Below are 144,179 nucleotides of genomic sequence, written 5' to 3' on the forward strand. Positions count from 1 at the left end.
GAGATAAAGGTGTGTTGTACATAATCCATGGTAGTTATATTATAAAATGATAAGGTGGCATGGAAATTATAAAATAATATTCAATCAAAAATAATGAAGAGCTATTTAAAAATTATACATTATATCTATGTTATTTATCAACGAATATCAAATAACAATAATTCAATCTACTATCACTGATGTTAACGGCCTAGAAGTTAACATTCTATAATTTGATTAAGTCCAAGTTTATCAAAGAGATCAAGGTCTAGTTAGTTTTACATATGAGACTAAGGTCCAAAGTGAGAAGCTGTGTTAAAAAGTGGCTTGTAGAGATGAAGCGTGGAGGAAGAAGAAGGGGCTCTACATCATCAGTGGTGGCGGTAAGTTTACATATCCCTCTCCTCTCCTCTGTGGTGGTAAGTGTTCATATCTTTGTCTAAGCGGTCTCTTTGTATGCGTGGGTATTAGCCATGGGGGGTCGTTCGTGGGGCGAACTACACCCTAGAAGGAGGCAAAGGCATTCAGCCATGAGCTTCTCTCATGGATAATTGTCAAGCCCTCAAGAAGGGACCGAGGGGTAGTTCACCAACAAACTACCCCCCCTAGCATTGATTTTTGAAGCCCGTCTCATGGGCATTTTCTATTATTTTACACCTATTTTGTTAAGAGATTTGAGGTATCACAACATTTGTAATATGGTCAAGATCCAAAATTTGTATTTGTATATAAAAGAATAAGGCACACTGGAAAGAGATAGTAAGACAAAGCACAATAGACAATGCAATAGATACACAATGGAGAGAATTTAGAATTCTGATTATACCAAAGAGGTATAATCAAAATTTAGAATTCTAATTATACCAAAGAGGTATAAGTGATGGTGCTATCCACCCATGCACTCTCAAGTAGAGCTTAGATGGCGATCTAGACAGACTCTGGATGGAGTATATATGAGGTGTAGAAGGGGGTGGATACTCACAAGCATTGGATGCCTTAGCTCATGGCAACCATTTCCATATATAGTACTATAGGCGATGGTAGACGCGTATACAACAAGGGCGGTTACACTGCATAGACATGGTCATCGCCCACATATCAAGAACACGGCCCACCCCGACCAGCGCCCACTAATGATGGACCTAGTATCCAAGGAAATATTCTAGGGAATATTACTCATACCATCGCCCTCGGGGGCTCCCACCCCCAAACCCCCGCTAGGGGGGCTACTAACCCCCCTGGACCCCCTCAGTCGTCGTCGGGATGATGCCACGGACCCCAGCTAACGCTCATACCCCTGACCATCTCCTAACCATCATCAATGGTCACAATAAATGACCCCATCGACGTCTAAGCCAGGGTTCTCACTAAAGACATATGCACCATGGCTACTCCTCATAATGGGGGCCTAACAAATGTGCATTATACATCAAAGTGAGATACATGCTGAGAGGCAGGCATTGAGTGTATACTAACAGTATATGCATTATTATTTTATGTGTTTAATATTTGGTTGTTAATATTTGGTTGACAGGCCCAAAACATTGGTTGACATGACTTAAACACCTTTTCTCAAAGCTTAAGAGAGAGCAGAATGTAAACCCATTCCTTCCATTTATAGAGCAAGGGATGTTTTAGTATAGCAAGGGTTATCGAAGGAAAAAAAAAACCTATTCAGGCAAGAAAAATCAAACAATATAAGGATTTGTGTAGTCATGCGATCGGCAAACAAGGGAGGAGTAAAAAATGCTTCTCCTCTAATTTGTTGGTTTTGATGCAATTGAAGAAGCATATATCCGTATATTCATAGTTGCTTTGTGTAGGGCTTGGGAGTAGTTTGCCAGCAAATTACCCCCAGAAGGAGCAAATCATAGGAGTTTTGGTTTCTATTTGTACAAACGATGGACGTGTTGTTTGCTGAAATAGTTGTGAGAATAAGATGAGCTTCATGACAATGATGTCCCTTGGTTCATGCAAATATGACTTGCAGGTTCATAGCATTAGCATGCACATATCGTGAAAGCTCCACACCCCTCTCTTTACCATGCATGGTAGCCACCTCATACCAGTTGAAAGTTGGGACATTATTTGATATTTGAGAGACAATTATGGCTTTAACTTTGAATGTGACAGATGTACTAATCTAGTTGGGTTGTTTGAATGGGTAGGCATTGTTACTATCTCTAAACTTTGGGTGTATTTAATGAGCAGCTGTTTGTTTGAAACTAACTTTGGTGATCGACTTGAAAGTTCCTCTAAAGGCTGAACAATGTGGGTAGCTATGTGTTTCTACATTATTCATCATGTCCTTACTGTGGGGCAAGCTCTTAACAAGCCCTCTATCTTATATGGTGCGTAGATTCCCACAAGCTCAGAGTTGTTGAAGCTGTTGTGTAGATGCTTTTGGGGGTAGTTCACCGGCAAACTACCCCCTAGAGACTATGCCCGGCGATGGCCCCAATTGACACACTGAGCATGGAAGTGATCAGCCATTATGCTCATTATCCAAGATGCTAATATCAACACCGCTATGGCGATCTCATGCCTTTGCAGTAAAGGGTGAGCAGCACATTGCCTATGTTGCTATGTTGAGAAAGGCAAGTATTAGAGTCTTGAATTCGAAAGCTGGCGAGGGATTAGCCCTCCTAGTAAACATGATTGTATGTTTTATTTCCTCTCACAAACATGGCCATGATTCACAAAGTAATGGCTCACTTTGTAGTCTTCAAAAACTTTAGACGTAAGCTAGGCTAAAGTTTAAATTATGCTAGGCATAAGGGATTTATTTTGATTGAACTCAATGTGTGGTGTTGTTGATGGGGGGAGATTTGGCATGCATAGAGCCTAGTGATCTTGAGATAGTGGCTCTACAAGCAAAGCTTCTTGCTCTATTTTCACGTTTTCTAGAGTCTATACATGTACTCAAAAGTGCCTCACACAAGAGAAATTTAGCACGTACAATTAGGTTCCCATGTCTTGTGAGCCCCTCCAGAACAAACCCAAGTGTACCCCTAGATTACAAGGCTCTGACACTACTAATGCTTTCAACATCTTTTTTTCTCTTAAATCCAGTGCACGCACACACAACTTAAATGACAATTATGATACTCAACTAGAAGTTCAATGTGTATATATATGCAAAGTGTGCTTGCACATGTACTTTCCAACAAACAAAGCCATGAGTGAGACACTGGGATTATGCATGTACTGTAGCTATGGAAGATGCAAGGAGCATACATGCACTTATCTTCTTTTAGTAGAGAATTTGACCATGTGCCTTTTTGCTTGTGTATTCTTTGCAGGTTGAGATGCTTTGTAAGAGAGAGTTGTGGGTTGTGTGCGATGCCCGAGCGGATTATCAAAGGAGCTTGTTAGCACTATTGGTGTTAAGCAAGGATGTCCATTATCTCCCACCCTATTTGGATTATACATTGATGAGCTAGCAGATTTTGTGGACAAAGTGTGGGGGGGCAGGGGGGAATGGATCATCTTTGGCAAATCTATATATAGCTTTGATGCTTTACGCAAACGATGTAGTAGTTTTCTCGGATACACAGCAGGGGTTATAGTGGCACATGGATGCCTTGGGAGAGTTTTGTAATCAAAGGGGCCTGACGATCTTGGTAAAACCAAGGTTATGATTTTCAATACCACGAAGCAAGGGGCGAGAGACCACCCATATCATATACCAGGACAAACGTGTGGATGTGGTGACTTCATATGTATATTTGGGTGTCACCTTTCCTAGCCTAGCGGGGAGGTTCTCCATGAGATAGGCAATTCAGGACAGGGTACCAGAGGGTATGCGGCTTTAGCTTTACTTGAGAGGCAATATCACCAGGCGCATTTTTAGGAACCTTGTACGAAGAAGGGATGGATTTTTGATACCATGGTCACATGAGCCTTGATGTATGCATCCCCCATCTGGGTTCCAGGACTATCAACGACCAGGTGACGAGGTTTAGAGCGCCCATAGATACTTATGTTCTCACAGATGATTCATAGTAAAACCTTGATGCCACATGAGATAGTTTTGGCAGAGTTTGCATCTTCGCCCATGCTAGTGAAGGCGCTCTTTCAGATAGTGACATTTATTTAGCACGGGTTAGGTGGGCACATGCCCCCAGATAGATTACCGAGATAGGCCCTAAAGTCATCAGAGCGAGTAGCAGCATCAGGGCGATAGTCATGGTATGCAGAGGTTTTGTAGTGGTTTTCACTATATGGGATGAGTATGGACAGGCTCCCTCCATTTTAGTATGATGAGGACCATCCGACCATGAGACTCTCCCGTGTGGAGAGGAACCGATTGATACGTTAGGATTTGACACAGCTATACACACGTCATGCATGGATTGATCCTCCACAACCTCTTCCTATGAAGAAGTAGCACTACCATGATCATTTCTTACAGCTCAGAGAGGATGGGTTTGTGCAGAGACCGGGTTACATAGATGTATATATGTCTCATGCCATGCGCACTACTATTGGGCAGCTTTAGGTATCTTCATACAATCTAGAGATAGAGGTAGAGAGAGCTATATGAGCCCTGAGGGTTACATAGATGTATATATGTCTCATGCCATGCGCACTACTATTGGGCAGCTTTAGGTATCTTCATACAATCTAGAGATAGAGGTAGAGAGAGCTATATGAGCCCTGAGGGAGACACATATCTACAGATTATGCCACATAGAGGTGGAGACAAAGGATCATTATGTTTGCCATTTCCCAGTACACTATGAGATTCGGGGGAGATACCACTGTCTCTTCAGGGAGGGATTTGGTCCACTCAACAGAGTTATGCAGTTTCATGATCAAAGATGCTTGGGAGGATTTTTTATGAAGTTACGACGTCATAAAGAGCCGCTATTATAGCAGCTCCCACAGCCGACGGATACTACATCTCAGAAACGGATCACTACCTTCTTCCAACCACTTAATGGTGGGACATCCTCCACAGCTCCTTTGGTCTAAACCCGGGTCACTCGTCGCAGATGCACTATATCTACATCTACTACCAGAGGAGTGACATCAGCACGAGCAAGAGAGCTACGATCCAGGAGTGACATCAGCACGAGCAAGAGAGCTACGATCCAGGAGATGCCCTGCCCACCTGGCCCTCGCCCCCTCGGTCTCCACCAGACACAAATTGATGAGATCTTGAGGAGACATAGCAGAGAGGAAAGACCCTAGATTGATCTAGCATAGATGGGAAGATATCTTGCCCCTAACCCGATGTATGACATCCTACACCCAGTCATTGGCACCGGTTGGAGCTAGATGCTTTATTGGATGCTCCCTCCCACCCACCCCACAATAGTTAACCAGATCCCTATATGAGATTTATCTCCACATTATAGAGTACTTTGTACTTTTTTTCCTTTTGTATCCATTTGATATCCATTGAGACATGATGATGATGTACACAGGTTTTGTCTCATAGGCCATTTTTTGGCCTTTAGAAGACGTTAATAAAATCTTTCTTTCTTTATTTCTTTCTAAATCTTCCAAGAATCAATGTTGGATTTAAACCATTTAGAAAGGTCAACACACTACAAAACAATCTAAACTTTATCCATGGCACAAACATAATCTTATGACCCTTGAACATAATGTTATGTTAGATTTAGAAAGGTCAACACACTTCAAGCTAAACTTTATCCATGGCATGAACATAATCTTATGACCCTTGAACTATGGAGTTATTATGTCAACTTGCTCTACAAGCTAATCCTTTCATAATGTAGGACATGAATATGCCATGTTTGGGGTACTTTAAACATACAATCTACATGCAAAATTAACTCCCTTAATTGTAATTTTTTATGATTGAGTTGGGAATGGATTATGGCAACCAATGTTAAGCCATGCTTCACTAGCAATACAATCACGTTGAAGGTCCAAAATATAATTACTAGCAATACAATCACATTAAAGGTCCACAATACAATTACTAACAATAAAATTGCCTTGAAGATCCACAACACGGATATGATGGTAACCTCATTTTGTGATAGATAGGATCTAACACACTGAAAGATTTATATGATGCTAAGTGTAAAAGGGTACAAGCTTCCTCCCATAAAGCTTCTCAGCTTGAAAACTTGCCTTGTCCATCAAAAGTCCTTTTTGACAAAACCTCTATCCCTTCAACTCCATCCTTACCATTTTTCAGTTTAGCATGCATTCGCATGCACTGTGGGTAAGTTTTGATTTTTTTGTAGCATTCTATTTTTGGAACTACAGGAAGGGCATCTGGTTATGCAGACACTATGTGTACTCCAAAGAGGTCTAACAAGGGTTATTGGGTGTATGTATGCAAATTGAGATCACTAGTTGTGATAGTTTGGGTACAATATAGGACCGCCAGAGAATACAACATTTTGTGCAAGTCAAACAAGAGTGCTATTTTTGGTGAGTTTGTATTATAGACAAGATGTCAAAAGATGGAATTAACCAGATTATTGCAAAGAAGCTTCACAAGAATAACTTCCATGCTTGGAATTTTAGGCTAACAAATTTTCTAATGCGAAAAGGTTATCGGGACTACATTAAAGGTAAACATGAGGAGGTACTAGAGATACCTAAGATTAATCCAAGTGCTGCTCTGCAGATGTAAAAGAATACAAGGATTGGAGTCAAGGAGCAAGGAAATTCATGTATTGGGTTTCTATTAGCATACATGACACCATGATTGGGCATATACAAGATGCTAAGTCACCCAAGGAGACATGGAACAGCTTGGTGAACTTGTATACAAAGGGGAGGTAAAGACACTTACCCTCCTATGATCAAATGAAAAAGCCACTAGTTAATATACTTTTGTTTTTTCTAAGATGGTGGAAGGTAGGATTCCCCATCATTCATGTATATTTCTTCGTCAAGAATTCTTGGGATTTGAATATCACAGAAGATTTATTTTTGTTTTTCAATCATAGATTTTTGGACTTTCACAAGATGCATAACTCTATAATTTTTGGGCTTTCATGAGATGCATGATAAAATTCGCAAAGTTGTTTCAATTTCAAAACTGCTAAATTTTTTTATTATTCCTCTTTTATTTATTTATGAAGTAGATAATCATTTTTAATGAGTATTAGTCATGTCAACCCTCTTTTAATTCAATTTATTTACTAGCTTCTCTTGCCTTGTGGGTTGTTTTAAATTGCCAAAACACACAAAACAAATCTCTTAGCATCTTCTCTTCCAAATATAGTTTTATGGTTAAGATAATACTCATATCACCAGTTGACAAGTTGTGTCAAGCTCTTTGATAGCTCTTTAGTGCTATTATAAGGTAAATGAGAATCATGAGATGGACACTTCTAAAATGATGTTTACCCTTGATGTAGTAAGGGGGTCATGAAGAAACTTACCATGAAATCAAACCTTAACATCCAATCCTCATCTTAGAAACAGCTCATACCTCAAGAAGTCCTCTTGTGATCATTATCATAACAAGGCAGTTCCTTATTTGCAAGAGCTCATTCCTCAAGAGGTCCTCGTGTGCTCATTATTACATCCAAGAAGTTCCTCATCTTAGCAAGAGCTCATTCCTCAAGAGGTCCTCGTGTGCTCATTATCACATCCAGGCAGTTACTTGGGTTGTAGGTGTTGTGATTTGGTGAAGCCAAGGCTTGTGTGGTTGCTCCAAGCTTTGATCCAGTCACATTGTAATGCCTACACCTATGAGAATATATAAGAATAAGAGAGAAGAGAAGAGAAAATAGAGAAGGATAATATAGACAAGAAGAGAGTGGATGTGGGATCTAGTGGATGGCATTACCTTCCCAAATCCTAAGCATACACACACTTACATAGAGTTTCAAGGGAGAGAGAGTAGAGAGACACGACCCATGGAATAAATGGGATAATTATATGATTACAATATGAGGATGCTAACTTATATAATTCATAAGTCATTTCTCACTAGTCCTCCCAAGAGTATTTGAGGGTGCTCATTTCTTAGTTCTATCTCTTTTACATATGATTGGCCTTATTTTGTTTCTTCGTGATACTAGTATGATGCCCAAGTCTTATAAACCTACTTAAGACTCTAATCACATGGCAAAGAAGACATATTTGGGCATTAAGCTGGACAATGTGACTTTTATCCTTGGTAGCTATAGATTTGAGTCAGTGAAGTCTTAGACATTAACCGAATTGGTTAACATATCCCCCTTCGTGTTCTCGATCAAATCTTCATGATCAAATGGAATGAATGGTTGGCGGGGAGTCACAATAGTGAAAAGTAGTTGTGCACAGTAAGCCCATTGTCCCTTTGGAAGAGATGAGATTGGGATGTTAGTGTGATAAGGATGAAGGAAATAAGTTAATGTGAAGGAAATACGTTAGTGTGAAGAAAATAAGTTAGGGATAAAGGAAATAAGTTAGTGTGAAGGAAATAAGCTAGTGTAATAGGGGTAGTGTATTCCTAGTGTGATACTTCCCATAATGTATCTTCTTGAGGGTAGGCACTGATGTAAAATGAAAATTGCGTTGTGTCTTCATGATAAATTTAAAATTACTTTATGCCTTTGTGATACTTATTTTATTTGATAAGATTTTTTCCCTCTTCTCTCTCTCTCTCTCTCTCTCTCTCTCTCTCTCTCTCTCTCTCTCTCTCTCTCTCTCTCTCTCTCTCTCTCTCTCTCTTTTCTTATATTTTCCATTTATGTTGCCTCTAAGTTTGTTTTCTTTTGAATTCTACATGAGTATCACATAGACTTTGATTTACAAAGTAATCAATATTCACAGATTAGTGGAGGAAGAGTAAGTGATGTGATAGGGTTAAAAATGGTAAAACATTTAAAGCCAAATGGTAAGAGGGGATTCTAAAGAAACAAGGAAGCAACCATCAAAGCAAGAGTGGTGCTCTCTCCTCACATCCCATAGCTTTAAATTATTGCATCACATTGTAAACCTAATCAAACATAGGTTAATAGGCATTGGTCACGAAAGGTCAAGGGGCTTTGTCACACTGGATCAAGGTGTATATTGCCTAAAAATACTAAGTTTTGGTGGGCAATGATCAAGCCAAATAGTGGATAAAGGGTTACCAAGGATGTATTTATGCATTTACTCAACCACCAAATTTGGTTAAGATGGAATCCTTTACTAAATTTAATAGTTATCATAAATAGTAAGTTGGTTCTAGGTGGATCACACAAGTATTTAGGATGCTAAAGGTAGCACATGGTCAAAGTTTAGGTAAGGCCCAAGGCTCCAACAAGGTAATTTAATCTTATGATTGCCATCACACCAAGGGTCAAGCAACCATACATGCACACATTGTAGATTTAACATAATTAAGGTGAATTGGGCTTAATACAGGTTCACACTATCTATTTAATAAATTAAGGTGAATTGGGCATCTACATCATCCAAAGATCAGTTCCCTAACAACAAATGAGCAAAATAATCGGGCTGCACGATGGGAAGTTGATTTAGCCTCGGCATTAGGGTATGCCAGATAATGTGCTTAACTAGATTAATTTATAGAGAATAAAGAAATAAAGAGCTAGACTAAGGTATAAGTCAGTTTTAGGCAAAGGACAAGTGTGAAACACCCATCACTTATCTAATCTATTTGTCTATAAGTCATTCTCTCTATTTTCTACTAAGGTATAAATGAGTTTTGGGCAAAGGACAAGTGTGAAACACCCATCACTTATATAATCTATTCATCTTTAAGTCATTCTCTCTATTTTCTACTAAGGTATAAATGAGTTTTGGGCAAACGACAAGTGTGAAACACCCATCACTTATATAATCTATTCGTCTTTAAGTCATTCTCTCTATTTTCTACAGACCACACATTGTAAAATCTAATCGATTTGTCTGTTTCTCTATTTTCTAATGGACCACACATTGTAATATCTAATCTATTTGTCTATAATGGACCACACATTGCATATAAGTCATTTTCTTTAGTTTCTAATAGACCACACATTGCAATATCTAAAACTATGAATTGTTTTCTTGCTTTTCCTCTTGCAATTACTTAATCCTATGATTAGGTTTACATCTTTCTCTATGATTTATGAATACTATTGCATTAATAAGTGTTTTAGCTTCAATTTGAGCTTTTAGCTATTGAATTTGAGCAAGGTTGTGAAGAAATAGCATAAAATTTAGCTCTAGGCTATGGCTATGAGAGCTTACAAAGAGTATCATGTGTGAAAAATCATGTCCTCTTGATTGAATCTATGTGCTTGAGTGGAGTGGAGTGAAAATATGAGGAAGAATGGAGCATGTGAGAGCTTGCAAAGAGTATCATGTGTGAAAAAGCATGTCCTCTCAATTGAATCTATATGCTTGAGTGGAGTGGAGTGAAAACATGAACCTTGAGTAGGTTGTGAAGCAATGCGAGGGAGGAGTAAGAGAGTGATGGGAGTTGGGTGAAGCTTTATGAGAATCAATGGGAGTGAAACCCCTCCCATTATGTATAACTTAAGTGGTCTAAGAATTAGGAAAGTGTTAACCCAAGGTTAACTATACTGGGTGCCCGACATCACTTCCACACTCATGGGCCACACCAACACTAAGTGAATGGAGCAAAAAAAGCCATCATCAAGCAATAAGGAATGAATAAAGCTAAACAAACCTAAGAAATCAAGGTTATGTAGGATATGAAGTAGCTATGGACTCATGCCCGACATCACTTCCACACTCATGGGCCACACCAACACTAAGTGAATGGAGCAAAAAAAGCCATCATCAAGCAATAAGGAATGAATAAAGCTAAACAAACCTAAGAAATCAAGGTTATGTAGGATATGAAGTAGCTATGGACTCAAGGTGGCATACCCCATGTGTACATGCTTGCTTAACCAAGATGGGATTAACTCTAATGTGTTGTAATCTTGCATAAAGTTCACTTCAAGTTGTAACCCAAGGGATGGCTAGGCCTTATGTGAAGCCAGCATCCCACACACCCATACTTTTGTATCTACATTAGATAAAAATTAGACGAAGGTCTACTTGGGTGCCCAAAAGTCAGTGAAGTCTAGATACCCAAGACTAATATGTGACTTCTATATAAGTGAGCTTGTCTAATGAGAAAGGGGAATTGTGTTGGATTCAAAACTAAGTCAATGAAGTCTAGATGTCCAAGACTAATAATTGACTTATATATAATTGAGCTTGTCTAATGACAAAGGGAAATTCCCTTGTGTTGGATTGAGAACTAAGCTCTTGCCTCTTGTTCTCTTTCTCTCTTTAGCTCTATGATTTCTTGTGTTGGATTGAGAAGTAAGCTCTTGTGTCTTGTTCTCTTTCTCTCTTTAGCTCCATGCTCTCTTGCCTCTTGGTAGTCATATGCTTATGTGTGTGGGTGCAAAAGTGTATGTGTCATTTCTTCTTTCCCATATACCTCGCCATTGATGCTAGTGAGATTGTGAGGGTGCAAGTAAGGAGAGGGATATTTTCTTGAAGCTACCTTGGAGCCCTTCAAGCCATGGCAGTCCTAAGCTTAACATAGATAACTCACCTAGTGAAAACTGTAGGCGGTCTTCTTAAGTGCTAGCTTGCTACAATGCAGTTACCTCTTCTCTTAGATGGCAGGTAAGCATCCAAGTTTCCCATGACATGAGAAACATAAGTGCACTTCACTGGGTTAGTCTAGTGCTAGTGAGTGTGGTGTATTTGGGCTTTCCATTGGGAGGAGCACGGTTACTTTTCCTTAGCATTTGATTAGACTCTTGTGTAAAGCTTGTTTTTCTTATTGCCATTTGGTGAAAGATCCGATGTTGGTTGCATGTGTTGTTGCATTTGCTAAAAGATCTAGTGCAGGGTTTGATTTGGTTAAAAGGAGGATTAGAAAGGATTTCTTATTAAATTTGTTGTGGTTGTTATGATTTTTTCTTAGTACTAGTTAGTGTGTGTACGATTTTGCTTGAGATTTTGTACACTAATCATATGGGTGAGTCTTACTAGGATTTATCAATAGTTTTTTAGTTTTATCAAGGTAGTATAGTTTTTAGTTTTATCAAGGTAGTATTGCATTAGGTTTTCCATTAGACTTAGGAAATTGTTGATTGGGTAGTGCGTTAAACCATTTAAAAAACTCAAAAAAGGATAAGGGAAGGAGGAAGGAGGAAGAGAGATGTAAGGTTCTAATTGAGGAAGAGAGAGAGTGTTATTGTTTTTTATTAAGAGAGAGAGAGAGATGCTAGGCTCCAGTTGAGGAAGAGAGACAGTGATTGAGGTAAGAAAGTAAGAGAGGAGGAGAGAGAGAGAGAGAGAGAGAGAGAGAGAGAGAGATTCTTATTTTCAATTAAGAAAGGGTGAGTAACCTTTTGCACTAAATTGAGGAGGAAAGGGAGGAAGACGAATTGGGCGTGTAAGGAAATAAAATGAAGGTAGCTTCCAATTAAACACTTGAAACTAAAATTAATTAGTAGAATGTTGTGAATTCTTATTAATTTCCAATGTTGAAGTGCTGCCGTCTAAATTTTTCCTCCACAAGCTTCTTTGTTCGCTTCCATGCCACCCGTCTCCTTCACAACCGACTAGCTACATCACCTCCCTCCAAGTGGCCCACTTCATGAGTGACCAAGCTCTGTTGCTGTTGTTGACACGTCTCCACCTGGCAACTTGACCTCACAGATTGCCTCTTACCTCACGGATCACATCTCCCAGATTGTACCTCACACCCTTGACCTCAAGAATTGCACCCCATGGATCGCCTCCTCATGATCCCGCCTCAAGGAGCGCCTCCCAACCTTACAATCCCACCCTATGGATTATCGATTATCATAGATTTCACCTGACAAATTTCTAATCACAAATATATTGGAGAAAAGACTTGAAAAATAGTGGTTTAAAACTCAAGGGATGAATAGAGAAGTGAATTTTATTGGCTAAATCCAGATCTCTCACACCTTTAAAGAGAGATCAAAGAAATCTAATTTTATAGGGCCTCAAAATATGATAATTTTGAATTCCACCAAACCTATCTTATGGCATTCCAAACCTATATTTTTTCAAAAAAATTTTAGCAATTAAATTTGCCAAAATACCATTGATATTTTGAAACTACCAATTTCCAGGATTTCTAAATATAATTTCTAGAAAATTCCTAATTTTTCTTGAGAATCCCATCGTTCATGAAATTTTCAATTCCGCCCGAGAATTCTCAAATCCAAATTCTGAATTTTTGGGTCAAAAAATATATTTTTAAAGGAATTTGAATGGTCATGGGTGCTTGAATGGACACACCACATGCCAAACACCAACCCCACATTTTTCAAAAATTTAAAATAACCTTTGTCTAATTTTTCACTAATTTTCAAGAATTTTTTGAAATTTTTAATTAACCCCGAACGCATAAGAATACGAACAGTCAAAAAATTTCAGAATCCCAACAGTTTTCTCGGAATACAGAAAGCCAACAGTTTCGGGAAAATGAAAAGACAAAAAAAAACGGAATGTGAAAGGTTAAAAGTTTCCAGAATCCGAAAGGTCAAAAGATTTTCCGGAATTCAGAAAGCCAAAAGGTTTCTCGGGAATGCGAAAAGCCAAAAGGTTTCAAGAAAAAAATTTCAGAAAATTCTAGAGTTTTTTTTCTCGATTCTCATATTTTCTCATCTTTTTCAGGCTTTTTTCCAAGCTTTTTGAATAGATTTCAAAAGCTTTTTTTTATTAGAATTTAAAAACTCATTTTTAAAAAAAATAAAAAACAAAACTTAATAAGCTTTATTAAAAAAGCTTATGAAAAAAAAAATTGGGGGGGATTTTTGCCTACGCTGTAGCCCCCACACCCCCCCTACCGTGCGCCAAATTGAGAGGGAGAGAGCACTCCCTCTCTTCTCTCGTTCTTCTCCAAACCATTCACTCTCCACACTCTCCTTCTCTGTTTACCAGAGAGGAGGATTAAGCTTTAATTAAAAATTTACTTAATCATAATTAAATACTAATTATGATTAATGTTTAATTTACTTAATCATAATTAAATACTAATTATGATTAATGTTTAATTTAAAAAATCCCTTTTAAAAGGAGTTCACACGAGCGGGAGGAAAATAGATGAGAAAAATCAGATTTGAGAGTGGCAGAAATTTGATAGCATACCCGTTGGAAAAACTCGCAAAAATGTATAAAAATTACATTTTTAACCATAAAAATGCTCAAAAAAATTTTAAAAAATTAGGAAAAAAATTCTTAAAAATTCTAGAAATTTAGGGAATCCATTCTACAAAAAATATCCACAATAAAATATGTGGTATTTTTGTAAAAATTTCCATTACTGTTTATTTTAAACCACCAAAAATAGAAAAAAATAGCATTAAACTCACAGAATTCCCCCGCAACATCGATTCATTCATTGAATAGTAGTAACACGCATTCCAATTGCCATATCGACAATCCACGTACAAATCGTCAACACAAATCAATAAAATAACATTTTTTTAAAGTAAATATTAAAATTTACTTCAAAAAATGCCAAAATTTACAATAAGAAAGAAAAAATAACAACAATTAACTAGAGATTGCTCTGATACCACTGTTAAAACCCTAAGATCTCTCTAGATAATTGTTATGCACAAAAATGCATAAATCAGGCATAAACTCATCCACCCGACCACCCTCGAGCCCAAGGGATGCACACATGAAATATAATGAAATACATCATACCTTTACCTTGATGTCCCATACCATCAAGAGATATAACTCCAATCCAACAGCATGTAGCTATAGTGTGAAATGGTAGGTGAGTAGATATGATCCTCTACACAAGAGACCATATTCTAAGCCTCTCCAAAGCCCCCTTGAGTGTGTCCCATGCCCCTATTATATAGGAGGGCCCTCAAGTGACTCTTGACTCTCCATTTCCCATTTGTGACCCTTGGATGCTTGACCCTAACCTTAACCCTTAAGGTTAGTCCTGGTGCATTTGTCATACACAACCTTTTGGCTCTCTCTTTTCCTTTCCCTATGGCTCTAGGCACATCCGTGCAGAGGGATTCCCGTCAGATCTAGAATGGCCCTCCTTCTGTGATGCACAAAATGTTACCCTTGGTGTAAGAGGCACTAGTAATACTACTGCTCTCTGTGTGAGCCCTTGCCTCCTCACATGGGGCAACCACAATTAGGGCACCGCATTGCTCCCTTGGGTAGATTTGCAAGTGGTTGTCTCGGCATCTATGGGAGAAGTTACTACTAGCTCCAACTTTATCGTGCTCGATGCTTGGGGTGCGAGACGACGTTCGCACCTTCTCTTGGATCTCTAGTCAGTTTTTAGAGGGTTGCACCTATCGTGCATAGCATGGTTAGCCAAATCACTCAGGTACACTTTCTTCATTGTTGGGTGAATGTGGTTTTGTAAAGATAACTCAAGAGTTGGATTTTGTCTTATGCTAGATCCTTCTTGGGATTCCACTCCCTTTTAGCCCACTTTTAGAAATCTAAGAGCATGTCATCCTTGGCTTCTAGATCCTTGGCATGGTTATTTATTATTGCCTAGATCTACACTTGCTTCTTTGCCATTGGTAGAGGTGAGAGCTCCATTAAGCTTACCCAATGAGTCCTCTTTAGCTCCCTTCCAAGTCCTCCTTAGCATGTTTGCACTTGCCTCCTTCTTGAGGGCTTGTATGGTCTTCTCGTCCTACGCTTCTATTACTCAAAGTCTTGTGCACTAGGACTTATAGCTCTTTAATGTGGGTTTTGAGTGTAGATTCCTCACTTGTCTTGTCTTCTAGATGCTTGGTGGTGGCTAAAACATGCTCCGTCTCCATAGCTGTGCTGGTCCACAACACTAGCTCCTTTCATTTTCCTTCCTTTTCTGGCTGTTCTTGCCTTCAGCCTTAAAGTTTTGGAATTATATCCATAGCCATGCTGGTCCACAACATTAGCTCCTTTCATTTTCCTTCCTTTTATGGCTCTAGGGTTGCTTTCTTGCCTTTGGCCTTTAAGTTTTGGAACTTTTTTCCCTTTGTTAGTTTATTGTTTTTCTCTTGCTTCTATATTAGCATTGTTGATGGCTCCTAGAAGGTTAGTGTTTTTCTCCTCATGTCTTGATGAGTTCGTATTGATAGCGCACCTTGTTGTTCTTTGGAGGCTTGGTGTTTTTCTCCTAATTGTCCCCTTATTTCTTGTGGTAATACATCGTGGTGTCCTTTTCCTTCGTTCATTTCCTTGTCATCCTTGTTATATTTAACAAACCCTTTGCATGTGGGGGTGGGTGTTTCCATTACAATTTTGAGCTTCTAGGTATCCCTCCCACACTACTTGTAGCACATGTTTCTCCTATTCCTCCATTTTAGATGCATCTAGATCATACACTTATGTAATGGGTCTTGGCTTCATAAACTATAATCCTATCCTTTGTCCAACTAAGCACAACTTTGTCTTTATCTACCCTTGCCTATAAGTTCTTAACCACCCCTAGGTGCTTCTTTAGCACGATGTCTATGACTTTATTGCTGCATCTAGCCCTTCCTTGGTTTATCTTGTTACTACCCACTCCTGCCTAGCCAGCCTAGCCATTACCATCCTCAAGGTTCCAATTTCTTTTGCCATGTATTTGTTGGTTTCTTGAAAACCTAATGTTTGCATGTGGATCTTTTCATACTGCTACATCTCATCATCCTTCTCAAGAGTAGCAGCTCTTTGCACTCCTCTTTTGTTATGATTTCTTTCTCTTTCAAGCTATTATCATAATCCTTTAGATGTCCTTAGGGAAATTTTCTAAACAATTCTATAAATAATCAAGGGCTCCCTATGATCCCAGGCTGCATCCACTCATTTTGAAAACTCACAACCAGTTGGGAATCAGCATCGCTTCAATTATCATTGATTCTGAAGAGGGAGAGACACTCCCAAGTGCATGATAATAATTATGGGATCCTTCCAAGTATCATTCTCCCACACATTGTTTTTTCTTCTAGTCTTGTTGAACCTATTGTAAGGAGATCTTGCAATATCTCAGAAGTATCTCATAAGTGGTGAGCACTTCTAGCCTCTGTCTGCTCCACCTCCAGCTTCTTGGTTGGGTGTAGCTGGTTGATTTCTTGTCTCCAAAATTGAACTTCCTTTTTAGGGACACTCCAAAATTGAACTTCCTTTTTAGGGACACTCCAAAATTAGAAGAAGATGTTTGTTGTTCTAGAGTCAATTTGGGTGGCAGGGGAGGTATAATGCTTTGGTGGGTGTAGGCTCCAATATGCTATGTTTGTTGTTCTAGAGTCAATTTGGGTGGCAGGGGAGGTATAATGCTTTGGTGGGTGTAGGCTCCAATATGCTATGTTCTCTCTTGTCCTACTTCTTGCCACTCTTCTCTCCCTTATCCTATCATTGTTTTTCATGTTATTTCTTAGGACTTTCAAGATTTTACTTGTTTTATTTTATAGCATGCTGTGTCAACTCTTGTTCCTCTACTTTTTCCTACTTGTCCATGAGATTGCTCCTCCTTGGAAGAGGGTCTTAAGATAGCCTCCAATATCTTCTTTATTATTGTGTTATGTTAGCTCCTCCATCTCATCTTTGAGATTATTATACAAGATTTTAGCCTAGGCCGCCTTGGATTTTAACCTAGGCCATCTTTGAGATTATTGTATAGGATTTTAGTCCGTGCCACCTTGGATTTCTGCCTAGGCCACCTTAGGTCATGTCTCCTACTGACTTCACTATTCCATTGTTCTTCCTAGACATATAGTAGGGTTTGTGGACAAGATTTTTCATTTCCACCACAAACCTCATGTGTTTTTATATGTCCTCATCTGGGTTACTTGTAATCTTATATTCTTTGGCTCTTCCCTCGAGTGGCCTGAACTATTAGATGAGGTCCTTCTCATCCATCGGCTTGATCTCAACCTCTCTTTCTAATGAAGCTTTAATACCTCTACCACATGTGCTCGGGAGAACTTTTCTTGCTAGATGGTAGCTTACTCATGCATGATTTTGGTAACATGGCCACATTGGCCTCTTTGCAGATTGAGTTGCAATTCTTCCCTCAGTATATAGCTCAACAATCTCTTTGAGGCCTAATTTTTATAGCCATTCTTTACATGCTTTTCTACTTCTTTGGGGATAGCAAAGCACGTGTTTGAGTTCCACCATCGTTCTAGGAAGGTTGATGGAATTGGTTGATGATAAAGAGCAATGGCAGATGTAAAGAGCACGATCACAAAGAGTAGCAATGTTCAATAGGTTTAAGGTCACAAAATGAAGGGCACATGTTGCAATCTACCCAACTCAAGAAGGGGATATAGTTATAGATTATTGTTGGCTTTGGGTGTGGTTTTTGATGAACTAGCTGTGTATCAAGTGGCAAGATCCTCATGATTGAGCATAATATTTGGTTATTTTGTAGGATTTTTATTGTAGGATTTTTATGAAAAATGCACACAAAACAATAGAAATCGTGAGGGGGTAGGGGTGTAACTTGATGTGACCTCCATACCTTTTTCCTAGCTATTTATGGCCATTTTCTTCGATGTCATTGGCATCACAACCTGACATCCTCTTTCATAGACACATCTATCATATGCACACCACTCAAGATTTAGACGACTTCTTCGTCATCTGGTTTGAACAGTACACGTGTTTCTTCTTCCTTCATCTTCCATATCCAATTTCATGAGATGCTTTTCTGAGATAAGTCCATGGTATAGTTTTAGCCTATACCCATTGACTCACTTAATCAATGCCTCTCCATCCTCCATCGTTGTAGGCTCAAATGTTCCAATTATGATTTTTCGTTGGATCCTATAAGGACCTATCCACCTTTCCTTGATGTGGTCCCATTGTTGAATTGAATAGCAAGACTACATCTCCTTCTTCAATTATTTTAAAGTTAGAGTTCATGTCCCCTTGTAGCTTTCTTCTTGTCTACACAACTTTAACTCTATCTATAAGATCCCTCACCCTATGCCATAATTTTAAGTGAGGTATTATTTCATGAGGTGGACTCTCTAGTGAAGAATGTGATTTTAATTTTTTAAAGAAGGTGTGCATTTATTAGTGGGAGAGACATATGAGTTTGAGATAAGAAAATTAGGGGAAATTTTTTTTTTAAAGTAAAGTGGCCAAGTTGGCATGTGCACAAATTTATTTAGGGCTTTCCTATGTGCACATGTACACATCTCCCCCTGCACATATTAGAGTTAGAAAGAGAGAGAAAATGATATTTTTAAAAATAATAATTGAAGAGTGTACATTTTAATTAGGCTAAGGCTGAATGGATAATGTAAAGTCTAACTTTAGATGGTAAATTGTAAGACCTTAGGTCTAATTTTTGGGGTGTGAACTAAATATAAAATAAGGAGATAAGCTTGGAGACTAATAGAAAACTCTAGGCATACTTAGATGAGGGTGTTAACTTGATAAAAGAGTTAGATACATATGGGAATTGTTAGATGCATGAAAAATGATAGGTGGCATATGAAGAATAAGGTTTAGTTATATGGACGAAACTTGAGTAGACTAGGGGAGCTTATGGAGTGGTCGGCCGTCATTTTTCAAGTATATAAATTCCCCCTAGACCTTGAGAAATCCACAAACCTTTACTTAGGGAAGGAGGGTGTACTTACATAGTTTTCAGCACCTGCACAACACTTTTACCTAGTCTAATCATTGTATTACACTTTGGGTACTTCATTTGAACTTGTGTAAGAACCTTGAGACAATTGTAGCACATTAGGAGCATCAAGAAAAACTTGTGGACTTCTAAAGACTTGTTCAACTTCTCTATTTCACAAAAATCGACCCTATTCCAACCCGCAAGCTAGGCCAAAAAATACAATCAACTCTTATATTCGAAATTTGACTTTTATCTTATTAGTTCTTGCAAATAAATTGAGTTATATACCTTAATTTGAATTGAATAAACAGACTAATTATTCTTTATCTAATTTAGTACACTCTACCCCCTCAGAAGGTCTATTTTCACCTTAGGGTAAGTTTGTATTTAAGGTTGTAGGTGCAATAAGTTTGTATTTAAGGCTATAGGTACAGTAAGGCTTTATAGCCTATATTAACCTGTAGGTATAGTAAGGCTTGGGTTTATCAGAAGGTCTATTTTCACCTTAGGGTAAGTTTGTATTTAAGATTATAGGTGTAGTAAGTTTGTATTTAAGGTTGTAGGTACAGTAAGGCTTTATAGCCTATATTGACTTGTAGGTACATTAAGGCTTGGGTTTATAGAAAAGTCTATTTTCACCTTAGGGTAAGTTTGTATTTAAGGTTGCAGGTACATTAAGGCTTTATAGCCTATTTGAACTTTGTTCTCAAGGAAGCATACACTAGATTGAGGTAGACTAAGTTTGGGTATTTTATTGATTTTTTAGAATAAGCTAAGGTTATGCACCATATTCTTAAAACCCAAAAAAAAATAATTGACTACCCTTTAGCATGTGAACCTTAGGATTACTAAAGAATTATTGATTGTTAACCATATAAATTTATGTCTATCTAGATTAATCTAAGGGATTAGGTTAAGAGAATTGGCATGACCTTAGAATTTGGAGAGATCTTTTAGGTGTAAAATAAACATTTGAGAGAAAACCATGTATATCCACGTACATAATTAGTAATGAATTAGGATTTGATTTGGATAAAATATTACAAGAGAGATTATATTTTTAGAGAGATTTGGATAATTGATTTTCTTTGTGTAGATTGGATCAATAATTATCATAGAGTTTAGAGAGAGAAAGTCATGATTATCCCATTAGTTAAGGGTACTAGATATACTATATCTACCTCGAACCATATTCTAATTTAAGTGAAATGAGTTTGCCATTAGCAAACTTAGTGAAAATCTAGAAATTTATCTCTTTAGGAAATTATGAAGGAAAAGACTTAATGTGCACAATTTCAACACACTTTAGTGATGATAGACTAAGGTCATACAATAGAGATTAGAATTTGAGGATCTAATTTAGTGAATGAATAAGGATTAGAAATATTGTGATTGAATAGAGATAATGTTCAACAAATAATATAGAGAGAGAGAAGTTGCTTACATATTCTAGCTGTGCATGTGTAAAGTATGATCGTGATTAAGTTAGAAATTCAAAGTCATTATTGATCAACTTATAAGAAAGAATTAGTATTCTAGGAAAATAAATACCTACATCTAGAGGGAAAGACTCCTAGCCTTATGTGCATAGAAGTGTCTTGAGAAGGCTGTGCTAAGATATATACAGTTATAAGGATTCAACTTACTCAGAGTTTCGATTAGAGAGTTTTGATGTCTTCTTGAGCTTGCAATGCTTTATATTGCTTTGGATATGAATATGATGCATGTTGTTTGAATTTGTATCTTAAAATTACTATTTAGACACACCGTATTTATACGATGCATATGTGTTGTTTATTTGTGGAAGCCTGTGAAGGTACTACATAGGTCCTACATTCTCATGTGGATGTCATTCATGGGGTGCATCACATGAAGGCGGTCATCCAAGTCCTTGTCCCCTCTTAGTCGAATGGCATGGGTGTGCTCTTAGAATGATTAGTGCGATGTTAAGGAAGAAACTCAAGATGGAGCCTAGTGACTATGTATATATATCAGTACTAAACATACGTGGCCCTTGATATCAGGCACTAGAGTGTATGTACTTCTAGAACTAGTAAACGGGTGGGCAAAGTGACTCCTTGGAATAGTGGGATTTCATGATGTGGTAGATGTGAGACATATGTGGGCTCCTCCATGCATTGGTCTCATCGAGATTCGAGAGTAATCAATATTGGTTGTACATGTGGTCTTGTTAAGGATAAAAGTTGTGGGTGTAAGGAGATATATGTTGATGATGTGACACTAATGTGTTATCTTGTGTTATGTGATTGGACATATAAAGTTATGCATGATATGTGAAAAGAAATTGTGTGGTGATATATTTTTATGAAAGCACTATTTTCAAAGGAGTGCATCACACGGCTCCACCTATAGGTCCAATGGTCAGGAAAAAGGCTAGATCCATGGGATTGGACAAGGTTAGGCTAGGCTTATGAGAATCTGATCTATGTAGAAAAAGGAAAGTCGGTGCCAAGGTGGACTTAGTTTTATGGGTACTTTCCAAAATGAAACCAAACTGTATTTCAAAGCAAGAAAATTGGGATGAGAGTCTTAGATCAGTAGTCACATGAAAGAGGACAGAGCAATTTCCTTCATAATCAAGGAGTAAAGACATCTTATTGAGCCTTAGGGAGCCACTGATTGTGAGAATTATGAAGAGAAAACACGTGGAGGAATCATTCAATTTTCCTTATGTAAGGTTTATTCTAATCAAACTAAGGGGAGCTAACAGAACATCAAGCATCAAGATATTGTGATACAAGGCCTTAAGTGAGTCAGCTACCCTTAGTGTTGTTTTCACTACTAGAATATTTTATAGATAGAGGGACAAGTATCATAGTTGAGCTAGGTTTAGATCCAAGCATATAATATTATTATGTGATTTAATAGTGTGATATGTGACCTGAAACCGAAACTTATAATATTTAAATGGGCTACTCTTTTAGTTGGATTAGCAAATGATGAGGCCACACCTATCAAGAGTCCCTAAACTAGAGGATGATATGATAGCCTTCACCTTTGAGCATCTCCTTTCCTCAACTTGTTAAGCAAATAGAGTCACTTTGAGCATCTCCTTCACCTTTGAGCATCTCCTTTCCTCAACTTGTTAAGCAAATAGAGTCACTTTGGCAAGACACTTTGAGCATCTTCTTTCCTTAGCTTGTTGGGCAAACATAAACACTTTGCAAGACACTTTGAGAATATCCTTTCCTTAGCTTGTTGGGTAGATAGAGTCACTTTGGCAAGACACTTTGAGCATCTTCTTTCCTTAGCTTGTTGGGCAAACATAAACACTTTGCAAGACACTTTGAGCATATCCTTTCCTTAGCTTGTTGGGTAGATAGAGTCACTTTGCCCAAACAGATCAGAGACAGATTTTGCTTGGGACAATGGATCATGGAGCTTATCTATAGTAGCAAGGATGAGGTTGGTAGAGAACATTGCTTTTTGCGATTATTCTCATTTAGATAGACATCGTGAGAGGGTTAGTTCTCTATGGACCTTTTATAGCATAAACTTAGAGTCTATCATCCTTTGAGCATATCCTTTCCTTGGCTTGTTGGGTAGTTAGAGTCACTTTGCCCAAACAGTTCAGAGACATAGATTTTGCTTGGGACAATGGATCATGGAGCTTGTCTATAGTAGCAAGGATGAGAGGTTGGTAGAGAACATTGCTTTTTGTGATTATTCTCATTTAGCTAGACATCGTGAGAGGGTTAGTTCTCTATGGACCTTTTATAGCATGAACTTAGAGTCTATCATCTAATGTATATAGCTCTTAGATACTTTATTCCCCATCATAGGATTTCAACTACCAACCAAGCCTTTGATTGTGTTTATTATTGCATGTCTATTTATATGTATCATTGCCCCATGAGAGCTGAGACTTGATCATTGATAGACTGATGGCCTACCTCATTGTACTTAAATTAAATTTTTGGAATAAAAAAACATTTCTTTATCTTTTATTTTATAAATATTTTTTCTTTAATTAATGATGTGTAAATTAAAAATGTAGTATAACCCACCAAAACTTATCTTCTATCCTAGAATAATAAGCCATCTAGGTTGCATTTGAGCATATGGCTAATAATAGAGCAACCTACTATCTCAATTGTGGAGAGTATTACTTTGGTCAACCTTATCAGTATTATCCAAAATAGTTTTGAGAAATCATACTAAGTCCAACCATGTGAATCAAGATCAACTTAGATGGGAAGATATAAAAGCTTACCTCCAACATAGATTTTATCCCCCAGGATTTCGAGAGGAAAACATTAATGAATTCCTAGAATTATCTCAGCTAGGGAAATCCATTAAAGCATACCATTAGTTTTATGCAAGCCGCTAGCTCTCTCCATATACGATGATACTCTTCTTCATCGATTTGTACAAAGGTTAGATCTTCCACTAGATAGAATGGTGAACGAGAAGCCCTCGTAATGTAAATCCACTAAGAAGGAACAATACAAGAAAGCTAGAAAGGAAAATCTATGCTTTAACTATTTCGAGGTTGGACATAGCAAGGCAGCATGTCCAAAGCTTAGGAGTTGAAGTTCCAACAATGCTAAGAAGGATGGTAAATCCTCTTGGCAGTTGCATACTACTAGCGGTTACCTCTTAATTCTGTAGAGTTCAGAGAGGTAACTGCTGTGTTAGGGCATACAGATAGTACCCACGCTACGTTACCCTGGCGATATAGCAACCCATCAGCGGGACCACATGATTTGGTCTACTTGTATGGCAGGTTAGGTGGCTGTAGAGTCACTGTCATGATTGATGATGAACTACACATTAGTTAAGAAGTTGCGATTGCCAGAGACTAAGAGTGACTGTTTGGGACACACTGGTCTTGGGGATACCTTTAACTATGTGGGGCTATGAGGCTAATTTGGATTTTCAGGTTATGCACATGGCTAGAGCCGATATATACCTAGGCAGGGAGTGGTTGTATTACCTTGGCCCTACCCTAAGTCGTAGCTACTAGGATAACACCCTAGAGTTTATGAGGGGAGAGTAGTGAGGCTATAGGGTTAGCAGGAGGTTCCACCTGCACCCATGATTTCATCCCTAGAGTTGTATCGTGCCAAAGACATCGACGACATATAGCAAGTATACATTTGTACTCTCTTGCATCAATTTGTTTTCGTAGATGAAATAAATGTGGTTGATAAAGTTTACATAGTTGAAACTAATTTAAGTTGTGATAACTTAAATGGCTTTGGTCGAGACTACTATTTTCCAAAACTTGTTTTTTCTTCATGTGAACAAAATGTAAATACCAAGGCTAAAACTGAGATAATAAAACAAAAGTACGCAGTTGCTTTGAGTGATTTATTGGCAAGAGTTTAGGGATGTATTTCTAGATGATCTCCTATATGGTGTTCCACTATCTAGGGAGCTTGACCATGGCATTGATGTGCTACCATGTTCAAAACCTATAAACAAACCTACTTACACTTTAAGCCACTCTAAGGTAAAGGAAATGGAATGGCAGCTGGCTGAGTATGTGAAGAAAGGCTTTATACGCCCCATTTATTTACCATGGGCTTTGCCCAATCTTTTGGTAAAAAAGAAAGACAGGCCTATGTGGATGCGTGTAGACTATCATGCTCTTAATCAGATAACGATTAAGAGCAAGTATCCAATGCCCCACATTGACGAGTTGTTTGATCAACTCAATAGTGCGAAGTATTTTTCTAAGATTGATCTTAGATCAGGGTATCATTAGGTCAGTATTAGAAAATAGGATGTTTCGAAGACCACATTTTGGACTTTTTTGGACATTACGAGTTCCTAATCATGCCGTTCGGCTTGATGAATGCTCTATAGACAAGGTTTTGCGTCCATATTTGGAAAAAATCGTATAATAGGTTTCCTTGACGATATACTTATATATAGCAAGTTGAAAGAAGAACACTTATAGCATTTGCACTCAATGTTAAAACTGCTTAGAAAAAATAAACTATTTGGGAAGGAATCCAAGTGCGAATTGTTTGCTAAGGAGATCCACTATTTAGGCCATATCGTCTCCATGGATGGATCCTGACAAGATGGATGCCATTGTCAAATGGCATGAACCTAGAAATCTCAAGGAACTATAGATTTTTTTAGGCATTTCAGGGTTCTACCAGTAGTATGTTAAGGACTATGTGAAGATCGCAGTTCCCTTAACTGATGAATAGAGGGCAAAGGATAGATCTATTTGTTGGGGGGATCCTTAAAACGAAGAAGTTTTGAGAAGCTCAAGGTGGCCGTCGCACGGCACTAGTATTGAGCATTATGGATCCCAATGAACCGTTTGTTTTGGAGACAAATGCTAGTGGGGGCAGTTTTACTGCCTTGTTGCATTTGAACGTAAGAAGCTTGATCGTGCCCAATGTAACTACTCGGCTTATGAGCGAGAGTTACTTGCTATTATTCATGCTCTAAAAAAGTGGCGACATTATTTGTATGATTCTACGTTTGAGGTCCGGACATATCATGAAAGTCTCAAATGGCTTTCAAGTCAGAGTGAGTTAAAGGGTAGAAAAGCTCGATGGGTGGAGATCCTAGAGGAGTTTGACCTTACACTTCATTACTAGAGAGATAATGGAAGTCCCTAAGATGGGATGGGCTTACGGTGGAGTTCTTTCACAAATTTTGTGATGATCTAAAACAGCCCATCCTCTTAATGGTGGTCAATTACTATTGGTCTATTGGATATTTGCCATATTCCTGGAAAGAAGGCCTACTAAAATTGCTGCCCAAAAAACAGCTTTGTGAAGATTTAGCGGATTGGTACCCATCTCTCTGATACACGTGGCGTACAAGCTTGTGACTAAGATGCTTGTGAATAGAATTAAAGGTATACTGCATGCTGACCTTCATCCCAATTAGTATGGCTTCGCCCTAATTAGGAAAATTATGGATAGGTAATGGATAGAATGGGATTTGTGTGCAAAATGAAAAATGTTGTTCTCTCGCTATATCAAGAAGGTACAATGAAATGCAATTTGGGAGGAAGAGAACTTTTAGCTCCCTCTAGAAGTTAGGTAAATCTGTTAGACACGGTTGTACTCTCAATGCCCCACTATATGCCATTGCTACGCATCCGATGCTCTGGTACATAGATAAGCTATCATAAGATGGCATGTTACATGGAATTTCCATGGGGGAAACAACTTTGTGGCCCAAGCTTATGCCAATGATTCTTTCTTCTTTCCTCGAAACATAGAGTCTAATGTGAGCGTTCTCATGCAAGCTTTGTCACTTTATGGGTTGGCTACTGGGCTGAATGTCAACTTCGCAAAATCAAAGCTGTTACTGCTAAAAAATTATGATTGGCATAGATAACTCTTGCTCTCTAGGATAAATTGTGCTACCTGATCAGATAGTCGGACATCTTGGATATGCCATTGGATGGGAGATCTCCCTCAAAGAAGAGACTGAGTGGGTGATGTAGGAGCTACATCACAAAATTGAATATTGGAAGTTATCTACTTGGCCATTGCATGTACGTCTGTGAATAGTGCAATCTATAATCATGGCATATGTGCAATTCCATCTCCCTTTGTTGCCTTGGTCTCATAGACAGATTGATCTTTTCATGTTTAAAGCCATGAATGCATGTGGAAAACAAAAGCGGACAGAAAAGCCCTTCGTCTAATGAAGCAAGAATTTCTCACCTAAGATGCATGGTGGGCTTGATATTCTCACTATCCATTATTATGTCCTTGCGAGAGGAAGGTGATGCTTCTACTTGATTTTGTGGCACAAACAAAGCCACGGGCTTGCATGTTGGGTAGTACAAAAGCATATGGACTTTGGGTCAGCCGTTTATGATGATATAATTTTTGGACATTTTAATGGCAAAATCCGGGTTCTCCCTATGTTATTGCGCTCATTCAAGATTGGAAAGCTTTATTGCACCACCTGCATTGGTCGAGCCGGCCCTCAAATGAGAAAACTCTTTGACTATGGAGAGCATTCATTGGAGTAGGGTGTTTGAAGTGCCTCTTGCATTATTTTCCATCTAAGGAAGGCCTATAACCTTTCCGTGCTTGGAATTCACCACATACGAGATGTTACAAGCAGTCGTACATTGTCATTTAGGATTGCATAATAAGAAGATTTGGAGGGTCATTATGGAGATAATGCAACCATTGTGGCCAGTGCCTGCGCTTCAAGAAGAAGGCCGACTTAGAGACTGGCTTTTTGATAGGCAGCTCCTTGGATATACCTCTTCCTTTTCATCGGCTCACAATTCTAGGGTGTACAAGCTTCTTTTATCCCCCCCCCCTCCCCCCTTGGATTCATGATCATGCAAATAATCTATGGAGGATGTCTAAATCCTTGCCTTGGTGGAAAGTGGCATTGCAACATATATGGAAGAGCAAATTGCCCTTGAAACAATGATTGTTTCTATGGAGATGTATTATGGGTGTTTTTTGGTGGGGTTTCTTTTGGCACGTAGACACATTGCTTCAGCTTCATGTATGTCATGCTCTCACCCACGAAGATATTGCCCCATCTTATGTGATACTGCTCCCATTCTCGAGCCCTACTAGATAGATTATCAGGGCACCTAATGGGCATGATTTCCAAGCAGACTTTTGGCGAGGTAGTTTTTGACTTTTTGGTCGACTCTGTCCGCCATTGTCGATGTATATAGTCTTTCTGGATTGGACGAGATTTGGGGCACTTTAGATTATCTACCATGTCCGGAATCATTTGCTTTTTTTTGTTGTTGTTCATGTCGGCCCTTTTTCCTTCTTCCATAGATCACTTTGACAGTCTCTCAGAGATTCTTTGCTCTTGGAGAGCTCTCTTTTGCGCAGCTCGAGGTGTTTTCCCACTGTTTACGATCTAAGTCGAGCTGTTCCACTTTGAGATAGCTATAAATGTACATCTCTATTCTATTAAGCACAAGTTTCTCCCCCTACCATGTGTCACTTTCTCTGTGGCCAAAGGAGAAGAGAGATAGAGCAAAGGGAGAAAGGAGAGACATTCACGCTTTACCTTTCCCAAATTTGAATATCCTCATCTCATGTCGTTTCAATTTTTGAAAGGATAGTTATCCCTTCTTACCTAATGATTTTCTTGAGAGAAAAAATAGGGGCCTCCTTCTTAAAAGATGAGCTTCATGATGATAACTTCAACGTGCAGGTATCCATCTCTTTCTCTCTCTCATTGTAAAGAAAAGACAAAAGACATTGCATCATGTAACATACACTTATTTAAGAGTAAGCACACCTCATCATGCATCCCACCTATTAAAATTTAATATTAAGTAAAACACCTCACTATGCATCCCACCTATTAAATTTTAATATTAATTAAAATTATGTGTATGTGTGTTTATTTATTTTATAAATACACATGTATATGTAGGTATATGTGTCTAAATATAATAAAACTTCATATTATGGATAATATATATTTACATGTGTGTGTGTGTGTGTGTGTGTGAGAGAGAGAGAGAGAGAGAGAGAGAGAGAGAGAGAGAGAGAGAGTCTACGTGTGAGAGTGTGTGTGGAGGGATAAGAGAGTGCGTTTGCATTGGTGCATATGGGGGGGGTGTGTGTGTGTGTGTGTAAGAGAGAGAGAGAGAGAGAGAATATATTAAGCGTCTACTAAAGACCCAATGGGCCTATGACACCAAAGTGATACAACAATGTCCATGGCATATCTCATCATAGAATGGAAAAAAAAACCAAAAAAAAAACATAAACATAGCTATCTCACTGTGGTGATACAAAACTGTCCATGGAAACTCATCATGGAATACTAGCAACATAGAAACACGAGAGCAACATCAACCCCTCGTAGATGTTGTACCACTCTCCAAAATATCAAGCATGGGGCTAATGAGTATGGTCGAGAGGTCTCCCTCAGCTATGTCATGTGGAAAGGTAGCTTGATGGCAGTGGAGCATGTCCTAGATCTGGAGCTGATGGGGATCATGGCTACCGGGGGGCCGGGGGTGTCAGGCACGCTAGAGTGCGGAGGCTTGGTCCAAGGTAACTCCTCTTGGGCGAGGGGTGTGTGTGTGTGTGAGAGAGAGAGAGAGAGATGTGTGTGCGTTTTTATTTGCATTTACACGTGTGTGTGTGTGTGTATACATGTGTGTACGTTTTTATTTGCATTTACACACACACACATGTATATGTATATATATACATTTGTATATATATATATATATGTACGTACGTACGTACATATGTATGTATGTATGAACACACACACATATATGTATACACACACACACACGTATATATGTCTATGCATATATATACATGTGTGTGTATATATATATATGTGTGTGTGTGTGTGTGTGTGTGTATACCACACACTTATATACATGTGTGTGTGTATATACATACACACATGTATATATACATATACATATACATACATATATATGTGTGAGTGTGTGTGTGTGTGTATAATATATCTATCTATATCTATACTATCTATTATGCACAAGTTTTTGGGAGTAGAGGTGACATGTGGAATTTGGAAGAGGGCTGAAGGGGGTGTGATGGGGGAGGGGAAGAGCCACGTGTTGGAGAGAGAGAGAGAGAGAGAGAGAGAGAGAGAGAGAGAGAGAGAGAGAGAGAGTGGAGGCCACATATTGGGAAAGGGACAGAGAGAGGAGTGTAGGGGTATGTTAAGAGAGAAAAATTTAAATAAATAATATAATACAAAACTATAAAGATACATAATATATAAGTATAAAATCTATAGAATACAAATATATATAATAACGATATGTAAATATATAATAAGTAATGATATTAAATAAATAAATATATTTAATCTATAAATAAATAAATAAATAAATATATATATATATATATATATAATATTATAATAATGATATATAAATCAATATACATATAATAAATATATAATAGTATTATATTAATATTATTATATATAAACACATTCACACACACATATGTACGCGTACACACAGCCACACACATACATATGGAGGGTGAGAGAGAGAGAGAGAGAGAGAGATTATGTGTGTGAGAGAGTGTGTATGTGAGACAGATGTGAGAAGAGAGAGAGAGTGCATGTGGTGTAAGTGTATGTGTGTGAGAGAGGGTTGTGTCTATGTACGTGATAGAGAGACATAAAGATAATATGTCTATATGAGAGAGTCTCACATAGACATATACATGCACATGTATACATGCATACACACATGCACACATGTGAGAGAAAGACGCATATATACGTCTATATGAGAGTCATACACACACATGTACACATACACACATGCAAATACGTACCACACATACAAACACACACGCATACACAATCACTCACATATATACATATGCATAGATGCACACTTATGTATGCATACACATGCAAACTATATGCCGGAGGAACTCGAGGGTTACCTACTTGTTACTTTTTTTGGTGAAGCAATGGTTTGAGTTAAATAAAAGAAGAAAAAGAAAAAAAAAGACTCTTGAAGTTTTCATAGGCACATGACCAGTAGTAGATCGTGAGGTTGGGTAGCGAGGAATGGTCTAGCTCAATGTTATAGTGACTACTATTAAGGTAGCGGGCATGGCCGATCTAGCTGCGCTCTCCGTCGAGAGAGGTCCTCCAGCTCTTCCGGCGAAGAGGACATGGAGTGCTGTGGAGTACGCTCTTGGGCTGCTGGGTTTCATGACTCTAAGCGCTGCGATGGTGATGGTGCTGGACTACAAGCGATTGGAAGGATCCCTCAAGCTGTGGGTATCTTTGGAGCAGCCCGACTTCTTCCGACCTGCCTCCAATGAACCCTTATGGGTCCGTCGCACCCTTGTTGAAGGCGCTGCAGAGAAAGGAGCAGGCAACGTGCACTTCTTTCCTTAACCTCTCCTTTGATAGATTTTGCAGTCATCTGTATACATGCCAATGTGCCCATTTTGTATGCAAGCTCTCATCTTCTGGATATCCCCACATCACCATGAAAGAGTAGAACTGCCATTTCTAACCTTATCTTGATCTCATGCATCATCCTACATCAATCCCACTTTAGTAGATCGGGTAAGCAATGTGCGCAAAAAACTTGGGTGCAGAGTTGAAGGTTTTGAGTGGTTTTAGTTATAAGTACCTTCAAATTATTATGAATTTGTCGAAAGTACCTCTAATATTTAGAGATGGTTTTTTTTTCACCATTTGGTGCAGAAACACAACTTCATTGGGCTGTGTGCTGGCCGAGCAGCAGGACAGCCAACTGACCAGCCCTACAGTACACTAATGGATGACCCTACGGATACATCTGTGTAGGCGGTTGTTGGATAGATTGAGACATCCCACACCAGATCTGCAGAGCTTGAGTGAGGAACAGCAAGGCGAGTTGGAAATCAGCAGAAAGGTGTTCTTTAGGAGCAACGTTTAGCCTGGGCAGTGGGAATAGCCAAAGTAGTCTCCTTTTCTAGATGCTGCATTAGTGTAGACGAGATAGGAATCATAATCATATACGAGCATCTTTTGACAATGTACAGTAGATTAGGTCAAATTGCCTTGTCTTTTGTGTATTTGCAGCTTAAGATTAATTAGCAAGTTAATCAGCATGTAATTAGTGTTGATCTAAGCATGCATCGGCATGCATGTTGCAATGGTATCAGAGCATTAGCCTACAACAACTTGCAAGTCCTTGCGTTAGGTGCATTGTGAGGTACCATTGCATAGAGGGTACATTAGGATCCAAGTGCGTTAATTTACATAGGCCTTTGCAGAGGTTTTCTAGTAGATCCATGCATTAGTTTTGCATGCTGTTTGTTGGAGTCTAGGTCAACGTTTGCTCTTTATGGACTGGATTTGTATTGGCTAGAATATGCTATCCAAAGGAGCTGTTTCGCCATAGGTTGCGGGTTGCAAGGCACGGGAGTAGAAAGAACATCAAGGCCTTGGAAGATGTGCAAGAAGCTTTTGCAATAGCTTTGGTAAATGGAGAAGCAACATGTAGACCCACAACAATGGTAAGTGCACCCATGGTTGAAACTTAGTAGGAAGGAGTTTCTGAAGTAGTTAGTCTTAAAGTTGTCCAAGAAGGGGATTCTTCACAAGTTGGAGAGCTTCAAGAACCTGAAGTTGTCCAGGAGTTTGGGCTGGTGCAAGACCAAGAATAGATGCTGACATTAGTGTGCAAGAGTTGAAGTTAGAGAACTAGAGATGCCCGGGTTGGTGGAAGCACTAATATCCCATAGTCACGTGAGGCCATTGGTGATGACCCATGTGACAGGGTGTGACCCTTCACTGGTGTCTCTTCAATGATTAAGAGTAATTAAGGATAATTAAGGGTAATTAAGAGAGATTTAAGTCACAATCGTAACAATCCCTCCCACTTAAAATAAGATCTAGGGTTATATAAGTGATTGCTATTGACTAAAGAACACTTGAAGTAATTCTGGGTACCATTGTAGATGTTCACTTTGCCAAGTTGAATTTGAATCATCCAAGTTGCCCTCTCTTTGGGCTCCGATGGGTCTCTGTGAAGAAGATGATGTCCCTCTTTGTAAAACTTCCCTAAGTTCCCCAATGTTCGACCATAGTATCCCATTGTAGTTCCAAATTGCCAGTACTAGGTGTGTGGTCCCACAGACCCTGTGCTCCTATTTGGGACACTGCACTGTGATGATGACTTGCCTGTCTCTATATATTGTCCACTTCTCCACCTTGCGGGCCACCTTGGGCATGTTCGCTTGTCTGTGCTCTACTTGGATTTGGGTAAGACATAGTAGCAGGGGAACCCCGTTTCCCCCCATTGGGAACGGTGGAACGCGTTCCCCCATCGCGTGGACCAGTGGAACGCTGGAAACGAATGGTGGAACGTTGAGGTGGTCGAAATGAGGTGGAACGGCAGGGAACGGCGGTCGAACGGGAGATGGAACGGGCGAGGGAATGCGAGCCTGCTGTTCCCCCACGTGGGAACGTGCTGATGACGTGGATTTTTTTTTAAAAAAATAGAAGCCCGTAAGCCTTGCGCCAGGCGCTTTTCGGAAATTCGCACCGGTCCCGTACGCCTTTCGCCCGTCGCTTTTCGGAGTTCACGCCTGTTCCAGTGTAGTCGCCGTTGCTGTCCACGACTCCACGAGTCCACTGCCCGTACTGTCCTGCCCGTACGGCAGCTGTTCTGACATTCTGTACTACATAGTACAGTCGCCCCAACCACTGGCAGCCAGGCCCCCAACCCTTGCACTGTGCAGACTTGCAGTGTACATTGTACACTGTACACACAGTGACTACATTCATCTAAAAGGCAAGGCAGCAAGAAGCTTTTCTCTTTCTTCTCTCTCTCTTTTTTTGTTTGAACTTTGAACTTTTGGTGTTTTAAAAATTACCTATGGTGAATCACAATCTGGACTGCACAGTGCACAGTGCACAGTCTCTCCCCATTAAACAGAAGAAAAAAAAAGGACTCATTTCTCTGTAATGGTTAACTTTGAAAGCCTATTCAACTTTTTGCCCGAATTTGCAGACATCATGGCTTACTCGGGTTCAAAGCGATCGGCTTCGAATGCTACTTGGTGGGACGAGGTTGAAAGGCTAGAAAGGTATTCATCTAAGGGAGGTGCAACACGATGGAAATGCAAGCAATGTAACAAAGAGAAGTCAGAAGGAGCAAACCGTGTGAGAGCACATCTATGCCATGTGAACAATGAAAAAGCACAAGTGAACAAATGCCCAGGGACAACACCTGAAATGCGTAGAGAGCTTTTGGCAAAGTACCCAAGTGAAGAGGAGAAAGCATGTGCACGAAAGAAACCGGCAATTGATGCATCTTACTTCAGTAGACAAGGGGAAGATGTACACTTGGGAGATGGACAACAGTATGGAGGACTTGGGAGCTTTGCATTTTCCCAAGATTCGCAGTCTATGGGTGCAAGTTCCGGCAAGCAGCAAACCTTGGGAGCAGCTTGGGATCCCCGCAAGAAAGAGAGGGTAGATGCAGCTGTTGCAAGATTCTTTTATCATGATCATGTAGCATTCACTGTTGCCAGGTCTCCATATTTCATTGAAATGGTCCAGGAGATTGCACGGTATGGCCCAACATACAAGCCTCCTTCATATGAGACACTACGCACCACCTTGTTGCAAAAGGAGAAAGCTGCAATTGAATGTGCTTTAGAGTCTGTGCATGAAAGTTGGGCAAAGAATGGTGTGTCACTTATTGCAGATGGTTGGAGTGACACTCGAAAAAGGTCCATTCATGGCATGGTTGCTTATTCTCGAGGAAGAATGCAATTCATTTCCTCACATGATGCTTCTGGGACTGGAAAAACTGCAGATCAGCTTGTGGAAGAGTGGGCCGAAGGTATTGAGAAAGTTGGACCAGAGAATGTTATTCAGTTCTTAGCTGATGGTGAGGCAACAAATAGAGCAGCTGGTCTTAAGCTTGAAGACAGGTATCCGCATATCACATTCAGTCCATGCTTTGCTCATTGTTTGAGCAACTTATTGAAGGATGTTGGCAGCTTGCCATGGGTTGATCCACACATTCAAAAAGGCAAGGAGATAATAAGCTTCATTCAAAACCATCAATTTATTTTGAATGAATTCCGCAAGAGATCGGCCAAAAAGGATCTCTTGAAGTACTCAGAGACACGCTTTGGTTATAACTTTCTCATGATGAAGAGGTTATCCAAAGTGCAATTGCCTTTGAAGCAGTTGGTTGTATGCAATGAGTGGATGGGATGGGCACTTTCTCGCTCAAGAGCCGGCATAGAGGTTGCAAGAACCATACAAGACTTCACATTTTGGGATGAAGTCAATACTATCAATGCTATGATGAAGCCGATCATGCGCTTGATGCGGATTGCAGATGGACGGGAGCCATGCATTGGCAAGGTTTATGAGGGGGCTGACCGAATGATCGAGAAAATAGGGGAAATGGGCTTGTCTGATGAGAAATATGCAGAGGTTCGAGAATTATGTGAAGCACGATGGAATGGTTATCATTCTCCTATGCATGTTGCAGCGTATGTCTTGGATCCCGAGTTCCAAGGATGTGGACAAGAGGCCGATGATGAGGTGATGGATGGTTGGGAGACAGTGCTTTCTAGGCAGGTTCGTGATGCAGATAAACGAAGGTTGGTGAAAGACCAACTTGGATTTTATCGCAGCAAGTTGGGAAGGTTTGGATCGGCTGATGCACAGAGAGATAGGTTTAAGATAGGGGCTGCTTTATGGTGGGAGGATTATGGGGCTCGTACACCACAGCTTCAATCATTGGCAGTAAGGATCTTGTCTCAAGGTGCAAGCTCCTCTCCGATTGAGCAGCTATGGAGTGTGTTCGGCCATGTTGCATCCAAGAAGAGGAACAAATTTGGGACAAAATAAGTCAATGACTTGATTTTTGTAAGTGCTAATTTGCGCTTGCTTGGTGATATGGCATCTCCCAAACCAGAGATTTATCGTCATTTCTAGGAATTATCTAGGTCGTTCCCTGTTTTCGTCCCCCCTCGTTCCCGTTCCCCCTTTTTCTCGTTCCCGTTCCCCTGGTGGTGCTTTCGTTCTGTTCCCGTTCCCGTTCCGTTGCTACTATGGGGTAAGATCATCTGCTAGGTATATCTTCTCCTCTCGGGGAATTGTTCGTGTATCCATGAAGGCCTCTTTGTCAGAATGCACAGCGGAAATGAAGACAACTGTTGTAGAGAGCAAAACGCAGATGAGAGAGGGAGAGAGAAGCTTTGTAACTCTGCTATATATACACAAGAAAATCCCAAAAAATACAATAGGAAGTGTGGGGGGCAAGGAGCCATTTTATATGGCCCTAGGCTGTTGGTCAGCCAGCCCAAAACAGGCCGACAACACTAGATGCTCATGGCCAGCACAAAAGTGCTCACGACCTGCAATATGCTAGTCGGCCAGGTACTCCAGTAGTCGGCCGTCGCTGCACAGCAGGTCGAGTAGCAAGGGATGAGTCGGCCAGCATCTGAAATAGCTGACAACCCTCCCACACCCAAAAAAAAATGGAAAAAGATATATGGTGTCATGTGCACAGTGTGTATCTACCGTGTGCTATACGCACACAAGACTAGCTTCGAGGTTTGGGGAAGCTTGGAGCTAGGCAGGCTGATTGGCGAGCTGAGTTAGGGATAGACTAACGGGCGGGCACCCAAGTATGGACGGGCAGGCGCCCAAGTGTGGACATCCGATGATTGGCCAAGAGCCTATAAAAGGGTGGCCAAGGTTAGTCATTAATTATATAGTCTCTCTCGCATGATTTGTGAGAGCTCTATGGTCTGGAGCCTGGATCTAGTGCAGACGTGTACCTGCTTTACGCAGCCGAGGCCGGCAGCAATCTCGAGGCCCGCGAGGGTAGCTTCGTGGTGGTATGGGACGTTGCGAGGTGGAGATTGGTCGGTACGTCAACCTAGTTAGCTCAGCTCCTCGTGGCTCGGTGGGGACAGCCAAGACTGTGGGCTTGCCCACGGCTGTCATGGTTGGGAGGTGAGTCAGGCCTGCACCCCCATGTTGTTTTGTTTGTTTGCAGGTTTCGAGTCTCGTACCAGGAGCGTTCCACAAGGAGATCTAGTGGGGATTTGACAGTGGTATCAGAGCATGCCTCGTGAACGAGCAAGTCCGTAGGTAGAGAAGATGAGGTCGAAGAAAGATGTGTTCAAAGAGCTTGCTGTTTTTTCTGTGCATACTGCTGTTTTTCAGATTCAGTATGTTGTTTTTTCATCATAGGAAACCCGTGATGAGGGTGTAGGTAGATGGTAGGGTTGTTTGCTTTGCTAGAAGAAGGCTGAAGATGTTTGTGCAGTCGCACGAACTGCAAAGAGAAAACAGAAAAAAAAGCATGTTTGCTTTTGGGTTGAACGAGAAAGAGAGAGAGAGCGAGAGAAGTGATCGATTGACTATGCGGGGTCGCATGTTCGTGCTGGTCGTGGGCTATCGGAACTTGTAGGCAAAGGTGTGTAGGTAGCCATGCCCACGCAGGCGGCTAGCGGCAGCCGGCCAGGCCTACGTAGGCAGCGCCCAGGCCAGGCCTACGCAAGCGCCCAGGCCTACGCCGGCTTGTGGCCAGGCCTACGCAGGCAGGCTGGCGCAGACAGCCACGCACACCTGCATGAAGGCGGCACCGGCAGCACGTTAGGCGACAACAGCAGCAAGGTGGGCGACTTCACGCTCACACTGGCAGCCGGCGGCGCTAATCCAGGAGGAAAGAGAAAAAAAAAACAGTGAGCATTCGCCGATTTGGACTTGCTTTCGTTTTTTTTAAGATTAAACTTAAAAAAAAAAAGAAGTTAAAGGTCTCCTCCAAGGTTTAAAGGTGTTTGTTTTTTTTAAAGAAAGCAGAATATATATATATATATATATATATATATATATATATATATATATATATATATATATATATATATATATATATATATATATATATATATATAAAACACAAAAGCAAAAGCTCAAGTATTTTGGGGACAGTTATATAAACCTCTTAAGTGGGCTTCTTGCCACACATCTCTCAAGTTTTCAAGCTCTCAAGCTCTCAAGTTCCCTCGCACTTTTATTGTGCAAAGATCGAATTTTCTCTCCACTTGCCCTCTTCACGATGTCGACCCAAGAATCGGAGTTGGAGCCCCTTGTCGAACGCGAAGGCTTGCCGGCTACTACGAAAGATACCGATGCCGATCTTTTTGACGATTGTGTGTCAAAATCAGATTTCAAGAGTTCAAAGTTGCTCTCGAAGCTTCTTTTTTGGAACGTCAGGCACAAATTGCCGCCCAGATGCAAGCCTTGCAAAACTCCAGACCACTACCCTCTCTACTCTTTCGGGTATGGATACCTTGGCCTCTGCTTTAGGCCCCAACATTACTCCGGAACCGTTTGGGGGCGAGCAAAGCAGCGTACCAAGGAGATCGTGGACACTTGGCTACATAAGTGGCAGGTCCATTTTCAGTTTCATCCATATGATGATGGAAAAAAGATCTAGTTAGCAGCAGGTTTCCTCTCAGGCAAAGCTTTGCTTTGGTGGAAGGAACTCAATCCTAAGCCAACAACTTGGGCACAATTCGAAGACGTCTTCAAGAAGGAATTCCTCAAGAAAGAGGATGATTATGATGTTGTTGCCTGGTTTAGATGATTATGATGTTGTTGCCCGGTTTACAGCTTTGACCATGACCTCGCAGCACCTCACTTATGAGGTCTTCCTCCAGAAGTTTAGCGACTTGCAAATCAAAGCTACAAAGATGGATCCCACTACTCTTTTGGGGTTCTTCGTAGCCGGTTTACTTGACTCATACCGTTTACAAGTTAAAAATAACAAATGCAAAACATTGGACGAAGCATTCAGCTCGTATCTATGATGATACAATGGTCTCTTCCAAGTCGAAACCCGTTAACCGAGCAGGGGAACAAGCATAAAAGAAAGTTCTCTGCACCTATGGCTAACACGACTGAAGGAAAGTCTTCGGACCAATCTTCGAAGAATTCAAGTTCGACACCAGCGAAGAAGAAACGACTCCTTAAGGCTTTAAAGCTCACGAAGGAAGGACGTTGTTTTATCTGCGAAGAAAAAGGACACATGCGTAACGAGTGCCCAAAGCAAAAGGGTGCAAAGAACAACGCAGGACCCAAGTCAAAGGCAGCTAACCAGTTGTCTTTGATAGGTACGTCAGTTACTGTACCCTCGCCCTAGTACATGCTTTGATTGTATGTTCAACTCTAAAGTATTTGGCTTGCATGATCTTCTCCGAGTTTATGGAGAAGTGAATGGCCATAGAATTCACATTCTTCTAGACCCTGGGAGCTCACACAACTTTGTTAACTACAAACTTGTGCAGAAATTGAGTCTTGATACGACACCCAGCGATCATACCTATGAGGTGCGCCTATTTGCGGGAAGGCAAGTATGGGATCGAAAGGTGGAGATGCTTCCAATCCAGATTCAGGACTACAAAGATACTCTGGAATGCTATGTTATGCACCTAGAAAATGTAGACTTGTTATTAGGGATTGAGTGGTTTAAGACTCTTTAAGTCCAGATAGATTGGTCTAGTCGTATTTTTTCTTTTCAGCATAGGAACATCCAGTATAGTATGTTAGGTGATTGTATACATCCCTCTCAGGGACCTCTTGTAAATATAGTTGATTTATATAATGGATTCATACCGCTTTCCATTGTGTATTGATTCCACTTTCTTCATTTCTCATCCCTTCCATGGAAGTCAATGAATTAAGTGTGTTTGAAAGCAAAGAATTACAAAAGATACTTGATTCATTTCAAGATATATTTCATAAGGAACTGCCATCGGGTTTACCACCTGAATGGGCCGTAGATCATCGTATTGACTTGATCCCTGGTGCCCATCCTGTCAGTATTCCACCTTACAGGATGAGCCAAGCTGAGGAAGATGAGTTGGCTAAACAACTCGAAGATTATTTGAGGATGGGCAAGATCCGTCCAAGTAAATCACCTTGGGGTGCATTTGTGTTGCTTAGGAGGAAGAAGGACAACACCTGGAGAATGTGTATAGATTACAAGAGATTGAACAAGCTGACAATTAAGAACCTTTATCCTCTCCCTAGATCAGATGACCTGATTGACCGGTTAGTAGGAGGGAAATATTTCACGAAGATAGATTTACGTACTGGCTATCACCAGAAACGTATTCATGAAAGGCATGTTGAAAGAACCGCCTTTCGGACTAGGTATGGCCATTACGAGTTTCTCGTATTACCTTTTGGGTTAACCAATGCTCCAGCCAGTTTCCAGCAAATGATGAACGATCTTTTTCGTGACCATTTGGGAAAGTGGTGGTGTTCCTGGATGATATTTTGATATATAGTCGTACTCTTGAGGATCATGTTAGACACCTCACGATTGTCTTATCTATTTTAAGACAGAATCGACTATATGCTAAGTTAAGTAAATGTGAGTTTTTTATGACAGACATCATTTACTTGGGACACAAGATCACTAGAGATGGATTGAGCATTGACTATGACCGAGTTCAGAAGGTTCTGCACTGGCCTATACCGCGAACAGTGAAACAACTTCGTTCTTTTCTCGGTTTTGTTGTTTTTCTTCGGAAATCTGTGCGGGAACACTCTCAGCTCACACTACCGATGACCGACTTATTGAAAGGTTGTGGATATAAGTCAAATCAGCCTATCACTTGGAATAACGATTTGGATATGGCCTTCAGACTTTTGAAAGATAAAGTCAAGGAAGCACCTATCTTAGCATTACCTGATCCTAGTCAGCCTTATGTTCTTGAAACTGATGCCAGTGACTGCCATCGGGGCTGCTCTATTTCAAGATGGTAGACCGGTTGCTTTTGAAAGTAAAAAGCTAGACGACACTCAATCTCATTGGCCAACCCTTGAGAAAGAGCTTTATGCTGTGATTCATGCTCTCAAGGTTTGGAGACTTTATTTATATGGCTCCAAGTTTGTGGTATTGATTGATCATCAGTCAATCAAGTATGTGTGTGATGCGGATGATTTGAGAGGAAGGAAAGCTCGTTGGGCTGAGTTAATGCAAGATTTTGATTTTGAGATCTGTTATCGGAAAGGGTCCATGAATAGTGTTGCAGATGCGCTTAGTTGAATTAAAGAGGTGAATACTTTGTCATTCACCGAGATTTCTATTGACTTATTTCAGTCATTGAGAGGGCTTTGCAGGACTGATAGTTATTTTGGTCCATTTTGGCAGAAGATCGAGGACGGGAGCTCATTGATTGACCAAGACTCAATGACTGAGCAGTCTACCATTAAGGTTGCAGGAGGCCAGTGGATGATTCGAAATGGTTTACTATTCCGTAATGACAAAATTTGTGTACCACAGATCCCGGACATTATTGTAGAAAGAAGGAATCAATCTTCTGATTCCAAGCCCTGGGAGCCTGCTTAAGATCATGCAAGGCCTTCCACAACGTGTAAACCATCCCCTTTGATCCCGGAACCTCAAAGTCCGGAGGCTGCTCAACATACACCTCCTCCTGCAAGTCACCATAAAGAAACGTGGATTTCACAACCATCTGATATACGGGCCACCGCTAAGAAGAGGCAAGGGCAAGAACAGTCCAAATCGTTGTCATCCTCGTTTTGTCGGTGCAAAGGTATCCTCATAGTCGATGCCAGGCCGTTGAGCATAACCCTTAGCCACAAGTCTGGCTTTGTGTTTGTCCACCGACCCATCTGACGTATACTTGGTCTTAAAGATCCACTTGACACCAACGACTGACCGTTTTGACGGCCTCGGAACCAACTCCTAAGTTTTATTCTTCTCTATGGCATCCAGTTCCACTTGCATAGCTTTCCTCCAATTATCCTGAGAAAGGGTTTCCTTTACGGAAGTGGGCTCTTTGTCCCACATGATACGAGACATCAAAGCATAGTTTATCTGTAAGAGCTCTACTGAATGACTTTTGTATGAACTCTATGCGATATTCGGGGTCCGTCCTCTGTGGTCCACTTGGAGGGAAGCTCCGTAACACCCGACTCCCGAAGGGTGTCTAACAACCACCTGGGTGCTCGAATAGAACGCGGAGCCTCCTATTGTTGCTGGGGCTCATCTCCACCTGCGGGCTCAACCTCTTTAACTGATTGAGGCTGTCCAGCTGGAACAATCGACTGGGAATCATCATCAGCCTCATCTGGGTCTCCAAGAAGTGGCGGCTCATCAACAGTGGAAGCTGGAACATGCTTATCAAAAACATCATCTCTGATGACAACAACCTCGTTCCGCTCCGAGTCATACAACCTGTATCCTTTGGAAAGAGAGTTATATCCCACAAATACAAGCTTCTGGGACTTCGAGTGAAGCTTCCCCCTTTTCTTCTTTGGAATGTGAACATAGGCATCACTCCCAAACGGGGAGGTCCTTGCTGATTTGCCGACATCTAATTGCTGATTTTCACAGTTGCATTGCTGATTTCCATCCTTTTACTGCTGTTTTCCAGCCATCTTTGTGTCAGAAACTTCTCCTACACCTGAATTTTCAGCAAACAATCGCTTCATAGGGGGGACAATGTCTTCTCTGGAGTTCAAGCTGCCATCTTTATCCATTTTCCCTGAAGGACAGCATCTGGACCGGACAAACTTCGACGTTTGGAAGGTGAAGATTGAATCTATTCTTGAGACTTATGATTGGGCAGAGATTTTCACAACTCCTCGACCGAATCTAGCTGAAGCAGATCTCAACGATGAGGAGGGGGAAGAACGAAAGAAGGAAGCCCTCATATGGGACAATCTCAATGCTCTACTCTGCTTTGATCACTTCTACACACAGAACTCCAGTGGCAAGAGGTCATCTCTATGGTACTTGACCAGGAGAGTTGGAATGCCTCTACCCAGTCCGGCAAAGGGGATCAAGCTTTCACAGGCCAAAATAACAAAAACAAGAAGGCTAAAGGTAAAGGTAATCACTCTCAGCTTGAGCTCAAGGACAAAGGCAAGTCCACCTCATCATCACCCAAGAAGTGTGACTATTGTCAAAAGGATGGACATCTCTATCAGGAGTGTAGAAAGAGGGCGGCAGAAACAAGAAAGGCTAGGGTTCCGGCTCCTCAGCCTCCCCGGTCGACGGAGCTGCTTGGGTACATCTTGAGGAGCTTCCTTCTACTATTGCTCCAAAGATTTCTCTCAGCTTCTGTACCTATGGAGTGGATTGTGGATAGTGGTGCTACAAAGCACATGACTTCTCTACAGGACTTGATTAGTGATCTAAAGAAACGTCTCGGGAAGGTGACAAATCCACCATCCCTATTTGTGGTGAAGGCACCATGTTCTTAGTTCTTGACCGGCATGGGGGAAAGTTTACTTCTTGTATTCTTTATGTTCCAAATCTTGGATTTCACCTTCTTTCTGTGCAAAAATTGTGTAGTCTTGGCACAAAAGTGGAGTTCACCACAGATTCAGATACTATCCTTCATCAGAAGATGGATATTGTTCTTTGGGAAGGGTATGCAGACCATGGTCTCTACAAGCTTCATGCTCTCTCTTCTCGTCCCTCCCCTCCCACAGGTGATCTCTGGCGTGCTAGATTTGGACATCTTCTCTTGCCGCAGGGGGAAGCAACATCTGTTAGCAGTCATCTCCTGTCTGTATATTTACACCAGGGCCTCTGTTGTGGGTGTGCCCGCCCGATTTAGGTGTTTTCTCATTTTTCCCCACTCTCCATATTTTTCCCTATTTTTTTTTGGTGTGGGAGGTTGTCCTGTGGCTCTTGGCTGATCCAGGTGATGGCCAACTGCCCCTGTTGCTCCACGATTCTCCCTGTGTGCTGGCCGACTATGAGTAGCTGGCCGACTGGTGTTGCAACAGGTTGGGTGACCTTCAGAGGGTTGTCGGCTGGTTTTCTACTGGCCGACTAGTTGATAAGGGCCATATAAAATGGCCCCTTGCCCCCACACAGTTTGTATTCAATATTTTGGGATTTCCTAGTGTACATAGCAGAGTTACACGCCTCTCTCTCTCCCTCTCTATTGCTGTGTTTTTCTGCAGTGCACTTGCTCTTGTGTTTTCAGATCTTGTCTTCATCTCCGCTGCATATTCTGACATGGTATCAGAGCTCTAGGCTCTTGGAAGATCTTGGGAACTGTGTGAGCAAGAGGGGGGCTGTTTTGTTGGTGATTGGTGACTGTTTTGGACCGTACGGGAAGAGGAGAAGCAAGAGGAAGGTGGGCTGATTTGCTGGACAGGCACTTGCAGGTTTAGTTCTTCATTTTTCCCACCCACCCACCCACCCTTTTAAGTTACAACCCCGCAATGGCAGATTTACTTGAGATGGCTGAGAAGCACGTGAAGATCCCAACACTCCCCATGTTCCCTGTGGACCGTCGGTTGGACGGGAACAACTACAGCATATGGAAGGTAATGATGGAATCTGTTTTGGAGTCTTACGACCGCGCTGATTTCATTGTTGTTGGGGTTCCCTAAGCTTGGAGAGATCTTCTTCCTCTCCTTTCAGTTTCCCACCCTCCCTCCCTTTCTTCTTGCTGTGCACAGCCTAAGAGGAGGACTTCCTGATTTTTTTTTTCAGCCCCTTTCTTCAGAGAAGGTTTCTTGTCAGAGGACATGGCCTCACGAGATTTCTCTACTGGTGCTCCTTCTCCTGTTGATTGTCCAGCACCATCATAGCTTGGATCCCTGCTCCCGTTGCTCCATAGGTGGTTCCTGTTCTGAATCTTTCCTCTCTGAGTTTCTCTCATCCAGGTCTTGTTCCCACCCCTACCCACATACCATCCTACAATCCTCCCCAAGTCGGTGACTCCATGAATCTTACCGCAACCAACTATCATTTGGTCTTTCTATACTCAGTTGTATCTGGAAGGAGCCGGTGTGTGGATGGCTATCTCCACACCTCACTTGGTGGACCTTGCTTTGAGAAGCATATTGGATGCTCGGGCTCGTCTTATCATCAACCATTGCATGACTCCATCCATACAGGCACAGTTTGTCTCCTCCCGGAGTAATGCTCATCAGATGTGGACAGAGATCCAGAGGAGGTATGGGAGAGTTTCGATAGTGAAGATCACCTGTTGGCCCCAAAGCTTGGCGCCCTCTTCGGTATTTCTTTATTTGCATTCAAGGAAGAGTTCAACCAAGTACAACATGGCCAAACATGGCTGAAAGTAATAGCGTGCCCAATATGTTCATACCTCTGATCCTCTCAGCATAGAAGTCCCACACAATCTTGTGCTAATTGCAATACACAATTCTGCATCCCTTTATGCCAAGAAAATACATTCAAGAGGCCCCGAACAACGTAGCCAATTCGCCCTTACTTGCAGCCAAAAACACAGCCATACATCAGTCCACAAACTCGTCCAAATACATCCTTCGGATTGCCTTGTTTCCACCCTCAAAGTTGCCAAACCCTTCCTCTCACAAAGGGCCAGAGGAGTACCTCCGAGACAGTCACAAGCCAGTGAAAAGAGAGAGAGAGAGAGAGAGAGAGAGAGAGAGAGAGATGTGCGCTTCCTCTCCTGTAGCCGTCGTCAGCTCGCCAAGAGAGAGAGAGAGAGGGCTGTGCGCTTCCTCTCCTGCAGCCGCCTTCCACCACTGAGAAAGGGAGCCAGCCAAAAATGTACTGTTCAGCCCGTCTTCCCTACAGCCCGACAGTCGTGAGAGAGAGAGAGAGCCAGCATACTGTTCAGCCCGACAGTCACAAGAGAGAGAGAGCCAGTGTACTGTTCAGCCCGTCCCTCCTAAAGAAGCGCCCGTCCCAATAATAGTGTAAACCCCCCCCAAGAGGCCCACGATCCACCAAAAAGGGGGTGCTTTTATTTTAAATGGTTTAAAACGTTTGTCCCCCCCCCCCCCCAAGGGGTTATAAAAAGGACCCTTAATAATTTGACCCAAGTGTGAATGTTTAACAAAATGTCCTGCACACTTGTGTCTTGCACACTGACCACCATGCCCAATGTCCGGTATGCTGTACAAATACATAGGGTCGTGACATAAAGATTATGGGAGAGCCCATCTCTTAGATTGGGACATGTGGCAAGAAAGTGGATCAAAGTGAGACAAGTGGCCTCACACTTGTCAAGAAAGTGGATCAAAGTGGCCTCGCACTTGTAATTATAGCCTTCTCTTGCCATTTTAGCTCATGGGAGGCCCAAATCTATAAATTGGAGTGCTCTCTCTTCATTTGGAGGAGGCTGTCTTGCTACACACTAGCCTCTACAACTGCCCTAACAATGGCTACTCTCTCTCTCTCTGTCTCTAAGGCTGCCCATGAAGAATACCGATTGTTGGCGACTGTTTTGGAGGCTTCCATTGTGAAGAAATACTGAAGGTAAGGGTAGGGTATTTAATCATTTTATTATGATTTCTAGTCGTTGTACTTGTTGTACCCGCCCTTGTACTTACTGTACCAACCATTGTACCGGTTGTACCAACCACTGTTCTTGCTGTACCAACCCTTGTACTTGTACTTGCTGTATGGGCCATTGTACCTAATGTACCAGCCCTTGTACTTGATGTACCAGCCATTGTACCTACTGTACAAGCCATTGTACATGTACCGGCTGAGTGGAGAGCTGCCTGACTTGTTCATGGTGATGTATATGGTATATTATTTTCTTCACCTGAGTTTTTCACATATGGCATCTTGAAGACCCGTGGTGATGGGGGAGATCAGTACCCTCATGGGAAGAGGTGGTTTACACACATTCATGGTATTTAGGGGCTTCTTTTGATGACAGCTCGTGTGTCTGGTCCAATGATGGTTGTATGTGGATAATCCGGCATCTCCTGTGGGGAGATTCTCCTTGGGTAATAAAATACTCCAAAGGGGGGGGGGGGGTTCGGCCCATTCCGGCCTCTATGCGGTGTCACATGTGCAAGCTCCATTTTCAGCATTTGTGGATGTTTTGTCGAGCTTTTATGTTTTATGCAAAGTGATGATGGCTATGTTTTGCATTAATGGTCAAGTGTTTTGTGAAACCCCGGAAGTTACATTCACTTGGGCTTATTTTCTGTAATACAAGAGTGAGTCCTTATCCAAATTTCAGCAATGGCATACTATGGTGGAGAAGGAAAGCCGTCTTTCTGTTCTCACTTTGAGAGCTTACAAAGGTGGCGAGTTTACTTCTCATGAGTTTGATCACTATTGTGCAGGGCTGTAATATGTAGAAGCTATGGGTGTCTTTTTTCAGCCCTAAACACCATCTTGGAACATGCTTGAAGAGAGAGAGAGAGAGATATACCTGAGTATTCAGTATATTCTATAGTACAAAAAGGTACACTGTACATCTTGGCTAGCCCATGGTTGCCCCATCAAAAGGTAGAAATACCTAATCTAGTCCTATTCTGTGACCCCGTTGACGGTGAAGATAAGTAGAGAGGGCTGCCATCGCGATGATGTGAGATGGTGAGCAGAGAGTGGGCTGCTGTCCCAAGGTAAACTGAAGAAGAAAAACGATGATAAACTGTAGCAAAGAGTGGGCTGCTGTCCCAAGATAGGTAGTGATGATAAAACGCTGAAGTGCTATACTGTGTAGCAGAGAGTGGGCTGGTGTCCCATGAGCTGAGGAAAAATGCTGAAGTCCTCTACTATAGTAGAGAGGGGGCTGCTGTCCCAAAGTGTGGCCTGATATAAAACGCTGATGTACTGACCTGTAGCAGAGAGTGGGCTGGTGTCCCAAGGTGTGGCCTGATGTAAAACGCTGATGTGCTGACCTGAAGAGCCAATGATGATGAAGCAGATGATGTGCAATCTCTGGCAGCAACAACAGCAGTAGAAGTGGTACCGAATGTGTCTATGAAAAGTGGTGAAGTGATGAGGCAAAGCTATATATAGTGTGGGGCTGCTGGTCGGCCAGGCTAAAGGCTGTGGGCCAGCAGCAAAGACCCACAAAGCATGAAATAAAACCTAAAAATCCAGAAAAATACCCTTTTTAGGGCTGGATAAAATACTATTTTCACACATGTTGCCCATGTCTAATAATGCTCTACCTGTTGTTGTGAGTCCCATATCCTTTGAGGTCCTGCTGGTGCCCATCTCTGTAGGGTCAAGCTCATACATGATGGATGAATCATGTTCAAAGTAATATGGCTGAGACTGGAGGCTCTGTGTCCTTGCATTGAAGTCACCGACAAGGAGAATGTCGTCTTGTGTGGAGAACTTCTTGATGTCGTTGTAAAGTGGCATGAATGGGGAGAAGTTTGGTGAAAAGAATCTAGATGTATCTGACGGAAAGTAGCACATGGCAATGTACAAGCTTTGCCTCTTGGGAAAGCTGAACCTGACCCACATGAACCTGGCTTCCTCGTCCTTCTTCATCATTGTGATCATAGGGCTGAGAGAGTCTTTGAACAGTATCGCTACTCCACCCGATCCTCTAACCCCTCCATTAATCCTGGTTTCTCCTCGATAAGCTAGCTGACTTCCACATGTATCCAATGACCATTGGAAGACCTCTTTCCGGACTCTGATGAGTCTCGGTATAGAAAACCAGCTGCCTCCCACTGTATGTCTCCATGAAGCCTCACGGGTCAGACCACAGTGTCCTGTTGCAGTTTTACATGGCTACTACAAGTGTATCCTTTGTCCCATAGATCTCGCACCATCGTATGGGTGGTTTATCTGTGATGGTGATTTTGCCATTGTGATAAACCGCCCATTCGCCTGCCTTTTGTTCTTCCATGGCTTGGGCCCCCTTTTTTTTTTTTTTTTTTTTGGAGGTGTTCTATTTGCACTCCTGGTCATCTTCTTAACAAGTCCCTTTAACCTAGATATGACTTCTTTAAGTTGTGTGCACCCTCACGTGTTCATTTTACAAAAAAATCACCAAGAAAGCCATGTTCGACTCTTTCTAGCTTTTTATATTAATTGGATACCCATACCTTATCCAGCCATTGAAGAGTGAAATCTGTCAAACATGGGGTGCCCATTATATAAATTGTCGACCCTTTTTTCAAATGAGTGTGGACCCTTTTTAAACTGGCATGGTCACATTAATAAACAGTCCACCATTTTATACAAGTGTGAATATCCTGAAATCCCCTTTCGGAAAGCCTGTGTTCACACGCCTGATTTTCCCAAAACATCAGGGCTGGCCAGGAATGGTTTTCTGTGCAGGCAACCTGGCAAAGCCTTGCATGTGGATTTGGGTCAAGTGTCCATGATGGGGACATGGACCAGTTGAAGAGCCTCCAGATTCCGGCCCTAGTGTGGTGTCATTGTATTTCAACTTTTTGCTCGTAGATTTGGTGTTTGGTTATGCCTTTGCGTTAATAGTTAGTGAGTGTGTCGGAAAACCCTAGGATTGGTTACCAAAGGGGGGTAGGGCACCCTGATCATTGGGACTGAGTGCTGCTGTTTATGTGGATGAATGATCAGTATGCATGCTGTCTAAGGGCTTTAAGGTTTAATTGTTGATGTTAATTCAATCGACTCTGCCAGAATCTCTCAACAAGTACAGTTGACAGAAATGCTGAGCAATGATCTGAGTCCAGCCAAGGAAGGAGCTTGTGCCAATTGGAAAGCTATCTTCTCTCATCTTTGCAAAAGAAGTGGGTTTCCTGGTCCTGCTTTTTAGTTATGTTTTGTGACAGTGAAGCTGCACATTTTCAACAATGAAGCTTCATCATATCTTTTTTTTTTTTTTTGGTTGATCCAATGGGCTGTGAAAAGTGTCAGCTTTAACTGATTTTCGACCCTGCTCAGGTGATCTGCCTAATCAGATTAAGTGGCAACATCTGATATTAATGCAACTTTGCCAGTCTCTACATGCTTAGCTCACTTATGGCGTCTCAGTCATCATTCAACCATGTGCTTTAGGAACAGGCTTGGAGATTGTAATGTAGGCTTGATAAGGTTGGGCTGAAGTCTTTGGACTTAAACAGCTAGGTGTCAACCATGTGCTTTAGGAACAGGCTTGGAGATTGTAATGTAGGCTTGATAAGGTTGGGCTGAAGTCTTTGGACTTAAACAGCTAGGTGTCAAACTCGAATAAGTAAGGGGGATTCTTTCCCACTAGAGTTAGGATAGATGATGCTGTTAGGGTGAGTCATGAGATGCCCCATGCCCCAAACCAGGCATTCACCCATAGGCTCCAAACTGGACAATACTGCTACTTGGTGTGTCCTTGATTTAGAGGAGCAGAGTCTCACGACCAGATGATGCAGGGTTATGTCTAGGAGATACCGCTCACACATGCATGTTTGTAATCATGTTCTTATACCATACCATCAGCATATGGAAGCCTTTTTTTTTTCAGCCAGTTTCTTACTCTATCTAGTTGATAATTGTTTTTCATTGTGCACGCTGGATGCCCTTCTAGATTGATTACCATTGTCTCATGGACCCTCAAGTCTTTTATGAGATGTCATTACAGCTTTTTTCATTTCTTCTCTTTCTCTCGCAGGAACACTAGCATCTTATGCTTCAAAGAATCAGCTCAAAAAATAGGGGTGGTATCAGGCAAAGAGGGTAAGTCAATTGGAACCCCCAGGTCAAGGCTGGCATGGGCACCATTTAGGTCCACTTCTATTGGAAAAAGCTGGCCAACCAACATTTCAGTCTTGCCCATATGGGCATTCCTTTGCTTATTCAACCTTTGACTTTATTTTTCTAGCTTTTCCACCTGCCATTCCATCCCTTTTGAAAAGTTTTTGGAGGCCATCCTTGTAGCCAAGCATAGATCTGTGCTTCCCCCCTTGCTGTATCGCAGGGAAATTTGTACGAGAGGGACACACAAACCCTGCTTCCCCCCTTGCTGTATCCTCCTCATGGCAGGGCAATTTGTACGAGAGGGACACACAAACTGTCAATCAATACCAAGAGAAAATGATGAGAACAGCTAACCAATGTCATTAGGGATTTGGTGTATCGCCCGAATAAAGCTCCCACCCTTGAGCTCCTTGAACTTTGCAACTAGCCTGCTTGTTGTAACTCCCACTTTTTTCATTGACGTTTGTTGATGCTCTCTAAGGGCTTAACCGCTTAGAGCATGTAGATATGGTGGTAGAAAAGATAATCTGCAAGCCACACACTCTCACTTTCTCACACTCTAGAGCTAAGGATAAGGACTAGATATGGATAAGAGCTCTCTATCTCACACAAGGGAAGTCATTTCTCTTTAGTCGAGTTATCCTTTATACAAAAAATATATGTGTGGGCGCCGACTTTCACCTAAACACGGGTGATCGTTATTTATCTTTGTTGCAACTGTATTGACATATATATATACTGTACAGCTGAAGTGTTGTAGGTTGCTTCTTTCACTTCAAATGGATCGGTATCATGCATGCAAGGTAGACATTCTTTAAAATGTTGGTGTTGGACTCACACACTCACACACACAAACCTGCACATTAGGGTTAGGTGCAGGATGGAGAAGCTCACACACAGAAATGTGTGAGAGAGAGAGAGAGAGAGAGAGAGAGAGAGAGAGAGCCAAAAGTGTGGTATCCACAAAATGCAAGTCAACCCTTGCATGTGTGCCACATCCATATAATATAGAAGTACAAAATATTATATGTTAAGAGTGTCCTTTCACACTTGATATCCAAGGGGAAAAACCACATGGAAAAAAGTGCCCTTGGTTAAGCCCTGTTCACACATAGCACTACCATAAGTGAGCATATGCCTACAAATTCCCCCTGTAGTGGAAGTGTAACCTGTACAAGGTAGCAGATCACTCTCTGTATGAGAGAGCCCAAAGCTTTGCGGAAAGCTTCAAACTTTTCTCGAGGTAAAGCCTTTGTGAATAGATCTGCAACATTATCCTGTGTAGGGCAGTAAGATAAACTGATCTCCCCTACATGTAGCCTCTCTCCGACATAGTGATAGTGAATCTCAATGTGCTTGGTACGTGCATGAAATACTGCATTTCGTGCCACGGCCATAGCACTCTGGCTGTCTGTTGACACTCACGAAGATCAGCTAATAGTCTTCTCAACCATACACAATCTACTGTAGCTGTGAAGCCTGCCCTGTACTCAGCCTCACAAGTAGATGTGGCAACAGTGGGTTGCTTTTTACTCAACCAAGATATGCATGAACTGCCAAGAAAAAAACAATTCCCACTGGTGGATTGCCTGGTATCATAATCACCAGTCCAATTTGAATCACGTATGCATAAAGCTGCAAGCTGCCCCCCCGGGATAGAACAAACCAAGATCCAGGGTACCCTTAAGATAATGAAAAATGCGTTTGATTGCTTGCCAATGCTTTGTGTCTGGGATGTGCATGAATTTGCTCAACAAAGACACCCCAAAAGATATGTCTGGCCTCGTGTTACACAAGTAAATGAGGCATCCCACTGCCTGGTTGTAAATGCCGGCCTCAAAAGGCTCTCCAATATCATGCATAGTAAGCCGTACACTTGGTTCTACCGGAGTAGAAATGGACTTACATTCATCCATGTGAAACCTTTTTAGCAAACTTTTTATGTACTTAGTTTGCTGCATAACAATGCCATCATTTGTATGCATAAACTGTATGCCGAGATAGTAGTGTAAAGGCCCCAAATCCATATCAAATTCAGCTTTCAAATCAGCTTTGAAATCTGAAATTTGTGCTTTGCTAGTACCTGTAATGAGCATGTCATCTACATACAAGATGACTGAGAATATCGGCATCGGTTTTCTTCACATACAATGTGCTTTCAGCTGGACTATTCACATAACCTTGGCTGGTTAGATGAGCATGTATCTTATCATACCAAGCTCTTGGAGCTGCTTTAACCCATACAATGCTTTGTGTAACTTGCATACTTTATGTTCCTCACCAGGAACTACAAAACCAATGGGCTGATTTACATATATTTACTCCTGTAAATCCCCATTTAAGAATGCAGTTTTGATGTCCAATTGATGCACTATCCATCCTTTATGTGCAGCCAATGCAATCACTGATCTTATTGTGGTCATTCTCGAAGTAGGAGCAAAAGTTTCTTCATAATCTATTCCCTTTTTTTGCAGATTTTTCTTTATTCCTAGAACATACAATACATTTTTCATACATATATTGGCACCATTGGGTGCAATAAGTATGACATTTCCAATTCCCTTTACTGGATATGTAGTATGATCTGCACATGATACAGTGCGGCCATTTGAAGCATAAACCAAGTGCTGAAATACATCTTTGCATGAAGTGATGTGGCTCGAAGCACCACTATCAAAATACCATGATGCATTCTGTCTGTCAAATACAATGCAAGACATATCAGTGTCTGAAGCACTTGGTGTGCCACTAGTGCATGTGACCAAAAAAGTGTACTCTTCTTGGATTACATTAGCTGATTGCTGTGCTTTGTCATCAAAAGAGTCTGCTACTGCATTGCCTGCTTTCCTTTTCTCTTTTGCAATCCGCTTTCTACATTCACTGATGTAGTGTCCAGGCTTATGGCAGTAGTGACATTTGCCCTTCTTTTTGGGCTTGTTTGCACCCCCTTTGTCAGACTTTTCACCACCAGAAGAGGGCTGTCCATGACCAGCCTTGCTAGATTGTTGTCCCCCATGCTTAAAGCTCTTTGCTTTACCCTTATCCTTGGCTGTAAATGCCTTGTCTCCACCACGGTTGCTTGATAAGTTTGCTCTTGTTTGCTCTTCCTGCAAGAGTAAACCCACCAGCTCTTCAAAAGTGATGGGATCACCACCTCCTCTCATTGAGAGATTGAGAGAGGTGTGAAAGCCCAAGTAGGAAGGTGGTAAAGAATGAAGAGTGTTGGTGACCATCTGTCTGTCTGGGATAACCTCATCAATGTTGAGCAATTGTTCCTGCAAATCTTTCACTTTGGTGAGATGATCTGCCATGGAGTCACCCTCATCCATTGAAAGAAGATCCAATTGCCTCTTCAAGTAGGCAACTCTTGCCTCGTTGCGTACCTGATACATTGCTTCCAATGTGTCCCATGCAAGCTTCGATGTCTTGCAAGAACGAACGTGCGGAATAATAGTCCTTTTCATTGAAAGGGCTATCAATGACATGGCCTCTAGAGTCCCATCTCTTCTGCTCTTGTGTGGGAGCAGGTTCTACATCAGGAGCTCTTTGAGCACCTCCCCTTTGAGGTGTGGCTGGCTGTATGGTAAGTGGGCGTGTGTCATCACCACACACGATGCCCCAAAGCCCTTTGGCTACCAGCAAATTACGGATCATGAAACTCCAGAGGGAGTAGTTAGATCCATCCAACTTGTCCTCCTGGGTGAGCACACCAAATACACCTGTAGCATTCTGTGCCATGTCAACAAAATATACCTGCAAGCAAACCAAGCACCAATGTGCACTGCCAGGCAACCAAATGTCTTGTGCAAATCTATGGCTGCAAACCAAAGCAAGTGTAAACCTGCACCAAATTGTCAAATTACACACAATGTGTATACATACGCAACAAATCACAGCTGTAATGCCCAATTACATGCTCCAATCAGAAAATCCTCAATTTTTATGCACTCCAATCGCTTCAATGTGCATTTAATTGGCCAATTTTCACAAAAGCCCCAAATTTCTGCAACTGAAAGAGGTTCAATTTGCTGATTTTGACCTCAATTTTGAAAACCCCCAAATTGCAAGCAAAGCAACATGCCCAATTTTTTCAATTTGTCCTGAAATTGAGAAATCCCCCAAATCGCCTGAACCCTTTACCATATGCACTGTAGTGTCTGCAAAATCTGCATATTTTCACCACATGCATTGTAGTGTCTGCAAAATTGTATCTGACCTGCACTGAAATGGCTGCAAAATTTGTATTTGTGTTTGAACAAAAATGTGTACAGAGAATACCTTTAGGCAAGGGCAGCACGTGTAAAGCAGGTGTTAGGCGTGGAGCAGACAGGCGCAAATGTTGACCGGACAGCAGCGAGGTGCAGGCGTGTAGAGGGAGCCGCCGGAGATGCAGGTCGACTGGGAACTGGAGCGCATGGTCAACGGGGAGCCGGAGCGCGAGCGCACAGAGCTGCCGGGACAGGCGGAGGTGGCGCAACGCGTATCTGAGAGCTAGAGAGTCGACGAGGAGGAGCACACGGGTCCCCGTACGCGGCAGAGGAGACGGTCCAGGCGGAGGCGGTAGGCGCAGCGCGAGCACGGAGGTCGCCGACGGCTGGGCACGTGCGAGCAAACGGCGCGGCTACCGCTGGCCGGAATGGGGCACTGACCGACGACGGTGGCTCCGGACGGCCGGAATGGAGCAGCGACGGAGGCAGGCGCTCTTGGGCGACGGCGGTTTTGGGCGCACTAGCGCCGCCGGTCTCTGGTGGCCGGCGGTCTCTGGTGGCCGGGCAGCGGAGCAGCGATGGAACTGTTGGACAGAAATTTGAGGGCGACGGAAATCTGCAGGTTTTTAGCAGCTCTTCAAGGGGCAGTTTCTAGGGCCAGCAACCTGGCTCTGATACCAATTGTTGGTGTTGGACTCACACACTCACACACACAAACTTGCACATTAGGGTTAGGTGCAGGATGGAGAAGCTCACACAGAAATGAGAGAGAGAGAGAGAGCCAAAAGTGTGGTATCCACAAAATGCAAGTCAACCCTTGCATGTGTGCCACATCCATATAATATAGAAGTACAAAATATATTATGTTAGTGTCCTTTCACACTTGATATCCAAGGGGAAAAACCACATGGGAAAAAGTGCCCTTGGTTAAGCCCTGTTCACATATAGCACTACCATAAGTGAGCATATGCCTACATAAAAACCAACTCATACCTCTTTTATTTGGTACATAGGGAGGTGGGCAAGCACCGCAGGTGTCCGGGGCTAAACTCACAACCTTTGGATAGGGTAGGTTGTACCACTCAGGGAAGAGGTGCTGACTGGAAGGTAGATATATTTAAAACATGTGTGGTTATGAAAGCTTCATTATCCAGTCTGCTATTTTGCTCCAAAAGTGGCAGAAGCTTATGAGGCTGGTTTATGTTCTAAGATGTGAAGGCATTTGCACCTACTAGTGGTTGTGACCTACTCTAATGACCTTGATTTTACATTGTGACCTACTCTAATGACCTTGATTTTACATCGTATTCTTCATCGAGAAGGTCAAGATGCTTTAAACTCAAATATTTTAGACCTTTGTTGATGCAGTGTGCTTGGACGGGAGCCCCCCTGCTTATCACTTTGATAGGGGACGCGGTTTTGGAGTCAATAACTGGCTGGTCCATCTTGAGGTCAGTTTCTTTGGTACAAAATTTTGTGGCACAGGTCACTTGTGTGAACTTCTAGGCACTATAACTTGTCATATGCTGCAGTTCTACATCAGTGTTTTGAGTTTTGTGAGGTGTCAGGTAGTTATGTGCATAGATATCTATTTTTACTTATATATCTATTTTTACTTACTTTGCCAGGGAGGGGGATGGTGCTCAACCAATCAAACATGCTTCCGACGGTCTGGAACAAGGCTGGGATCATCACATTTCATGGAAGAACAGATGATTTTTGGTGGCAGCCTGAGCGACTCACCTTCGAAGAACCCTGGTAATTTTTCTCTTGGGGTTCTTGTGTTAAGAAGTTGTGAGGAAGTGTATATTTCTTATAATGCACACATGCAGTGTTATAGTTTGTGCACTTGATGTGGAAAGATGATCAGCAGGCTATGAGGCCATTATGGGTCTAACATTTGAAACAATGTCGGGTCACCAAAGCTCCAAGCTTTTGACCTCCGCGTGCACCGTCCACCCTCGCTATCTCACGCACCCTTGCTGAGCATATGATGCTTGGCGACAGCTAGGTCATGTTTAGTACAGGCTCTGGAAGCCTTGGTTTTCCCTAAGACTTTAGAACTTGAAGGTATGACTCTAGGAGCAGTCAACCTTGTGGGCTGATAGTGTGGTTACTTATTGTACTTTATTGTGTTACTGCATCGCGCATGGATGAAACCATCACTCATGTCTTGATCTTTTGGTCGTGTGGTGACCATGCACCATTGTATCAAAGCATCCTTTGGCTTAGCTATGCTAAGTGTTGTTGGTGTCCCAAAAGAAGTGCACAGGTCCAAGGAGAGTAACTAAGCATCTGTCAAGACCCCCAAAAGCTGGTTGGTGTCAAGAAAACCCAAGGGGAGGGTTTCATGAGAGTTGGTAGCCAGTTGGGGCTGCCGAGGAAGGCTTTTATGGAGCACTCGAAGTAGGCCAAGGGTGCCATGATCTGTTTCAAGAAGAAGGATTCATGTTTGTGTTCAGGGACACATGGCAAGAAGGCAAGGGGACAAAGTGGAATAGATGCACAGATCTCTACATCAGATTTGGAGTGGAATCAGAGACAGGGCAAGGTTTTCAGTGAAAATGTTGCCAGGAAGGAAAGGATGACAAGTTTGGGAGTCCATGTGGAGACAAAGGGATGAGGACAGTCATCCAGGGTCAAAGGTTAGAATCCCATCATCAAGTTTAATAGAAGGGGATGTCATGTGCATGCACATGGTTATGGTTGATCCAAGCTAATCCTTGATTTGCAACGGATAAAACATCAAGGTTTGAGCAGTGGCGGCTTGTCTCACAGGCGTGGGAAGGTCTATGTGTGGAATGTTGGAGATGCAATCCACACTTCTAGAGAGAACTAGCTCACGTGGTGAGACTGGGTTTGAATCTTGGCAAGTTGAGGTTTCTACAAATTGGATTACCGGAGGTCACCTAACACCTTCAGGTTTTGGGGTCTGGATGGCAAGACCAATTTGTGGAACACCTCAGTTAAGCGCGCTTGCGCAGGAACACAACTGGGATGGGTGACCTCCGGGGAAGTGGGAGGATCCATGTTTCCAACATGGTATCAGAGCCCAGGTTGTGATGTTGGAAGTTAAGACCTCAACCAAAGTGTGGCTTGAGGGGGGGTGTTGGAGATGCAATCCACACTTCTAGAGAGAACTAGCTCACGTGGTGAGACTGGGTTTGAATCTTGGCAAGTTGAGGTTTCTACAAATTGGATTACCGGAGGTCACCTAACACCTTCAGGTTTTGGGGTCTGGATGGCAAGACCAATTTGTGGAACACCTCAGTTAAGCGCGCTTGCGCAGGAACACAATTGGGATGGGTGACCTCCCGGGAAGTGGGAGGATCCATGTTTCCAACATGGAACAGGACCTTGTCGGCCAACAGTTTATCATGCATCTGATGAGGTTGACAGCATATATATATAGTGGTGTCCATGGAACTGGCCAACAGCAGGGCGGCGAGTTGATTTATTCCTCCAAAGGCCTATAAAAGGCACCAGAGTACTCATTGTTATTCATCTCTCTCCCTTATGGAGGATAGGACCCTTGAGGTCTAGATTAGGCTTTATGTCTCGTTTTGGAAGGCCAAAGGCCACAGAATATGTACTATCTTTGTGTACTATACAATATACTAATAACACAACTATCTCTCTCTCTTCTCTCTGTTTATGTTGATTATTCTTGCATTGAGAGTTCCTATGCAGTATACTTAGGGCTGAAAGAAGACTCCCAGAGCTTCCGCATGTGACAAGAGTTGTAAATAACAGTCATAGTTATTAGTAATAGGCTGTAAGATTAGACATTTGCCATGTTAGAGGCTAGTATATTCGCCCCATGAACTAGGCATCTAGCAATCCCGAGTTTAGGATAACTATTCCATCAGAGGCTAAAACATCTGCCTCGATAGAATCTTGTAAACCCGCACATGTGATAGGTCCTAGCATCCCATACCACCAGAATATACTCCATATATGTCTTACAAATTTATCACTCCTCAGCTTCCAATCTTAGAGTAGATCGTCAGCAGGCCACAAATTGCTGTAGCAATGCGCAAGTGATCAGCAATGTGTAGCAGCAAGTTAGCTACGTGTCAGTGACAACTTAGGCTGAAACCCTTTAAAAAAAGGAAAAAAACCTTAAAAAGCTAACGTAGCTTTGATACCAAAATGATGGAATTATATCAGAGCCCTAGGTCGCTTGAAGCTTGGAGACAGTGGGAGCTTGAGGGTTTGCTGATTTTTGGTGCTGATTGGAGAATTCTTGGGCTGTTCGGGACTTGGAGATCGGGTAGAAGGCGGCCATCACTGTTGGACAGCCACCTTGCATAGTGTTTGCAGCCTCTTCTTCATTTTTTTTTTGACCCACCCTCCCTTCACAAGACCTTGTGAACCCTTGAGATGGGCAGATTTGCTTGAGATGGCTGAGAAGCACGTGAAGATCCCCACGCTCCCTACATTCCCAGTGGATCGAGAGTTGGACGGGACCAACTATGGCATCTGGAAGGTAATGATGGAGTCTGTCTTGGAGTCTTATGACTCGGATGATTTCATTATAGTTGGTGTTCCAGGGCCAGAGTTGGAGGACGGGGAGCTTTTACCCTCTACTCAGAAAGAACGGGAGGCTCAAGCACAGTTATGGGATTGTGTCAATGCCTGTGTGCGTTCTTTCATCTTTCTTAATTGCACACCCTAGGTGATTAATCATATCAAAGACATGACGCTGGCCAGAGGGATTTGGCAGCACTTGGCTTCTCTGTATAACAGGGTATCACCCATGAAGCGGATTTCCTTGGAAGTGCAGATGCGAGTGATGAATCCTGCAAAGTCTTCGACGATGCGGGAGCACATCAACAAACTCTAGGCTCTTCAACAGGAGATTCTTCAGGCTGGGAAGGAGATATCTTCAAAGGACATGGCCATCACTTTGCTGTCTCAGCTGATCTCTCAGTATTCAGCTTTCTACTCCTCTTTGATCACCGGTGGGAGTTTTAGCACCATCACATGGGAGGAGCTTGTGCCTATGGTTTTGAACTAGGAAGAGCGTTTTATGAACCCTCCTCAGCAAGCAGGAGGTTCTTCAGGCTGGGAAGGAGACCTCTTCAGTGGACAGATGCGAGTGATGAATTCTGCAAAGTCTTCGACGATGCGGGAGCACATCAACAAACTCTAGGCTCTTCAACAGGAGATTCTTCAGGCTGGGAAGGAGATATCTTCAGAGGACATGGCCATCACTTTGCTGTCTCATCTGATCTCTCAGTATTCAGCTTTCTACTCCTCTTTGATCACCGGTGGGAGTTTTAGCACCATCACATGGGAGGAGCTTGTGCCTATGGTTTTGAACTAGGAAGAGCGTTTTATGAACCCTCCTCAGCAAGCAGGAGGTTCTTCAGGCTGGGAAGGAGACATCTTCAGTGGACATAGCCAGCACTTTTTTGTCTCATCTGACCTCTCAGTATTCAGCTTTCTACTCTTCTTTGATCACCAGTGGGAGGCTTAACACCATCACATGGGAGGAGCTTGTGACTATGGTTTTGGACCAAGAAGAGCGTTTTACGAATCCTCCACAGGGCGGAGGTTTTGAGGCCTTGACTGGCCAGTGGGCGAAAGGCCGCAACAACAACAACAAAAGGGCAAAGGGAAGTCTTCATCGGAGAAGGCTTCTGAGAAGAAGTCCGACTCAGAGCGTGATGCTCTGAAGGCCGAGCGGACCTGTAACCATTGTGGCCAAAAGGGTCACTATTGGAGGAAGTGTCGCTCACGGAGTACTGAGAAGAGTGTTGATTCTTCAGTTGGCAGCTGCAAAGACTCCGGCTTTTGTGCACTTGTAGATTATGGACACAGATGCTTCATCTTCTTTGAGTAGGGAGGCAGTTGGTCTCAGAGCCAGGGATACTCGGGAGTGGATTCTCGATAGTGGTGCTTCCAGGCACATGACTCCTTTGCGGCGAGAGTTATTACAGGATCTTCGATGGTAGACAGGTCACATTTTCATTGGTGACAATTTCACTATCCCGATTCACAGTGAGGGCAGGATGGAGATTATTCCCGATAGCAAAGAGGGAAAGCATTCCTCCCATGTTCTTTATGTCCCAGCACTTGGTTTTCATCTTTTGTCAGTGCATGAGGTTTGCAAGGCTGGCATCTGGGTGGAGTTTGATGAGCATTTTGTTGCTCTTTGGAACAAAGCAACAGTCGAGGTTGTTTGGAAAGGCGGAGTGGAGAATGGGATTTACAAACTCTCAGCACTCTCTTCTCCAACTGGCACTCAGCTCGGTGATTTGTGGCATTTCCGTTTTGTCCACTTGAACGTGAATGCGCTTGGGCGGGCTTTCAGGGACCAGATGGTGGATGGCTTGCCAGATGTTGGCAGTGGCAAGGACTGTAGTTCTTGCATTTGTGGTAAGCAACATAGGGAATCTTTTCCAAAGCAGGCTACTAGGCGGGCTTCGAAACCTTTGGAGTTGGTACACATTGACTTGTGTGGGTCTATGTAGACCCCATCCTTGGGAGGTTCTTTGTACTTTATGCTGCTTGTGGATGATTGTAGTAGATTTACATGGGTTTATTTTCTTTCCCAGAAGGACCAAGCTCGGGTTGACAAAGGAGGGGAGTTCTCGTTTGATGCTTTTGTGCGGAACACGACATCAAGCGAGAGCTGGCCAATACAGGTTTGCCTTTAGAGAATGGAGTAGTTGAGTGTAAGAACCGGACTGTGGTGGAGATGGCGAGGACGATGCTGGAGCATCGTGATCTTCCTCGTCCACTTTGGCGAGAGGTTGTGACTACGGCTGTCCATACGCTCAACCGATCTTCGACGACTCCAGTACCAAAGATGACTCCGTATGTTGGCAGGAAACCAGATGTCTCTCATTTTCGTGTGTTTGGGAGTGATGCCTATGTTCACATTCCAAAGAAGAAGAGGGGGAAGCTTGACTCAAAGTCCCAGAAGCTTGTATTTGGGGGAAGCTTGACTCAAAGTCCCAAAAGCTTGTATTTGTGGGATATAACTCTCTTTCCAAAGGCTACATGCTATATGACCCAGAGCGGAACGAGGTTGTTGTGAGCAGGGATGTTGTCTTTGATGAGCATGTTCCAGCTTCCACTGTTGATGAGCCACCACTTCATGGAGAACCGGATGAGTATGGGGTGATTCCCAGTCTATTGTTCTAGCTAGACAGCCTCAGTCAGTTGTAGAGGTTGAGCCCGAGGCTGGAGATGAGCCCCAGCACTAGCAAGAGGCTCCGCATTATGTTCGAGTACCAAAGTGGTTGTTAGACACCATTGGGGAGTCAGGTGTTACGGAGTATCCCTCCGAGTGGACCACAGAGGATGGACCTCAAAGATCGCACAAAGTTCGTGATAAAAGTCAATCAGAGGAGCTGTTACAGGTGAACTATGCTTTGATGTCTCGTATCATTCAAAGAGCCCACTTTCGTTATGGATGCTCTTTCCCAGGAAACTTGGAGGAAAGCCATGCAACTGGAACTGGATACCATAGACAAGAATAACACTTGGGAGTTGGTTCCGAGGCCGTCAAAGCGGTTAGTCATTGGTGTCAAGTGGGTCTTTAAGACCAAGTATATGTCTAATGGGTCGGTGGACAAGCACAAGGTCAAACTTGTGGCTAAGGGCTATACTGAGCGGCCTGGCATCGACTATGAGGATACCTTTGCACCGATAGCGAGGATGACCATGATTCGGACAGTTCTTGCCCTTGCCTCTTCTCAGCGGTGGCCCGTATATCAGATGGATGTAAAATTTGCGTTCCTTTTAATGTTGACTTGAATGAGGAGGTGTATGTTGAGCAACCTCCAGGCTTTGAGGTTCCGAGATCAAAGGGGATGGTTTACAGGTTACAGAAGGCCTTGTGTGGTCTTAAGCAGCCTCCCAAGGCTTGGAATCAAAAGATTGATTCCTTCTTTCTACGGACAAGTTTTCAAAGATCAGTTGCAGATCCTAACTTGTATCACTTTCGAGCACGCGGCATGGTCACGTTGATTATCCTTTATGTGGGTGATCTCATTCTCACTGGCGGTCATGTGGAGCACATAGCTGTGACAAGGGTTGCCTTGTCAATGGAGTTTGAGATGATCGACTTAGGCTTACTCCATTTCTTTTTGGGATTGGAGATTTGGCAGATCCAGGGGGGGTTATTTGTTTCTCAACAGCGGTATGTTCATGAGTTGCTTGAGACCTTTGGGATGGAGAACTGCAAGCCTATTTCTTCACCCATGCACCTGAACACCAAACTTACAATTAATGCTCCTTGTGAGCAGGTTGATGCCTCTTTGTATTGGAAGCTTGTTGGTTCATTGATTTGGTTGCTGAACACGAGATTGGACTTGAGCTTTCCAGTGGGGGTGTTGAGTTCATTCATGTAGACACCTTTGAAGACTCATTGGGACGCAGGATTGCGGATCTTGTGGTATCTGCAGGGTAAGAAGGATCTTGGACTCTTTTATGACACTCGAGAGGGAACGATGGAACGAATCAGACTCCAAGGGTGGAGTGATTCGGATTGGGGAGGGGATGGAGACACGAGGAGATCTACATCAGGCTACAAATTTACCCTTGGCTCAGACGCTATTTCATGGAGTAGCAAGAGGCAGCCAACTATTGCCTTGTCTTCTACAGAGGTTGAGTACCGGGCTACTTGTGCTGCTGCATGCGAGGTTGTGTGGTTGCGGAGGTTACTTGGCGAGATTGGGTTTCCCACAGAAGGAACCCACAGTCATCCAGTGCGATAACTAGAGTTGTACAGCTATTGGTCGGAACCCGGTCTTCCATGCCCGGACCAAGCACATAGAGATACAATCTCACTTTGTTCGTGAGAAGATTTTGGCTGGTGACATCTTGCTTCTTTATTGTTCGACAGAGGACAATGTGGCGGACCTCTTCACGAAGTCTCTACCTCAGGCGATGCACTGGCATCACTCCAGCTCACTGGGGTTGCTTCCACATCCAGGAGCTGAGAGGGGGTGTTAGCAGTCATCTCTTGTCTGTACCATATTACTTAGTCAGGGCCTCTGTTGTGGGTGTGCCCGCCAAGGAGTTTTCTCCATTTTTCCCCATTTTTCCATGTCTTTTTCCTTGTTTTTGGTTAAGGAGGCTGTCTTGTGCTGGCCGACTCTTTCTGTGCTGTTGGACTGATGTATTTGTCCCGGCCAACTGTGTATCTGCTGGCCGACTGGCTATTTCCCAGTCGTGGACATGAGTGGCTGCTGTCGGCTGTTTTTGGGCTGGCTGACCAGCACTGTAGGGTGGTATAAATACCACCCTTGCCCCCACACTCTTTTTTGCATCGGATCTTCGTGTATATAGCAGAGTTTCTACAGCTTCTCTCTCTCTACACTTATGCGTTTTATTTCTCACAGTAGTCTCCTCATTCTCCGCTGTGCATTCCGACAAAATCAAGGAAAATGTGTGGTAGAAATAAAAACGTGGAGGTGAAGGCTCGATCGTGCGTAATTCAGCCTTCTTGAACCATTCAGTCCACAAATGCTATAGGATTCAACACATTGCACTTCCACAAATTACAAGAGATTTGACATATCAATTGAGCATTGACAAATCCCGTTTGATTTCTATCGAATCTCGCGTTGTTTCTGAAACCGGCCTTTGGTAGAAACCAAGGTGCGGTAGAGTAATCCAACAAATAAGACAGATAAAGGGAGCTAGAGTGCTACTACACAAAAAGAACAGCGACACCTGTTGGCCCCAAAGCTTGGCGCCCTTTTCGGTATTTCTTTATTCACATTCAATGGAAGAGTTTAATTGAATACATCATGGCCATTCATGGCTTACACATATGCTTGCCCAAACTGCCAGTCCTCTGGATCTCTTAGCGTAGAGGTTTCACACAGCCCTGTGCCCCAAAACACCACACTGTTATTCACCTCTAAAATCAGCCAAGATAGTACATCCATGAGGCCCTGTAAACACGGTCAATTTGCCCATGCACGTAGCCAAAAACACAGCCATGAAACAATCCATGAACCCTTCCTCCATGGCATGGGACATGTGAACACTCAAGTAGCCCAGCTGCTGGATGAATCCATCCTTAGTGAGTGTGAGGAAGTGGTCTCTGTAAAAGTGCATCTTCGTGGGGAGCTCCGGGGGTGTGATCCATGTGCAATGTGTGTAGAGGCTAAGAAGATCTGACCGGATAACCCGGTTGGTATCCTCATGAGACAGCTGGAAAAAAGGGGAGTCCAAACCGTACTGAGAGGCGGTACATGCAGAGCCCATATACTCAGAACCAAGTGGAAACTAGTGCATACCATACTCCAGAGTGCCCCTCAAGTGCTAGCTATTTGGGGGACTCTAGGGCAAGCCTCGGGTACCTCTGGGGATCCATGTGACTGATGCGATGGAGGTATGTGGCTGTTTGGAAGAGTGCCTCCACTACCATCGGGGCTGCAACAAACTCTGCCTGGATAATCTGGTGTGGGACTGATGGTTTGCTGCGGATCATACAGGAGAACATCATGACCTGGGGCCTCTCAACTCGCTGCCAATCCTCATCGGATAAATCTGGCCCCCAGAAAGCTGCTCCATACATCAAGGCTGGTGTGACAAGGGTGTCAAAAAGCCAGCCCTTCATCTTGGGCTCCTGGAAATGTGCCTGGAAGCACTGCCGCTCAAGTAAGCTCAAGGCTGCATATCCCCGCGTCACTCTAGCATGTGCTGCGGGAAGCATGGTAAAGTGTGGGCCATTGAAAGTGACACCAAGGTAGACATAGGATGAGACAATCTCCACAGGATCCCCTCTATGTGTGAAGCTCAATCTGGATATGACGGGGCGAGAGGTATTGAAGACCATTACCTTGGTTTTACCAAGGTTAACAGAGAGGTCCCGCTGAGTGCAAAAGTCATGTAAGGCATCCAACTGTCTCTAAAGTCCTTCGGCTGAGTCTGAGAGGAGGACGATGTCATCTGCATAAAGTAGTATGGGGATTGATATGCCTGCCAGTGTGGGACCAGCCCCGCCTAATCCATCAATGAAGCTTGAGATCTCATCAATGTAGAGGCCGAAAAGAGTGGGTGATAGAGGGCAGCCCTGTTTCACCCCAATGGTGCTGAAAATCTCTTGTGATGTACCTCTTGGGGCTCTCACTCATCCGGTGACGGACTCATAGAGGGCGATGATGCTCCAAACCATGTCAGATGGGACTCCGATCTCCTGTAGACGGTGTAAGAGGCGGGCTCGGGGTACAGTATCAAAAGCTTTGCGGAAATCCACAAAGTAGCAGTAAATCCTCTGATGTCGTGCTCTACCCTCCTCGATGATGGCACGGAGGGTGAAGATGTGGTCAAGGGTAGCGTAGCTCCTCCGAAAGCCAGCCTGTCTTGAGGCTCTGCAAATGAACTGAGCTCCGCCTCTAGCACTGATCCATAGAGTTTGGCCAATGTGTGGCCAATCATGATCATCTTGTAGTTATTAGGATCAAGTGGATCTCCGGCTTTGAGGATGGGGGTGATGGTGTTGGGGTGGAAATCCTTCACAACGGGCTCTATTGAACATGTAGGCTAGTAGGGGCGCTAGGGTATCATGGGCATGCGAGATGTACTCGGCAGTGAGTCCCTCATGATCTTGGGCTCGCCCATTGCGTAGTCTACGAATGGCCTTGAGGACCATGCCCTTTGTGAAGAAGGTGGAGATGGTGGGGCGGGGGTTTGGTGGTGGGGGTAGGGGTGGCTAATGGGGGATATGATAGAGGGAGCGTGCATAGGAGTGCCATGTGTTTGGGCAGGTGATAGGTGTGGGAGGGCGATGTTCTCGGAGTTTCCTCCATGCCTCTTTGCAGTTCGGCCCTAAGAAAAGTCGGTATAACTCATCCTCTTTCCGAGCATAGAACTCCCGTTTCTTGCGTTGGGTGAGCCGCTGAGAAATCCGTTGCGCTTGGCGCTTCGTGATTTGCGCAATCCGTACCTCATGCTTAAGACGGGAGCGTGTGGCCCGACATTCGTCATCATACCAACAGTTTTGGGGCATGGAACTGCAAGGTGGCTTGGCGGTAGACCGCCGCGTGCAGATGAAAGAAGCTGTGGCGGATGTGGAGTATGGTGGTCAGCTATGTTGTGAGGGTGGATAGGGGGACAGCAGGTTCCACATCCTGGAGTTGGCGGTAGATGTGGTTGGAGTAAACAAGGTCAAGCTCGTGATCAAAGAGGACCTGAGCGTAATGTGAGATGGGGGGAGGTGGTGGAGGGACGGGTGGTGTGTAGGTAAGAGAGAAAGAAAGAAAGCTGTATTAACGTCTACTAGAGGCCGAACTCGACCTATGAGACAAATCAACGTACAACTGTTAATGTCCTCTGGATGTCCAGAAAAAAAAAGGCCAAATTAACATGAAATAAACTATGAAAGTATTGAGCTAGTGGGGGGGTGTGATGGATGGAGCGCTACTGCTAAAGGCTCAGTATGCAACCTATATGCGTAGGGTATACAAGAATGCAATGCAGATCTATCTAGCTCCAACCAGTACCATAATGGGAGTGTAATATGTTATACATAGGCGATGGCGAGGCAAAAATCTCTCGAAGCATGATCTCCGGGTGTGAGTGTAAGTGAGCTAGCCGCTCCTGGATATGGTGCTGATGTCGAGCCCGTATCTCTGTAATCTCCCTTTGATGTAGTCTGGGAGTCTGGTAGCATGGTGCTCTCGGTTGCGGTCTGGCTCGGAGGTCCACAGCGCGCTGAAGTGTAACCCCCTCCCGTGTGAGGGCAGGCACTGGGATAGATCTCTGGAAGAAATCAGTGAGCTGGAGCTGTCGCCCACCTCTCCCTGTGGTATGAGTCCATAGCAGTGCCTCTCTGTGGCGTTGTGTCTCTAGCAAGAAGTGGCCAAATTTGCGCTGGTCTGCGGATTCCATGATCTGGCGGAGTGAGGGATGTCCATTGAAGATGGTGGTGTATCTCTCTCTAATGTCACTATATGCTTTGCATCTGCATACATAATGCTCCTCACTTTCAACCTCCTCCCGACATAGTCTGCATATCCTCTCTGTCTCTGGGGATCCGTGCTGCTCTACTTGCCTCAATCTCAAGCTAGTGTGATGACACTCTGAGCTGGCCAATTGCCACTCGGGCTGTCACATGCACTCTGCACTCAGTGCATGGTGACAAGATGGCTCATCATCAGTAGTGCAACATCTCTACATTATCAAAACCCAGTAGGATGATATTTGTCGTATGTCGTGACCCCATTGTATACCCTGAGTCCAGGAGGATAAGTCAGGCATGAGCTACGTAGGTCATTCCTTAGCCTTAGCGGGTCAGTCAGTCAGTCAAGTCCCTTAACCCACTTGGAGAGAATCATTCATGCCTGTATATATATATGTATGTATGTATGTATAACAGACGCCTCTAACACGCCTCTAACGTCTCTAAAAAATACGAGTCTTTTGAGGCACGTACCATACCCGCCTCGTACCAAACGCCTTCGACGCCTCTAACAACCTTGGCTGTGCTAAAGTAATTACCTTTCCGAAAAACTGAAGCACTGGGGATCCGTTCTGTCTGAGTCCATATAACTCATCTGCCACACCGGTCATGTATTGGGGCAGGAGAAATTTGGTCTTCAGGTCCTGGACAAAGATGTCCCAGTCAAAGGCTGTGATACCTGTGGTCTGGTCTGTATGAATACTAGACCAATGTTGCCACCAAGTGACTACCTCACTAGTGAGATGGGGAGCTGCTACTACGTGGACTTTATCATGTGGGTCTGTGCTCCTAGCTAGTGGAAAATGAGCATTACACTGATGAATAAATTGATTAATTGCTGAATGATCACACATACCATCATACTTACTGAAGTTTGGTTGACTGCGAATGACGGTAGTCGATGCTACGGACTGCGGACTGGTGGCACCTATGGCTGGGGAAACTGAGGAGAGATGTTGATACCTCAAGTGTATGGCCTCCTTGTCCCGTTGGTGCTCGAGTAACATACGTTCTCAATCAAGCTCACATTGGTGCTCGAGTAACATACGTTCTCAATCAAGCTCACGTTGGTGCTCAGCAGCGGCGAGTTCAGCCTGATGCCGGTCTTCGTCGATCTTGCGTTGGGCTTCCTCATAGTCCTGTCTTTCTACTTTTTCTTGTTGTTTTCTTACTTCTGCTTCTGCTTTTTCTTCTCTCCTTCGGGCCTCATCCTCTCTCCTTTGTTGTTCCATTTGAAAGAAGAGGGAGATGTAGTCGGGTGCTGTTGGAGGCGGAGGAGGACGTGCTGTTGCTGCCTCCAAGAGTTGGAGACGCTCCATGAGCAGCTGGTTCTAAGCTCTAAGAAGAGCTATGGTGTTTGCTGTAGATGAAACAGCATGGTCTCCTTCGGGGGAGACGTCTTCCGGCTGATGAGTACTCTCTTCTGTAGACATGATGCTGAAGTCGGTGTTCATGCGGGAACGCAATCTGACCATCCAAGGATGCCCTCACGCTAGGATACGGTGTGTGTGGACAAGCTGAATCTGATACCAATGTAATATGCAACGGAAGTCTTCGTATTGGAGGATCCTGTCACACAAATGCTCACACCGTCTTCTGTATCCTGAGTTTCGTGAGTTTAGCAATCCACTTTAATACTTCAAACTTTAGAGAGATATGAGAGAGAAAGATGAGAACTGTACACCAGATTGGGTCCAAAATTACTGTGGACTGTAGATAAGCCAAACGCAAGATCTCGGAGGATCGGAAGCCTAGTTGAACTGTACACAGCTGTAGAAACACCACAATAACCTGATCTGGAGCCTATGCACTCTTCCCAAGGGTATGAGGAAGGGCTGCACACTTGAGGCTGAGAAGGGACTGTAGTGGACTGTTCTAAGCTATGAAAATATGCTGAAAATGCTTATGAATGCTGTGTTACCTTCACCGGACGGCTGGGCCAGGTGTGGATGATGATTAGAAGGCTGAGAACTGCTGTAGACTGAAACGCAGATCTGTAGGGGTACTGTGCACAGGCCGGCTGCTGGATATGCAGAAAACTCAGGTGTACTTGCTGGATATGCAGAAAACGCAGGTGTACTTGCTGGTTATGGCCTGTGTATGACTGTATGTCTGCGTTGAAGAATTGTGGGCTGCTGTACTGCTGCGCTGAAGACTGTGGATGGCTGAAGGCAAAACGCAGATGCTCAGGGGCTGAAGAGACAAACGCAGATGCTCAGGGGGCTGAGAGGTTACTGGCTGCAGGCGGGTATGCTCCTAGGGCTGAGGAATGAGATGCCTGGATTCTGATGGCTGAATGGAGAACTAAGCACAATGCTTGCCTATTTATACTAGTTGGGAGTATATATATATATATATATATATATATATAGTGATAGATAGATATATAGTGAAAGTTGAGAGAGAGGGTGTGTGTATGAGAGAGAGGGAGAGAGTGTGTGTGTGTATGAAAGAAAGAAAGTTGTATTAAACGTCTGCAAAAGGCCAAAATGACCTATGAGACCAAAATAGTCCATCCTCATCGTCTGGATACATCATCAAGATTCAAGGGTACAAAGTGAACTGAAATGAAGCGGTAGAGTATAGAGAGAGCTCCAAAAGTGGGCATAAAAAACATCATCATCCTAGTGTGTTTGAAGTTTGAACTTTTAACTTTGGGTCTTGAGAAAGGCTTAAGGGAGGGAGGGAGAGAGAGTGTGTGAGAGGGGCTGCCTTGGGCCCTTAATGCCTCGTCTAAAGACTCAAACCAGCAAAAATAAATAAATAAATAAATAAAAATTAAAAAATTAAAAAAATTTGTGGACGCCTTGATCAGGCAGTCGTACGCCTCGAACGCCTCGAACTGTTAGAGACGCGCCTTGTAACAACTATGAGCACAACAGTTAGGGTTATCTGCGCAGGCCAAGATGGAGCAATTCATTCATGGATTGGATCCTAACATTCGGTTCACAATTCGTAACTTCGAACCTAGTACATATGACCGGGCTCTGACTCTCGCTCAGAATGAAGAAATGAAGATGAACGGAGGCAAGCCCAAGGAGTCATTTCAGTCCAGTACCAAATCCCAGCAGCAGCAATCCGCTCCACAACCAGGGAAAGGTAACGCATCTTCTAAAGATGCTAAGGACGGCAGTAATAGCTCCAGTTCAGGGGGTAAGAAAGATAAAGAAGCTAAACCTAAGAAAACCCCCGATGAAAAGGCTAAAGTAGGCATTACTAGAGGTTATCTTCCTCCAGAGGAGCAAAAGAAGTATCAGTCGGAAAATAGATGTTTTTTCTGCTATATCATAGGGCATGGTAAGAAGGATTGCCACAAATGGCAAGCGGAACAAGCCGCCAAAGCTCCTTCGGCCAGAGTTGCCACAGCCTCTCCAGCTCCGCCAACCCCACCTACTACCTCAAATGCGGTTCAACTTTAACCTTCTATGCATCCTATGCCATCAGTGGTGTTTGATGCTAAGCAGGAGGGTGAGAGCGATGCTGCACAGAAGAGCCTCATCCGAGCTTATGGCTCTACCCAGGGTCGACAGTTTGTAGTCCTTTTCGATATGGGTAGACCGTAGTTTTGAAGACGCCATCTCTCCCTAGTTGGCTAATAAATTGAACTGCACATTAGTCCCATATCATCTAGATGTGGACGGGTTTACACCTGGTCTTTGCACCCACATTTTCCAGAAGGCACAGCAATTTGCTTTTGAAGTTCAAAAGGCCTCATTTCAAGGAGATTTCATCGTCTTGTCTATTGGGGTGTGACATGATCTTAGGAATTCAGTGGTTCCGTCAGAATGAGCCTATTCTCGATTGGGGCAGGACACTTTTACTGTGTGTAAAGGTTTTCTTGAGCATGTCATGATTCGTGGGGATAGAAGCATTCTTGGCATTCCATTGATTTCGCATCTCCAGGCCAAATGAGCTATCCGTAAGGAAGCAGAAGGAGCACTACTTTATGTTCGTGCTCAAACAGTCCTTACCTCATTGGTAGCATCCATTTCATATTCAGTCCCTCAGTTAGCAGACCTCCTATCCAGACATCAGGACATTATGCTTAGGGACGATCTCCCGCCCAGTCTCCCACCCTCTCGCCATGAGGACCATCACATTGATTTGGTCCCTGGATCAGATCCTCCTAGCAGGTTTCCCTATCGTTTTTCCAAGACTTTAGAGGGCGAGTCAGAAAAGCAGCTATCAGAGCTTCTCCGAGCCGGATTCATTTGGCCTTCTTCCTCACCATTTGCTGCACCTATCCTATTTGTTCAAAAGAAGGACAAGTCTGCACGCCTTTGTGTAGATTACATGGAACTCACCATCAAGAATAAGTTTCCTATGCCAAGGATAGAGTACATTTTGGAGCGTTTAGACGGTGCTAAGTTTTTCACTAAGATCGACCTCAAGAGTGGTTACCATCAGGTCCGCATTTTTGAAGCTGACATTCCAAAAACAGCTTTTCGGATAGAGCGTGGTCACTACGAGTTCGTAGTCATGCCTTTTGGGCTTACAAATGCACCTGCAACCTTCAATAAGATGATGTCTAGGATTTTTGCAGTCCACATTGGGAAGTGTGTTTTCATATTCCTTGATGACATACTAGTCTTCTCAGCCGCTGCGGAGCAGCATGAGAAAGATGTGGAGAAAGTCTTGCAACTTTTGCGAGATAATCAGCTCTACATAAATGCCAAAAAGTCTGTCTTTGGTGTTAAAGAAGTTCAGTATTTGGGCTATATCATCGGCTCCGATGGGATTAGAATGGATCCATCAAAGGTTTAGGAAATCTTAGATTGGGACATTTCTAAGACCGCCCAAGAAATCCGCTCATTTGTAGGTCTTTGTCAGGCCTATGTACCCATGTCTATCAGTTTTCCAACCTTGTAGCACCTCTTACCGACTCGCTCAAGGGGGTGAAGACTCGCAAGCAGAAAGTCTCAGTTACAAGCAAGGCGCTTGATGCATTCCATGCACTCTAGAAAGCTGCCTCAAAAGTGCCTGTATTAAAGTTAGCATCTTGGGACGAACCTTTTGAGGTCATCACCGATGCTAGCAATGTAGCCATAGGTGCAGTTCTTCAGCACGACAATAGACCCGTGGCATATCACAATAGAAAGTTGGATGTCGCCGAAAAGAATTATTCGGTATATGACAAAGAGCTTTTGGGTTTGGTCACGCTCAAACATTGGAAGCCTTTTCTTTATGGACATGTTTTCACAGAAAACAGACCACCAAGCACTTAAGTGGCTTCAAACTATGTCAAGTGCCCAGTGGAGTGATCGACAGGCCAGGTAGAGTCAACTCTTCCAACAGTTTGGAGGAATGGTTGAATATATCCCTGGTAAGCATAACCCAATAGCAGATGCTCTTAGTCGAAAGGCTAGCATCCAGGCAGTCTAAGATTCTATCATTCTCGAAATCACGGGGAAGGACTTAGATAGTATGAAAGACCAATTTGTCGACTTCCCTGAGTTTGGTGCTCAGTACGGTTTGGCCCTCAATTCTGAGCCTGGCCACTATTCAGTACATAACGGTTGGTTATTCTACAAGAACCGTCTCTATCTCACTTGGGAAAAGCTTTCCGCTCTTCTCCATGATGCCCATGACTCCTTAGTTGGAGGACATAGGGGTATCAACAATACTCTTGAGAAATTAGAATGGTCCTTTTATTGACCAAAGATGAGGCGTGATGTCTATGCACATGTACAAGCCTGTAAGATTGTCAAAAAGTAAAGGTTCCACATACAAAGAAGGCTGGTTTACTTCAACCTTTGAATATTCCCAACGAACCTTTCATTGACATATCTATGGACTAAGGCCTCTACCAGCATCCACCGGATCTCGTAACACTCAGTGTTTTACCATTGTGGATCGCTTTAGTAAATTCTGCATGCTCATCCCATGCAAGCATACGGCCACAATCGAGGACGTAGCCCGTCTGTTTCTCAAACATTGGTACCCAGTTTATGGTTTGCCTAGCACCATAACATCAGATAAAGATTCCAAGTTTACCTCGCATTTCTGGAGGACATTATTTGAAAACTTTGGAACTAAGTTGCAGTTGTCTAGTGCATTCCATCCGCAGACAGATGGCCAAATAGAAATTTATAACTAGTTGGCCTTTGATGTTCTCAAGTCATACTGTCATGACCAACAGTCCAAATGGGAACATTATCTTCCATTGGTCCAAGCTATCTTGAACGACACTCATTCATCCAGTGTTGGACGGACTCCATATGAAGCAGCCTTTGGTCGCCGTTTCTCTTCTCTTTTGACGAGATTGGTGTCTCCATCTCTAGAGGCTAATAAAACCACGGAAGCATTTTCCGAAATCATTGAGTCAGTCAAGGACCGCTTGACCGAAGCACAGGAAGCATATAGCAGACATGCAAATAAGTCTAGACGAGATGTCCACTTCAAGGAAGGGGATTGGGTCTATCTGTGTATCATGAAACAAAGATTGAAACAAGTGGGCAAACGTTGTCCAAAGCTTTCATTCTGTAGTTTTGGACCTTTTCCGATAGTCAAAAAGTTAAGTGATGTCTCCATGAAGTTAAAGTTGCCTACCAGTTGGACAATGCATGATGTTCTCCATGTTTCTTGGCTAAAACCATATGTTGGTCCATAAGTGTTTGATGTTTCAGATGAACAGCAGCCAGACGTGGTAGACGAAGCAGAAGTCATCGAGCCTGACCAGATCCTTCTTCATCATTGGAAGCATGGTTCCGCTCGATGGATACGTCTGTTCTATACGAAATTCCGAGATCGAGGTACCCACGAAGCCGTATGGCTAGACGAGGAGTTCTTTCAGGAGTATCCCCAGTTGTTGGCGGACTACTTGGAAGCCATGAACCTGCTGCCAAGCTAAGCAGGAGGGAATGTCACATGCACTATGCACTCAATGCATGGTGACAAGATGGCTCATCATCAGCAGTGCAACATCTGTACATTATTAGAACCCAGTATGATGATATTTGTCGTATGCCGTGACCCCATTGTATATCCTCATTCCAGGATAAGTCAGGCACGAGCTACGTAGGTCATTCCTCAGCCTTAGCAGGTCAGTCTGTTAGTCAAGTCCCTTAACCCACTTGGAGAGAATCATTCATGCATGAAGAGTCAGTAGAAGCCTTAGTGTTTGCATCGGAAAGCACTCTGCATTTTGCATAACATGCATTCATATGCCTGTGCATCACTTAGAACATCACAGAAGCCTTAGGAAATGAACTAGGATTTATTTGGTATTTTTTCAATATTTTATAGTATTTTATTAGCATTTAATGCCATTTTTATAACATAAAGTTTAATAACTTTATGACCAGTCAGCCAACTTTGACCAACTCCCAACTAGTACAAATAGGCAAGCATTGTGCTTAGTTCTCCATTTAGCCATCAGAATCCAGGCGCCTCATTCCTCAGCCCTAGGAGCATACGCGCCTGCAGCCAGTAACCTCTCAGCCCCCTGAGCATTTGCGTTTGTCTCTTCAGCCCCTGAGCATCTGCGTTTTGCCTTCAGCCATCCACAGTCTTCAGCACAGCAGTATAGCAGCCCACAGTTCTTCAACGCAGCCATACAGTCATACACAGGCCATAACCAGCAAGTACACCTGCGTTTCTACATATCCAGCCGGCCTGTGCACAATACCTCTACAGATCTGCGTTTCAGTCTACAGCAGTTCTCAGCCTTCTAATCATCATCCACACTTGCCCCAACCATCCGGTGAAGGTAACACATCATTCATAAGCATTTTCAACATATTTTCATAGCTTAAAACAGTCCACTACAGTCCCTTCTCAGCCTCAAGTGTGGAGCCCTTCCTCATACCCTTGGGAAGAGTGCATAGGCTCGAGATCAGTTCATTGTGGTGTTTCTACAGCTGTGTACAATTCAGCCAGGCTTCCGATCCTCCAAGATCTTGCGTTTGGCTTATCTACAGTCCATAGTCATTCTCTCTAAAGTAGTAAAGCAAATACTATCTCGGTAACGGGATAGGGGGCCCTTCAGTGGGTAATTTGGGACCCAATCTGGTGTACAGTTCTCATCTTTCTCTCTCATATCTCTCTAAAGTTTGAAGTATTAAAATGGATTGCTAAACTCACGAAACTCAGGATATAGAAGACGGTGTGAGCATTTGTGTGATAGGATCCTCCAATACGAAGACTTCCGTTGCATATTGCACGGGCACTGTGAGGCATGTACACATCCATATATCTGGGTCGCTGAATGAATCCATTTGCTGAGATACGCATAAACTGATCTTTTCGGCGGTAGAGGCTAACTGGGTGTAATCCAAGTCTCTTCAGTGTATCGCTGCCATAAATTTTGTGAAGGATTCTGTTTCTCTCACTGTGAGAGAGCTGGATGTGTGGTGCATGTATATCATATTGGAAAGGTGGCAGGTGATCTATGTTGACACCATGCTAAGTGAGCCACTGTATCATCTGTGAATACCATGATCTTCTATCTCCACTCTTTGCGAGCTGCCTGGATGCCTCAAAAGCTCTATGTGAGAGTCGATCTGATGGCATATCTCTGATCCTCTGTATGAAGCAGATCGTCTGGAAGAGGGCCTCTACTAGCATAGGAGGTGCAACAAACTCCGCTCGGACAATGTCATGTGGGACGGAGGGTTTGTTGCGGATCATCCGTGAGAGCATGAGAATCTGAGGCCTCTCTATCTAAGACCATGTGGAGGTGGCGAGCCCAGGTGCCCATACTGCTGTGGCATACATCAAAGCAGGGGTGACTAGTGTGTCAAACAACCACCCCTTCGTGCAGGTCTCCTGGAAGTGTGCCTGGTGGCATTGTCTCTCTAGCATGGCCAGAGCTGCATACCCTCGTGTGAGTCTATCCTTGGCTGCCTGTGCCATAGTAAATCTTCCTGACGGAGTCGCAAATGTAATCCCCAAGTACACATACGAGTCTACCACCTCTACCTGTCCTCCTGCTAGTGTGAAGATGGCCTGTCATCAAACTGGCCCTGAGGTGTGGAAAATCATGGCCTTGGTTTTCCCAAGGTTCACTGTAAGTCCCCTTTGTGTGCAGAAGTCATCGAGTGCATGGAGATGATGTTGTCGTCCCATCCGCGACTCAGAGACCAAAATAATATCATCTGCATATAGCATAATGTGGACTGTGGTACCTGAGATGTCTACCCCGTCCCCATCACCGTGAACAATGAAGTCAGCCACCTCATCGATGTATAGCCCAAATAGTGTAGGAGAGAGTGGGCATCCTTGCTTCACACCTATGGTGCTAGCAATAACATTAGATAGCCCCCCGGGGCATCGTATGTGCCCGAGGACCTGCTTTTATAAAGCATAGATGCCCCAAACCATCTCTGATGGGATCCCCAATGACTGGAGGCGTTGGAAGAGTCTCTTCCGTGGCACCGTGTCAAATGCTTTGCAGAAATCCACAAAGCAGCAGTATAATCTCCGCTCCCGCACCCTAGCCTGATCAATCAGACATCTCAGAGTGAATATATGGTCAATAGTGGAGAAAGCTCGTCGGAATCCAGCCTGCCTTGGTGCTCGCAATCCCTCCTTCTCTGCAGCTCAACTATGCCTCGAGCACTGCGTCGTAAAGTTTGGCCAATGTATGACCAATCATGATAGTCTTGTAGTTGCTGGGGTCTAGCATGTCTCCCGCTTTGTGGAGAGGCACGATGGTGTGCATAGTCCACTCAGCTGGTAGGCCCTCAACTAGTGCCCTATTAAAGAGGTGAGCAACAAAGGGTGCCAGTGTGTCAGCTGCATAAATAAGATGCTCACTCTGTATACCAGTGTGGTTAGCCGATCTCCCATGCTGTAACCGACGGATAGCTCTCTCTACCATCAAGGCAGTAAAGAAAGTAGAGGTGGTAGGGCGGGGCTCCTGTGGCTGTGGTATGGGCGGTTGCTGAGGGATATGGTAGAGGCTCTTTGCATATGTGTGCCATGTGTGTGGATCCTCAATCAGGGTACAAGGGCGAGGCTCTCTCATCTTGCGCCATGAGTAGGTGGTATATATCCCAGTATTGTGCCTCCTCATATGCACGCCTCTTACGGCGTGTGAGGGTCCTTATCTGTCAGCTCGCTTGTCTCTGTGTAATGGTCCCCAGTGCTCTCTGGGCACGGAGGTGTCTGTATAGCTCTTTGCACTCATCATCATATAGCTCTCTGCACTCATCATCAAACGATTCTGGGACATGCTCCCAGATCTATCTGTGTGTGCAATGTGTGTGTGATGGGGGCAGCTGCGGGTGGCGGTCGTATGTAGTAGAGATGACATCTGAGTGGTGAGTGTGTCTAGAGGTGACAGGGGATCCATCTGAAGTAGCCCGTCATATACATGATGCTCATATATGTCTGCCAGGTCATGGGTGAAGTAGAAAGTGGTATGCGATGCCTGTGTGGGCTGTGTGGGTGCTGGTGTGGAGCTCGTCAGTGACAGCAAGAGGTACATGTGATCCGCACCAATAGGACAGGGGGGGATGGTGAAAGATGTCACTGCCTGTGTGGTCTCCATGGACCCCATGATGTAGTCCACTATGCTACCCCCCCTGACCGTGGAAAGCATGTCAGTGCTCCTGAATCCTGCTACTGCCTCATCCCGTTATAAATATCGAGATGGTGTCGGGCTCCCAACTCAAGTAAGTGATGACCATATCTGGTGTTATCCGGCCCCCTGTCCCATGACACCCTGCAAGCTCCCGTGTCCTCCACCTCTAGTGTGTGCATCACCACGGCCTGCAACCTGAGTGTAGCTTCGAGTGTTGCCCTTGCAGTTCTACAACTCACGAAAAGAGAGAGAAGAGATGGGAGAAAGAGACACCTGCTGTCCTGCAGTCCTGGACACTGGCCTTCTCACAAAGAGAGAGAATTGTTCACCTGCAGACTGCCTGCCCTGTGCTTTTACGCAGCCAGCCAATCATCAAGAAAGAGAGAGAGGAAAAGTCTCCTGTCCAGCTCCCGCCTGCCAACCTGCTGTTGACTGCCTCTCTGTCCAGCCCGTGAGCAGAACAGTTGGCCTTTTCTGCAGCCCGCCTGTCACCAGCCAGTGAGAGAGAAAAAAAACCTGCGCCTTTGTCTCCAGCCAGCCCTTTCTCCACGTGCAGCATCCAGCCCGACTCTCCAAAAAGCCAGCCCCTCCCATAATAGCGTGGGCTCCTCTAAAAAGGCCACGATTCACTTTAAAAAGGGGTATTCTTTTGGTTAAAAGGTTTTTAAAACCTTTGTCCCCTTGTGCCCTCCACACATGGGGTTTTATTAGTTTTTAAAACCTTTGTTCCCTTGTCCCAAGTGTGAACATTAAAAAAAAATGTCTTGCTCACTGACCACCATGCTCACACTTATGTTGCACAAATTCACAAGGTCGTGACAGTTTCTCACAAATCACATGTAGTTTGTCAAAGTTTATGACAGATTTTCTGTGCAAATAATACATAATTCCTTAAGAATCATGCGTAAATCTTTTGATCGCCCAGTCATCTCTGTGAGTTCACTCCCTAGCTTCTATTAGCATACAGCTTCCATCTCAGTAGTTCAAAATCAGCCTTTGAAGCTTTTTTTTAGAGGCGCACAAGGTTGTGGAGCTTTGCTGTCTATTTTATCACATCAGCAATGCATTGTTTTTGTATCCTTGTTATTGTGCAATTTGCGTTTAAAGTTTTGTACTGTGAAAGATCCTTTTTCTTGTGAGTGTTGCTTGCGTATTCTATCATCTTACATGTATTATGCATATTAAATTGTGTTTCTTGAATGGACTCTTTTGAGTTCATATAGTGATTGCAATTTGTTTTATGTCAACATCATCTTGTTTAGAATAAACATAGGTTTTTATCAAGACTTATGGTGAAGCAGCCAACATACTCTAGCCCGAGTAGCATCGGCCCAGCCTGCGGATGTGCAGATGTTGGGTTTGATTCCTGGCCTCCACTCTAAGAGCTGTAAAATCTTAGAAAAAACAAAAATTATGGTGAAGCAGCCAACATACTCTAGCCTGAGTAGCGTCGGCCCAGCTTGCTGATGTGCAGGTGTTGTGTTTGATTCCTGGCCTTCACTCTAAGAGCTGTAAAATCTTAGCAAAAACAAAATTATAGTGAAGTGGTTTCAACATGGCACCTAACTCTTGCAGAATTTTACAATTGGAATCGGGTGAAAGTGAGATATTGTGACGGAGGGTCGTTTAGTGGAGACGTAGATGCTCCATTGGAGATCAATTTGGATAATATAAACCAAGTGCGTAATCTGATACTTTACTCTCTCTCTGTTTCCCCCTTACATTTGTATCAGGGCAACAGTAATTGTTGCTTGCATTAACATGTCACTTAGATCTTTGCATGTGCAGGTCAAGAAGGTATATTTTAGAGGTCAAAGGGTGTGGCAGGCTGTAATGGACGACCTCTTGTCTAAAGGCATGATGAATGCTGAGAAGGTGTGAATCTTTTCACCCATTATGGCTATGAAATAAGGCATAGGTTTAGCTTTAAGAAGGTCCATCCTGCATTTAAATTGGAGGTTTGAGAATCTAGCCTTTATGTTCTGGGTTTGTGTATATGCAGAGCTTGTGGTCAGAATTTGGTTATGAGTTTGCAAGGAAAATTTATCTATTATGCCATGTACTCCTACTCGTTGATGTTAGCAGTGTCTTTACAGGCCCTGCTTTCCGGATGCTCTGCAGGGGGCTTAGCATCCATACTTCACTGTGATAACTTTCGAAGCCAACTGCCGGAGAATGCGATTGTAAAATGTCTAAGTGACGGTGGAGTTTTTCTTGATGTGTATGTTTCTGAGACCTGTGTGGCCCAAAGCAATTTAAGCCCATTGGCAGGGGTAGCTATGCACTTGCCCGAAGATCTGTGCGCATTTGTTAGACAACTTAAAATTCATTTGTTGATGTGGATTTGACCCATGGCAATGTTTCTATGCTAATACAGAAAAGATGTGAATAGCAGACCGACTATCCAGACTTTCTACAAAGATGTAGTCTCTGTGCATGTGAGCTTCTGGGGCTGTTGAAGAACTCAAGTCATGTTGAGCAATCAAGGCATTTCATTCTATTGCAAAACCTGGACACTAAAAACACTACCTACTTATTGGGACTGTGGACATCATATGTTTTTTCTCTACAGGGTATAGCGGCCCAGCTTCCTCAATCATGCAAGGTAGAGAGGAATGCAGAACAGGTCTGTGTCAATCTGGCCTTAGTTCTCTAGCATTCATGGTCTTACAATTTTTTGCATGTGATATATGGGTAGGAATCCTCTATTTTTATTGTGGATGTTGTGTGTATGTGTGTGTGTAAAACAGCTGTTGAGGTGTGGTCAAGGGTGCCCGCTGACATGCTTATGTTTGTCTCTTTTTGGTTTGCAGTGTTTTTTCCCGCAGTATCTTCTGAAGACGATCACAACCCCTCTTTTCATTTTGAATCCAGCATATGATACATGGCAGGTGAGTGACTGTTGGCTTTAATGTAAATTTGAAAGGCTGAGCCTCACAAGATCTCAATTAGTCACCTAAATATTCTATTTATTTTTAAGGAATTTTACAATATATGACAAAATGTAGAGGGTGCAAAAAGAGATGCCATGCAGGTACTCAGTACACCGCTTTAGGGGCCAAGACTTGTGTAAGAGCCCTCGGAAGAAACTGTAATCCATTGGCAGCCCCAAGATCCTTGGGGGGGGGGGGGGGCATCGCTGACAAGTGGGTGCTGCGATAAATGCTCGAAACGGTTCTTTGATAGAATTGAATTCTCTTGTACTTTGCCAGCCTAGCACGCACGGTGGCACCGCTTAGCTCTGGAAATCGGCTGGCGGCCCTGGCGTGGGCCAACAACTTGCCACTCTCCGGCAGCAGAGTCATCCGTGGTTGGGTCATGGTGCTCGGCTGCCTGAGGGCCTGCCTCTCTCCCTACCACCTGATGATGATTTGAGCTGGGACCGCCTAGGGTGGGGACCACCAGTGGCGGTCTCCTGGATTGGCACCGAGGGCAAGCTTTGGCAAGGTGTCTCATTTGCTTGCAAATGAAGCATTGGCCAGGGGGGCCTGAGTACTCCACTCTCTGTAGGATGAGGTCTCCCCATAGGCAAGAAGGGATATGACATGAGGCACTATCTCTGGTGAGGCAATACAGATGCAAAGGGATGAAATCCCGGCCGCTCGTGCGAGGGACGAAGCGGCAGTGGGGGGGATTCCATCACTCTCCCAATGGCTCCACCAATCACCGGGAGAAGAGGAAGGTATTTCTTCTCGAGGCCTGGGAAGTAGACTGTCACGGGAAATCTTGAAACGCTAGCTAGTGGGTTGGATGCAGGGTTGAAGCCGTGCTGCCACCTCGCGAAGAAGGCTTGGCCTGTACGCAATGCGATAGGGCTCAGCTGCAAAGGATGAATGTCTGTGATCTTTGTAGGTGCTCCAAGGAGGCTAGCTTGTAGAAGATCTTTGAGTTGTCCGTACACCGGGCGGCTACCAACAATCTTGCACACTAGAGTGGAGGCCTCTAGAGATGCAACTGTCATAGTGAGGAGCTGGAGGTCCGTTTCTGAAAAGGATAGGCAAGGGATTGCGGCCTCGATCAGGGATGACGGAGCGATTGCCATGGAGTCCTCATGAGGGGTGAAGATTAGAAGGGGCCGAGGCTTGCCAAATGAAAATTACCCAAGAACAAGAGAGAACTTCCTGAAGAAACGGAGGGAGCGGAGAGACGGAGCCGAAGGGGAAACAGAGGGGGGGGGGGGGAGAGGAGGCGAGGGAGGGGGGGAAGGGGGGAGACGCAAGCGGAGGGAGGGGAGCAGGCGGGGGGCAGCGAAAGAGAGAAAAAAGGGGGGGAGGGAGGAGAGGACAACGAGAGAGAGGGAGCAGACGCAGGAGGGGTGGAAAGGCAGAGTGAGCAGAGGATTTGGGGGGCGGGGGTGGGGGGGAGTTGCAGGCAGAAGAGAAAAAGTGGGCCCAAGCGAAAAGAAGGGGGAGAGAGGATTGAATGCAGGAGGAGGGGAAGTGTGCAGGCAGAAAGGGCAGCGGGAGAGTCCAAGTCGAAGGGGAGGGGGGGTGCGCAAGGGGCAGGGGGAGTGCGCAGGCAGGCAGGCAGGGGTTGAGAAACGGCGGAAGCAAAGGGGCATACAGGCGGAAGGGGCAGGAGGAGGTTGAAAGGAGGGGGGCACAAATGGGTAGGGGTGGGGAGCGCAGGCAGCGCAAGAGTTCACGCCGGGGGGGGGGGGGGGGGGGGGGGGATAGCTCAATGCTCAACTCTTGCTCATTCCAGGCCATCCACGCCAGAGGATGGTGCGATGATCTCCTCCTTTCCCTTGAGTGCAGCCTCGGGGACGGAGTGGGATTTGGAGTTGATGGTTGCCGCCATCCAAGGGCAGGCAGTAGAGCTCTCGCATCATCTTCATGATTTGCACATCACCGACGTGCTCACCCATCTCTGGCCCCTGGCTCAGGCCATAGAGATTAGGACGGGGAGGTGGTGTACTCCAGCCTGGAGGTGTTACTCTTTGTGTTCCTTTATATCTCAGTTGCAGTACCTCTCCCCCCCTCTTATAGATACCTTCATTGTGATTGTTGGAGTCCAGAGTATTCCTACTCTCGCGCTCGGACAGAGTGGCAACACATGAGGTCAAGATCCGCGCCACGTGGTGCGCCTTCGCCTCAGGACTGATTGTGATTACTCCCTGTCGAAACCCACGCCTCAGGACTGATTGTGATTACTCCCTGCCGAAACCCACGCCCAAGACTCTTCAAGTGGAGGGCAGTTCCAATAGGTCCGCCTCCCACAGAGATTGATATGCGGATAGCCTCATGGAACATTCAGAGTTTGGGGGGCCTTAGTGCTTACAGAGGCGAGGTGTCCTTATAGAGGAGAGCTCCATAGAGCTACAGTCGGGGGACCCATCGACATTCTCTTTTTCCAGGAGCACCATCTTTTGAGGGGTATACGTGTCGCTGTGGGAAGATTTTACCAGGGAGGAATCACACTTTTTGGTCTCCCTCTTTCTCCCCCTCTGGGACGCAGGGAGGAGTTTGTATTTCTGTCAGTGAGCAGCTCTTGCCAGCAATGGCTGGCTCAGGTGTCATAGTCACTGGACGAGCGCAATGGGTTACCATTAGGATTGGAGAGGACTGTGTGGGCTTCCTCAATGTTTATGCCCTGAACTTATGTAGTATCACAGCTCCTCCTGCGTATTTGAATAAATATAGTGCCCTTGGAAAATGGCACAAGAATGCTATGTGGGGTGTCCATGCTAACAAGTGTCCTATTTACAGTTGGAACTGCTCGATTCTGCTCTAGCACCAGTCCAAGACAATCAAGCGAACAGTAAAACCAATGGAGCCTGAATTTTTTATGTTCAAGTCCTTGAACTTCTTGAGTGGAAAGTACATCTGTAGATAAGCATTTCAAAGTGCAAGGAAGTCTCACAGGTTTCTCGCATTTTGGCTATCCTGCACAGTCCCAATCTTCTAGGGTTTCAGTCTCAGATTCCCTAGCCTTCCATAGATATATTGGAACCTGTTGGCATCCATGGAATTAGCGTTTGGGCAGGTTCTGGATGTACCCTTCCTTCTAGAATCACCTTCTAAAGCTGAAACAACAATTACTGCCAGTCTCGATTGGGTATCTCGGGTCATGGTCCCCATAAGCGATCCCTCCATTAGTGATGATTACATTATGCTACTGGAACCTGATGGCTCTGTTCTTTTGGCAATAGATGGAGTTTACTAGCAGGCAAGGTTTGTCGCCAACTGGGACACATTGCCAGAGATTGTCCCAGATCTAGTGGTCGCACTAGGAGATGGCACATATGCGTGGCCTAGGCTCCTCATCACACGGCCCCTCCTCCAGCCACTCTTGTACCCTATATCGTATAGCGTTGGGTGAGAGAGGTGAGAGGCATCCCCATACCCCCACCCATGACTTGCTGTTGGAGCCCCGAGTGGAGCATGCCAACTGTTTTGCATCCCTATGGCATGCGTACGGCGGCACTAGCAGCGATGATGGCTGGTGCAGGCGGCAGCAAGCAGTACGGCGCAGCCTAGTCAGCGCACAACAAAGCGACCGTGGAGGTTCTAGTGGCACACAGCAATAGCAGTAGTCCCGTACGGCAAGCGTTTGACCTTAGCTGGACCATCATATGATGTGGACATACCATCTTCCATGACTCTTTCGGTCGTCAATTGCACCACTTTTCGGCTTTTGATGATGATGAAGGCGATGAGTTCCACGCTTCAATGATGATGCTCAAGAGGGGTTTAAGTCTATTTTATACCTGTGGGAGAGGTCCTACTTTTTGCCAAAAACTTTCCATGCTTTTGCTTTACTTTTCACTTTGCTTTCCTCTTTTTACTTTACACAATAGAATGTCCCCATGCCTTCTTCCACCTGTCTAGTGTCCGGGCAAGGGCTCCATCCATAGTTGTCACAGTACGAAAACACGATACCGTACGGGAATTTTGGGTGCGATATGAAAATTTGGGATACCGAACGATAAAATACGGTTTTTTTTTATAACACTTACAAACTAAGGAGCTTCACGCTTGAATGTGAGGAAAGGTTGGGGGGGGAGGAGTCCCCAGTGCTTGAGAAACCAGAACATGGAGATGTGTCTCTCCCAATTGTCTCCAAAAAAGAGCTTGCATGGGTAATGCGATGCCAAAGGTCTCCGAGTGTAGTATTTATGACTAAGGGACCGTCCTTGCACAGATACGGGCAGTGCATCTAGGGTGATAGGTTTAGGGACTCCTCTGTAGATCAAAATGGCCTTGTCCAAATCTTCTCCCCGTGCATAACTCAAGGATCGTACTGTTTGGCCTACCTATACTAGGGATCTCCAAGTGATGTAGCAAGATTCTCTCCTCATCCTCCCAATCAAGTGTACACTACCAGTTTACCTTGCTAGATTTTTTGGGTCTCTCAGTAACCCCATATGGAATGGTGAGTGGGCACGAAAGTTGCGAAATATTGCTGGCATTTTGGAACTTGAGGATCGTATTGTCTAGCCTACCTATATCAGGGATCTCCAAGTGATGTAGCAAGATTCTCTCCTCATCCTACCAATCAAGTGTACACTACCAGACTCCAGTCTACCTTGCTAGATTTTTTGGGTCTCTTAGCAACCCCATATGGAATGCTGAGTGGACATGAAATTTGCGAAGTATTGCGGGTATTTCGGATCTTCCGTCTTTAATTGTTGAGCAAAATTTCTATTTTTGTTGATCATTTGGGATCAATTTCTAAAAGGGGGGGGGGGAGGGGACGTACCGTACGATATCATACGGCACCGTGTCGTACAAACCGTACGGTACGAATTAGTTAGTACCGGTACGAGAAACAACCATGGAACTTCCATCATGTGAATAGAGTGCTAGGAAGGTCAAATAGTTAGACAGTTGGTGATACTTTGCATTTGAATGTATGGTCATTGCAGTCTCATGATAGTGGTGACCATGACATGAAAATTGTGAGGTATCGTGGGTATTTCGGATCTTCTATCTTTAATTGTTGAGCAAGATTTCTATTTTTGTTGATCATTTGGGATCAATTTCTCAAAAGGGGGGGGGGGGGGGGACGTAACGTACGATATCATACAGCACTGTCCGTACGGTACGAATTAGTTCGTACCGGTACGAGAAACAACCATGGAACTTCCATCATGTGAATAGAGTGCTAGGAAGGTCAAATAGTTACACAGTTGGTGATACTTTGCATTTGAATGTATGGTCATTGCAGTCTCATGATAGTGGTGACCATGCACTACATTCTCCTACCTTTCCGTTAGTTACCACTCCAGAGCAGTTCCGCCTCTCATTAACAATCAAGAGAGGCACCCTAGATGTGGCACTAGGTGAGGTGCCATATTTGACAGTGAAGCAAAAAGAGTTGTCTCATGGAGGAATGTGCAGGGGCTTGTTGGTGTTTTTCCTCGTTGTTGGAAGCAGCTCGTTAGAAACCAGCTTCGCTTTGCAGTTACGGAAGGTTCTATGGATATTTTTTAGGAACACAAACTTGATGCTAATCAATGTAGTAGGTCTGGTAGGATTTTGTCGGGACACATTTTGTTCAAGAGCTGATGGGACCAAAGGTGGTGTATATATTCCAGCGTCAGCCACTATTTTTTGCGACATTATTGGTCATGGGGTTATTGTGCCTGCTAGAGCATAGTGGGTCCTTCTTATGAAGGATGGGGTGTGATTGGGTATTTTTAATGTGTATCTTCCTAATCATAGAGGAAAGAGGATATCTTTTTGGAAAACCCTCATTGATCGTCCCCCTCATGCGGATCATTGGATTGCTGGCGGGTATTTCAACATGGTTGGGCAACCTGCAAGCTGGACATGAGGGCATTGTTCACCCCTTAGAGAGGGCATCATGGAGAGGTTTTTTCTCTCTATGCATGGCAAGGGTTGTTGGTTGGAGGATGACATCCACACAAGGCCAAACTCTCTCCTCTTTTCTTGGACTAACTGAAGGTGGGATGCAAGTTGCATTTATGCCCGCTGGACCGCCTATATGTTGATGAGTGGGTTCTTGACAGAGGTGGGTATGCACTCATAGCACTTGGCACTTCCAAATCTGACCATTGTTTGGTGGTTTTATGCATTAGAGATCCAAGGAGCGAGGGATCTGCTCCCCATGTACGTATTCCAGAGTCTTTTTGCTAAGATGGAGAGCTTTCACAGTAGGTGGGGAATGTATGGAGTTCTCATGTTTTCGTGATACTTGGCGGAGTGTGGCATTGGCATTGGAGCGTGTTAGTGACTTTTACCACAAGGGTGGCACTGCTAGTAGAGAGGATTATCTGCATTGCAGAGGGAACATGAAAAGCACCCTGATGCCAAGTGGATCGTAGATACCTTATGCATTGTAAGGGCTGAGCTTCAACACTCTTTGGAGCAACGTGCAGAGCTTTGCTATTGTGCCCAGGACTTATTTATTTTGGACTTAGATGGGAGGTAGATGCAACAAACACTTCATGGCTACTCATGGTCCATCTCATAGCAGAGAAAGTGTAAGACAATTACAGAGACACTTGTAGGACACTCATGGTATACTCCACTCAGAGCCTTGATATGGTGAGAAGGATTGCCTCCAATTTTTATAGCCAACTCCTTACAACAGAGGCTTATACCTCCTTAGAGTGATAGAGTGCAAGAGAAGATTTGGATTTATTGCCTGAGATGACCTTAGAGCTACACTTGACTCTCCCTTCTCCATTGTGGAGTTCCAGCTGGCACTTCAGGCATTATCTCATGGTAAATGTCCAGGGGATGATGGTTTTTCCACCATTTAATTCATGAGTTTTTGGAACAACTTTTGGGGAAGCGTTTACTTTGGCACTTCAAGAGATGTGGGAAACAGGGAGTATGCCATCCTTTCTTACTGATGGTCTTATCTGCCTTATTCCAAAAGGTGGTGATAAGATGAATATTTCTCATTGGAGACCTATCACATTGCTTGGGACAGCATTTGAAATACTTGCCAAGGCAGTGAGCATGAGATTGCAATCAGTTTTGCAGGCTGTGATTCATGATATACAAAATGGGTTCCTTCAAGGACGAAGCAGTTTTGATAACATCCTCTCTTTCTGGGAAGCGGTTGAATGGGCTATGACAAGCAATCAACCCCTAGCCATTTTATTGTTGTATTCGAGAAGGCTTTTGATAGAGTGGATTGGAATTTTCTTGAAGGTACCCTTGGACGCATGGGATTCTTGCTGGATTAGATCATAGTTGTTTCATGCGTATATTGGGATGCTTACGGTAGTGTGCTTGGTTGTGGTTTGCACGCTTTGGTTATGCTCGCCTGTTCGACTGCTCGACTGTTCATGTGAGGCTCACTTGCTTGATTGTTCGTGTGTGTGTTCTGCTCGCCTGTGCGCCTCTTCAACTCTTTGGTGCTTTGCTCGCCTATTCGTCTCTTCATGTGCTCGCCTATTTGTCTCTTCATCTGCTTGCTGCTTCTTCTTGTCTCATAGCTGCTGTCTTTGCTTTCTGCTCAGCCGCTTGGCTGCCTTGTGTGTGTGTGATATTGGTGAGCGTATACAGCAGCGCTTCCGTTTTCTGTGAACTGTTGGTTCACAGAATTGCAGCTCGAACACTTTTTGCTACGAGTAACTTCTGCAAGCCTTCTCTATCAGCTATGGATGCAGCTGGTTTTTCTCTTGACACCATGAGACCACAGGAACAGGTTATCCACTACAAAAGAAGACATGAGAAACCTGTTGATGCCAGAGATTCCAAGAAGCCAAGAGATGAGGATTGTGCTGTGCAGTTTCTTCATGATGTGCTTTTTCAGGGTGCGAAGTGGGAGAAGCCCAAACTCACTCTAAAGTGCACTATCTCGAAGAATGTAATTCTTCCCAAGGTTAAAAAGTTCTCAGAACAAGCCGTGATTCTCTTCTTTCCGGGCCGGGTACCCTCAGTAGGGGATGTCAGGCAGCGGTTAAACACCGTGCTTGCAGGTTTACATGTAGAAGGTGTCTACTCTGCAGCCCGTGGCTTTTATGAAGTGGTGCTCAAGAAGCAATTATCTCAAAATTCTCCTTTGTTTTATGGTTACCAGATGGTCCATGTGCTACCATGGGCCCTACTACTGACTATTAGGTGCTTGTGTCGTTGTCCGGTTTGGGTGGAAGTTGTTGGCTTCCCTGTGATATTTTGTAATGCTCTTCCTACCTAGCCCAAAGTCTTGGCACTGTTATCTGGCTCCCCAATGTCATGGGTAATTGTAATAAATTGTGTTGTGGGACACAAATAAACCAACCCCTGAATTGATTAGTATGGAAGTAGGCGATGTGCTTATGGGAGAAAAATGTTTTGAGCTTAAATGGGGCGCATTTGCAGGAGCTTGTTTTTGTTGTCACAAATTTGGACACTTTGCAGATGATTGTCCTACCCTTACATTACACCCGCCTGCTGATTCCGCCCGCTGGCAGCTTTGGTGAATGATAATGCCCCTCCACTTAAGATGGGTCAAACAGGACCTATGATTGGTATACAGACCAGAGGAAAAGGGGTAGTGTAGGCCCAATCAGCACTCCAACAAGCACAACTAGTAGCAATGCAAAAAAAACATGCCTTCTAAGGACAAAGATGCTATAGATGTGCGCAAGCCTGCTTTTGATAAGCACGGTTGGCAAACCCTTAATGCTAGAAAGATTATACAGCCACGTTAGCTACAACTCCGTCACTGGTCTGATCCCTCCTTTGTGCAGACTCGTGCTTCATCTTCTGATATTGCATCTACATGTGCAGAGATAGATGCTAGCATATTTTGGTCTCATGTTGTGAAAGGTCGCATATAGACATGATGGGTACTTAACCATATGCTTTCGCTTGTTGATGATGAGGAATGCACCTATAAAATGTGTATCATACAATGTACAAGGTTTGTGTTCCTTTGACAAATGGAGACTTGTTTGAGAATATGTACAAGATGCATCTTGATATCATGTTTTTTCAAGAACACAACCAGCATGAATTTGCTAGCAAGACATGTTCCTTGGTGGTTACTGTATATACTATGCTGGCTTGAGTCTTTTTCTGGTGTTTGTGTGCTGATCAAGCAGATTTTGCAGCATGCAGTGGCTTATATGATCGAGATGGTAGATTGATTATTTTGCAGTGCATGCTCGATGGGGAGCTCTATGAGTTTGGCTCTATATATGCCCCTACAGTTTCAACCCGCTGAACTCTTTTGTGCCAACTTATGAGTCGGTATCCTTGGTTGTCCAAAGTTTTTAATAACTCCCCTTCTCCTCAGGACAATACTTGGGCTCATTCACCTATGCTTGCTTTTGAGAAAGTGGCCTAGAGAAATATCGTGGTTGATCTTGGATTGAGAGATTTATGGATAGCCACTGCTCCTGATAAGAGAGGTTTGACTTTTCACTAGAATGTGCATTCGGATTATTGTGCAAGATTGGATTGCTGGTACCTCTTGCATACAGATCATGTTGACATTTTTCTATTTCGTATGTGGATTGATTACTTTTTGAACCTTTTTGATCATGTGTCGGTTTGGCTAGGTTTGTACTTTGATATGCCTCTTGATAAGGCTTCCTTACCCACTAAACAGCTTCTATTGGTGAACAATTCCTATCTTTCACATGCATTGTTTCAAGATATGACTATTGATGTATTTGTCGCCTTACAGGCTGAAACGTATGAGAACATAGATATTGCATGGTATGATTTTGCTGCATGTATGCAAACGATTATCATTTGGGGGATGAAAGACAATGCATATATCAGTTGAAGGATATGTTGTAGTTTCTGAAGGAGACAAGTCATACTCACATGCTATCCCAGCAAGAGGAGGATCATATTGTCTATGCAAAGCATGCATTGGCTCTCGATGACCATTGGAAATTGAAGAAATGGCAAGGGTTGCTCATCCAAAGCTTTTTTCAAAAGCTTGCATGTTTTGAGACAAAAACAATGTATATATAGAGTGATGAAAGAGGATGGCAATTGGACATAGGATATACACCAGCTAGATTTTGAATGTGTTATGCGTTTTCATCATGTTTTTGCAACACTGCCCCAAATGACTCATGATATTCATAAGGCTAGGCATGAGCTTTTGTCTCATGTTTCTAACATTGTGGATATGGATAAAGCGGTTGATTTGGAGTCCATGTTCTCAGCTATGGAACCGAACAGGGTAGTAAAGGCGCGCTTGGTAAATGGAAGACTCCAGGATGGGATGGATTGACTGTGGAGTTCTTTTTGCAGTCTCACTGGAAACTTTTATTTGGTTGTGTGGAGGGTAAGATTTTTGAATGTCCTTATGTCTCTTGTCTCCTTTCAGACTGGAAGCGTATTCTATAATATATTCAGTGGTCGGGTAGACCTCCTGAGATTGGCTATACTTTGAGACAAGACAGCATCTTTTGGAGCCGTGCATTCCCTACTCCCTTGGCTCTCCGTTCCCTCGGCGAGCTTACTTTCTTTCTACAAAAGGCATTCGAGTTTGCCAAGATGTTGTTGATGCTTTAGGAAATGTTATGTCCTTTCCTTGAGGCCAAAGCCGTTGGCATTTGGGTATGCACTACAAACCTTTATGGCGCATGTTACAAAAACTATTGCAGCCTTTTACTCCTCTTACAATTGTTCCGGATAGTGAAAGGACAGGATTGGATTTTCCATAGGGCAGATCCTCAACCTTATCCTAGTTTCTCTTTCCCTCAAGTTTCAACAGCTTTGATTTACTGTCCTTATTTATGTGTGTGTATGTATGTTTATGTGTGAACCACCTCTAGAGATATTATGTGTGTATGAAATAAGCAATGATGTCATTAGGTGTGCCATGTGTCACTGCAAAGAGTCAAAGATAAGGTTCTCGAGAGCCTCCAAAAAGGCATGTACTTGTGAAGTTGATCATCAATCTTATCACAATTATTGAGTCGTGCAGATCATTTGTGTTCTTTTACTTCACTTCCTCTCTCTCTCTCTCTCTCTTTTTGTCTCTCCATGGTGTCTTCTTTGTGCAATCATCCACCATAGCCCACTGCTTAGCTTACCCAGTGCTCTTCAACTTCCACTTGTTCATGGACATGTTAGGGGTGGAATATGTTATAACCATTGTTCTTCAAGATCTCTATGTTGGGTATTCGGAGCCTCATGTATGTGAACCAACCCTCGTACATGTCCCGTCATGTGTGTACCCTTGTTTATGTGTCCTTGTGTGTGTGTGTGTGTGGGGGGGGGGGGGGGGGGCGTTGGCTTGTGATACAATGTATGATTTAAGGAGCACTCTATGAATTTGCGAGTGTTTATGCTTCGCAAACTTCAGCATATAGAGCTGAGATGTGGCGCTCCTTACACGCACACCCATGGCTTTCGAATGCTTTCATCACAGGGGATTTTAATAATTCTCCTGACTTTCATGATAACACCTCTCACCGCTCTCACATGATGTCCTCTGAAAGGCAAGACTGGATGGAGATAATGACTTCTTTGGATGCATATGTGGTTTGTGGACACAGCTCAAGCCGCTGTTTTGCATTACTAGGCACGTTTGGATAGATGGGACTTTTTGAATGCTGCTCAATATGATGCACACATGTAAGATGTGGATTGATCATACATTGCACCTTTCTAATCATTCGTTGGTATGGCTTGCTCTGTACTTTGGCATGGTTGACAATGATTGTCCCTTATCTCATAAAAGATTGCTCATGATTAATAACGGTTATTTGTCGTATGCTCTTTTTGTTGATTTGGTACATACAGCTGTGCATCCTCTTCTCATGCACATGCAAGAGGATATAGGTTTTGTTTGGTTCAGCTTTGTACGGTGAATGCAAGTTGTGATACAGGACTATAGAAGGTGGTATATGGGAGAGGCTCTTGACGCGCGAGAACTTTTCTTATGTCAGGTTATGCCTATCATTACATGCCAAGAGGCTAACAATATGGATGAGCCTTTCACGGATGTAGAACTGGATAAGCTTCAAAAGACCTAGGTAAATGGAACTCTACAGGTTGGGATGGTTTGACAGTGGAGTTCTTTCAAATGTTCAGGGATATTTTGAGATCGCCAATTTTTCTTATGGTGAATCACTGGTGGAATATTGGATGCTTGCCATCCTCATGGAAAGAAGGCTTGTTGAAATTACTGCCCAAAAAACAACTATGTGAAGCCATTTCAGATTAGCGTCCTATCTCTTTAATGCCAATCATATACAAATTGTTTACCAAGATGCTTGTTAACAGAATAAAAGGTGTCCTACATGCAAGTTTGCATCCTACGTAGTATGGATTTGTCCCTCGAAGACAAATCACTGACAATATAGCAAATGTGTATATTGGCATTGAATATACCAAGGATACAGCTTAGGATGTTCTTATTATGTAGGTGGACATAGCTAATGCTTTTGATACAGTGCAATGGGAGTTCATAGCTCAGGTTATGTACAGAATGGGATTTGGGCTAAAATGAAAAATGTTATGTTTTGGCTTTATCAAGAGGGATCGACTAAATGCATTTTAGGTGGAGAACTTTCAGCCTCGTGGTATCTTGGGAAAACTGTTCGGTAGGATTGTTTGCCTAGGGCACTTTTGTATACCATTGCGACTCACCCAATGCTCCTTTACATGCAGAGATTGACATGAGATGGACAGCTACATGGTGTGTCCATGGTTGATGGTACACAATTTGTGGCACAGGCATATGCTAATGACTTTCTTTTTTCCCAAGAATAAAGAGGCTGATTTAAGGACTCTCATGAAAGCACTGTCCCTCTATGGTTTGGCTGCAGGATTACATGTAAATTTTAAAAAATCAAAGTTGCTCCCTTTGAAAGATTATGATTGGTATCAACTTTTGTGACTGGGTCAAATCATTCCACCTAAAGAGATAGTCAAGCATCTTGGTTATCCCATTGGTTGGGAATTGTCTAAATTGCACTCTAAAATAGAATACTAGAAATTACCTACATGGTCTCTACATGTGCGATTGCATATAGTATAATCAATAATCATAGCATATGTCCAGTTCTATCTTCTGCTCTTACCTTAGTCGAGCAAACAGATTGATAATTTCATGTTTAAAGCAATGGAATGCCTATGGAAAACCGAGGTAGATAGAAAAGGATTACATTTGTTAAGGCATTACCTTATTTGTTCGCCCAAAATGCACAGTGGGATCAATGTCCTTAACAATCATTATCAAATATTGGCAAGGAAAGCCACTCTTCTACCTGCATTTATAGAGTCAAGCCATGGGCATGCATGCTGGGAGCTCTGTGCACTAACATGCAAATAGATGCATATGGACATTGGATCATCAATTATGATGATATAATCTTTGGGCATTTTCATGGTCGTATTCGAGGCTCTCCATATTCGACTGCTCTCATTCAAGATTGGCAAGCTATATCGTGTCATTTCATTTCAGAAATAATGCGGCCCTTTCAGTCAGTCTCAATGCTTGAGAAAACACTGAGAATTCAAGATTGTCGTTTTGATAGGCACCTTCCAGGATATACTTATGTATCATTCACCTCCATGGATTGAGGATCATGCAAATTGCCTGTGGCATACGTCAAAATCTCTTGCTTGGTGGAAAGCTACATTGAAAAGAATTGGGAAGAGTGGATTGCCCCTCAAGCAGCGATTGTTTCTGTGGAGATGTCTGGTTGGGGTATTCCCAGTTGGATCTCTTTTGGTACAAAGGCACATTGCCACTACTTCTTGTAGGCGGTGCTCTCATTCTACAGAGACAGTGTCTCACCTTCTGTGGTATTGTTCACACTCTCACGATTTTCTTGATGATTTGTCTACACATCTTCGGGCTTGTTTTCCGGGGAGGCGTTTCGGTAGCTTTTTGGTTGTCTTTCTCCTCCCCTACCAGACTATACAGACTTCCTTGATTAGACTAGATTCTGGGCATTGTGGACTATCTATCATGCTCGGAATCAGTTGTTCTTCTTTGGAGATTCTGTCCGGTTGTTTATTTATTTCCAGAGAGCCCTTTTCCAATCCCTCCGAGATTCTCATGAAATCAAGGGACTTTCCTTCTAGCAATTAGAAGTGTTTTTCCATTGTTCTAAACTGAGTAGTAGCTGCCCCGACTTGGGACAGCTATGAATGTATATTTCTTTTTTCTTAATGAGATAGTGGTTTCACTAAAAAAATGTGTGCGTGTGTGCATGTGAACAATCTCCTAAAAGGGTGTCAACACTCACTTATGTGGTTATGTGTGTTTGTGTGTGAAGCCACTCTTAGAGTGGTAAGCATAATATCTAGATATTTTGTGTGTTGACATAAGCAATGATGTCATGAGCTAAACTTTTATACCTATATAGGCATTGTACTTGATTGGAGAAATAGAACAGTCACATCATTCTAGTTGTGCATTACTACTTCTCTCTTCAGCATTATTATCTCTCTACTCCTCTCTCTGTAGAAGCTTACAATGGTTGTCTTCCATCCTCTCTAGCTCCTGCCACACTCTATTAATGGGATTGCATGGAACTTTGGTAACCTTAAGTTCATTCCAATTTGGTGGGGTGAAAAGTAGGTAGAGCCATGTGTTATCTTAAAGTTGTTCGAGGACATGGGACATGCCCTAAAGTAGACGTGAATATTTACTGATTATATATGAAAACACAATCCTCGTTGAGTCTTAGATGAGGATTGGACAGGGGAGATCTTGTGGCTGAAATATTGTACTGGAAGTACATGGCACTATGCATTAAGTGGACTAGTGTTTGCTGACCACTAACACAGGATGCTATTTGGTATCATAGGTGAGTTGTGCTATGGGTCTATGTTAGGGTTGTTATGGTAGAGCTTGTTGCACTCTAAGATTGGATGTCCTTTTTGGATTTAGCTCTTGGATGAGAGTTGGATTGACAGTAAGTAATTGGGTCTTTGTAGCAGGGTCTACAAGAGGAGTCTTAACACTGGCCTAGGTAAGAGGCAATAGACTTGAGTAGATGCTATGGATGGATGTTTGGATTAGAGGATTCGCTTACATAGGCTTGTCTCCTTATGCATTCACGAGGACGTGAACAGGAGGGAAGAATGTTACATCTCGACAGACCTAGGGTTAGGGGTAGGGACGTGTACTAACCCAGGATTAGGGTTAGGGTTAGGGTTAAGGGCTTAGTTAGAGCATGGGGACCTAGAGGGTTCACACATGGGCTAAGGGGTAGCAGGATGAGATCTAGATTGGCTAAGAACTTATAATTAATAGCCTAGGGCTAATAATGGCTAAAAGCTTATGAATAAAGCAAGGGCCAATAATAGGGCACTTACGAGTTATTGAGGTATCCACGTGGTAGACAGGAGGGCTACCAAGGGCGTGCAAGACATCATGGCCATGGAGCTGCTAGGTGGGTGGTTCGGCCTAGTGGTATGGGACGCTAGGTCGGGGCCATCGGTACCAAGTAGGCTCACGGTAATTGGACCCTAGGCTCCGGGGTGGTTGGAGGCACTGAACCTACGGTTGGGTGGTGAGTCGCTAGCCACAATCTATCACGGTCATGCGATGCATACGATGTCGATGCGATGCATACGATGTCGGGTCTATGAAACCTCGTTAGGGTTTTGGTTCTAGGTCAAATGATCCTTAGGCGTGGTCCATGGAGACCTTACATCGGGGATGCAGCAACACACACAACGTCGTGGAGATGTAGAGAAGCGTGAGAGGGAAGAGATCACACAACTCGATGTAGATTGCTTGATAATGAAATGTGTACCAAGTACAAAAGATAAGTACACCCTAAAATGTGGTAGAAGGGGGCCCACGTGGCATTGACCAAGATGCTCATAGCAAGGCCCTAGGGCAAGTCATTAATTGTATCAGTCTATCAAAACAGTAAACTGTAGCGCCTCATTTTTACTTTAATGCTATCACTTTTTTTTAAATTCATCTGTTTGACTTCTTTATTTTATGATGCTTAGTTCAAAAATGCGTGTTGATTTATTTCTACTGAGACATTTAGGTGTTAAAAACATGCTATCATTCTGTTTTCAAGATTCAGTTGGTATTGCTGATAATCCACATGCCTCACTCTTTTGACTTCAGATTGATAACGTCCTTGTGCCAGCATCAGCAGATCCTTCAGGGAAGTGGAGTTATTGCAAACAAGACCCAGCTGAATGTTCGAAAGAGCAACTGAAGGTTTTACAAGGTTTCAAGCGGACTGCTCTCCCTCTCTCTCTCTCTCTCTCTCTCTCTCTCTTTCTGTTTTATTTTCCATTCCATGATGAGATATGCCATGGACATCATTGTATCACTTTGGTCTCATAGGCCCATTTAGACGCTTAAGATATCTTTCTTTCTCTCTCTCTCCCTCTCTCTTCTCTTTCTCCCCCTCTTTTCTCCCTCTCCCTCCCCACCTCCCCCCCCCCCCCCCAACGCACTCTTCCCCCTTGGACAAGTCAAGCATATGCTTTATGGCATTGACCTACCCAGTGCATCGTGTATTTCTTTGGTGTTATATCTCTAAGCATCTCTGTTTTACAGATTGTGCACTTTGTATGTTCTTGGTCTCATAGGCCATTTTGGCCTCTTGCAGATGTTAATTAATCTCTCTCTCTCTCTCTCTCTCACGCCTATACCAGAGAGAGATGACAGAGATCAAAGCTCAATTTCACAGGGAGGGTGCGGAGCGATTGGCTCGCTTCAGAGCACACCCAGGCATTTTCTTCAGGGAGCTGTGGACACCCCCTTCATTGATGTATACCATTTTATACCCCCAGTATGGTACAGGATGGAGCTAGCTAGGTTGCATATCATGATTGTATACTCCATGCATATAGCTTGGCATTCTCCTAGTAGTAGAGCTCCATCCCCTCCCCCACTCATTGTACTTATTGCACACCCAGATTCAGCTTTTTAGTTCAGTACTTTTTCATTTTGTTGGGATGACAGAGGATACCCCATACAGGTACACCGATTTGTCTCCTAGGCCGAGTTCGGTCTTTTGGAAGACGTTAATAAAATCAATCTTTCTTTCTCTCTCTTTTCAATTGATTTTCCCTCAATTTTGTCTTTGTTTTCCATTTTCCATGTTTCACCCCTTCTTGTTCTCCGCCAAAATCAGACATTAGGAAATTAGACTCCTCTGAAAATCAGAATAATCTCTCTCTCTCTCTCTCTCTCTCTCTCTCGGTCCACCAACACCATGACCCCCATCCTCAAAGCCGGATATCCACTTAATCCTAATAATTCCTATTGGCCGGGTGAAACAGGGCTGTCCTCTTTTACCCACTCTTTTTGGCCTCTACATTGATGAGATCTCGAGTTTATTGACGGATTAGGCAGGGATGGTCCCACACTGGTAGGCATATCGATCCCTGTTGGGGATTAGGGTTAAAGAGAAACAAAGACACACACACACACACACACACAAAGATGGTACACAACAGCAAGCTCTCAAGAGAGTAAGTGAGATGGTGATTACTAGCTACTCAAAGTAGATAGATACAAGATGTGTGGAGCAAGGGAGTTGACTCCACAATATCATAATACAAAAAAATAAGTGTGGTGTCCTTTCACACCTAATATCCAAGGGGAAAACCCAAAGGGAGAAAAGTGCCCTTGGTTAGCCCATGTTCACATGTGGCACTCCTCATAGCATATGTGACATAACTCATAGCATATATGCGAATAAACCCCCCTATAGTGGCAATGTGAACCTATACAAGGTCGATAGCAAATCACTCTCTGTAGGAGAGTAAGCCTAAAGCTTTGCGGAAAGCTTCCAACTTCTCTCAAGGCAACGCCTTCGTGAACAAATCTACAACATTGTCCTGTGTAGAGTAGTAAGATAATGTGATCTCCCCTCCATGAATCCTCTCTTTGACAAGTGATAATGAAGCTCTATGTGCGTGCATGAAACACTGGGTTTCGTGCGACGGCTATAGCACTCTGATTGTCAGTGAGCATGGTGGTGGGTGTGCTGACACTTACGAAGATCAGTCTCATTAATCTCCTCAGCCATACACAATCTACTGTGGCTGTAAAGGTTGCCCTGTACCCAGCCTCACAAGTAGATGTGGCAACAGTGGGCTGCTTTTTGCTTAGCCATGATATGCATGAATGCCCCAAAAAGAAACAATTCCCACTGGTGGACTGCCAAGGGTTGCTGCAAGCACTTTTGGTGTTGACTTTCTGTCGATGGAGTTTGGTTGGGCACGAAGCGACAACGGCAGTCACAAACAGCCTTTCCTCTAATAATGATGGGCAGCTACAAGCCAGCAAGAGGAGCACCTGCTACCGGCTTGGTGGGAGTAGGTGCCAACGTTGATGGCACGCACGTATCGCCAGTGATGGGAGCGGGTGTTGGTAGCGAAGGGGTAGGCACAGGCGACGGGAGCAGGTGGACGGGCTTGCAGACAGTGAGCAAGAGGCAGCCAGACCAGAGCAGGCGACGGCGGCAGGCCATAGTCGGCAGATGAGTCAAGAGCGGCGACGTGGGAGCGCATGAAGCCGTCCAGGCAGACGGATCTGAAACGGCTCGAAAGTGCGTGGGCGCCGACTGTCGGATGTTTCTGCCACGACAACGGAAGCAGGTGGAGGGGCTTGTAGATGGCAAGCAAGAGGCGGCCAGACCAAAGCAGGCGACGGGGGTGGGCCATAGTCGGCGGAGCTAGGGCGGCAGGGAACCAGGCCAAAAAGATGCAGGCGATGGATGAGTTTCTAGACTGACCACGGGAGCCGAACAGAAACATGCAGGTAGCCAACGGAGTGCACAGGAGTCGTCAGAAAGTCACAGGAACTCAGGCGACAGGAACTCCACCGGCAAGGGGCTGCAACGTGGTTCTGATACCAGGGGCAAATGCAATAGGCGATGGGGAGCAATGCACGGCGATTGGGACGGAGCAAAGTCGGCCGGCTCGACGGCTGATGTGGGCGCCAGACAGATTTGCCACCGGACTGGCAATGGCGGCGGAGTATAGTCACAAAAAATTCGTTTTTCCATGGGGTGCCATGTAAGGCACAAGGGGGGTTGAGCTCCTTGGGCCGCCTCACGAAATGCGAGCTCTGTGGTGAATTTGGGCATGTTCCTGGATTTATCTAGGTATATATATTCAATGCCATGACATGCGTCCATCGCAGAGGCCAGATATTCTCTCGGCCATCAGATCCATATTGGCTGAGGAGGGCTTTTTTTATTAGTTGATCATGGCTAGTTTCTCCCATACAGGGTCACATGCTGCCTGCAGATGTGTATACAATAGTGATAGTTGTTTTTTCTTTTCTCTGTTCCTTTTTCCATGGCTCAGTATATCCACGGTGTCATTGTACTACTTATGGTCTCATAGACCCTTTAGGTCTTTTATAGGTGTTAATATTACTTTCTTTCTCTCCCTTCTTCTGACATGCATGCATAGAAAACATGTGATCAAGCTGTGCAAGAACTTATATGTGCTGCTGGATTGAACACCTGTCAACTTGCACAGGTTTCAGAGTGAAGCTGCTTGAAGCAATTGATGCAGTGGAGGTCTCAGAGGATGGTGGTCTTTTCATCAATTCGTGCTTTATTCACTGCCAATCTGAGATGGATATGACGTGGCATCAAGCAAAGACTCCAACAGTGAATCAAAAGGTAGCTTTTTGTTTATCTGCACTTTTTAGTTTAAAAGGAGACTTCTTCGTGCATATTGAAGGCGTTCTTTTTAAGTCATTCCTTTTTTTAAAATATGGTTTTGTTTTTGCATGTGCTGTTTTGAAAGACCATTGCTGAGACAGTAGGTGATTGGTTTTACAAGAGAAGATCAGCAAAAGATATTGATTGTGCTTATCCTTGTAATCCCTCCTGCTTCAAAATAGGTGTGTGGGGTTCTCCACCTGCACATTGAGGAAGGTATGTAGATGGCACAAACTTCACAAGGTTAATCATGAACATCTTAAGGGCTGTTTAATAACTTTTTGGTGGTTTGATAATTGATTGGGTTTAGATTCGAATGTGAAGGTCTGAGTTTTGTCTCTGTTTAAGTAGGACAGAAACCTACCACATTTGAAGTAATGAGGTTTTGATCTTCTGGCAGATGAAAGGACCACTGCGAAACCACATTTGTAGGGAGCTCCAATGGCATGTTTGAGGTTGCAATTGCATCTTTATGATGATGCTAGGTGCGAAGGCATTGCATACCATGCTTGATCTCCTACTTGGCATCAAGATCGGTTTTTATGTCTTGTAATTTATGGGCTGAATGAAGAGGAAAACAAATCAAGCCCAATGCCTCCACACACAGCACAAAGTCAGATAAGCCCATCTTTGATATGTTAACGAGGCTGATGCCCTCGGAATTCTCCCTACCACTTGATCTTGCTGTAAAGTAAATTGGAGGGTTCATCTATTGCTTTAATTGGGGCCTTAGGTCACCATAAATATTGTGATTAGCAACAGAATTTGCTGAGTCTAAAGCCCATTCAAAGTTGTAATTTTTGTAACCATATGTATTGCTATTACACCAAAAGATTTTACCCTTTTCAAATTGTTATTTTAGGCACCCTAAACAGCTATTTTAGTTATTTCCTTCTACTGATTAATAGAAAGTGATTTCTTGAAGGGTGATGGTATGGCTATTAAATGTATGACAGGGTCAAAAATTAATCTAAGGAAATTTCAACATCTTCCCCCAACCCCTTCATTGCAGGAAGTCTCCACAAAGCTGGCTTCCTCCTTTTTGTCTTGGTGCTCCTGTTGATTTGGACAATCTCTTGCAAAGTGACATGTGTTGCCACAAGCATGGCAAATCACCTTGATCTCTTCCATAGCCTCTTCCTTGGAAGAAACCTCTTCCTCTTCCTCTTCCTCTTCCTCCAGTTCTACCACCCTATTTGTGTATAGGGCTTGGTCTCTCGATGTAGATGCACTGTTCATCTTCATCTTCATCTTTTGCTCATGCTCGAGCAATGAGGCTTGCACACCATTTAGGGACAAGCTAGAATTATTAGACAAGATCTCCACAATGTTAACATAATCCTCTTTTTAGCTTTTGCTTCATCATCACAAGTGTTTTGCCACTGGTGGAGCTACTGCTTAAATACTCTTGAACATATTGATATGGCTAGTTAGATCAACACTTTCACACACATTTAGTTAATGTTGTTACCTTTGACAACTAATCATACATTGTGTCTACACATGCTCTTCGAGGTCTTCTTCTTTTGGATCTTTAGTTCTGGTTCATTAGTAGAAAGTGATTGCTTGAAGGATAAAAAGAGGACCTTTATTGACACACAATGGCTAGCTATGTTGAACAAAGCTGTAGTCATTTGGATTTTCTTGGTTTGGCCATCTATTCTAAATTATTAATTTGTGCTCTTTTCTTCTTATGGATGGAATGCAAATTTTAAATTTTAATAAATAAGGTAGCTATTTTGTTTACATGCAAATATAATTTTTTGGTGAATTTGTTTTTGTCTTATGAATCTATCAACTTTCAATATTTGAGTCCATACTATGCCAAATCAAAGCCTGATGAAAGTTTTTAAAAGGACTTAATCTTTGGAGCGGAGGACAGCTATTGTAAGGTTGTTTGCTAGCTTTTTTTTTGTTGCTTACCTTGATCGTTCAAAGAATTAATTCATAATTGTATTTAAAGATTTAAGTCCATACTTTGCCAAATCAAAGCCCAATGAAAGTTATTAAAAGAACATAATCTTTGGAGTGGAGGATGGTTATTGTAATGTTGTTTGCTAGCTATCTAAACGTAACCATTTGACATTTTTCCTTCCCATGGTTCTTTGGGCTTGTGTGCTCTAATAAACTTATGTCCTTTGCTAATCACAACATCTAGTTGACATGTTTTGTACAAAGAGGGAGGGGGACCAAAAAAAATAGATAACATCAACAAAGAATATCACTCATTTATTTCTAGTAAAGGGCTAAGACTATGGGTGTTACATTATAGTACACCAATATTTTTAAAGAATTTGATAGCATTTTTTACATTTGATTATCCCTATTTCTCCCATACTTAAGGGAGCTTGTCGATGTTCTCCTATGATCTTGTATAATTTGCCATAATGATATTGCAAGTGTAGTCCCAAAGTCATGTTGTTCACATAGGCAAATGCAACATTGGATCTTTTATGAATCTATTTATAGGATTATTTCTCCTTAAAAAGTACATGTTTTGACCTTGGCATTAAGGTGTTGAGATATTCAAGTAAATGGGATTATATTCAAGCTTGAACTCTAGAAAATTCTCAAATACTTGTGAAAAGGACAAAGAACACAATCTAGCTTCTTTTTTTTTAAGGAAATGCCAAATTCATCCAATTCAAGCTTTGTATATTGGATAGGCCTAGTAATTTGGGAGTTCAAAATGTTATCAAACTCACTCTCAAATGATTAACATGAGGAGTTTAATTATTTATTGTAAGTGCTTTGTTCTTTTTTTCATAATCTAGATTTGTAAAAATAACTTGACATCTCTCTCTCACACACACATTAATAGACAAACATAATTTCCTTGGAAAGGAAACCATTTTATTTTGCCTCCTAAAGGTTGTAAGTGTTGATCGGGGACTTTAATCCAATCAAGTTCTCTAAACATGAGCGCAAAACCAAATGTAAATCCTTCCTTCACCACATGAATACATGTGGGTAAAGTCTAAAGGAATTACTATTGATATACCTACATTGGATTAAGCAATAAGCTTCTTTTCCTTGGCTATTGTAAAATTTAGGTGATGAAAGAAAGTAGCAGTTAGATTATCCTAGATTTAGCTTAATTAGCTTTGGATTAGTCTAGATTATGAGGATCAGCTTAGGTTTATAGAAAGAAGAGAGAGTAAAAGACTTGATTATCAAAAGGTACCAAAAATATGGTGTATGTAGTCTATATACATGACCCCCTTTCACACTTTCATAAGTGTTGTCCATGGGCATGGTCAATTGGCTTTGGATCCATTATTCATATGAGACCATTCCACTGTTACAAACCATTCCCAGCCAAAAGGTTTCATCCTTTTAAAACCATTGAATTGTACAATTATAATCCTCATGGATGGAGTATATGTCAATGGACTCATGTTAAACTTGAAACTCGTGCTTATACCATATATGGGAGACCAGAATCACATGTATATGATTGTAAACTACTCAATATACCCTCAAAACAAGCCATAACTTCTTTCCCATAATGGCATAAGAACCTTGAGTAGCTTCCAATCATTATGCATTCAATTTCCAAGGGTATAGGGCTATCTACAGTGAATTTATAGTCCTTTCTAGCAAGTTAATTCAATGTTCATGACCCTTATTGGACTTCTAAAATGCATCCAACAACCCTTCAAATCCTTCTAATGTTGTAGAGGCGGGTTGCCAAGAAGCTTCTTCCTTAGGTAGCCTTCACCATTTGACCAAGTACTCCACTAATGTACAGTTGCGAAGAACTCTTTCTCTTGTATCCAAAATCGCTTTCGGCACATACTCAATCATTCCCTCCTCATCCACTAGAGGCAATTCATCTTGCACAAATACCTCCAGCCCAAGGTAAGCTTTGAGATGTGATACATGGAACACATCATGAATCTTTGAGGTTGATGGAAGTGCCAATTGATAAGCGACTTCACCAACACGCCTCACCACCTTGTATGTGACCCATAGTAGCGATGAGCTAGCTTGGTATTTGTTGTGCCCTTAAGAGAACCATATCTTGTCTTGGGAATCCTTAAGAATACCCAATCACCTTCTATGAACTCCAATGGCCTCCGATGAGCATTAGCACAATGCCTCATCCTTTCTTGAGCTCGCTTTATATTAGCTTTGCATTGTTACAAAAGTGCTTCCAACTTTTTCATCTCCTTTTTGCATTAGGATTCACCCCTTCTTGCTTTTGAACCATCATTGGCATATTCACTTTATACCCATAAAGTGCCTCAAAAGGTGACATGCCAATGCTCTCATGATGCGTGCTATTATGAGCAAACTCGACAAGTGGCAACCACTCATCCCAAACACCTTGCGTATCATGGCAATAGTGTCTTAAGTAAGTTTCCACCACTTGTTCACCCTCTCGGTTTGTCCGTCGGTTTTGGGGTGATAAGCGGTGCTCGGTGTCAAAAAACGGTCTCCATGATCTCAAACAATGTCCTCCAAAATGAACTCATAAACTTCATATCTCGGTCACTAACAATTTGTTATGGTACTCCATGCAACTTGAACACATGATCCACAAACTGTTTTGCAGCCATACATGCTGAAAATTTGACCTTGGAAGGAATAAAATGTGCCACTTTTGTCAAGCGGTCTACCACCACATATATACTATCCCATCCCCTCCTTGTATAAGGAAGCCCCGTGATGAAATCCATGTAGATGTGTATCTGTTTGCCATCGGGAATAGGCAAAGACTAAAACAAACCACCAAGCTTATGCGTAGGATCCTTGTTTTGTTGATAAGGCAAGCAACTTGTCACAAAAGTATACGCATCCTTCCACATTCCTTTCCAATAAAAACTCTTCCACACCTTCTCAAAGATCTTAAACAGTCCTATGTGCCGAGAAGAATGCATCTCTTCCAACACCCTCTTCTTGTAGCTTAATGTAGACAGCACAAGGTAGACTTTGCCTTTGTAGTAGATGAGTCCATTTTACGAAGTTCAAAATGTAGCAAATCATCATGGGATCCTTGCTGTAATTTCTGTCATATTGGTGCCACTTTCTCATCCAATAGGTACTCTTCTTGGATATCCAAAATCCAATCTTTATGTACCTCCAATATTTCCATGCATCTACATGCCCATATGCATGACAATGCATCCGCCTCCTCAACATTCTCTTTCCCCTTCATGTAAGAGATCTTGAAGTCATAATTCTACAATGTAGCCACCCACCTTCTTTGCTTGGGAGAAAGTGTAGGTTGAGACAAGAAGTATTGAAGCACTCTATGAGCACTCTTTTTACACAGAAATGACTCCCATACAAGTAATGATGCGACTTCTTTATTGCATGAAGTATTGCCAACATCTCTTGATCATAGACATGCATAACCATTTTCTTCTCATTAAGCTTTCGACTCTCAAAAGCGATCACTCCATGTTCTTGGCTAGAACAAAACAGCCCCAATGTCTCTTCCACATGCATTAACTTGAACTACAAATGGCTTCGAGAAGTCTCGGCATACAAGTATAGCGGTTGATGTGAGCATCTCCTTAAGCTCTTGGAAGCTCTTATCGGCTATAGCATCCCAAAAGAAAGCCTCTTTCTTAAGCTTGTCGGTGAGAGGTGCTGCAATATGAGTATATCTCTTAATGAACCTCCTATAAAAGGATAAGTGCAAGAATCCCCTTAATTGAGTGGTATTTGTAGGCGTGGGCCAATTCTTAACACACTCAACCATCTTAGGGTCCACCATAATGCCTTCTTTGCTCATTATGTGTCCGAGATACTCAACCTTTTGTGCCATAACTGTACATTTGCTCTCCTTTGCATATAAGTTGTTGGCTCTTAAAGCATCCAAAACATCCCTTACATGCATCAAGTGCTCCTTCTTCCCTTTGCTATATATCAAGATATCATCAAAGAATACAAGCACCCATTTTTAGAGGAACGGTCCAAGCACCTTGTTCATTAAAGCTTGAAATGTTGCCGGAACATTGCACGACCCAAACGCATAACCAAATAATGGTAGAGACCTCTCTCGGTCCGAAATGCCATTTTGTACTCATCACCTTCCTTGATTCTCAATTGGTGATAGCCCGATCTCAAATCAATATTAAAGAAGAAACATGCACCTTTCAACTCATCAAGCAAGTCATCAATTCGTGGAATTGGGAATCTATTCTTGATTGTAGATTTATTGAAGTCCCTAGAAAAGTACCATCCTTCTTCTTGACCAAGAGTACAGGTGATGCAAAAGATGATTGGCTAGGAGTAATCCATCCCATGTCCATAAGCTCTTGTACTTGCTTTGCCACTTTATCCTTCTTTGAGAGAAGGAATCATTAATAGTTTTTTTAAAGGGAAAAAAAAAACCTAACTAAACTTATTTTCTTAGCCTTATTACATCTAGATTTATGCTAGTGCGTGCACAACCCAACGCCTCCCTTGTCTCCTCATTCGTGCACACCAAGCACCATGCCTATGGGGAGCATTAAACTACAACCATTCAAGCCGAGCATGACTTTTTGCAGCCTTGCATGCCTCTTGCACGCAAGCTTAGATTGTTGGGCCCGCTCCCTAACCAATACCCTTCCAAAGGTTGTGTGATAAAACCAATTGAACATCTCATCCCCCTCCCTTTTTGGCGGCAAGCACTTTGGCATTTGGAACACATCCTCATACTCCTTCAATAATTTCTTCATATCTTTATGCATAACTTAACCCTTTTGTTCATTGCCTTCTTCTTTGCAAAGCTGTAAAATATATATGCATCCCATCTTCTTTAGCTCCCTCTTGAGTTGTGTGGCATTGATCATCTTGATACTTGGCACAAGTTTCGGTCAATGTAACCTCATGGTTTCCATGCATAAAACTCATATACCCTTGCTGTAAATTCATGTGAAACAACCTAAGAGTTGCCAACCAATCACATCCGAAAATAATGTCAATGGGACCCATATCCAATACAAGTAAATCAGCCTTGCAAGTATAATCATTTGTGAGAATCAACCTCACATCCTTGCATACTATTGTGCAATCCATATTTGCTTCATTAGCCACTTGAACCTCATGCCACAAAGATAAAGCTGCATGCTGTAATTTGAGACTGCACATGGATTTGGTGTTGATAAAGCTATGTGTGCTTCCACTATCAATCAAAACATGTGCCACCCTTCCATTAAGGTATGCCTATAGCCTTAATGTATTGGCTCCTTTGCCAACATAGGCATCACTTGAGATATTCCATAGGGTAGCCATATTGTCTTTGTCATGATAAGCACACGTAGACATTGGTAACCCATCATCATAATCAACATCTCCCTCCTTTAATCCACCCGGATCAAAGAAAAATTCACCATCCTTCTTCTCTACATCCTCAACTTCATTATTAGCATCTTCATACTCATCCACATCCTCCTTAATGTCTTCATGACAAGGTTCGGTGAGAATCATACTTAGGGTCATCTTCTTGGCCTTACAAACCTTCCAATGATCCTTGTTCCATTTGTCACCACACTTGAAGCATAAACCCTTTTCTTCGAGTCATTAATACAATCTTCCCAAAACCTTGCTCTTGTTAGATGCTTTTGCATCAAGTTGCTTCCCATCACCATGTGGAGGTCGAGAAAAAGAGTTACCATATCTAAAATTTCCTCGTCCACCTCTTCCATAGACGGTTGGGAATCTAGGAGGACCCGTGTGATAAGCAACTCCACTTGAAGATTTGCCCAAAGTTGAAGTGCCACTTATCAGCCCTAAATCCATGCCTTGATCCACTAGCATGTGCATATTTTGCCTCATAGATCTCTGCAAGAAGCATGGCCTCCTTGATGGTGTCGGGCCTTTGAGAATCCACTGTTGGAATTAGGGTTGCAGGAAAGCACACAAAGCTTGGAGAAGAAGAAGAAGCAAGAATGCACACAACACAAAGTGTTAGATTGTGTCAATGTACAAAAGATAAGTTAGCCCTAGAATGATGGGCGTATATACAAGCCAGGGGAAAAAACCTCCTAAAGAGGGAAAAAGTGCCCCGGCGGTCCTAAGTGTGCACACACCTATATATATGGCAACAAATATTGTTGGAATTAGGGTTGCAGGAAAGCACACAAAGCTTGGAGAAGAAGAAGCAAGAATGCACACAACACAAAGTGTTAGATTGTGTCAATGTACAAAAGATAAGTTAGCCCTAGAATGATGGGCGTATATACAAGCCGGGGGAAAAAAAACCTCCTAAAGAGGGAAAAAGTGTCCCGGCGGTCCTAAGTGTGTTCACACACATCACTGCCTATATATATGGCAACAAATCCCCCCTGGGAGTGATGGTGTGAACGAGAGCTGGCACTCATGTATAGGGGAGTGCCATGCCCGAAGTAGATCAGTCCACAAAGGGGAGCAAGCCCAAAGCTTTGCGGAAAGCTTCGAACTTCTCACGAGGAAGCGCCTTTGTGAAAAGATCGGCGAGGTTGTCCTGTGTTGGCACATAGGCCAAGCTGATCTCTCCTACTGAGAGTCTCTCCCTGACATAGTGATAATGCACCTCAATGTGCTTTGTGCGAGCATGAAAAACTGGGTTTCTCGCAACTGTCAATGCACTCTGACTGTCAGTGAAGATAGAGGTGGCAGACTCCTGTCCAACACCCAAGTCAGCCATAAGCCGTCTGAGCCACACACACTCAACCGTAGCTGTGAAAGCTGCCCTGTACTCAGCTTCACAACTAGAAGTGGCCACAGTAGGTTGCTTCTTGCTCAACCAAGATATGCATGAGCTACCGAGCATGAAACAAAAACCACTTGTGGACACTCTTGTGTCATAGCAACCAGCCCAATCTGAGTCCGAAAAAGCATGTAAATCTGGCGGCAACGATCTCCCCTTGGGATAAAACAACCCAAGATGTATGGTGCCACTCAAGTAGCGAAAGATGCGTTTAACTGCCTTCCAATGCTGAGACCCTGGGCTATGCATAAACCTGCTCACCTGTGAGACTGCAAACTGAATGTCCGGCCTCGTAATGCATACATAAATGAGGCAACCAACAGCTGTCTGATAGAGTGTGACATCAAAGTGATCTCCAGCATCATGAAGACTCAACTTCAAACCTGTCTCCATTGGAGTAGCAATAGGCTTGCAGTCTTCAAGGCCAAATCTCCGCAACAATGTCAAGCTTCGTATGGAGTAATAGACTGCAAGGCCTTAGTGGGACACCTGTTGAGTACATATGCAGCACACACATGATAGCCTCAAGCCAAAACGCATGTGGCAAAGCTTGACTCTTGACCATACATCGTGCCATCTCCATAAGTGACCTGTTCTTCCTCTCAGTAACACCATTTTGCTGAGGGGTATACGGCACTGTACATTGGTGTTTTATCCCACGACTAGCCAGAAATGCATCAAACTCTTTAGACATGTACTCCCCCCCTCGATCAGAACGGAGGGTGCCCACATTACAATTGGATACATTTTCAACCATAAGCAAAAACTGTTTGAAGCACAAAAACACTTCGGACTTTGCCTTCAGTGGATATACCCATGCATGCCTTGAGTAATCATCAATGAAAGTCACAAAGTATAAGTGTCTACCAAATGACGGAGTTTGCATAGGCCCACATACATCACTATGTACAAGTTACAATTTGCGAGTGGCCCGCACAGAACCATCCTTTGGAAACGCAGAACGCTGCATTTTGCCCAAAATACAGCCTTCACAAACATGTTTCAATGGTGCCTCAAGAGGGGGCAATGAAGCAACCATATCAAATTTCTGCAAACGCAGCAAACTAGCAAAGTTCAGATGACCAAAATGAGCATGCCATAGTTTTGCATCTAAAACTGCCTTTTCATCAGAAATTGCATTTGCTGAATCTTCCACACACTTGTCATAAGAATTGAGCCTATACAGTCCACGAAACAAGGTGCCAGATACAATAATCGTATCACCAGAAGTCAAATCATGAACAGTACATCTGTCATCCACAAATTTGACTACAAGTCCAAGTCTAGCAAGCGCAGAGACAGACAATAGATTCTTCTTTATCCCTGGCACATACAAAGCATCTGAAAGTGTAAAAGCGCTGCCATTTGCAGCAGTAAGCATAATTTTACCAATGCCCTTCACTGGGTAAGAAGCATTATTGGCACATGTGACAGTATTCCCATTAGGGACAGCCTCAAGAGAAGTGAACATATCACGATGTGAGGTAATGTGCTTTGTAGCACCACTGTCAAAATACCAAACATGAGAGTCAACAGAAACTGCCAAACATGCATCATGTACAGATGGGTCATACTAGCAATACACGCTAAACGCCCATTCTGTATCCTGCACAACATTTGTAGAATCTGCATTTGTAGAAGCATCCGCTATTGTGGCTGCATTTGACTCTTTCTTCTTTGCCTCTTTAGCCTTTAGCTTAGGGCAATTCTTAATGACATGATCATTTGCCTTACAATAGTTGCACCTGGTCTTGCCTTTATCAAGAGTCTTCTCAGACTTATTGTTGTTACCTGTGGAAAGAGAAGAAGTTGCAGACCTACTAATAGGAGAAGAAACAGTGGAAGGGGCTGCCTTACCACTTCTTCTCTGCTGCTGCTGGGCAGCAATAAATGCTTGATCAACTGCACGCTGCCTTGCCCTGTTTTGCCTGGACTGCGCTTCTTGCAAGAGCTTGTTGACTAAAGTATCATACTTGACAGCATCAGGTCTGTCCTCATTAAGAAGTCTCCACGTGGAAGCAAAAGTTTGATATGTCTCAAGTAAAGCATCAAGAACATTCTGCACAAGAGAATGATCAGGAATAATCTCACCTGTAGAAATCAACTGTTCTTTGAGATCTTTAATCTCAGCAAGAAAAACATTCATGTCATCATCTTCTTGCATAATCTTCAATTCTAGCTCTTTACGCAGGTAAGCGATTTTTGCCTCGTTACGACCTGCATACAAACCAGCTAGAATATCCCAAGCTTGTTTTGCTGTTTTAGCTGAACGAATATGTGGGGTGATGTTACGTTTGACAGAAAGTGCAATCAAGGCATGAGCCTGCGCATCTTTACCATCCACGAGCTTGTTCAGCAGTGGGTAAAACAGTAGCAACAGTAGAGCTGCTAGAACCTGCAACATCCTCAATAGATTCTACATCCACAGAACCTGGACGTACATCCATACCCTGCACAATGTTCCACACTCCTTTTGCAACCAAAACATACTGCATCATGTATGCCCAAAGTGGGTAGTTGCTGTCTCCATCCAGTTTGTCTGCAGCAGACAACATGCGAAATACATCATTGCTGTTATCAGCCATGGCCACTGACTAAAACTGATGCAAAAGCTACCTGTAATGAAGCAAAGACTGAACAGAGAACAACTCGTGCTATGTAGCACGGTCCACAATAGAATACGTATGCCTATTTTTTGCAGAAAACTGCACTGTCAAAATTTCTGTAGAAAATGACGAAAACACCTGTGCAGAACTTGCAATGCAAAAACGGAGCCCGAAACGACCTCAGATGCAAATTCTGAGAACGCTAAGCCCTATGGGCTTGTTTACAGAGTATAGGGACTTGCAAGCGCTGGTGAAAACTCACCTCAATCGGAGAACGTGAGTCGGAGGGTGCTGGCGGCGTAGCCCTGGGAGCCGATGCCTGCTCTGATACCAATTGTTGGAATTAGGGTTGCAGGAAAGCACACAACGCTTGGAGAAGAAGAAGCAAGAATGCACACAACACAAAGTGTTAGATTATGTCAATGCACAAAAGATAAGTTAGCCCTAGAATGATGGGCGTATATACAAGCCGGGGGAAAAAACCTCCTAAAGAGGGAAAAAGTGCCTCGGCGGTCCTAAGTGTGTTCACACACATCACTGCCTATATATATGGCAACATCCACATCAACCTTGATGTTGTTTTGCAACCCTTTGATAAACTTCCTCAATTTGTACTCCTCACTCAAGCCTTCCACATGAAGTGAAAACTTCATAAGCTTGTGCACATATTCCTTGACATTGCCCATTTAAGTGAGATCGTCCCATTTCTCCACCATCCTTGATCTATTGAGGGTTGAAACAAAGGTTCTCCTCATCTCATTCTTAAAATCATCCCAAGTAGTGATCAAATAGCCATGAGCATTCAAGTGCCGCCACCATACATGGGCATAACCTTCTAGATGCAAAGTAGAAAACAAGACTTTGGCCCTATCACTACGAGGACTAAGTTCAAAGTAAAGCTTTATCTTGTCAATCCATTCTTCAAACTCCTCATTGGTTGAGCCTTCACCCTTGAACTTGGTAAAAGTCAACTTGTCCTTCACTCCCCTAAACTCATGTTCATCTCATCATCACCTCGATGATGAGCATGTGGTCTATACTCCATTAGTCTAACATGATTTTCCCCAAACTCATTGAAGTGATGAGGTCTACCATGATAAGGTTCCATCCCATTAAAATGATAACCCATCTCATCAAAGTGATTACTACCCATGTGTAAAGGATGACCCATCTCATCAAAGTGTTGTCCACTCATGTGTGGATCATGACCCATCTCATCAAAGTGTTGTCCACTCATGTGTGGATCATGAACCATCTCATCAAAGTGTTGTCCACTCATGTGTGGATGATTCCAACTTCCATTCACTCTTGATTCTTCCAAAACAATGCCTTTTCTTTTATCCACATTTCTCCCTTGCATTGAAGAAACCCCATTCATGGGACCATGCATAGGCATCCCATAACCACCTTGTTGCATCGGCATTCCAAATGTGCTTGTTCCACCTTGGTGCATCTTAGGAGGCCCGTGGCTTGATTCAAGTTGGTGAGGACTAACTTGAGGTAGATGTGTAGCATTTGCATTCAAAGTTCCCATGGTAGATCCAAGAGGTTAGGGTCCCAATGCTCAAGATTTAGCCTAATTAGCCTAGGTTTTGAGAAAGAAGAGAGAGTAAAAGACATGAAAAGGTACCAAAAATATGGTGTATGTAGCCTATATACATGAAAAGGTACCAAAAATATGGTGTATGTAGCCTATATACATGACCCCCTTTCACACTTTCATAAGTATTGTCCACGAGCATGGTCAATTGTGTTGAAATATGCAAGTGAATGGGTGTGTGCGGGAACAAACCCTTAGCTAGAGATTGTAAAAGGGAGTCCGTAATTGAGTGGGTAGTAGCGAAAAGGTGAGAAGAATCTACCAGATATATGAGAGAATCAAGGGTAGCATGAGTGAATATAGGGGTGTGGAAAGATTCTAGAAAAAGGTGCCCCTAGATGTAGGGGAGGTGGCATAAATCAAGGAGAAATCAATGGTGGGGAGCTATAAATTGAGACATTGGCCTAATGAGAATGTGTTGGTATTTGATCTCCCATGCCTACTCTATTACATTGAGTGAATTATTCACTAATCTTGGTAATTACTTGTTAATCACATGTTGATCATGTCTTGCCCCATATTTGATCCACCATATCAAAGCCTAGGTCTAGGGTTAGGTCCACATTAGCTTAGTGATGAGATTAGGCATGGTTTTAGTAATTCCTAGTAAATAGGATTTGGACTTGCAGCTGGTAGAGGAGCTCCCTCTCCCTTTACGCACATCCTTTGCCAAGCCTTTTTAAAGGTGCAAACTAGACCCATTGCTCCACATGCAGCTCAAAGGGTTTGGTGAAATTCAGCACAGATTGACGGCGACAGCGAAATTAGCAAGCGGTAGCAAATTTGGGAAAAACGCTCCATACGACAAGCTTGTTTCGAATTTATCTAATTCCAACTGGACCTGGGGGTTTTCAAGCGTTCTCTACAAGCTAGTGAAGACGGTTTTCGATTTCATCAAGCCTACAGTGAGATCCAGCACAGTGCACAGTCAGGGAAGTGCCTCTGTTAATCACTTGATTAATCCTTCATTAATGCTTCAATCTTGATGTTTGTGGGATCAAAACATATCTAGACACATTTATCTACTACAATCTTGAAGCATTTTGAGATTAAATTTGTGCAAGTTGATCAATTGAAGACTCCAAGTGGGGACAGCTTTCTACACAATGAATAGTGAATCATCTCAGAAAATTACTTAATTAATCCTTCATTAATGCTTCAATCTTGATGTTTGTGGGATCAAAACATATCTAGACACATTTATCTACTACAATCTTGAAGCATTTTGAGATGAGATTTGTGCAAGTAGATCAATTGAAGACTCCAAGTGGGGACAGCTTTCTACACAATGAACAGTGAATCATCTCAGAAAATTAGTTAATTAATTCACCTAATCAAGGTGTTAATTAGGCATTAGTAGATCTAATCCAACATTGGGAAGGTGCTACACAAGTCTATGTGTTTAATTTGAATTTTCCATCACAATTACTACGCCAATTAATCCCTCCAAATCAGTGTATTCTCTGCACACACATATAGTGAACTAGTACACCTAGTTTTCTGAGCATCATTAGTGGTCAAAACTTGTTGTAAAAGGGTAGACACTGTCCTTGAATTGGATCAAGAGGTAAGACCCCCTTCACATCATTATATGAGCTTTGCACAAGAAGTAGCTAAGTTCAACAGGGAGCAATTCCACACATGGCAAATAAAAACCATGTATTTTCTCATGAGGAAGAACCTATGGGGGCTAATTGAGGGAAGAGATGAATGTCCAGAGGAGCATGGGAAGGATGTGTGGAAGAGCATAAATGAGAAAGCATTAGGACTCATTGCACTTAGCTTAAATGATGAAATCATTCACCACATTGCGGGGATACAACAAGCTAAAGATGCATGGGATGAACTTAACAAATTATTTGGCACCCAAGCAAAGAATTCAAAGATAAATCTGCTAATGCAATTCTACAAACTTGACATGAAGGAAAGTGAACCTTTAACCACACACTTGAACGTATAAAAGTATCAAACAACAACTTGCAGCCATTGGAAAGAAAGTAGAAGATGATGAGGCACTAGCAGTGCTTCTAAAGAGTGTGGACAAGGGAGAGTATGAGAACATTGTGGCAACCTTAAAGAATGTACGAGATAACTGGAGAGGAGAAAGCACTCTATACCCGAGGAGGCCTCGCACGAGAACGAGGACGAGGAAGAGGCAGGGGAGGAGAAAGGACCTTTACTTGCCACAACTATGGGAAGCCAAGGCACATGGCTAGAGACTGCTGCTACAGCAAACCAAATGAAGAAGGATCGGCATCGGCAAACTTCATGGAGACTCCTAAAGGAAGAGGAGTCAGAACATCTTTTCTGAGAGAGAAAGAGAGAAACCCTACAACCCAATGTAACCTGCCCCAATACAATAAAACCACCTCTGAGCCACCGATGATGTAGGCCATGTGGTAGATGTATGTGTGAGCACTTTAGTCAAAGTTACAGGCACTTGTAGTAGCCTTGGACAAATAGAGAGAGAGTGTCAAGGACTATGAGTTAGGGACTTAAGGCACTGGCCGCCGCGAGCTACCAAGTAAGAGGGAAACTTGGTATAGGGTCCAGGTATGCTAGAATTATTCACTTGAGGGGAGGTGTTGAAATATACAAGCCCTTCGCTAGAGATTGTAAAAGGGAGTCCGTAATTGAGTGGGTAGCAGTGAAAGGTGAGAAGAATCTACTGGATGAGAGAAGCAAGGGTAGCATGAGTGAATATAGGGGTGTTGAAAGATTCTAGGAAAAGGTGCCCCCCAGATGTAAGGGAGATGGCACAAATCAAGGAGAAATCAGTGGGGAGTGGGTGCTTGGCACCTTGTGGATGTAAAAGCTATAAATTGAGGCATTGACCTAATGAGAATGTGTTGGTATTTGATCTCCCATGCCTACTCTATTGCATTGAGTGAATTGTTCACTAATCACTTGGTAATAATCACATGCTTAATCATGTCATGCCTCATATTTGCTCCACCATAGCCCACTCTTGCTTGTATTTCTAACAAATTGGCCTTGGGCCCATTATTCATATGAGACCATTCCACTGTTATAGGTGACCTTATTTAAGAACTAACATGTAGCCTAGTTTTGAGTTAAATAAGTCGTGAAGGTTCCTTTATTTCAAAGAGAGGACATTTGGATAGCTCTATTTTAAAACAAGTTGGCAAGTATGGCAATAAAGATGTAATAAAGAACCCTTGATTACCTTTGAGTTGGAGTTCAAAAATAATTGGCCATAGGTTAGGTTGTGCAAAACCCACAGGATACTGGCTTGGGCAATTAGAGATCCTAAAGAAGAGGAAAGAGTATCTAGTAGCTGCTTTATCCTCAGTTTAACAAGGATTGATATGTTCAATTTTCTACCTAGGCATTTGCATGAGCACGGCGAGTATCCTACATTCTAATGCTCAATTACATATATAGAGTTTTGTGCGTCTGAAGATCATCTAAATTTAAAATAACAAGAGCTCAATATATGTCAATAGATATATGCACTAATGTCTATACCACACATGTTTAATCCAGGTTTCTCAACCTTTGAGTATGATAAGTCAAACGTTTGATGGCGTTACAACTATCACAACGTATGTTGACGCTAGGATGGATTTAATGTGTATCTCCACAATTATTAATTTTTAGATATGTTTTATGTTGTGTAGGGTTTTTTTGTTGCTTACCCTCATTGTTGTTAAGGATTAATTCATAATTATATTTAAAGATTTAAGTCCATACTTTGCCAAATCAAAGCCCAATGAAAGTTATTAAAAGGACTTAATCTTTGGAGTGAAGGATGGTTATTGTAATGTTGTTTGCTAGCTATTAATGTTGTGTAGTTTTTTTTTTAAGTTTCTTACCCTCTTTGTTGAAGGATTAATTCATAATTCTATTTAAAGATTTAGTCCATACTTTGCCAAATCAAAGCCCAATGAAAGTTATAAAAAGGACTTAATCTTTGAAGTGGAGATGGTTATTATAATGTTGTTTGCTAGCTATTTATGTTGTGTAGTTTTTTTTTTTAGTTTCTTACCCTCTTTGTTGAAGGATTAATTCATAATTCTATTTAAATATTCGGTCCATACTTTACCAAATCAAAGCCTAATGAAAGTTATTAAAGGGACTTAATCTTTGAAGTGGAGATGGTTATTGTAATGTTGTTTGCTAGCTATTTATGTTATGTATTTTTTTTAAAAGCTGCTTACTGTTATTGATTAAGGATTAATTCATAATTCCATTAAAAGATTTAAGTCCGTACTTTGCCAAATCAAAGCCCAATGAAAGTTATTAAGAGGACTTAATCTTTGGAGTGGAGGATGGTTATTGTAATGTTGTTTGTGCTAGGTTTTTAAGGTAAAAGTTTCACGCACTACATGTACCCATGTGACATTTTTCCTTCCCATGGTTCTTTTTATTTGTGTGCTCTAAACTTATGCCCTTCACTTAAACTACAACATCTAGTTGACATGTTTTGTACAAATTGAGGGACGGGGACAAAAAAAAAAAAACAACCTCAACAAATAATATCACTCATTTATTTCTAGTAAAGGGCTAAGACTATGGGTGCTACACTGTTGTACACTAATATTTTTAAAGAAATTGACAACATTTGACTACCACATCTTTCCTACCATACTTGAGGGGTCTTGTTGATGTTCTCCTATGATCTTGTATAACCAACCATAATGATATTACAACTATAGCCCCAAAGTTATGCTGCTATTCACATAGGAAAATGTAACACGGGATCTCGGACAAATCTATCTATAGGATTATTTCTCTCAAATAAGAACATGTTTTGACCTTGGCATTAAGGTGTTGAGATATTCAAATGAATGGAATTATATTCAAGCTTGAGCTCTAGAAAATTCTCTTTTTTGAATATATGGAAAAGAATATTCAATGAAAATAAATAAATAAAAAGATGCAGGGTAAATTTGGAACTAGGTACCCGAAATATCCCCGAGTTGAGCCGATCGAGTCGAGGTGGCATGTGCCGCGACAACGAATCTAGCGATGAAGTGTGGCAATCAGCGCGATGTTGTGTGCCTCATGGCCCCCGCACGTGCGCCCTCCACCTTCCCTCCTTGCTAGGGCTGCAATAGACGAGGAGAAAAAAATAAAAATAAAATAAAAAATCCGATTCTATATGCTTCAACAAAACCTAAGTGGGCCCAGCCCCGTTCACACCGTGAGGGTGTTACTTCATGCTCTTATACCAATGTTCCGCTATCCACTACCTGGAGGGGGAGAAGGCCTGCTGCCTCTAGTTCACCTTCATAGAGAAGAATGAGGAGTCCCCCATTCCCCCGTGCTATATAGAGTGGCCTACCTGCCCACACTAGCCCGAACGCATGCGGTGCTACGACCCAGACGTCTCACCCTTGAACCCCTAGACTCGCTCTCGCCACCCACTCTCTGACGTGCATACTCAGAGCCCGGTCAAGCCAGTCACTACAGAATACGCGACGAGCTCCCACTCTGTCAGTTGGACCTCCTGTTGTGGGAGGTTCACATGAACCCAAATAATTGATTACAAAAATATTAAATATCAAGCATAAATAGAATAAACAATTGCTCAAGACACAAGATTGGGTTCAATTTTCCCCCACACAAGTGAGTCCACACATCCCATTGGTGTACTTAAATATATTTCTTAATATAGCTTTTAGGGCTCAAAATATTTTGCTTTACAAATATGTCAACTTCTTCAAGAATATCTTGCTTCACAAATACCTTACTTGAGCATGCAAGCTAAACTACTTCAAAAATAGATGTGAGTTTAAAACTATATAAAGGGTGTACATATCTTAAAAAATTAAATATAAAGGGTGTATATATCTTGAAAAATTAATTTTTATCACAAAATCAAATATTATTTGTTGATAATCAAAATTGATAATCTCAAAATATTCCTAGCCACCACTAGCTTGCCTCCATTGGCCAATCCAATGATTTGCACTTACATCAACTACGTCAGTCAATTAATAAAATAATTAATTAAAAATATAAACAACTATACAAAACTCATAACATCAAGATGAAGTAATCAATACTCCCACGCATGTAAGGATTCACCTAAAGTAAGCTATGATTACTTGGATTTAGAAAGGCCTCCCAATCTAAACCCATCTAGGAGAATTCACAAAAGTGGGAAACATGGGAATATAAATTCCATGAATTTACTCCTCATAACATGCCGTAGGGGTGACAAGCAACTGTCCTCAATTATCACAAAATCATAAATAATTATCATGGGCTAGTATGAACATAAGATGCAATCAAGGGTGGATAGGCAACGAGGCATGATGAGGTAGCCATTGAGAATCTTTGATGGGGTATCCTTTATACTTAACTAAATATTGTTGATAAATTTGTTATTATCTACTCATGGTCTAAAATAGTTTTTGGTTTGATGATCCGAGAATCTTCGTCTAATAATTTAGGGTCATTATATACTAGATAGACTGGAAGAAGGCCTCTAAATGGTTTCAGTAGACTAATGTGAAAAGAGTTATGAATATGCCAATTGGAGGGTAGCTCCAACTTAAATGTATTATCATTTATCCTGGCAATAATCTTGAAAGATTGATAAAATCTAGGAGCTAACTTTCCTATAGGATTAATCTCTATAGACTTAAGTCTTTTTTTTTTCCCGAGAAAAGATCCTTTCATTAGTTATATAAAAAACACCCGTAGGGCTACAAAAGACCCTCTCTTGCTCATAAGAAAACAGAGCAGAGATCCAAGCAAGGCAGCTAAGGAGACTCTCCCTAGGTGTAGAAAAGTACAAATATCAGTACAAAGAACAGAGGGGCTATATCATACAATAGGAGGGGGGAAAGCCAAACAGGTGGCCTGTAGTGCCAGCAGGGGGAACCCGCGTGTAGGGTATGGAAGGGGCCGCTACGCCAAGTGGTGTGAAAGGCCTGGCGCCGCAAGATTGCCTCATCCGATGCGGTCATACTGTCCTCGCAGGGTGTGGATCAACTCCTGCCAAATCCCCCGAACAGTCTCGACTGGTGGCTCAAGTCTCCCCTCAAAGGCCCTGAAACACCAGGCTCTCCAGGTGAACCAGATGGTGAGGCTACTGAGGAGCTCCCATCGTAGATCCCTCTCCTGTGTCTATCCAGCGCGGACGAGAAATCCGATGAAGGAACAAGGCGAGGCTGGCCCCTAATGAATCTGATGGCCTGGCTGTCCTGCTCCGTCTCATAGCCCATAGCAGGCCCTGACAAAGTTGACCAAGCAGCGGCACCCCACGTATACATGCCCTCTGGAGAGAGGGGGCCAGAATGCACAGCATCCGCCACAGCCAAATCTGCTGCGCCTGAGGACAGTCCCATAGGCAATGTCTCTGTGTCTCCAAAGGGTGGCCGCATCGGACGTAGGCCGTCGGAAGACCACTGTAGCAAGCCACGTGCCAACTGCAGAGCCCCGTGGGTGGGCGACTAGCCCCACTGGAAAGTCGAGATCCTGCGTGCCTATCGACTAGCCCAGAGCCTAGTCCAAAAATCCTCCAGGAACTCCTGTGAGAGTCCCTGTACCCGCCAATGCTCCGATGTAGTTGGAGAGACCATCCTCCTCGCCGTCAAAATATGTCTCCCCAACCGAACAGTGTACTGGAAAAAGGTGATCTCTGTGGCCTCGAGGGATACATAAGGATCATGCCACTCATACTCGTGGGCCAAGGGGCGCGCTGCATATGCCCATATGCGCCAATCAGAGTCCACATCTGCAGGGTCTGGATCAATATGCCACTTCCGAGAAGCGGCGGGCCACTACCCGTATCCTCTAAAAGATGCACTCTGCAACCAAAGGCGACTCCGCCTCCACTCTCTGAAGTCTACCCTCATCCTGGATCTCATAGTAGAGGCATCTACCATCCTCAGTGTGCAAGCTCTGACAGCAATCAAGATCTCCAACTGTGTAAAGGCTCCCATCCACCGTGGGGCCACTGGCTCGAGAGGCGTGAACCACTCCTCTGTGAGTGCCTCCTGAATGTCATCCCTCATAATCAGCCCCCCTTTGAAGTGACTCAGCCTCTCCACCTGGATCTCCTCTGGGAGACTACAGAAGGCCTGCCAGTCTCCAAAACTACGTGTTGGGCCTGCCCCGCCGCCAATGGTCCCCAGGCTAGACGAGGCCGAGAACCCAACATATGACCGTGCTCTGTGCGTACCGCTGGGCTCCAGATGAGCGACTGTCTGGCCCGCTCCTCATCACAAGAAGGAGGTCTCTGAGAGAGTCCCGGTCTCAGCAACTCCCAAGCTCGCAGGATGCTCAAGGCAAATCTGTCCTCCCATCCTCTACTGAGGTCTGTCCTCCTCATCTCTATGAAGATCCATCGTATGTCTGGTGCCCAAGTGCCCCCTGCTGGGGGAGCCCTAGCCTGCCCCGCTGAAAAAGAAGCTCTTTCCAAGGCTCAGCGCCTGGAAGCAGCCCCCGAACAATAAGCTTCCCCAATCAACTCTAATCAACTGGATCTATAATGCCCAAGCCCCCTCGGCTACTAGCGGAAGTGTAATAACTACCCAAGCAACCTTAGCCCCGGCTAGCTGACCATCCCGCCCAGACCAAAGAAAAGTCCTGATCAGCCTTTGTACCTAGCTGATGCAAGAGCTTGAGAAGATCCAGCAAGACGTGATGTACCACATGGTCGCTAAAAGCACCTGATTTGCCACCACCACCCTCGCAGAGCCAAGGATAGCCGAGCTGTACTCCAATACAAAAGCTTCTTCCGAATGCTCAGAAGAAGCGGGGCAATCTGCTGCTCAGGTGACAAATCTAGTCCAATCTGGCATCCCAAATACCGCACTGCTGTGCCAGGAGGAATCCATCTAAAACCCGGGTCTGGGCTACTGATCCAAAAGGCCACTGTCTTGCGCCATTTGATCAATGCTCCCGAAGCTACACTAAAAACCTGAAGCGACTGCTCTGCCCGCGCTGAAGATTGGCCTCCTAGCCAATGCAAAAATAAACCCGTGTCATCAGCAAACTCAGCATCGAGCAGGTCCTCCCCCGGGACTGGGAGCTAGAGTCCTCTCAAACCAACCTCCTCTGCCTCATAGCCTCAGCAAAGAAGAGAAAAAGAAAAGGGGCGAGAGGACACTCCTAACGGACTGATCTGGTCAACTCAAAACTCGGCCCCCATCCTCCTGCCACCATTAGCACCTGGCTACTATGAGCTGTAGAATATAGAGCCGCCACTCCTCGAATCCAAATTGGTTCAAAGCCCAGGCGAAGCATAGTGCCCTCTAAGAAACCCCAATCGACTCTATCGTATGCCTTCTCAAAATCGAGAAGCATCACGACCAGGTCCTCACCGTCAAGAAATCTAGCTCGGGCCGTCGCCTCCCAGAAGGTGAAAATGTTGTCAAGGATACTGCGCTCCTTGACGAATCCTGTCTGGGTATCATGAATCAACTCCTCCAGGAAGGGCTGGATCCTCAAACTCAAGGCCTTTGCTAAGACCTTGTAGACAGTATTGAGGATCGTAATAGGTTTCCAATGCCGAATATCATATGATACTCCCTCCCCCTTGGGGATAAGAAAGATCAAGCCCTCTGAAAAGCTCTGTGGCATCACCCTAGTGTCCAAAACATACTGAAAGCCCCTGTGGAGGCCTGGCCCCAAAAGGTCCCAATAGCGCATAAAAAAGGCAGGCGTCAATCCGTCCTCCCCAAGGCAACTATGGCACGGAAGGACCCTCAAGGCCTCAGCAAGCTCAACCTCTGAAAGAGGCTCACCCAGAACTGTGCGCATACGATCTGTGACCCTCCTCTGCACATGGGCCCATACAGTCCTGTCTGCAAGCATCCCGAGCCTCAGTGTGGCTGGCTCCGCTGAAAGCAGGTCTCTATAGAACTCAATGGCAATGGCTCTGATCTCCCCGGGCTCAGTGGCTACCGATCCGTCCTGCCTCCTGAGCTGGCGGACTCCTGCTCGAGCATGGCGGGGTCCAGTAATCTCAAAAAACTCCCCAGTCACTCTATCACCAAGTTGCGTCCACTGAGAGGCCTGGCGACGATAGTAGAACTCATGTCTCTGCTCCTCTGCCTCTCTAACCTCCTGGCGTGCCTGGGACGCCACCCACTCACATGTAGGCTGCTGCTCCTGGAGGCGCTGAAGCGAAGCAAGGCTACGTCTCAACTGACGCTCCCGCTCGCGAGTCTCTCCCAGCCGTGTCAAGGCTGTAGCGTGCAAAAAAGAGCTGAGCTCGATGAGTCCCTGGGCACACTGGCCTGCTGCATCCTGGTCAAAGCTCTGGCTATCATGCCATATCCTCTCAATGTCCTCAGCGAGACTAGGATCTGTAAGTACCCTCTCTGGGATCCTCAACTACAAGCTGGTCTCCCGTGTCCTCTCCTCAAGTGTCAAAATAATTGGCGCGTGGTCTGAAAAAGAGGTGCCAGCGAGAATGCCAACGGAGCCCCCACGCTCCCCTAACCTGTCGCCCACATAGAAGCGATCAATCCGTGATAGATTAGTCCCTCCCTGACGGGCGATCCGACCGAGAGAAACTAAGACTATCCTGAGAGCGTGAGAAAGCCTCATGCTGCCATGCATCAGTGATCCTCAATGTCATGCAAAATCGCTCCCAAGCTACAAGTTCCATGCCGTGCACTGTAACATGACTGCCTCCCACCCTATCGGCCGGGTCCTCAAGCATGTTGAAGTCTCCCCCGACACACCAATGTGTGCGGCCTCTGGTAATGCATCTGTAACCTGGGTCCAGAACTCTGCTCTGGGACTAGCATGGTTGGGCGCATAGACATTGAGCACGCCAAAGAGCTCATCATGCATCCTTAGAATGACATACTATGCTCTACCAGGCACAATGATCCTGTGATCCACAATGGCCTGCCCCGCCATACATCCGCAATGACCATACATACTCCTCCCTGCCCACCCAAGGGGCCAAACCCTGCAGACCAAAATGTGTCCCATCTACCAGGCATCACCGAACCGTATCTCCGGATCTTGCTCTCACACAAATGGTGCTCCTGCATCATTAGAATATCAATACTGCCCCCAACCAGGCATCTCTGAAGCTCCTGCCTCAGGCAACCACGATAACGTATATAGTGTGCACCGCCAAGGCCCTGTACATTCCATGAGATGATCCTCATGGATGACCTGCTGAGGTGGAGGCTGTCTCAGCCGTGCGTCGGGCCTTCGCAAGCGGCTTGGATGGAGAATAGTCCCCATCCGAGCGGCTACGAATATGCCCACCCGGTGTGCTGCAACAAGAATCTCGGATCAGGCGCCAGTGGGCTGTGTCCCATGGCAACTGCCTCCCACTCAGACAGAGCAACCTCGTGTATACATACATATCCAGGGTCGCGTGCTAAGTCTGCCACTATGCGAACCACCAAATGTCGAATCCTTGAGGCATCCACACTCCCGGTATCAAAGAAAAAATGAGCCAACTCCCATAGTCGGCCTATCACGTCTGTCACCTCCAGATCGCTCACATGGTGAGAAAACTCAACTGCCTGAGTCTTCAAAATGCTAAGAGCGAGATCCAGAGTCCACTCCCGGTCGCTAGGGCCACATAGAGGGAATGAGAAGGCCACCGCTGAATCAAGTGCCTCCTCCCCTCGGGCCGGAGGTATCACTACATGAACTCTGATGGGTGCTGGCTCATGGGGGCCTCCGCTCCAAAAAGCCATGTGAAGGAGTAATCAAAAGCCTCCGAGCGCTGTCTAGTGTCGAGACGACTCAGCCGACTGCAGATAGAGGATATCCGTGAAGCCCGAATCGGCATGGTAAGTCTCCTCTGCGGTGCTCGAGCAAGGTCGGTGCTCAGTGTCCGCCGGACTGCAGGTGAGCGCCATGGAACTACCAGGGCCTCCTGTGGGGAGCTGAGGTGAGCGGGGGGGAGGAGGGGGGGAGAAGGGGGTGGAGAAGGAGCCGCTGCCAAAACCAGAGCTGGAACGGGAGGAGGCGAAGGTGGAAGCGAGGCGGGAGGGGGGGAGGGGGGAGGGGGGGTGGGGGTGGGGGTGGGGGTGGGGGCGAAGGAGGGGGTGCTGGCATCTCCTGGTCCTCAGTCGACGCTGGGGTCTCCTCCTGGGAGCAAAGCTGTTCCTCACGGGAACCCAGTGATGCTAAGACTGTGACTGCTGCATCAGTCTCTGGGTGTGCTGCTGTGGCTGTCTCCCTCGACGGCGCCCCTGTCCAGGCTACCACTCCGAGGTCTCTATGGGCTGAGCAGGTGTCACGAAGGTTGCTTGCCGAGCTGCATCTGTGGGCGGGCCATCGCGGGGGCCTGCTCTGCTGTGCGGCGACGGCGGTGAAGGTCGGGGTCTCCTGCGAGGGCAGGCCTTGGCCATGTGACCGACCTGCCCCTGCAAATAAAACACTGGTTCGGGAGCCCCAAAAACTCCACTCTCTGATCAATCCGTCCCCCCTATCCTAGGTAGCTGAATGACCTTCGGAAGGGAGGAGATGTCAGGAACCAAAACTCTGACCGAAGGTAGCCCAGCTGCTCTAGCCACCACTGAAGCTGCTTGGGGCCAATCTCAAGCACCAAGCCCACCAATGCTCCTAGCCTAGAGAGGAGCGGAAGGTACTCACGGCGGAGTCCAGGGAAGCAAACTGTAACATGAAATAGGCGCTCTCCCTGCTCGGCCGTCGCTACTGGGTCAAAGCCATGCTGCCAAGGTTTGAAGAATGCCCGAGCGCCCCTAATGTTGTCAAGGGGACTCATGGCTAGGACCTTGGGCCATGCTCTGGGCTGTCTCGAACTCAATCTGGTAGTGTCCACGGCCCAGTATAACTGAACGTCCAGGATCTTGCCCACATCTGCAAGAAGGCGGGCCTGGAGAAGATCGCGGATCTCCCCTCTACTGGGGCGAGTGCCGGCTATACGGCAAATGGTGGAATGTGCCTGGAGGCGTTCCACCTCTGCAATGAGGCTCGCTTCCTCTTCTGGCGAAAGAGAAAGCCTGATGGGGGTATCCTCAACAAGGGCGGGTGAGGGGGCTGCGAAAGAGTCCCTCTAAGGTGGGGCGGGAGGAGCCTCCATCAAAGTCTGAAGCTATGTCGAAGACAGAGCGAATGCGGAGAGTCCTGCAAGAACCGAGCTACACACAAAGGGCGGAGGGGGAAGGCGGAAGGCAAAAAACCCCTAGGGGACGAAAAAAAGCAGAAAGAAGGGGAGGGGGGTAAGGCGGCGGCGAAGAAAAAACCCAGGGGGGCGGAAACAACGTGAAAGGGGGGTGGGGGGGAAGAGAGGGCGGAGGCTGGTTGAGGGAGGGCAGGGCGTTGAAGAAGGGAGGGGGCGCGAAGGAGAGGAGCAGGGGGCGGCGGGCGCTACAGCGCTGGGGCGGGGGGCGGAAGAAAACCAGGCGTGGGGGGGAGTAAGCGCGAGGGTGGCAGAAACACAGGGCAGGCGGGGGGGGGGGGGAACATACACGAGGGCGGGAAGGGGGGGAGGGCGTGTAGGCAGCAGCAGCGCGAGCAGGGGGGAGCGGAAGCTTCAGTCTATAGACTTAAGTCTCCTTTGCTTATAATGGATTTAGGCATAGTTGGAACCCAAATAATTGATTTTAAAAATATTAAAAATCAAGCATAAATAGAATAAAAATTTACTCAAGACAAGATTGGGTCCAATCTACCCCCAACACCTCCTGTGATAATGTCTTTAATCACATCCACGAAATTTCTTTGTGTTTGTAGGGAGTTAAGTACACCAACCTCTTAGTCCATACAAGGCTTTGAAGAGAGAGGCTCCCAATAGTAGGCCTCACATTCAAGCTAGCATCGTTGCTCGAATACTCTATGACTAGGATTGCCTAGTTGCTCTATGAGATCCTAGGGATTGCGATGCATGAAGAGATTCTTGTTAAGAAGGTGATCTTGATTCAACATTGTTTGAGGCACTCTCTTTAATTGAGGGATTGAGCTCAAAAGTCCTTCTTGACCTTGTGTGCATGTAAGGGTGTGATTGGCTTAGAGCACACCCTTTATATATACAAGTCACATGGTGGCCCTGGATATTCTGGATTCAACCAGATTCTTTTTGTTTTTTAGTCTCTATTGGACCCATGAACGTACGTTCCCACCCACTTGGGTATGTGCATTCTGACTTGGGTTTGTGTATTCCCAATTTGTTATTATCTGCTCATGGTCTAGTTTTTGGTTTGATGATCCGAGAATCTTCGTCTAATAATTTAGGGTCATTATATACTAGATAGGCTGGAAGAAGGCCTCTAAATGGTTTCAGTAGGCTAATGTGAAAAGAGTTATGAATATGCCAATTGGAGGGTAGCTTCAACTTAAATGTATTATCATTTATCCTGGCAATAATCTTGAAAGATTGATAAAATCTAGGAGCTAACTTTCCTATAGGATTAGTCTCTATAGACTTAAGTCTCCTTTGCTTATAATGGATTTAGGCATAGTTGGAACCCAAATAATTGATTTTAAAAATATTAAAAATCAAGCATAAATAGAATAAAAATTTACTCAAGACAAGATTGGGTCCAATCTACCCCCACACAAGAGCGAGTCCACGCTTCCTCTTGGTGTATTTAAATATATTTACTCAAGACAAGATTGGGTCCAATCTACCCCCACAACACCTCCTGTGATAATGTCTTTAATCACATCCACGAAATTTCTTTGAGTGTTTGTAGGGAGTTAAGTACACCAACCTCTTAGTCCATACAAGGCTTTGAAGAGAGAGGCTCCCAATAGTAGGCCTCACATTCAAGCTAGCGTCTTTGCTCGAATACTCTATGACTAGGATTGCCTAGTTGCTATGAGATCCTAGGGATTGCAATGCATGAAGAGATTCTTGTTAAGAAGGTGATCTTGATTCAACATTGTTTGAGGCACTCTCTTTAATTGAGGGATTGAGCTCAAAAGTCCTTCTTGACCTTGTGTACATGTAAGGGTGTGATCGGCTTAGAGCACACCCTTTATATATACACAGTGGCCCTGGATATTCTGGATTCAACCAGATTCTTTTTGTTTTTTAGTCTCTATTGGACCCATGAACGTGCGTTCCCACCCACTTGGGTATGTGCATTCTGACTTGGGTTTGTGTATTCCCACTTGGGGGGTATATGCATGGCTAGGTGAGTTAGGAACATGCCTGGTAACATGCGATTGTGCGTGGCTAGTTCTTTCGAATGTACGTGGCCATGAAAGATAGGAATGTGCATGGGGTATATGCATGGCTAGGTGAGTTAGCAACATGCATGGCAACATGCGATTGTGCGTGGCTAGTTCTTTCGAATGTACGTGGCCATGAAAAATAAGAACGTGCATGGCAATGAGTGAACATGCATGTCTAGGTGTATGTGGACTTGTGAACGTGTGTTCACTAGTGAGAATGTGTGTTTCCCCTTTGGCAAGTGCGTACACAATTCTCACAGATGTGCCATTTGCAGTGGTGGAAGTCTAGGCCATGTGATGATCAGTTTTCATCATTTATGGGAAGACTATTATTTGACTTTTCCTTCATGAGAAAATTATGCAAATTTTCCTTATCAGATTTGGGAATACATGTTGCTACTTGCGAATGTGCATTTACAGGCCCAGCCGAGCACGTAGACATGCAAACTAGAGATAAATTTTATACGTTACGACGGTAAAAAAATCCAGGTTTTGCCCCTCTGATTCCTTAATGGTGCATGTTTTTTTATTTTTGATTTGACAGGATGCTTTAGCTTTTCCTAACCTATCTAATGATATGATCAATGCAACCTAATGGTTTTTCTACAAAGATTAATGGGAAGGTTAACTCCTAAAATGAATAAAAACTCGAAAAATTGCAAATGCAAGAAGGACAGAGCAAGAATCAACGGAATTAGAATAGAACACTTACTTATACCATACAACTCAAGCTTGAAGGGTTGCTCCATGCTCCAGTGCACCAAGGTAACCAAATAAACTAAAAAACAAACTACAAACAAGAGTTAAACACTACCAACCGGTGGATTCGCACTCCAACCGAGCTATGTTAATACTCCAAATGCAAAGTATAGCAAGGAAGTCCTTAAGCAAAGGCGTTTCCCTGGTAGCAGCACCAAAGATGTTCACCAATTTGAGAACACTTAAGCCTAGGGAGAAGGAGAGGAAGAACGCAAGGGTTATACCAGTTTGCACCTTAAGCCACTCTTGGTAGAGTAACCCTCTCTTTGTAAAGAGCTAGGGCCCTCAACCTTACCTCCTTTATTGTCACCATAAAGGAGCTTTACAATTGTGTGGGGAGAAAAAAGAGAGGTTGAGCTTTCTATAGCTTAACCTCTACTTCAATGCCACGATGAGTGAGAGTAAGAGGAAGAAGAGAACATGCATCAACAATATCACTCACCCACACAATCCCTAGGCATGCATGTAAGAAAGACGAAGAGAAAGCATATGAGCAACTTCAATCACAAAAGCAAGCGACTCCAACTCAATTGTGAGAATGGGATATCCTTTCTCATTAGTCAAATTGTCTTATATACAAGACTCATATGTATAATGCGCGGTCGCCCAAGTAATGTTCGAGGGCCAAATAAGCTAGTCTAGGCTAATTCCCTACTTTAAGTATACATTACCGACATTACACAAGTCGTAAGCTTGGTTTTGAGTACGGTATTACACAAGTAGTAAGCTCAGAGATTTTCCATTATTTTTTACATGAAGTGCATTGTGTGGTACAAAAATTATGGCTCAAAGGTGTTGCCACGCATTCAGGGTAATGTTAGCCAATGTGGTTAATAAATATCAATGGTGACGATGGATTTGATAATATGCTACATGGTAATGGAGCATCCACGTCAATTGTTGAGACGAGCCTACATTCACAAATCAACCAACGATCTAAGGTGTGGCAATATATAGTGGTAGTGATAAATAGTTGCAAATTTTTTTACAAGAAAACTCTAAATTTATATGCAACTAGGGGAAGAAGCAATAACTTGAAGAATTTCAAGCTCCTCTTGAGCAACACGGTAGGGGGGGAGGGGGGCTGGAACTCAGGGTTTAACCAAGTAACAAGTAGAATCTTAAGGTCCACTGAAGAAACAAGGAGAAACTCAAGCTCCACCCAAGAAGCAAGTAGAAACTCGCCCTCCACCTAATCAACAAGTAGAAACTCGCCCTCCACCTAATCAACAAGTAGAATGTCATACTTCACCTCAACATAGCAAGCTAGGCTCCATCGAAGCAAGGCATGTGAAAGATCAAAAGCAATGCAAGAGCAATAATTTAATCACTAGAATAAGTAGTGAATTTTGTTCCCTAGCTTAATAGGCAGTTGCATTTCGCGCAAGATTGAGGTTGTGGTCAGTGATCCTTTAGAAATTGGCTTCTCACTAAGGGGAGGGGAGACACCCCAAGCTTTTGTTTACTTACACAATGCTTTGGGGAATTTGACTCCTCCAAGTTGTGGATTCAGTCTAAACAACAAATCTGTGTTCCCTAGCTTAATAGGCAGTTGCATTTCACGCAAGATTGAGGTTGTGGTCAGTGATCCTTTAGAAATTGGCTTCTCACTAAGGGGAGGGGAGACACCCCAAGCTTTTGTTTACTTACACAATGCTTTGGGGAATTTGACTCCTCCAAGTTGTGGATTCAGTCTAAATAACAAATCTATTGTACTTGCTACTTTCTCTCTAATGGTTTGTAGAATCCCAATAGGAGGATGGGTGTATGGGGTTGGTGAAATTGTGTCTCTGTGGAATAATAGGAGAAGAACAAAATATTTGGTAGACTGCTAACATGCTGGTTTGTAACAGTGGTTGTGTCCTTACTATAAGCAACTTCTTGTACTCAACTTGTACTATACCACTTATGTCATAGTAGCCGTTTATATGGATGGGAGCTTGTTATGATGCACATATTTAAGGAGCAAATCAGAGGTTGGCATATATGATTCACGGAATCCATGTACCTGTGCTAGTCAGAAGTTGCCTATAGTGTGTGTGAAAAAAGAAGAGCGTGTTTGAGAAAATAAAGAACGTGGAGTTTGTGTATCCAAAGAGGGTGTACCTTTCCTAGTTGTAAGAAACAAGCATGTGTGAAGAAGAATCATGCGTATATGAACAAAGAGGGTGTACCTTTCCTAGTTGTAAGAAACAAGCATGTGTGAAGAAGAATCATGCGTATATGACCAAAGGGAACGTGCCAATATATGTACCTTTGCAAGTTGTTTTTTGGGAGTCTTTTCTTTCTACACAGTGGGACTGTGTTCGATGCAGGAAAGCTGGGAGACTTGAGTAGTTGGGCAAGCTAGCTAGATTCCAAACATGTGTATGGTGGATAAAAGCCATGAAGGTAAAGCCATGCATGTATCGTGGCTTCCACAAAGAGAGAGAGAGAGAGAGAGAGAGAGAGAGAGAGAGAGAGAGAGAGAGAGAGAGAGAGAGAGAGAGAGAGAGAGAGAGAGTTATTTGGTATTTTATATAGTGTCTAACTAAACACATCATGGGGATTAAAGTTGCTACATAGGCCTTATTCTAAATGTATCGTCAATTTGAACTAAACTTTGAACACAAGAAAATACCACTGCAGACTACAAACACATGTACATACACATATAGCAAAGCCTACCTTGTGCGGACTTGATTGGTGGGTCCTTTTACTACTCAAGTCTAGAGCAAGTGTTTTGCTGTACACACACCTAAATGCTTAGGTATACATGTCTTTTTGATGAGCTAGTGGAAGAGCATCAACGTTTTTGTTCCAGCTTCTTCTTTCCATGTCTATTTTAAAATCTTACATGGCACCCACATGCATGTGGTCTCTCTTTTTCTCACATTGGGAGTGTTGGGGTTGCGGTTTATGTATAGGGTTTCCAATCGAGAGAGATCATAAGTTTAGGTCCCATAGGGCTCACATTAGAACGGGGGTTTAGGTCCCATCCTTACACTTTAGTGCTGTCATATGGATCATATATGGTCCGTTGGCTTGGCTATGAAATTAGAACTCCTCCTCCTCCTCTCTTCTCTTTCACACATGCACACGTGTGAATATATATTATATATATATATTGGGTTAGTGCGGTCTTTCACCCTGGGGTTGCTTTAGGCAGCTGTTCGTCTTTGTTTTAGGTTCCCTTCTTCTCTGACTCCTAACTGCACTTGGTTTTGCAAATCGCCCCAACATTCTGCGATTCGCAGGTCTGTACTCTCTCTCTCTCTCTCTCTCTCTCTCTCTCACACACACACACAAAATCCCCCTTGCCATTGCCTGGGCTATATTGGGAACAGTGCTCTCTCTCTCTCTCTCTCTCTCACACACACACACACACACACACACACACAAAATCGCCCTTGCCATTGCCTGGGCTATATTGGGAACAGTGCTCACACACACACACACACAATCGCCCTTGCCATTGCCTGGGCTATATTGGGAACAGTGCAAAAGCTTTTCGGAATATTAGGGTTCAGGATTCGGATCTCTGTGAAATTAGGTTTTTCAGGATCTGCTGATTGCCTCGCAAGAATTAGGGCTCTCAGGATCCGAGAAACTAGGTTTTGTAGGGTGTGCCTGTGCTTTTTGAAATCGATGGTCTGCATAGTCCGCCCGAAACTCTTAAACCCGTGTAGGCTTAGGGAAGTTAGGTTTTATTCTTTTAAGTAAGGGTTCTTAGATACTGCAAATCAAGGTTTGCACGGGAAACCTCGAAATCAGTGTTTTCAGCCTCGGAAATTAGGGCTGCAGAATGTGCCGGCCACGTAAACTAGGGTTTTCATCTTAAAAGCAGGTCCGTGGTTTTTAAATAGCGTCCGTGCAAGGGAGATCTTCGTGAAGAGGACACCCAGCGAGCACCGCAATTGGGGCATCGTCCTGGCTTCTACTTTACCCAACCGGGCAGCGTTTGCAGTGGCTAACCCACCAATGTTCCAGAGGCATCCCATCAGAATTGATGCGAGCAGGCTACCCCCTGCAAGCTGCTCCATTTCAAGCTCAACCTCCCTACAAGAGGTGAGAAGGATGACTAAAGCACTGGTTATCTTAAAATTCAATTAGGTTTAATTGTTTTCCATGGTTTGTTTGGGGCACTTTTGCCACCACACGCATGCACGCTAACTATTGGTTGATCGACTGTGAGGCAAGGAGCAGATTCCCAGCAGGGGAAGGAGGCGTTGGGGAAATGGTGGTTTAATGAAGCAGTTCTCTCATGTGTTGTAGCTTGTTGCAGGTTGATAGGAGAAAAAGGTGTTTTCCAGCACTAGACAAGCAACAGGGTGGACAACTCTCAAGTGCTCAGTGGCAGCCTGCAGCTGTGAACACTCATATAGGGACTAATGCCGGCTGGACGAACAATAATTTTACTGGGCCCAGGAAGCCCAAGACTACAGGGAGTTACAATCCTAAACAAATTGGCAAAACCATCAATCCTTCTGGGGGTCTTGTCAATGGAGGTGGCATATGGAGCTACCAACGACACTTGAAGAGGCAAAATGACAGGCCTGCACTAGATGGATCTTCAGAGCTGCGATTTGAAGGACCACTTCGGAAGAAACACAAGGTTTGGGAGAACAACAAAGCTGCAGCTTTGCAGCAGTTTGTTTCCTTGGAAAATGGTCAAGGCAAGCCGAATATGTTGCTTGAGGAACCAAAGTGGATGTACTTAAATGAGCATGCAAAAATGAGTGGGCCATACACACTGAAGCAGCTGATGGAAGGATTACAAGTCGGATTTCTGCCAGAGGATCTTTTGATACATCAAGTTCACCAGGGCAAGCTGGGTAAGCCAATGGCATTGAAGCATTTGGTTGAAGGTCTGCAAGGTTGCAATGCATCTATGTCCAAACCAGGGGGCCCATCAAATCATCTCTCTTCAGGGAAGACACCATTTGTAAATAACGAAGGTCCATGTCCACAGGGACCTTATAGTCACGTCTCCTCTCTGCTGCCCATAAACATGGAGCAAGTAAATTCAGAGTTGTTTGCCAGTCATTCGACTGTTACCACAGACTTCTCATGCAGGAATCCAAGCTCTTTAAATGGTCTTGGAGCTGGAGTCCAAGAAGTCACAGCTGCAGCAGCTAACTCTTGTGCATGCTCTCTGAGCTATCAACAGCCGCATTTGCAAATGTCATCTTCCTGTTGTGCTGCCTCATCTTATCCTCCTCCGGTGAAGGCTGAGGTGTGTTTTAACATAAGTTTTGCAAAAAGGAATGGGCAAACTTTTTAGCTGAATGTGCATTACTTGTTTGTTTATTGATTGTGTGTGTGTGTTTGGGCGTCGAAGAGTGCTGCTGCTGGTGCAAGAAGTGAGGCCCTCAAAAGTTCCTCAGATGCTAGCCAGCAGGTCTTCTTATTGTGTTGCATGCTTTCAATTTTGGGGTATTGACCAATAACTACCGCTAGTATTGGTGATTGATTGGTGCAAGGTTTTCTCTAGGTTGCACCGAGAGAGTCCCCTAGAAAAGTCGCCGAGAATGTGGATCTACCACCTGGCTTTGGAGGTCCTAGTGTTCAGTTTTCAGAGTGTGCAAGCTGTATTCTGACGCCCAACTCTGCCACATCATCAACTGGAGCACAGTGTTCTGCAGTTGGTGTCAACTCCTCAGTCTCGTGTTTCATAAACACAGAAGGGTCGATACCACCTGGTTTCAAGGCAGTGGCTGGTACCTGGGCTTTAACAGAGCCATGTTCAAAAGGTATATGATTTATCTGTACATAAGCGGCTCTGCGAGACCATGCCTGCTGATGTGCATGCACGCGCACACACACACATATATATACATGCATAGGTTTATACACTTTTTGCTGGTGAACGAGATTCATACTTATTTTGCAGAGGCCTCTGATAGGGTCCCTGGAAGTCCTGTAGTGCTGGTCAACGGGGAGAAAGGTGCCCAGTGTGTGAATTTAAGCTCTGAAAAGGCAAACATAGTGTCTTTTATTGAACAACGGCTGCATGCAGCTGTCATGCGGTTCTATGGAAAGTCTCCTTTCGAGGCTCAGCTAAGTGTAGATCTTTCTTTGTGGAAGCCTACAGGATTGCCTAAATTGAATTTTTTTTCACAAATGGGGCCAAACGTGCATGGCCAAAGCGATTCAAGCCAGCAAGGCGTTTCCTCTTATCCTCCACAAGAGTTGAATCTTTCTGCTCAAGGGGCAATGGAAATAGGAAGAAACTCTAGCAGGCTTCCAACTTGGGCTGCTTCTCCCTTCCATGCAAAGCTATTGGAACCCCAAGTTCAAGCTTTTCCTTCTCCTAGAGTCTGTATAGGCATGCCACTAAGCAAGCCCGTAGGCCAAAAGTGGCCTTCCGTAAACAATCTGTCAAAGGCTGTGGAAACAACGTTTATCAGAGGTAGTGATGTAAGTTGTCAGAGCTTTACAGGTTTTAGGAGTAGAGAGCAAAGTTTAGCTAACAACAGTATGTCAGTTTTGACCGGAGAACATGCAACAAAATCAAAATTCCTCCTGTCACCTGTGAAGTATTTGTTCGAATCCCCTGAACCACCACCACCAGGCATGGAGGATTATTTTTCTTGTAAGCAGGTGAGCTCTGGCCATACAGGGCTTCCTATGGATGGATCTGGAATTGGGTCTCATAGCCTTCTCAAAGCATGGACACAAATCAACAGGGCATCAATCCCTGTTGGACCTTCATTGAAGCCGAACACGTCTGATTGTGGACAGAAATTCAGGCATGGCATGGATCCTTTAGCATTGATTCACCGTGAGCTGCTTGCAGCTGTAAAGAAGAACTACTCCAAAAATGTTCTGAGTGCTCTAATTAGTGAGCAATTGGGATGCTGGCTTGATGATAAGAAAGAGAGAAGAAAATCATTGTTAGAAGAAAAGGATAATCCCTCTAGCAGATTTAGGTGTTTGTCAAGTGTAGAAGATGGTTTAAGGATTGAATGCGATGCCACTCGGCTTAAAGCTTCAACAGTGGAGAGTTCATTTTCTGAAAGCTATTCCTGCCCAGCAGAGGCCACCTCAAAAGGGAGGGCTGCCCAAGGAGCTAATGCATGCTCTGGGAACAACACAGCACACTTGTCCGGAGAACTCCAGTGCAGTCCTGTTGAATACTTCAGTGAGATAGACATAGAAAAAACTTGTAAATCTGCTGTGATGATGGGTGTACCGGAGCTGAGTAGTAGGAATGATAACAGTATGGATGCTTCGCATAGCAAAATCCTCCCTTTTCTTAGAAAGGCCCAGGAGATGCTCCGTGATCTAGAAAGGTTGGAATCATGTGTACCCAATGATAGAATCTCAGAATTGCACTCGAAGTCGTCCAGCTCATCCAGGAGCTGTTTTGAAGATTACAAGGAGGTCATATCAGACTCTGCAGAGGAAGTGCAGCATCAACTGGTGGATGGTGACCAACATGATGATGCCTTTGAACATAATTGTCAGACATCACTCATGACAAAAAACAAAGGTGCTAATATCAGGATTAATGTGGGTTATGAATAACGTTAAAAATTATGATAATCTTCTTCATGCCACCATTGATGCTACCTTAAATTTATGGATTTTGTGTAGGGTGTCCCTTTGCTGCCGACCTGCCATTCCTCGTGTCTCAGAAGAAAAGAGGGCATGTCAAGTCATTGAAACAGCTCATGCTAATTACATCAAAACTTAAGCCCAAAAATGCAAAAAATTACCTGTCAATGAAGAAGAAGAAGAAAAGAAGAAATCACATAGAGGTTTTGGGCACATTGAAGCTGAGCATGGTGGCAGTGCCTAAAGATTACAATGGTTGTGCTAGAACCTCTATTGATGGGTGGGAGTGGCACAATTTGGCTCGGGATGCACATCCCAGCGAAAGAGTTCAAGGGGCATGCAGTGCTGGGCTCAATAGAACCAAGAATCTGCATGCAAGCTTGCTTGGTGGTCAGAGAAATATACAAGCTGCTCGAACAAACCGTGTACAGCTTCGGAAACTGGCAGCTGCTGCTGAAGGTTCTGATATCCTAAAGCTCACGCAGTCAAAGGTATTATCCCTTCTTCTGTATCACTCTTATGCAGGCTGTTTGTTTCATGATGATTACTGGTCAACATCACTCACTTTGTCCCCTAAATTCTAATTGGATAAGTTTTAAGCAGGTCAGGTCTTTTGTTGATGGATGTTTGCAGGCCCGAAAGAAAAAGTTGAAATTTGCAAGGAGCAAGATACATGATTGGGGTGTATTTGCCCTTGAGCCCATTGATGCTGGTGATTTTGTCATTGAATATGTGGGTGAACTCGTGAGGCCAAGGGTAAGCAATGAGCATCTGCCATGGGTACTTAAGCAAGGTTTATATGGTTATTAAGTAGGATATGAACACAGCTATAAGCAGGTATGGATTTGCAGATATCGGATCTTAGGGAGAAGCAGTATGAGAAAATGGGTATTGGGAGCAGTTACTTGTTTCGCATTGATAGCGAGACTGTGGTAAGTGCTGTATTTCTTGGTGCTAGGCTGGCATGGAGTAAAATTTTGGTGCTAAAGTTTTATTATGATCAGGTGGACGCTACAAAGCGTGGAGGGCTTGCAAGGTTTATAAATCATTCTTGTGATGTATGTCAACTTAGTACTCTAACCTTGAAGCTCATGTGGGTTGCCAGTTGTGGTTTAACCTTCTAATTAATTAAGTTTATTTGATTTTATTTACCTTGCTTTAGCCCAACTGCTATACAAAGATTATAACTGTGGAAGGGTCAAAGAAAATATTTATCTACTCCAAGCGGCACATTAGAGATGGAGAAGAGCTTACATACGACTACAAGTTCCCACATGAAGAGCAGAAAATTCCGTGCAATTGTGGCTTCACAAAGTGAGTGTTCTCTCGTTCTCACTCTCGCTCATGGATGCAAACGTGCACACACCTGCCCAAGCACCCACACATGCTGGCAGGTGTGGCACACACCTTAGGCCAAATAAGTAAAGAAACTTATGAAGCCATTGACTTTTTAAACATTTTTTTGGGATACAGGTGCCGAGGATCTTTGAATTGATGCAGCGATTCTATCTGGAGATGATCATGCTTTTGCTGAGCTGGCACATCCTTGAAAGCAAGGGCAGTGAATTCATCTTTTGATGCAATTCGTTTAACACATCAATGAATTCCAACCTCCTCTTTTTTTCTGGAGCCAAAATGCCACCTTTCTTGACAAGATGCCAGGTTACATTGATAATTGCATGTTGGATTCATTGGGGAAAGACAATAAGGTGAGATCAATGCAGTAATTGAATCTTGAGACTAGAGGCATGGTCTTTTTGTATTGCATATGTGGTCGTCCTTTTGAATTGCAAATTGGACTTTTGGAAGGTTCTTATACAAAGCTCTTGCATATGCAGCATGAAAATCTTATTTGAGCAATGCACAGAAAGTATGGATACAAGCTCTTGTACACAACCATACAACTTTGCCGTTTTTTATTGGTTTGCTGCCAAGGTAACTTTATATCATTGCTTTTTATTGGTTTGAATGTCAGTATGCCCGTTACTGTGACCTCTCTGCTTTTATACATTTCTTACAATTTATGGGTTTACCATGTCAAACCTTGCCTTTTATGAGGTATTGCACCAGCTTCCTCCTTTAATTGTTAAGATTTGGAGTTTTGAGAAGCAAACTCGTGTGCGTGCACCTGAGTGTGTGACCATTCATGTTAGGCATTGATCCTTAGGTAGGGTTTTAGGCAAGGCCTCTGAAGCTTGGGTCAGACAAACCATTATGTTTACAAATGAAAACCTTGCGAGAAACCTTGAAAAAAGTGATGGTTTCCGAGTGCTTAGCCCTAAGTTTGATGTGTTTGTGTATCAGTGTACTCTCAACTTGTATCTTCTATCACATGTCAAGGTGACGATATAGCAGGGTTAATGATTTAGAGGAGCTGTTCAACTACTTAGAAGTGTTACATGAGAAGTTACTCTGAAATGTTAACACGAGAAAGCATGGACATTATCTGGTTCTTGGAACCCATGGAGCATTGTATTTATTAAATACTCCCAATAAATATATCATATATTGAGGGGGGTGTCGGCCCGTTCCGGCCCCTGTGTTGGTGTCCATCTTTCCATTTCATTTCATTTAAATTTCAAGTTGTGTTAAGTTGTCCATTTCAAATTTGTGGTTCTAAAGTTGTGCTATTAAGGGTGTGGGTGTCCAACGGAGTCTTTCCCACTTGACGGGATCGGTTTCACCAAATGCACCGAGAAGAGGTCCAATAAAGTACGTACTGATATCCTGGAAAGGACCGTCTGGAACTGGCAAAGGTTGAAGTAACCTTGTTTGTTTCGTATGAGGTACCTTCACTTTTTGGCATATTTGACATGCTTGGACGTATTGATAGACATCCTGTCTTATCTTTGGCCAATAGAATGATCGCTCAAGTTTCTCCAATGTTCTGTTGATACCATGATTACCTCATATAACTGTTATATGAGAGGGTCACATTCATGTGAGATATACATCTAGAGGTATCGGCAAGACACCTTCATTGCCTGCTTAATTGGCTCCTTCATGGCATGCTCTACTCAGTTATTGTCATAAGCCGAATCCAAACTTGTGAGGCATAGACTGTATGTCTTGCAAACATAACTGGTAAACGTGACAAAATTTCACCTACTGAGCTGCTTGGATTGAATGAAGTGACCAGGGAATAGCTTGGCCGATGGCCATCGGCAACACTGTGAGGAAGTTTACCAAGACATGTCAGTGTGCTATGTCTTATGAAGGAGATTTTTAAGTACTTGTGAGGTACCTAAGCCTTGTGGGTTGTAGTTTTGAGTTGCCACATAGCAAAAATTCGATGCTACCTTGCTGCATTTAGCTAGCTATAAGCAATCTATCGGAAGTCGCTCAGCTCTGCCAAATAGCTGAAGCCATCTGCCAAGCTGCTAGTTAGCCAGGGTGTTTTTCCATCTCATCTCTGCTAGAGCTTATCAATGGCTAGTTGAGGTCTGAGGCTTCACTAAAAGTGGACATTAAAACTAGGGTGATGATCTCATGGCTTAAGGTCCATTGTATCAAGCTCCCCCTTTTGACCCTAGGCACTACCTAACATTGTCATTTCTTCTTCTGCCTCATAAATTTTGTGAAGCTAAATACCCTTTGACTACATGTGATATAATAGCGTTATGGAATAGGGAATCCCACACCACACACACACACACACACACACACACACACACACACAGAGACACACACACACACAAATACAACCCCCCCCCCCCCCCTCTCCCTCTCGTGAGGGGTTTTGTCTTCACCCCCTTACATGTCTATGATGTTCCTAAAACTTCTTAACAAACGTTTGTGAGGCCATGAATGAAGTGTCCTCTCTCCCTTGTTTATTTTTGTAATCTGGATAGAGGGCAACACAGAGGGTAGCGTGAGTCGCTAAAATCTTGACCCATATTTGCATTAAACCTTAGGTCTACGCAATTGTTATAGTGAAGTGTTATGGAAAACACACCAATCACTGTTAAACTGCAAAAATCGAGGGGAGGTGAATATTTTAGAATTTATGCCGATCAAGGTAGCCACTTAAGCGGGCTACCCTGACACCATGCATTGCTTACAGAGCACATAGGATCATTGGCCACTATTATAGATTCGTGCCGTCAAGCACTTATCCCATGAGTCTTGTACACACATACTGACCTTTAGAGTGTTATTGAGTAGAGTTCGGTTTTTTGCAGGCTGGTTGGTCTTTGTCATGTGCGTTTAGAGAGTTTAGTGTTGCTAGCTAGCAACCTGCAAATATTTGACTTTCAAAGGAAGACTCATTTACATACATACAATTGACTAACTATCACACTAAAGCGCACTGAGCTATGTCAAGCCTGATGAAATGTATTTTAATGCTAGCATCATGTGTCAATTTTTTTTGTGCCTTTGCTCTACCGCTTGATTGATCTCAGGATACTTACTAGCCCATCTTCTGTGAAGCCCCAACACTGTTTTGTGTTTCAAGGATTAACTCATATGGAGAATGCTGCAATTTTGCACATGTTTTGAATTGAAGCGTATCTCTCGTGTTTTGCCAGCAGATAAAGCCCCTTGTATTTCACTCAAATCTTGCAATGGAGGCTTGTTTGATGGAACACAAGATATGGTTGAGCTGCAAGGAGTCTCAGTTATCCTGGTACGTCTCAATGGAATCAAACACCATTTACCATTTAAGCAACTCAAGTGATCAGCATCTCATGCCAAGTTTGTGAGAGTGTTTTGATAACTACCTTGACAATGCTCTTGTAGACATTTCAACCGAGCCTTTTATTGCTATATTGTGACATAATGTAAATTTCCAAATATTAAATTCAAGAGTGGAATTAATACTGATATTGGTTCTACTACCACCCAGAAATCCCGTTTTTCAACAGCATTGGGTGAAAGGGATCTTTTCTTTGACTTTCTGAAAAGAACAATGTTTACAGCCTCAAATTTTCAGGGAAAAAAATCCATATAAAGACCATATTCATGATTGCTTTCTTTTTTAGGTTGCACATTATTGTCAGCCGGAATTCACACATTATGTTATGTCATTGTTGACCGATCACAATGTTCTGATGTCCCCCTCCCACAGTAGTGATTTAGATGCTACCTTAATTTTCTTCTTGACTTAGGCCCTTTGTAGAGTGTGCCACAACTTGCGGATGGGCAGGGGCTTGGATGGGGGAGATTTCTTATCCAAGGTGAATGGGCAGTGATGATGGGTCCCTCCTGCTTGGGTGCCATGCATGTATGACATTGTATGTAAAGAGCCTTCCTCTAAAACTCATACTTGGCCAGAAATAATGGGTAGCACTAATTTGTTGAGTATCATTGAGACTAGCCATGTCATTGTTGTTACTCAACTTGAGAGTTGTCCCCTCTCAGCTGTATTTTTATGCGTTTGCATTCTCTCTCCACCTCTTGAACGCGTGTAAGTTTTAACTCTCTTATTTGTAATGCTTACAGGATTATACATCTCTTTTTTCTTATGTCCTAGCTTTTACTTAATAATCCAGCTAAATTATACATAGCTCATTGTAGTGTAAATCCTTGGATCTAGTTGTGATCTTGAATCGATGCTCAATGAATACATCTCTAGATTGCATGTTTTACTGCTTACAGTTAGAGAGGATTCACATTTCTTGAACGTGTGGAAGTGTTCAATGATTCATTGTCATTTTCTTATTTGTAATGTTTACGACATTATACTCTTTTCTCTTAAATATGAATAATCTGGCTAGTTATACTGAACTCGTGGTTGCGTAAATCTTCTTACAAAGTCTTGGATCTAGTTGTGATCTTGAATTGTTGCTCATTACATTACTAGATTGCAAGTATTACTAGGTAGGGTTAGAGAGGTTTCTGTTACAGTACCCAAATGCTGGAGTGCACCTGGGTTTACATAAATTTCAAGGGATGAAAAAGTGAAGCAATATATTCGGGCTAGAGATGCATATTTGAGGTGCTTTGTTTCACACACGAACATTGAAGTCTTGGCAAATCTGTTCTGAAAGGTCTCAAGGAGGTGGACGGATGCTTTGAAATTTTCGCCCACTTTGGCACTTAAAGATTTATGTTTTTTCATGTAAATTTTATTGATTTTTTTGTGAGATGCTACTTTATTTGAGATAAAGTCATGAAAGTAGGCTAAGGTGTTTACAAGTTGAAGATTTATTTGGATGAGATAAAAGGTTCACTTGTTCTCTTTTGGGAGCATTCATGCACTGAATGCACATTGATGCAAGTGGTATTCATATTCTTTATGTATGATTTTGAGTTTCAAGTGGTATCCACATTCGCCATATATGATATTGAGCTTGGTATGCAGGTTATGTTATTTTTGAAGCTAGATCTTTGTGACCTCGGAGAACAATAGTAGAAAGTGCCAATGGTGGTATCTTGGTTTTTAAGTAAGCGATTAACCTCTGCTCAAGTTAATGGGAAGAAGATGAGGAAAGGCTTAGCTCTACATGCTTCACACAAGCTAGCAAAGGTAAGGGATTTTTCATTTACCTTTCGAAATTGTCAAGGGGGCATGCACATGTGGGTAACCAATGGTGGTATCTTGGTTTTTAAGTAAGCGATTAACCTCTGCTCAAGTTAATGGGAAGAAGATGAGGAAAGGCTTAGCTCTACATGCTTCACACAAGCTAGCAAAGGTAAGGGATTTTTCATTTACCTTTCGAAATTGTCAAGGGGGCATGCACATGTGGGTACATATATATTGTATTGTGTGTGATTACATGCAAGCTGAGATGCTTTTAAACCCCATTGGTTTTTATTGTGGTGCATAGGATCCACATATGTCGTTATACACTAATGGTATATAATTGCATGTATACATAACATACATATGTATGCATAATACAAAGATTGTATGTATTCATTTTCGAGTATAGGTATCCACATATATACATAGCACCATTGGTAAGAATTGTAAACAGCACCATTGGTATAGATTGCACATGTACATAAACATACATACTGTCTTGTATGTAGTATGGGGCATGTGCTCCTAAATGAGCAGGCACATGCAAGATTGCGTGTATGTGGATACAATTGTAGGGCATCTATTCATAACTAAGATACATCAAGTAGGTCAGGAGCAACCTTTGCCTTACATGGCGAAATTGACCCCTATACACACAAAATCCTTGTGAATATACTATTGTGCCAATGTATTCAACATGAAACACTTTGGATTATTGAACGAGGCATTATTCTCACCAACATTATGGAGCATATGTTGGCAGCCATTAGATACCCTATTGTTGTGAACATACGGTA

At 43.5% G+C, this 144,179-nt stretch overlaps 2 protein-coding genes across 12 annotated transcripts in view; both read left to right on the forward strand.

Annotated features, from left to right (window-relative positions):
- Window positions 1-30,978: 30,978 nt before the first annotated feature.
- On the forward strand, window positions 30,979-101,550 carry LOC147610561 (pectin acetylesterase 8-like). 3 transcript variants are annotated; one of them, XM_086786660.1, is made up of 13 exons: window positions 30,979-31,340; window positions 55,988-56,070; window positions 56,248-56,377; window positions 79,651-79,754; window positions 79,864-79,950; window positions 80,172-80,296; window positions 80,471-80,513; window positions 80,648-80,701; window positions 80,889-80,966; window positions 97,054-97,159; window positions 100,437-100,582; window positions 100,710-100,840; window positions 101,025-101,550. In XM_086786660.1, exons 1-12 carry the CDS (start codon window positions 31,073-31,075, stop codon window positions 100,833-100,835), a joined length of 1,350 nt encoding a protein of 449 aa, XP_086642786.1. In that variant the 5' UTR covers window positions 30,979-31,072; the 3' UTR covers window positions 100,836-100,840; window positions 101,025-101,550. The 3 variants fall into 3 exon arrangements, with proteins under 3 accessions (XP_086642786.1, XP_086642785.1, XP_086642787.1); XM_086786659.1 differs by having other exon boundaries at window positions 30,980-31,340; window positions 80,453-80,513; XM_086786661.1 differs by lacking the exons at window positions 55,988-56,070; window positions 56,248-56,377 and having other exon boundaries at window positions 30,981-31,340; window positions 80,453-80,513.
- Window positions 101,551-132,501: 30,951 nt separating this feature from the next.
- The window catches only part of LOC147610562 (uncharacterized), a 33,632-nt gene continuing 21,954 nt past the window's right edge, over window positions 132,502-144,179 (forward strand). Inside the window, exons 1-16 of one of the 9 annotated variants that reach the window (XM_086785894.1) lie at window positions 132,504-133,424; window positions 133,642-134,592; window positions 134,698-134,757; window positions 134,851-135,109; window positions 135,250-136,851; window positions 136,956-137,279; window positions 137,310-137,407; window positions 137,550-137,672; window positions 137,768-137,848; window positions 137,921-137,974; window positions 138,079-138,230; window positions 138,390-138,625; window positions 138,755-138,851; window positions 141,446-141,543; window positions 143,221-143,385; window positions 143,470-144,179. The exon at window positions 143,470-144,179 is cut by the window's right edge and continues 124 nt beyond it. In XM_086785894.1, the coding sequence (XP_086642020.1) occupies window positions 133,338-133,424; window positions 133,642-134,592; window positions 134,698-134,757; window positions 134,851-135,109; window positions 135,250-136,851; window positions 136,956-137,279; window positions 137,310-137,407; window positions 137,550-137,672; window positions 137,768-137,848; window positions 137,921-137,974; window positions 138,079-138,230; window positions 138,390-138,411 (3,813 nt within the window). In that variant the 5' untranslated portion in view covers window positions 132,504-133,337 and the 3' untranslated portion in view covers window positions 138,412-138,625; window positions 138,755-138,851; window positions 141,446-141,543; window positions 143,221-143,385; window positions 143,470-144,179. Of the gene's footprint in view, window positions 133,425-133,641; window positions 134,593-134,697; window positions 134,758-134,850; window positions 135,110-135,249; window positions 136,852-136,955; window positions 137,408-137,549; window positions 137,673-137,753; window positions 137,849-137,920; window positions 137,975-138,078; window positions 138,231-138,389; window positions 138,626-138,754; window positions 138,852-141,445; window positions 141,739-143,220; window positions 143,386-143,469 lie in introns of those variants that run through there. The other 8 variants (XM_086785893.1, XM_086785896.1, XM_086785891.1 and 5 more) reach the window with 8 other exon arrangements.

Source organism: Cibotium barometz, chromosome 49 (genome assembly GCF_041138505.1).
Source record: "Cibotium barometz isolate CiBa-2024 chromosome 49, ASM4113850v1, whole genome shotgun sequence".
In the NCBI taxonomy this organism is placed as follows: Eukaryota; Viridiplantae; Streptophyta; class Polypodiopsida; order Cyatheales; family Cibotiaceae; genus Cibotium; species Cibotium barometz.

Excerpts from the sequence above, each read along its gene's own strand:
- LOC147610561 (XM_086786659.1), top strand. The coding sequence starts at position 31,073 with ATGGCCGATCTAGCTGCGCTCTCCGTCGAGAGAGGTCCTCCAGCTCTT. Across the intron at positions 56,378-79,650 it reads CTCACCTTCGAAGAACCCTG|AATTTTACAATTGGAATCGG; the intron begins GTAATTTTTCTC and ends TAACTCTTGCAG. Across the intron at positions 80,702-80,888 it reads TAGAGAGGAATGCAGAACAG|TGTTTTTTCCCGCAGTATCT; the intron begins GTCTGTGTCAAT and ends TTTGGTTTGCAG.